The sequence below is a fragment of the Danio rerio genome, chromosome 5, assembly GCF_052040795.2.
Source record: "Danio rerio strain M-AB ecotype USA chromosome 5, GRCz13ab, whole genome shotgun sequence".
Classification (NCBI taxonomy): Eukaryota; Metazoa; Chordata; class Actinopteri; order Cypriniformes; family Danionidae; genus Danio; species Danio rerio.
The window spans coordinates 29,424,460-29,550,000 of record NC_141025.1 but is presented as its reverse complement, the minus strand read 5'-3'; the positions used below and the strand labels follow the sequence as shown (position 1 = coordinate 29,550,000).

General features: G+C 36.0%; 3 protein-coding genes and 2 long non-coding RNA genes across 19 annotated transcripts; 1 reads left to right on the top strand and 4 right to left on the bottom strand.

The window, feature by feature from the left end:
• Positions 1–8,187: 8,187 nt before the first annotated feature.
• nfr (notochord formation related) lies at positions 8,188–13,431 on the bottom strand. 2 transcript variants are annotated; one of them, NR_040606.1, is made up of 4 exons: positions 13,350–13,431; positions 9,732–9,756; positions 9,077–9,180; positions 8,188–8,932 (listed from the first exon to the last, which is right to left on the bottom strand). It is a non-coding gene; the product is annotated as a notochord formation related (long non-coding RNA). The 2 variants fall into 2 exon arrangements; NR_040607.1 differs by lacking the exon at positions 9,732–9,756.
• Positions 13,432–22,640: 9,209 nt separating this feature from the next.
• nsmfb (NMDA receptor synaptonuclear signaling and neuronal migration factor b) lies at positions 22,641–123,517 on the bottom strand. 13 transcript variants are annotated; one of them, XM_087252774.1, is made up of 21 exons: positions 123,442–123,517; positions 121,419–121,508; positions 121,187–121,308; positions 117,343–117,415; positions 112,859–112,912; positions 112,517–112,583; positions 77,744–77,865; positions 67,309–67,370; positions 66,376–67,059; positions 66,212–66,284; positions 61,531–61,602; positions 52,080–52,132; positions 51,517–51,606; positions 48,849–48,976; positions 48,619–48,702; positions 48,274–48,307; positions 45,050–45,120; positions 44,841–44,920; positions 43,441–43,543; positions 31,010–31,085; positions 22,641–24,825 (listed from the first exon to the last, which is right to left on the bottom strand). In XM_087252774.1, exons 7-21 carry the CDS (start codon positions 77,812–77,814, stop codon positions 24,728–24,730), a joined length of 1,779 nt encoding a protein of 592 aa, XP_087108900.1. In that variant the 5' UTR covers positions 77,815–77,865; positions 112,517–112,583; positions 112,859–112,912; positions 117,343–117,415; positions 121,187–121,308; positions 121,419–121,508; positions 123,442–123,517; the 3' UTR covers positions 22,641–24,727.
• LOC147843993 (uncharacterized) lies at positions 55,553–62,812 on the top strand. 2 transcript variants are annotated; one of them, XR_015491267.1, is made up of 4 exons: positions 55,553–58,507; positions 58,576–60,307; positions 60,498–61,454; positions 62,034–62,812. It is a non-coding gene; the product is annotated as an uncharacterized LOC147843993 (long non-coding RNA). The 2 variants fall into 2 exon arrangements; XR_015491268.1 differs by lacking the exon at positions 62,034–62,812 and having other exon boundaries at positions 57,888–58,514; positions 60,498–61,602.
• Positions 80,249–81,776, bottom strand: LOC108190082 (leukotriene B4 receptor 1). Its single transcript, XM_087253548.1, has one exon. It carries the CDS (start codon positions 81,711–81,713, stop codon positions 80,826–80,828), a length of 888 nt encoding a protein of 295 aa, XP_087109674.1. The 5' UTR covers positions 81,714–81,776; the 3' UTR covers positions 80,249–80,825.
• On the bottom strand, positions 87,557–88,822 carry LOC100334739 (leukotriene B4 receptor 1-like). The gene has a single exon (XM_087253547.1). The coding sequence runs from the start codon at positions 88,730–88,732 to the stop codon at positions 87,827–87,829; it is 906 nt and encodes a 301-aa protein (XP_087109673.1). The 5' UTR covers positions 88,733–88,822; the 3' UTR covers positions 87,557–87,826.
• Positions 123,518–125,541: the final 2,024 nt, after the last annotated feature.

Here is a 125,541-nt window from a genome sequence, read left to right as displayed (position 1 = left end):
TATCAAAAAATATAGCTTAAAAGGGCTAATAATTTTAATAAAACAAAATAAATGGTTTTATAATGGACCTTAAAATTGTTTTTAAAATATGAAAAACTGCTTTTATTCTAGCTGAAATAAAATAAATAAGACTTTCTCCAGAGGAAAAATATTATCAGACATACTGTGAAAACTTCCTTGCTCTGTTAAATATCATTCAGGAAATATTTTAAAAAGAAAATAAAACTCAAACGGGGGCTAATAATTCTGACTTCAACTGTATGTTTGCAAGATATCAGTACTCTTGCAATTAAAAAAACTTAACTGGGTCAATTAGGTTAATTCAGCAAATTGGGGTAATAAGGCAATTCATTGTATAAAAACAAAATTAAACAAATAAGACTTTCTCCAGAAGAAAAAAATATATTACAGGAAATAATGTGGAAAAAAAATCCTTGTTTTGGTAAACATCATTGGTGGGGCAGGGGTTGGGGGGATAACACCACCACCACCACCGGAGGCCTAATAATCCAGACTTCAACTTTATCTATTTTTTTCCTTCAATTCAACAGTATTTATTTGAAAAGCTGTTTTATCCTGTGTATTTTGCATTTATTTTGTACTTTCGTAAAATGGGCAATTCTGCAAATGTATTTTGATCAAATGCATTCGCTGTTTTTTTTATTTGTTTGTTTTTTTAAGTCCTTAAAACTTTGTACAACACTAAACTAAACTAATGAGTAGCACACACAAAAATCCACCAATTTTCGCTGATTTTTAGCCCAAGTCTATTTATTTACTTGTGTAAATGTGTCAATTTATATTTATTCAGTTTTTAAAGTAATTTCAGTAATATTATTGACTAATATGAAAAGGTTTATTTGCTTTATTTACACTACAGTAGAGTAATATTTTCTGTCTTTTAGAAAATATATTATAAAAGAGATTTGCTTTGTTTACCAAATAAGTGGATCTAGATGGATTTGCATCGTAAACATTAAAGTTAAAAGCTATTATGTTTTATATATATATATATATATATATATATATATATATATATATATATATATATATAAAGTTTAGTTACAATACTTCCAAAATAATTTCCACATAAATCCGCAGATTTTTTACAAAATTCTGCAAAAATAGCAAAAGATGTCCACAGATTCTGCTGACCCTACTAATGAATTATAAGTTATTGTTCTTTAAATTATAAGCCTAGTTATTTTTTAAATGTACAAATTCTCATTAAGTTCTATTCAATTAGGGCCCAATAAATGGCAAAAAAGAAAAGTAAACATTAACAAACAGTGTTGTAATGTAATGTATTTTTTATTTAGTGCCATGTCAGCAACCAAGGCTATCTTCATGGCAGGAATCTTTCAACAATAAATATACAATTTAAAAATTAACAAACAAAATAAAACAAATTAAATAAGATTTTTTGTGTTAATACATGATAAAAATTCTAAAATCTTTTCTGGTTTCACTTTGTCAAAAATGTCCTTAAATGTTTCATAAAAAGTCCTTCTGGAATCAGTAAAAGCAGGACAGTCCAGTAAAATATGTTTTACAGTAAGATGAGTTTTGCAGCACAAACACTGAGTAGGGTTTTCACCTTGGAGCAAAAAACCATGTGTAATTCTCGTATGCCCAATACGACATCTGGTAAAAACTACTTGATCAAATCGATTCTTAAAATGTCTTAAAATTCTGTGTGAAACTTTAGGATGGATTTCATCTAGAACAAACAGTGTTGTAAAACACTAAGCAATAGTTAAACGATGTTATTAAAAAGCGATATGACAGCAACATATCTAAAAACAGAAAAGTAAATAAAAACGACAAAATACAGTGCTCAGTCTAATTGTAGATGCATAGATGATAACGTGTAGAAAAAAAATGTAATTCTGAAACATTCTGCACTGTAAAAAAAAATCTGCAATTCTACGTTTAGTTTCTGAGAAGAAAACCATAAAACAATGGCCGTTAAATTACAGTAATATACCGTAAAATAACAGATATTACAGAAATCTCATCACTGTTTATAAATTTAAATTACTGTAATTTAATATCTGTTACTGATATTACTGTTGCAGGAAATAAACAGTAAAATCACAGATTTTTTTTAACAGTGTGTGTCTTTCACTGAGATTCATCTATATTGGGCAAGACCATATCAGTACTGGCTAAGTTCATCACTAAGTAGGTCAACTCTGATGGCTATAAAAGGAAGTGATGGTGTCATTTGCGATTAACACCATTAATGTTTAATGTTCTGTTTTATGTATAATTATGCATAACATTAATTATGTGTGAATCCTAATGCTTTTTGACATAATATTTTTTAATATTCACCATAGAGTGAATGAAACATTAAGGCTGCAGCAGTTTTACGCACCTTCCACATATAAATATTTATATTGTTTTATGTGACAAATCAATAATAAAACAATACATTTAAATACAATTAAATAACGTGAATCTACATGAAAGAGAATGATGGACTGTAATAGGGTAGTGTCTACCTGTATCTATGCTTTTCTTTGAGCTTTTTTTAATCTACAAACACGTTCCAGTAAGTACAGCCATTCTTTTATTTTGTTGCTACCAGGTGAGTGTAAAGCGAGCAAGGTGGGTGGATGGACAATAAAAATAGAAAGGAGTGATGGTGTAAATGATAAAAGCAATGAAACCGAGCCTCAAGGCAGAAGATTAGGATCAGACAAAAAGGGAGGGATGAAGTGAACGATGGCTGAAGAAGTGAATGTGAGAAGATGAGAAAAATGATAAATTGAAGACACGACTGAGATAACGTAGGCTATACGTTCATCTCACGTGCACACAGACTGAAGAGTAATGAGGTTTACAGAACGAGGGCGACAGATTTAATAGTGGTGGTGTTTGCTGGAGTAAGTGTGTTTGTAGATAAATGACTTTAGAGGAGAACAGATATCACAGCTGGAGCTAGAAGACAGAAACACCCACACATACACAAAAAAAGAGGAAGAGAAGGAAAAAAAATAAGTTGGGGAATATTATAGATGCAATAATATTTCATATACTACGGCCTAAAAGAAAAGGGTACAATCATGATACAAGGTCACATTTTACAACAGATTGTATTTCTCATAACAGCAATTTAGTATTGCAGCTAGTAGGAAAAGTATTAACTGATCACAGTACTCACTTACTGTCTTAATATCTGAATTTCAATTAGCAGCCATTGTATTGTGCCTTTAAGCATGTGTCTTTGTATTTTATTAATTATATTAATAATTGAAGGATTTAAATTCTGTATGCAAGGAATTGATATTCATGTTATTGTCTACAGCCTTTCCACAGCTGCTATGCGAGTGCTCACAACTGTATCATACAGATAACAACACTCACAACGGTGAATTTCTGCTTTGCGAGATCACAGGACATTACCTGCTTGCGAAATTTCTGCTCTTGCATGGTGTACACATGTAAATACTACAAACACATCACAGACACAAGTGTAATCTTTGTGAAACAGTTAATCAATGAATATAATAAATTCAATTCAATTTATCAGGAACCTTAAAGCAATGTAAAGCCACAGTTCTATGTAAAGTTTTGATAATACTAAAAGTTTTGTTGAAAGAGGTTGCTTATGTGAACAGAGATGTAGATTGATGTCAAGCAGAATTATGGAATCACAGCAGATGTAAACCTCAACAATCAAAGAAAGTCAACTTGCCAAGATTCAGGAGGCTTAAAATATGTTTTTAGATGACAATGTACAGGCTTTCTGTGGCAGTTAGTGTTAACGGAACTAAATGTGTTCACCCATTCACAGGTTACAATACAGGCCCGTAGCAAGCACAATAAAAAGGATGGTTCTTTTCTCTCACAAAGCGAATCTTTTTGCTGTTATTCACCTCATTTTCTATTTAATTATGAGGCGTAAACACTACTTTTAAATGAATTAGCGTGTGGGGTGGTCGTCATAACACTTTTTGATGAACCAAAAATATTTCCTAAATATGGAATAAATTAAAATTAATCTTACTTTTATTCATTACATCAAATATCAATAGAAAAAAAAGTATAGCCTAATGCCATTTATTGAGCAAACAAGGAACTGGCCAGCACATTTGAATATAAAAAAAAACAATAATAGCAATAATAATAATAATAATGTAGGGCATCAATTTTTCTAGTTTCTCGTAAAAAAAAAAGTACATTTGAAATTTCATGATTAACAACAGTATAATCCCTAATCAGTATTAAAATTAACTTTGATATGGCCCCTTTTGGTGCTATACACATTTTTATTGGTATTTCTTTCAAGAATAGGGTCCATTTAGAATACAAGTTACTTGTGGTGAAAGATGACTTCACTGATTTCAGATTGTATGTTTTTAAGAGTATGACTCGTGGAAAATAATTGTTTGCGTTGGAAGCCTTCTTTGTTGGGTTATTTACACAATTTATAATAGCATATCAGTCAAAATAAGATAAATAAGCTCATGTTTGGGACAAATTTTGGACCGGTCAGTGTTGGATGGGTCTTTCGAACTACCTGAACTTCCCTGGCAATGGGGTTGCTGTAGATTATCATGGCCTTAAAGACTGTATGTTTGTTTATTTTATTAGTGCTGTCAAAGGATTATTTATGATTAATGGCATCCATAATAAAGATTTGTATTTACAATTCTTATAAATGTGTTGTACTGTATATGTTTATGTATATATGCAGTACAACACATTTATAAGAATTGTAAATACAAATCTTTATCTTCATAGCAAATGAAGAAAGAATAATGTATGCAAAATATCAGCTGTCAGAATTGCCAGTGCCTGTACACAGTTACTTTCAAAAGAAAAATAGGCAAGCAAGCATTCAAAAGGGAATTTCAATACCCTGCATATTGATAGCAGCCCCCTGGTGCGTGTACATGATATATAAAAGGAAATGAGAAAATAACACCATTGACAGGGTCTTTAATTAACCAGTGCCTGAACTCATTCTGAACTCACATGTTGTGTTGAATGAATTGTATGTCCCTGGATCATGCTTCAAGGAAAATGGAAAAAACCCTGAGCTAGATTAAAAGAGAAAGAATGAGAAAGGTCAAGGACTACTTCATCAGACGCATGACTGACTGAATGAATGCATTCTAATATGCAGAGTGAACAGTCATCAGAAAGCAACTCAGATATCGATGAGGGATTACCCGGAGTAACATCACTCACTCACTCTCACTCACTCTCACACTCACACTCACACACACACACACACACACACACACACACACACACACACACACACACACACACACACACACACACAAGTAAAATCTCTGAAAAAAAATACCAAATTCCACCAAAACCTCACAGTCCTCTCTGCAATGAAACAACATCTCACCAAGCAAATGGTGAAGGAAGCTCCGCCAGTAAAGAGCACAGCTCCACACATCCTTTTAGAAAGTCTTTACAATACAGTGCGGCGACCTTTCGGCAGAAAACCAAGACATTTTTTCCACTAGGTTTCTATTAAATAACTACTGTCACTGTCATAATTTAATAGTGCCCCTATATAGATTTTATGGCACTCTGCTAAAAATCTAGCTCTGTTCCTTTCTGCTAATTAAAGCACTGTTTTTGACAGTTCAGCTCGGGCGCTGTCATTATAGCCACTTGTGGCAAGAAATTAAATCTGCAGTTACAGATGTGAACATCTGTCTTCTATCTCCTTATGACATTGCCCATGAGGATTTAAATTGGGCTCCTTCAGCTAATTGAAAACCACAGTTCACAAATGTAGACAACAAAAACATAAACAAAATAAGCAATCAAACAAAGTGATAGTTTACCTGAATATTAAAACTGTCATCACCTACTCACCCTCTTGATTCAAACCTGGTGGAGATTCTTTCTTCAACAACAACAAAAAAATATTTCTGAGGAATTAAAAAACCGGGGGCCATCAACTGCCTTAGTATTCCCCCCAACCTATATGGATGTAAATGATGGTTTTCAACAAATAAAACTGAGAATGATTCAATGGCGATTACATTTGTATATTTGGACGAACTATTCTTTTGATATAATTATGACACAATTTTTTCCATAAAAATGATGGCATTTAAACCTAAAATTGTCAAATGTAATACAAGAGCAAATTTTGATTTAAAGAAATGAGATCAAAATCACTGTCAATTGAAATATTGTGTGAAATTAACATAGTTCATTCTTTTTTGAATAAATAAATCATAATTTGAACAACGATAATGCTTTAACTATTTCTGTTCAAATGTAGCAACTACTTTGATAATGTTTTTTATGGGCAAGTAAAAAAGAGACCCAATCAGATTTTAGAACTGGCATAAGTTGAAGCAAACAAACATTATTGTTGGCAATAAAGCCTACATCATAAGAATAAGTTCCACTCTTCAGAACAGTGGAAACCAAGTCAAAACATTAACTTAATCTCCTCTAAATCCTCAAAACAAATGTAGAATAAAGTAAAAAAAAATCCTGTCTAATAGAAAAATATAAATCATTCTGCAAACTACCAATCCACTAACCAGTTTTAGTTATACAAAGAAAAAAATATTAATACAATCTCAAGACAAAATGACTATAACTTCAATTTAAGTACTGAACACAATACCTATAAATTGTCGAACATTAATCAAGATTTGTGTTTTCTAAGCTTATTTTGAACAAGTAGCACTTTTTTATTTTGATTATTTTTTGAGTGCACAAATTAGACATCAACCACTGTAAATACCTCTCTCTATAGCACTTTAAAGCCGGTCACTTCACCCACTATCTATATAAAAAAATAGCACTATGATACAGTACAGAACAGATGTGACAGACTAAATAAGACTACAGAGGTCCAGCAGACAAATAATGAAATATCTTTTAATAAAAAAATGAGAAACTAAATTTGCAGTCAGATTGAAAGAGAGTAAGTGTACCCTTTGAGAAGGGGCACGTTGTCTGGACATATAATGGATTTCCATTCGTATAGACAGGCACAAACTTATACCACTTTTGACAGGTCACGTCTGGGTCAAGAACAGCAGGACACCCTCTCAACCTGACATTCAGAAGAGCGCCTGTCACTAGAAAATCACAAATATGACTAATGCTTTCAGCCACAAATTTATTTTTTAAAGGTTACACTACGAGACTCTTTCAGGTGTAATTTTACATTATGAAGCAGTAAACATTATACACACAGATGTGTTTAATTGTTATATTAAAAGCCCATTTATGATTTTATTGGAATAACACAAAGCATGTACTGTTCACTACTGTTTATATGTTTGGGGTTGGTTAGTAAAAGTATTTTATGGTTTACTGTACAAACTGTAACACTGTGAAAGTAATATATTTTTGTAGCAACTGTTTTAGGTTAATATATTTTAAAGATCAATGAACTCAAAACAATCTTTAGTATGGAAACCATTATTGCAGTATATAGGTGAAAGTTGAGACCTATTATTCGGTACATTTTCATCCATCAAGTTAATAATAATAAAAAAAATTATTTGAAAGAAAGAGTAAATAAATGTATGAAGTATTAACAGTAGAGTTAGAAATAAATTTGGTCAAAGAGTGGGTGAAATAATGTTTTATCTTTATTCAGCATAAGAGATTATATGTAAAAATTAACCAATATGCATGTTATTATCAGGACTAAAATATGAAAGAATAAGTGTTAACACCAAATATTACTTGTCACACTTTATTTTAGGACAATTCCCACTATTAAAAAACCGTTAACTATGTCTTTTTGTTCAATAAAACACTATCTTGCAGATTAATAATATTTAGTGGGGTAGTAGTTGGGTTTGGATATTAAACAGGATTAGGAATGTAGAATAAGATCATAGCTTAGAAGTACTAATAAATAGCCAATGTCGTAAAAATAAGCTGATCATATGCAATTAGATAACAGTGGGAATTGCTAATTAAACTAAAATATTACAATTAAATTCTGACATTCAGAATGATTAAAAAACATTTGGCTCACAAACAAAAAAAGCCTATAGTGGTTTGAAGGATAGATGCAAAGTTTAAAGATTTTAAGTTACAGTTAGTAAATATAAATAGTGATTCAAATGTATACAAGTTTCCTACTTAAAGCCAAATGTTAAATTCCCTGACATTTTCTGAAAAACTGAATTTCCTTAACCTATAATCAACAGAAGATAGGGCAGCTTTTGTGTTCAGAACTGAGCAGACAAAAATCAGCCACAGCCAGTATTTTAATAGGTGACTGCATGTTGACAGAAGACTGCATTTGACTTAAGTGGCATCTAGTTGACAAAAAGGGAAAGAATAAATGTTGCGAGATTTATGCAGAGAACAGCTAACCATAGGCAAAGCACATCAAACAATGAAAAAAAAAAACAGTATAGAAAACAAGACATGTTGTTAATAAATGCACAACGACAAACAAAAATCCCTGATATTTCATAACTTGGACAAAAAAAAAAACATTTCCTGATTTTCAATGACTGGAATAGTCTTTTTCTTTTAAATGCCATGACCCACCATGATCCTTTTTAACTGTTTATTGTGCAAGTGGCTAAAAGTGCATCAAGTTTGTAATTTACACAAGTTAATTTGTTTTCATCCACAATTACCAAAACTTGTAATAATGAACTTCTTTGAAATGTTCTGTTTATAAATATTAGATAAAACTCAGACTTCTGCCAAAAAGTTATCTGCCACTTAAATGGAAAGTTTTAGCAAACTTTCATCTTGGACAGTCAGCATTAGTGACACCCATAACAGCCAGTCTCAGCAATAAAGCGCCCTCAGCAGTTGCTAGCACTCTGTCAGAAACGCTCACACTCGCTCCTGATCTGATGCGGAGAGACACGCTGCTCCTGCTGAGTCGAGCACACACAATAAACCTGAACGCTGCGCTGCACGATGCTGGCCAGGGCATGACGTCCCATCTCTGTTAAGCACATACACGTGTATTAGCACGGGGCCACGTCAACAAACGTCTTACTCAACATGCTGAATGTGGTGGAAAACAAGTGCATGTGCTGCAGGAACACAATAGTAAACAGTGTTATTCAAATGTTCAAATGTCACTTACGTAACGTGTCGTTGTGATGCCACAGGTGTGCTTTAATACAGCAGCTCTCAGCCATTAATATAGTCATGTCAACATGTGTTTTCACCTCAAGTGAGCAGCAGGCCCTGGAAAGATATTTTTGGAGTGAACGTGTCAATTAATATTGTAGATCTAGCATTCGTGTAATGCATAACAGTTTGACCAAAGCATGCATACAAAAGGGGTTTTTGGAGACATTCGAAGTAACACTCAGGGGAATTTGACGTGCTGCTGAGTACATTTTGGTGTAGAGATGGCATGCAGACAGATAAGACAGCCTCTCCAAACTGAAAGACATTACTGCAGTCTGATTAGCTAAATTAGGCCAATCAGTAGCCTGATAGCATCAGCTGGTGTTGAAAATACAGTCAATAACTACATTTATGTGGACACCAATAATCCGATTTAATATGATTAATACAATACTCTGATTAAGAGTCTATCATGTAAACAGTGATTTTTGATGACCTTAATCCGACTAAAATCATAATCAAACTAAACAGAAATCACATTTTAGTCACATTATTGAAGTGCAGTACACCTTAATCAAACTATTACCTTCGTGTAGGATTTTTACCACATTTTGCAACAGGATAGTCTATACACAAGGCTGTTTGACACTCTTATCTGCACCTACCAAGTCAGTAAAGGACCACAGACACCTGCATCGCAAAATTCAGAGGTTTTTGTCTAATACGGTGTGTGGTATCAAATTCCATTAAAACAACAATCTTCCAACAGTTTCTTACATTCAATATCTCGTTTTTCACAGGGAGCATGAATGAAATACAGAAAACGTGGACAGCATGGTATGGTGACACAATGACATTGATCGAATTATGTGCTATAACATGTAAAACGGGAACATGAAAAGAACATCCAAAAAACAACTCATATTCAGATCAAGGCAAACAATTTGATTACTGATGTCCAATTAATCATAATCATTGTTTCCATTTATAAACCTGTTTTAATCTGCATTTTGAAGTGTTGCATAAAGGTATGGAAATATAACTCACATTTAGGAGTTTTTTTTTCCTTATTACGATAACTTTAAACTAAGGCTGAACAATATATTGTTTAAGCATCGATATCGCAATGTGTATTTCGGTTTTAATCACATCGCAGGATTAGATTATTTATTAAAGATTAAAACAACGAACATTGTTAAAAATTAGATATTTTAAAAAAAATTGTACAATGAAAAAATACAATGATAACGATGTTATTTTACATTTGATTGTTCAATTTCTGTATAATTGAATATGGTTAGACTTTCCAGAAAACCATAAAGCACTGTTTATTTATGTATTTTTGCTTGTAATTTATTTTTGCTTGTTTATTAATTTAAAACTTGATCATCAGAATCGATCTAAATTAATGAAGCTTTCCAAATAGTTATTCAAATCATCTTAGAAAATTCATACCACAATATATGTCACAGGAAAAGAAAATATCGCAATGTCATATTTTTCCAATATCATGCAGCTCTACTTTGAACAGATTCACTTCACATTAGGACGTTACTAGGGGTGTAACGATTTATCGTTGTACGATTTATTGCGATGCAAAAATGTCACAATATGCATCGTGGCGTTATGACGATTTGATTACGATATGACGTTCGTTTTCTCTTATTAGTTGAGCTGTTTGCACGTGAGCTACGTTCCACCTGCTGTCGCACGTGAGTTGCAGCAGCAGTAATGTTAGCAGACCAAGATGAGTGGAGTTGAAATAGAGGATGACCCATCCTCTCAAAATCAGACGTCTGGCAACATTTCGGTTGTACAGTGATTGCTTTAGACCCGCTTTTTGACACGCATACTAGGTCAAACATCCTAAGTTTTAAAGTCTTCACAGTGATTTACATACTTTGCACAGTGACAGGGATGCCTCCTAATGGTGTTGAAAGAGTCACATACTGTATTTATAAGGTACAATTCACCCTAAAATATCATTCTGTCTTCATATAATGTTCCCGCCTCAAAAATCACACATGACGTGAGCTATTACTACAGAGGGCGGACTTTGAGAGAGGCGCGCGTATGGCAAGCCGTTTTAGCATTTAAACCTTTGTTCTGACTATCCATAAATATATTTAGAGATATCTCTAATTATATTTTGACTAGTCATAATTATAATTAGACTTGTCAGAATGACAATTAGAGATATCTGCAATTACAATTGTACTTGTACGAAATCAGATTGGAGATATCTGCAAATATATTATGACTAGTCATATTCCTCCATTGACTTCCATTGAAAAATATTTGCAGATATCTCTAAATGAGTTGACTAGTCACAATTGTAATTAGAGATATCTCTAAATGAATTGAATTAAATATGAATTAAATACCTGGAAATGTGGATTTTTTTTGCACACAGAAAAAACACAAGTGACCAAGCAAAGCCTTAAGCTCTTACTGTTAAATTCAATTGAATAGAAAGCTTATTTTTTTGCACTTTTACTTAAATTGTTCCTTAATTTTGTCTCTGTCATTTCAATAATATTTTTAAGAAGTTTTTTAATTGTTTTATTTTCCAGAGACAGGCCTGTTTAATTTATTTTCTTAAAGAAGGTTAAGTTTAACAAGTTGAAATAAAAGAAATACATAAAAAATAGTTTACTTGGTAAAATTTGCATTTCAGTTTAATTTTCAATTTTTATTCCTAATATCGTGATACATATCGAATCGTGAACATTATATCGTGATACACATCGTATCGTGAGCTGAGTGTATCGTTACACCCCTAGACGTTACTGATCAATAAGGAAACCTAAGGGGGCATGGTTCTGAAGCTTGATATTTGATATTTCTAAGGTCTAACTAGGTTAACTACACCACTTGCTGTGTAATCCCCTTTAGTAAAGCAACAACAAAGGCAAAACAATTTGCTTCTGTGCAAACATCTCAAATGGCATTTAAAATAAAATACTAAAGTTAAAGCTGGGATTATTTTGGAATGTCGTGCATTAAATGTCACTGCACCCCAACAAACATCGACACAGATGTCCTAAGAAATAACACTGTGTCTCTGTGACAGATCTGGAGTCTGTAAACCGAAAAGGAGAGTGTGACAGCAGCCTGCACATCATTGTCAGTTTATAAAAAGAAGTCTGTGGGGAACAATATAGAAATGTCACTATTTTTGAAATGATAGTTTTAGCTGTTAGCAAGCAAATTGTTTGCATCAGTATACATTGAATACTTTAGGTTATACACCTACACAGGAAGACTACAATGATGGCAGCATGTAATGTCATAAGAACATACAAGTCAGTATGTTAGTACAAGCTTGAACTGAAGTACAAATTTCTTTTTTCTTGTAATTAGTATACAATTGACAGCCCAGCATAATTTTTGTGCAAATGAATGCAAAGTGCACGCTCCTTTGGTGTTTCCATGGTTTCTAAACCCTCTCTAGGATTAGGAAATTTTAGGGGAGATTTTGAAATTTAAGAAATTGATTTTAAACCTAATTTGAAACAAGCATAAAGATTCATTAATACTATTATTTTGATTTAAAATTCTAAAACAAATAACAGTTGTAGTATAAAAACGCTATTCCTAACATCAATAACATTACTCAGTAAAAATTTTACAATCCTGGTTCGCAAAATTTAAGGTAAAACACAAACCAAGTTAACCTCTATCTTTTTTATATTGCATTTCTATATCATGTAGCACATATTTATTGCTTGCTTTGGCTTTTATGTTTTAATGTTAGTGAAAAGATGTAGGCCCAAACTCTAGATTGATTGTCAGCCTTATAATTTTGATCTGTGAGCAAGATCCTCTTTTGTCATCACTAAGGCAATACATTATTCTACATTATGCAACAAAAAAAAAGCACATTGAAAAGTAATGTTTTTTAACTAGCAACAGCTTTTGCCGATTGTCAGTTAAAGTTAAAGATGAATTGTTTGGGCCCTTCGTGGTTAATTTAGTTTTTTTTTTAACAATCATTTGGTATGTTGTACAAACAAATATGATTAACAAAAACTGTTCGAGGAGACTAGAAGAAATGATCAATATTTATGAATATTTAAAATTTTAACCGCGAGGCCTCTCACGCAATGCAAGTAATCCAAATATCCACAGAAAAACATTCTACAAAGTAACGTATGGCAACAAATTAAGACTTAATTAAGATAATAACGTGAACCACAGTTTAAGTATAAAGTAGATAAACGCGTAAACTAATTTAAACAATAATTATTCGACATGAGATAGAAAAAACTTTAGCAACTCACCATCAAACAGCCGCGCCAACGTGGTGTCCGCCATTCCTAATTAGTCCCACCCCCACTTCCGGTTCTGTGGCCGTAGCTACAGCTGGTTTATAAAACTGCGGGTCTGCCGCTTTGAATGCTTCGACAGACTCGCATCTTGCATGCTGGAGTAAACATATAAAATGCCCACACAAACACCTATCAAAAAGAAACCGATACCTCTATAGTAAAATAATATTAAAATAGGCTACAAGATGTGCAATTTAACTAGAAAGACAGGTGTGTGTGGATGCTTTATTACAACAGCAGGCTTTCAGCACTATTTAAAAGCAAATGAAGCAGAATTTATTTAAAACAAAAATAAGATGAAACCCTTCACCTCAGGCATATGTTATCTTTTTACAGCATATATTTAGAGTCAGACTGACTGGAGCTCACAACCTTGTTGTTGATTGAGTTTCACTATGTAATGCTAAAACATGTTGTTGATAATGTACAAACGCCAATTTGTGTTTTAATATGTGTGTATTACATGAAATATGTTCAATCAAATTTATTTAAACAAACTAAACAAAGCACTAATTTAAACGAATGAAAGGTAATAATCAGCAATGCACATTTAGTATTGTCTGTTATTTAAGTATTGCAGATTGACAACATAATGGCACAGGCTTTTATATGAAAGGCCAGCCATTTGTAATGTTGGTTCCTGGCTTAATCAATCAGCCATTCATTTTCGAATCCACTTATGGGTTCCGTGTGGGCACAGCATAATATCATACAAATATAGCCTACGTTTGAAGAGTTTAAATGCAAACGCCTATAGGTGTCGTCTGAATTTTTTCTTGAAAAAAAAATTGCTGCTACTGTATATTTGTTCTGTTATTTCACTTTAAAGGCAATGAAAAGAACCCAATAATCACAATAAATTCATTAAATATTACTGTACATACACGCCAAAGCTTAAGAAAAAAAAAGTTTTTACAGAAACATTTTCAGAACCAAATCCCTTTTTTAACTGATTGCTTACACATGCTAGTTTCCATAGCAGTTCAAGAGAAACATATTCATTACCACATTAGCTTGCACAGCTCGTTTAGTTTGGTTGACAAGTAACCTGCACAGCAAATATTTATTTAGTTTAATAGTTTTATTCATTTTGTACAAACATTCTCACATGGTGATGTCATGTGAAACAAAATGTTGCATAACAGCAATACACAGATGATCTCAGAGGCGTTTTTTCTATAGCTACATCAGCTTCTACAATCACATTTGGCATCATGGTGTATAATATAAACTTCACTGGGTGCTTCATTGCACCTTTAATCAGTCAGACATTCATTTTTAAATCCATTTATGGGTCCGGTATGGCCACAGCTTAATATCATACAGATATAATTTGAAGAGTTTAAATGCAAAAGCTTTAAGTGTAGTCTGATTTTTTTCTTCTGGATAAAATAGCATTTTTGCTGTTATACTGTATATCTGTGTTTAGTTATTTCACTTTAAAGGCAATGAAAAGAACCCAATAATCATAATAAAGTAATATTGCTGAACCTACACACAAGAGCATGAGAAAAATAAACATTTTACAAGGCAATTTTCAGAATCAAATCTTTTTTTTTAATGGATTTATTGATTTTCACATGCTAGTTTCCATAGCAGTTCAAGATAAACATTTTCATAGTACAGCTATACTTTGGTTGGAAAATAACATGCACAGGAAATATTTGTCAGTTTTATTCATACGTACATTAAGGTTCACGTGGTTATGTAATGTGAAAATATTGCATAACAGCAATACACATAACCTCAGTAGAGTTTTTCTACATCAGCTCCTACAATCACATTTGGCATCATGGGGTTGTTATTATGACTCAGTGAAGCAACGCGGGTGGAACAGTCCCTTCTTCCACATAATCATGATTGATGCACTGGGCCAATGCACCTACTGCCATCAGCACACACTCCTCTAATCACTTCAGACACCAAGATGCTCCAGCCAGTCACGCCTAATAACCCAACTGGAAATAGATGATGCAATGTTGCCTCTCTCAGCTGTGTGTGAAAGTGGAGCAATGAGTGTTATATGCAGCAGGAAAAGTTATGAAGCCTTTTCATTTCTTATTGGAGCTTTTGGTGCAATAGGTTACAGTTCACTGCACTGCAGCTTGTCAATGCCACAACCCTGCAAAACTTAAAGCTGCCCTTGGTGTACACTCCTCATGCATCTGCAGCTTTGGATGATCTTCACGCTTTGAATTTGTAGTTAAATCCAATTAACCTTTAAATGCAGCAAACAGATGATGTAGGCAGGCTAAAGACCAGACTTTCGGTTTAACCCTTACTGTGTAGGCATTCTCTAGTGCTGTGGAAAAATTCAGGCAAGAAAAGGTTCATCTTAAAGCTTCTTGATCTGAGCACAGGACCGTACCTGTCAAAGCCAGTACTTGAAATGGTTGATAGGAGTTGATAACAAGAAAAATATAGCAGCAATAAGAGCAGAGCGATTCATTAATCTAATGCTCGCTGTTCCTGCTGAGCCATTTTCATGAAGTATTATCTTTGCCCTAGACCTCACAGTGCACACCGTGCAGTGTTTAAACGTTGAAATCACCTTTCAGAGACATCATCCTTCACATTCTGTTCAAATAAAGCCAATTAGATTGTGAAATAGCATCACATTGGCTCGAAGATGAGACTTTATTATTGTTGTTATTGCCTGTTTCATTATTAATACCATTTCAACATGAATTCATTCATTATTGTTTTTATTATACAACATTCATTCATTTATTTTCTTTTCAGCTTAGTCACTTTATTATTCTGGGGATGACACAGCGGAATGAACCGCCAACTTCTCCAGCATATGTTTTACACAGCGGATGCCATTCCAGCTGCAACCCAGTACTGGGAAACATCCATACACACTCATTCACACACAATGAGATGGTAAAATGAGACAGTAATATATAACCAACAACAGAATTGTAAATTAAAACTGTAAACTAAAACGTAAATGAAAAAGCTTGTTTATTGACTGTTTTAGTCCTATCACTTTAAAACAACAAATACTGTACATCTCTCTATATTTAGGCTAAAACACGGCTTTGTTTATTTATTTGTTTGTTCGTTTATTTATGCCTATTTGTATTTATGTTTGTGATAATAAAGCTTGTTTACAAGTTTTTAATGATTAAGGAATTATAATGCTTTGTTTCATTGTTTATCTTTATTTACAAGTAGCAGAGTATTTACAGCTACTGTATGGGCTATTTCTGTCCGTTGGCTTCCCTTTGTGTGCCCTAGTGGCAGTCACAAACTGCGGTCATACCTAAAAACACGTTCATACTCCTTAAGATCGGCGGCAGTACAAGGCACAGCGGTAATGCTCATTTTAAAGTGTCTCCCACTGTACACTACTAACAACATGTCTTTGGACTTCTGGAAGAAACTGGAGCACCCAGAGGAAACCCATGCGAACACAGGGAGAACATGCAAACTCCAGACAGAAATGCCAACTGACCCAGCCGTGGCTCGAATCAGCGACCTTCTTGCTGTGATGTGACAGCTCTATCTACTGCACCACCCCTTTATGCAACATGCTTCACTGAAGTTTTTTTGGCTGTTTGTTCAAACTTCCTACTTATAATGAACTAAATCAACACGATTCTTGAGGGTTTTGTTGAATAGCTTCATTGTTTTACGTTCAATCAACTTAAATTTGTAAAAACAACTAAGTAACTGTTTTGTGTTGAGACAACATGAAGAAACTGTGTGGCACTCTGCATTTTTTTACAGTGTTCAACCATCCAAATGGTACAATATTCAATTATCTGTTCATCAATACCTCTTTTATGAAGGTTGTTTCTGGCATTTAGTACATAATACCAAAACTTGGTAACACTATTTTGATGGTTCATTTGAGTATTAGTAGACTGTCTGCTTAATATCTGTTGATACTGCTCCTTCAACAGACATTTATGGACTATAAGAAACTTTGAAAGCACATGTTAACTTATACTAACCCCAACCTAACAGTCTACTTCTAATCTAATGAGAATTAGTTGCAATACAACTTAAATTCAACAAAGAGACCATCAAAATAAAGTGTGACCCAAAACTTTATAGCAGGGTAGTCCAAACTCGGTCCTGGAGGGCCGGTGTCCTGCATAGTTTAGCTCCAACTTGCTTCAATACACCTGCAGTTTCTAGTAAAAAGCTTAAGTAGCTGGTTCAGGTGTGTTTATTTGGGGTTGGAACTAAAATATGTAGGACACCAGCCCTCCAGGACAGAGTTTAGACACCCCCGCTTTTTAGGCTCAATTTTTTCTGCAATGTTTTTTTTCTACTTTGTGGTAATATACATGAATGCAGCTTTATTAATATTTTTCCAATTGCATTTTAGTTTGGCCATCCTAATTTAAAGAGTAACAACAAATTTCATTACAAATTTAGGCTCAGGAAGTAAATCAGAAAATGAGAGTTGATTATTACTGACCTAGATTTTCAGAAAATTCTATAGAGTATCAGTGCTTGATGTATTGCCACACAATATCAGACATTTTAATATTCAGACTCATTTTCTATCATGATCAATAGCTGCATGAAAGCAGTGGGGGATGAAATACGTTTCAGCAGATGTAATGCATTGCAGATTCCTGGTAGGTATTTGGGTTTTACACAGTTTTTTGTGTAATGAAAAGACAGACTAAGTGGAAAAACACATTCCACGATTGTATTGTGTTCCTGGTAAATGTGAGTCAAATGAGAATAAGTCCCAGTGAATGCATTTCGTTTCTGTCTGGCAGGCAGTACGGTGTTTGTGTTGGTTGGAAAACGATCACACCGCTCTCCCGTCCTCCTCCACCGCCTCACACAATCAAACTGCTGGACTGCAAAAACAAATAGATGAATTAATTTAATGTAAAAGTTGTTCAAATCACTTCTCTCCCCCTAATTTCTGTACGGCTTTTTGGTTGTGCTGTTGATAATGTTAGTAATTATATATCTATGCTTATATTTTTCGATTAGATCCCAGAATGCTTTTGGGGTGCTGATGAGCTTGTCTGACTCATTATTTTTAATGAACAAAAAGTCCCTTGAGACCATCAGTTTCTCGACTCCAGCGCTGCAGCACCAATTAAACAGTGCAATCTGTGATTATGTCAAGAGATTTGGGAGAGTGGCCTCTGCTACTCTTCGGGTCACTATTGGTAACAGAAAACCCAAAAAGAAAAGCTCAAAGAGAGAAGGCTGAAAGGAAAGAGACAGGGGGAGGTTGTTCTAGATTAGTTCACGCTGTACAGCGGTTTGTCCTTCGAATAATGAAAGCCCACTGCAACCTTTCCTGGCGGCTTTGTGTCAGGCTTTCTGTTCTGTGCCACAGGGAATCTCAGCGCAGTCAGTTTTCTATTAGCCACGCTCACACCAGACCCTTTTGCTCTTGAGAAAAGGACTACGATCCCCATGGACTGTTCACTCCTGCTCTACTTTCAATCTGAGTGTGTTCGTGTGTGATTGTGTGCACGTGAGTTTAGTTCTACAGTGTGTTCTCAAAGCTATACGTCTTGTTTAGGGTTGCATTGTATAAACAGTGTTTGGAGATGATCGGACAGACTAAGAAAACTACAACAAATCCAAGTAAATGTCAGCCATTTTTTTTTCTCACTGGTTTTCCCACTGAGGACAGGAAACTGAGGCTTCACACAAGCTCACCTGATGCAGGCAGGTGGTGGTGTAATGGCTTGGTGGGGCTTTTCATGGCACACTTTGGGGAACTTATACCAACTAAGCACCGTTTAAATGCCACAGCCAGCCTGAGTTTCATTGCTGACCATGTCCTTCTCTTTATAACTACATTGTTTTGATTAATTCCAGCAATATAATGAAACACATTACAAAACTCAAACCATGCTGGTTTACTAAACTTAAATGTCCTCCACATCTCAGTCCAATAAAACACCTATGGGATGTGCTGGAACGGTAACTGTAAAATTTCAAGTTTAATTTCAAATTTCAAATTTAAAGGAACATTCCACTTTTTTTTCAGAAAACAGGCTCGTTTTAAAACTAACTACAGTTAAACAGTTTATACCATTTTCACTAGGTTGAACATTGTTTTTAATCCATTTAGCCGATCTCCGGTTCTGGCAGGAGCACTTTTAGCTTAGCTTAGCATAAATCATTAAATCTGATTAAATCATTAGCAAGTCGCAATCATTTTCCATATTACAACTCGACTCTTCTGTTGTCACATTGTGTACAAAGATGACGAAAAATTAAAAGTTGCTATTTTCTAGGTCAATATGGCTAGTTAGGACCTATCAGTTGATTTGAATGTTATAAGTGGTTATCAGATTATATGGGCCAGTAGGGATCTTCTGTGCCTACTGTTAGGCTTTTATGCATTCACATGCTTAATCAACTATTAATCACATACGGCTGTGGCACAATTATTTATTCATTCATTTTCTTTTCGGTTTAGTCTCTAATAATCAAGAGTCCCCATTGGGAATAAACCGCCAACTTATCCAGCATATGTTTTACACAGTGAATTTGATGTACATTCTGATGTACTGTAATAATCGAGGAACTTTGCTGCTGTACCATGGCTGCAGCAGGTGCAATGATATTACTCAGCACTATTACATGGGGACAATTTTCTGCTGTGTAATAAAATACTAGCGATTCGCAAGATGTACTTAATAAAGTAGCCACTGAGAGCAATTTACGAAAACTACAACAATTTCTGTTATAAAACTGAAAACTTGAACTGAATTGAGCTGGATGATGTTTTGTTTCTAGTTCTTGGCTGAATTTAATTTGTTTTTCTGGGGCATCACGGTGGCGCAGTTTGCATGTTCTCACCATTTTGACGTGAGTTTCTTTCAGGTGAAAGTCCAAAGACATGCGGCATGGGTAGAATTGGGTAAGCTAAAATTGTCTATACTGTATGTGTGTGAATAAAAGTGTGGGTGTTTTCCAGTAATGGGTTGCAGCTGGAAGGGCATCCGTGTGTAAAACACATGCTAGATAAATTGGTGGTTCATTCCGCTGTGGCAACCCGATTAAAGGGACTAAGCTGAAAAGAAAATGAATGAATGAATTGACAAATTTGTAGTGTTGACATTGTGAATGAACTGAATTGAGCAGAATGATGACTGTTGCCTTCTGCAGAACTGCAGAGTCAAATGTAATTAATTTAACAGATGAACTTCAAAATTGATGAATTAAATCAACACTAAACTGATTTGATCTGTATAGTGACCCTATTGACTTTTTTTTAGCAGTGTTTGAAAGCCTCATGTTTGCCTCATTGATTCTCCTTTCAAAAGCTCCATTAAACAATCTGTATTATATACAGAACCATACAAATCAAGACTAAAATGATTAATGAAAGAAGACTCGAGACAAAATTCCACTTAAAACCGGGCACATTTTACTGTAAAACAGGATAGGAAACATTTCCAGTGCTCATTGCTGTGATCATACAAGGAAAAACAAACAGTTTTACAGCAAACTACCTTCCTGTATACAACATCTCATAGGAAATACTGAGAATACTGAGCTAAAGAGATAGAAACTATGAGCTTAAGCTCGGTCATTTAGTGTAGCAAAAATGACAAGAGCTAAATTTGCTTAAGAAATATCGACCATTTATCTGAACTAAACACTATTATGTCATAGACTGTATTTGGCGATGTAGCCAAACTAAGAAAACCCATACAGGATTACTGCCATCACTCTTTAAGACTTTATAGAGATTGTAATATAGGCTATTTAAAGTATTATCATTGCTACTGACAAAGTGATTTATTTCACCCACTTGGCCTTGCAGAAAATAAGAGTGATAAGTCTTCGAAAACAAACAAACAAACAAACATTTCTTTTAAAACCACCATGAGCCACAGAGTCTAACAGCGCAATCATGACGCTGTCAATCATGCAGCGTTTATTCTAATCATCTATTCCACGTAAACAGCAGGATGCCACCTTAGAGACACAGGATAAGATTAATATCATCTAAAAACTCGGCTTTTAAAAGCTGAAACAGTTCATACATTTTTTTTTAAAACAATAGGTTTCATATTTGCCATTTTCTCTTCATTAAACAGAAACCAGCTGAACATATTGCAGAAATTTCTCAAATTCTCAACATAACAGGCTTCATATAAAGCATAATGCATCTCAGAGATATTCAAGTTGACCAATTATAATTTTAATTAGCAACTGACCATTTAGTTCCACTGCTTCATATCAGTATGAAGATTAATTAGTACAGACTATAGACAGAAACTGAGTGAAGCCTTTAAATATTATCACCCAAAGCTCAGCGATATCCCACATGTCTCTCTTCATCGAGCTGCAAAGCCAGTGGTTGTGGTAAAAAAAATAAATAAAACAAATGCTGTTGGAAACACAAACAGCATTCAAAGATATTCAGACAACAGTGTCTAGAAGCAGTACAGGCTGTCCTAGAAAACAAAACCGCTCGTTATGATGTCTATTGCTACAGAAAACAGTTTGGAGAGATGCACAAGGATGTATTTGCGAGGAATGAGACATGCTTTTCATTGCATTCTTTCAATCGAACTCTCCTTTCATTTCCTAAAACCTACGAGATGATGAATATATGAAACTCCTTAATGCATCACAGTCAACATCTTATTGCAGAAAGTAGGGGGTCTTCACACATCACGTTTCACACCTGACCTTCCCACCAATCCAGATGGCTCCATGATCCTCCTTATGGTGCCATCGGCCCAATCAGTAATAAAACACAAGATATCCAACGTTATTTCACCCACAGATCATATTTATATGTATATTTATATCTATCTATTTTACAATCTATTGTGGCAATTTGCAACGTTATTTCACCCACAGATCATATACAGTTGAAGTCAGAATTATTAGCCCCCCTTTAAATATTACCCAAAAGATATTTAACAGAGCAAGGAAATTTTTGCAGTATGTCTGATAATATTTTTTCTTCTGGAGGAAGTCTTATTTGTTTAATTTAGGCAAGAATAAAAGCAGTTTTTAATTTTTTAAAAAGCCGTTTTATGGTCAAAATTATTAGCCCCCTTAAACTATATATATATATTCCGATAATCTACAGAACAAACCATCATTATACAATAACTTGCCTAATTACCCTAACCTGCCTAGTTAACATAATTAACCTAGTTAAGCCTTTAAATGTCACTTTAAGCTGAAAACGAGTGCCTTAAAATATCTAGTCAAATATTATTTACTGTCATCATGGCAAAGATAAAATAAATCAGTTATTAGAGATGAGTTATTAAAACTATTATGTTTATAAATGTGTTGGAAAAATCTGCTCTCTGTTAAACAGAAATTGGGGAGAAAAATAAACAGGGGGGCTAATAATTCTGACTTCAACTGTATATATTAATATCTACCTATTTTACAGTCTATTATGGCATTTTCCAACGTTTTTTCACCCACAGATCATATATATATATATATATATATATATATATATATATATATATTAATATCTATCTATTTTACAGTCTATTATGACATTATAGCATACAATGACTTTGGTAGAGAGTGCAGAGATAATTATATGGGTTAAACGGAAAGCAAATTACAAAGTCACACCAAGACATGCAATCATAGCATCAGTAAAGAAGCAGTGTTGATTTTAATCCAATCCGACTGCTTTATTTGTTTTTCGGGCGAGTGGTCAGAGATGAAAAGCGATGTGATGGATCAGCACAAGACAAACACAGATGCATCCTTCACATCTCAGTGCTCCTGTCTGCATCTCCAAACCTAAAACGCACTCCCAAATACAGACGTGGATATATATGTGTAATTCTGCAAACTTACACAACAGCTTTATGCTTTAAATATAGCTATATCACAGATTTTTGCAATGCATTCTCATCTTCCCCTTATTACACCAGCAAGACTAAGCACATTGCATTTTTTATTCGTCTGGCAGCTCTCTATGAAATGCTTTGGACTATCTATTGCACCAGCTGCTGCTGTTTTGCACTCGAACATCCACTCGTGATGATTAAAGATTACAACTACCTAGTGTTTTATCTGTTTGCCGCATCCAAAACACCCACGCATAAACTAGAGAACGTTTTCCTCCGCAGAGAACCACTTTAAAGGCTAAACGAACTATATACTGTATACTATGAAAAAGCTAATCTTGATGCTCAAAACATGATCAGAGTTACATTCAGGACCACTTACTACCGAAAAGAGAAGTATTGCAGATACAATTGCACTTTGACTTATCAGAAATGGATAAATGGTTATCCTCCACATACAAATAAATAACCACGAAACTATGTGACGTCAAGTCAACTGTGAGAGAAACACATAATATGAGCGTTAAATACACAAATATGACAGTATTGGAGCGCAAAATCACCAACGATTTCTATTTTTATTCATAATCTGTTTTAAAATCTTATTTTATTATTAAGACGCTAGAAAAGTTTTGAAAATTTTGAAGCTGAAAGACAAAATCTGCCTAAAATGAGCAGTTTCTACACATGCCTAAATGTTACACATACAGTACGTCATTTTATGGACATTTCGACAATGAATCTAAAGATGTCTAAGACGCACATAAAGTCCCTGATACAGATATCAAGTTATTCCAAATCCACTTAGGTAACTCATTTATTGGGACTGAACAACTTCACACAAAGAAATTCTCTTTCGCTCTCTTTCTCTCTAAAGATGGTAAAGCACAGAGGGATGTCAGTTAAACGAAACCTGAGTTATAGTCCCTCTTATGACTCCTAAACAAAACCACACCACACTCTAACTAAAACAGCGCGATAATATGCTGAAAGATCAATTACAGTAGCTATTCGATAGTGATAAAGTGAATACGTACACACACAACATAGATATGTAGTCCCAAAGTTGATCCTGCACTTGTAGAATAATATAAGAACGTCAAGGCCTGTTTAAGTATGGCCTTGTTTTCACTGTCCCTGCTAGTTAACCACAAAAACAGCTACTAGAAAATACTAAACAAAAACTAAAACAAAACAAAAATCCTCCTTCTTCCTGTTGCAGCTTCTCAAAGAAATCAAGCATGATCTTCTAGACATCACGCAAGCTAAAAGATACGACCTGTCGGTATCTAGCGAATGTTTCTCTTTCAGGCTGAAAGCTCAAATGGATGGGGGGTGAACGCACAGCACCTAACAGTAATGGCTGCTTCCCATCAGAGGGTGGAGAAATTCCAGCGTTTTCTCAGTTTTCCTCAACCTTATCTTCCTCCTTCACCTCAGGGCTTTTCGGCCCAGGCTCTTCTCTGGAGGGTACGTCGCCGAATGGCCCGCTAAAGTAAGCTACCTGCCTCTTGGGCTGTTTAAACCAACACCGCAATGTCACAGAAGGTCGTCGTAGTCGTGAAGTTTAGAGTGTTGGCGGGTCTTCCATAAACGATACAGGCGAAAGTCGAAGTACATCTCGATCATCTCCTTACCTATAAGTAGAGAGAGAGGTAGGTAGAGAGAGAGAGAGAGAGAGAGAGAGAGAGAGAGAGAGAGAGAGAGAGAGAGAAAGTCATCTTTATTTTTTACAATTAAATAACATTTTAAGAGTTCACACTTAGCTAATGATTGATAATAAAGCTTGATTGGCATGCTGTCCCAGGAGAGAGCCGTGAGCTTATAAGATCCTCGAGCCCTGGGCTCCCTCCCGTTACAGGGCAAGAGGGGAGTTTGAGCTCAGATAGATCTCGATGAACTTCTCCGGCAGATTATAGAGATAGCTATATTGCTTACTGAGAGCTCATATAGTGGCAATAAGGTATAGTCAAATGACTTATGTCAGGGACAATAGATTACACAACACCTGTCACTCGTATAGTTTTGAATGGGGAAAAGTCAATATCACGAATGAAGCCCCGCCTACTAGTACAGGAGCCAATTATAGATCGATATAGACTGACGATTGTTGGGGGAGAAACTCGGACCAGACGTGTGCTTTTACGACAGTTTGGTGGTCAACAAACACACTGGTGTCTCTGCGAATACTTGCTTCACAAACATAAGACATATATCCACATAAAGCTTGAAATCTGCACTTTTAAATGAACAAAGTGTAGTTGAAAACAAAGGTTTTTTGGTTTTGTAGCACATACGAAACAAACGCAACATACACTCCATCCTGTCAAACGCACATAGCCTGACAGCAATTACCCAGACAGCCACAAACGTATAAACAAAGAGTCACTTTCATTTCTGGAGGAGATTCGCCATTACGACCAAGTTTTGAATTCCTTCAGAAAACCAGCGAGATCAGATGAAGCATTATTCAGAGGATGATAATGTGCAAGACAGCCATAAATGAGGTTGGTGTTGTGATCTCTTGTCTTTCGAGTGAGTATGCCCATTAGTTCAGGCAACCTGAAAATTTGCCGATTTTGTTTGATTCAGAAGCTTAGAAATAAAACTTATGAGACAGTTGTTGTTTAGGTTTATTTGTGATTCTAAATCTGTATCATAATCGTAAGCTTGGCGAACAGTTTTGGAGAATGTGACGTTTGAATCATGTGTTAGCTAATGCGGGGCCAGCCGTGGACAATCATAAGCATGTGCTCCTCTCGAAATAGGTTAATATTTAAACTTCACTTAAATTCATTTAACTTTTAATGCATCCTTTCAAAAGAAACTTATTATCATTCAGTATCAGCATAACTTATTAATTCCCCATATTTCTATCAATTTTGGCAATGAATCTACCGGCTTGTGGTACACAAACTTCAAATCTTCAAACTACAAGCCCCTAAAACCTAGGTACAGCACTTATTGTCCTTTGCCCTGACAACAATTTTTTTTCTTGTCTTTCAGATTGCTAATTTAGCAGTCCCACATCAAAATTTTATTAAAACAATCTTATAACATTAGGTTCTTTAGAACTGTATACTTATGTCCAACAGTTATTGATTGAATGAATAATTAGAAAGTGAGAGAGTGAGCACTAGAGCTGAATGCTTCATTATAATATAAAGCATGATTTTTAAACCACAAAGGCTGTGATTACACAGTGGTCACATGACATGTAATGTGTATTTATATATTACCGTGAGGGAAACCGGAGCACCTCGAGGAAACCCAACATGTGGAGAACATGCAAACTCCATGCAGAAATGCCAACTGGCCCAGCCAGCACTCAAACTAGTGACCTTCTAGCTGTGAGGCGACAATTCTAACTATCGAGCCACTATGCCCCCCTAGCCTGTGTATATAATAAAGCAATATTGTGTATTCTATAATGTGTGCATCCAGGAGTCAATGTGATTCTGCAAGGTAATGAAATTCCCTTTGAATTAGTATTGCACGGATGTCATGCAAATCTGCTGCTTCAAACAAATCATCCACCCGCACCTATAATTTTCTCTATTCCAATTCTTTTTATAGGGTTAATTTGTCCAAAAATAAAAGTTCTTTATTAATTCCTTACCCTCATATTGTTCTAAGACATTCATTCATTTTCAGAACACAAATTAAAGGGGTGGTCCAGAATGTTATTTTTAAGGCTTGGTTGTGTTAATAAGATGCAAAGCAATGTGTGCTCATGTTTAACTTGAAGGAAATCGTGTTATTTTTTCATAAATCTCACTTTGATTATACACAGCTACTCAGCTAACATGAAAACGACTGTCATATTTCCTAGTTCCTCTAAAAGGCCCACCCTCAAGTGACTCTGATTGGTCATCATCATAATATGCTGTGATACGCCGATCGGCTTCACGTCACGCCCTGACAAGCACGCGCGTTTTGTGTAAACAGTCAGTCAGTCAGTCAGTCAACACGTGTCTGTAACGAGTGAAAATGGGATGCGGCTCCTTTAACTGTTTCTGTGCCTTTTAGTGTGTTTATGCGTGTATACGATGAAGTATTTGTAACACGAGAAGCGCATGTGCGCGGGAGAGATTTTTATTGTTCTTTTTCTCTCATGCTCGGATTAAGTTATTTTCTGTGGTGACAGAATAAAACACAAGATGTGAGATGAGACCTTTGTGAGCCTGGATTGATTTGTTTTTGATGTTACACTCCAGTTGGGAAATCATTGCTGTATTTTTTTTAAATCAATGCGTTACAGGACGTCTTTCATGCATATGCAGAATATGCCTGTGTAAGTAACATGAATCGTTCACATATCTTTTGCGACTTTATTGTCCGAGTTGTAAAACGCATAGCATAGCTGCCTATAGAGAGAAATTCTGCCGTCTCACACAGAGAGACGCAGGTGCTGGCCAAGAGTGCGTGTATGTGTATGTGTGTGTGTGCGTTTACAGCCGTTTGATAAATATGGATTTGTAACGTTAGCTAAGTCGTTAGCGGTTACCATAATTTCCCGTTGTTTACATCTTTGCTACAACACACCGTTAAAGTTAGACACTGTACATGTCATGATCAATTTTTAACAAATAAAAACACTTACAGGTCATGACTCAGAGTTCACAGCGTCTCCTTGCTCCATCTTTGAGGAGATTTTAACTGAATCCAGCACTGAACTGGGAGAGATTCTGGAAGCTGTGTTTTGTCAAATCATGCTTGCTATGTATTTTATAGTTCTCTGGAACATAATTAATATTGAACTGTAAGCACTTCTGTGTTTGGGTCGTGTCATTTGGAAGCCCAACAACAGAAACGGAACAGCTCTGTGGAAACAGCAGGATGGCATTTCTCTCTCTGCAGTAACGTTACAGCGCCTCTGGCCACGGCCTTTACCTGCGCAGTGTGGGATGCGCAATAACGAACTTTTGTGATCTCACAGGGGGCGGAAGTATTTTTTGTAGTCCCCAAAATTCGTTAATTGTAGGCGTTGCTAAGCTAACTCTGTACAAATCAAGGTCTCCCTTTGCATTAAACTTTGAATATTTTACATTCAGAGATGCTGTTTATGTTCACACAGCTACATTACACATCAACTGAAGTTTAAAATATAATATCGTAGTGGACCACCCCTTTAAGATATTTTAGGTGAATCTGAGAGCTCCCTCATCCTCCATAGACAGCAAGGCTCTCTACTGTCAAAACAGACAACATACGCCTTCAGTGGTTCAATTGGAATATTCTCAAGCTACTTATGTACACGTAAAACAAAAATATACCAATTTTATAAAATTATATTATTAAATGTATTCCTCTTCCTCTTAGTATATTGCGCAAGTTCACAGAAAATTGTTCAATCCTATAAAGCACAATATTTTTAGGTCTGCTTAAAAATATCTGACCTTTAAATCACCAGTAGCATGTCACACATCTAGTGTACCATCTACTGGGTGAAATGGATCTACATTAAGAGGCCGTTATAAGCGTTTGTGGGTGTTTTAAATACAGTTCTCTATTTAAACCAGCGGTAATTATCCTCAACAGTGTGAATCAAGCTGTGTGGAGTCCATAGGGGACAAAAGGAGATGGAAGAGGAGGGAGGCGTGCAAGTGGCCCTCCTGGGTCCAACGCGGAGACAGAAACAGTGGGAGAAGACAATGAGCTTTTAATTGGAGAATAATTATCATTGAATCAATAGCAGTGACATGGATGAGAGTTAGGGTCAGAGTTTAGGTGGCACTTTAAACTTTTATTTATCCTACCTGATTTGCTGTGCAGAACACTTCAGCTTGACAAAATATAGATGAAAGTATTTGATTTTGCTTTATTGCACGGTGCCTTTGATACAGTGCAAATATGTATTCTTAATATGTTCGTGGTGTTTTATTTGTACGTGGAGGATAACCATTTATCCATTTCTGATAAGTCAAAGTGCAATTGTATCTGCAATACTTCTCTTTTCGGTAGTAAGTGGTCCTGAATGTAACTCTGATCATTCTTAAAATAATCTTAATTACCTACATGCACTTACTATATTGTTAGTGTTAAAATGAAGGTCAGTTACATGCAATTATTCATAATATATAGTCATTATTAATGGAACAAATGAAACAAGCACATTCTAAAATAAAGTATTTCAATGTTATTTTCTTCTTTGGTGGTGGTGAGGGTAGTTTACACTGCGCTAAACCCTGATTTTACCATTACATTGTAAGAAAAACAAAATCATAAATTAGCAGTTTTCCATTTTTTTGTAATTATGGGACATTGATCTTTTTTTGAACAACTTTTAACCTTAAAAGTTTTTTTAAAAAGTGACTTTTATTAACACTTTAGATTAAAGCAGTGATCCCCAAACTAGGGCCCATGGGCCAAAGTTGGCCTTTTGTATCCTTTGATTTGGCCCACCAGAAGAAAAATGATTGGGAAGGGTTGGGGAATGCCTTTAACAAAGATTCTCATTTGTATTTTATTGTAACTTTGTGATTGTTGAGCTACAAAAAAGCAAACTGAAATTAAATGTTTCAATTAAATGTTGTAAATGAAACAGATTTTTAGAAAATGTACATACTGTTACTTAACGATTAGGGGACAAAGCAGAAGACATCAGCATGCAAGTCAAGGCAAAGGCAGATTCAGCATGACTAGCATATTCGGTTTTAAACTCCATTGTTTTATAAATGGAATTTTTTATGATTTTACTTTAATAAGTTCATTAAAATATTGCATTAATAAATACTGTTGCAATTTTTTCTATATATTTTTTAAATATCATGAAATTACCCATAACAATTTTAATGTAATACAGTTATTGCTATTGCTATATTTACTTTCGGCCCACAGCTCTCAATCAAGTTTAGATTTAGGCCCTTCATAGAAAACAGTTTGAGAACCCCTGGTTTAAAGTAATATACTGTATTGTCCCGGTTGGTGTTGTATATTACAGCACAGAAACCTTGTAATTAAGTGCCAGGACTAATTTCTATATACTTTATTTATTATAAATTATATCATTTCAAAATACTAAAATGTCAATTAAAGTAATTTTGTTAAACTGTGGAGTTGAACTTTCAGCATCAAAAGTCAACAGAGCAGAAAATCAAGATCTTATAATGCAATTCATATCCGTATATAAACGTAAAACACTTATGAATCATTGTGTATTTTCACTTATAAAAATACAGTGTGGATTGATAAGTGTTTCACACTGTTAGCAAGGTTTTAAGGGTTATAAAACTGCTTTGTAGCAGTTTAGGTATCATTTTTGCACAGTTTAACCTTGCACTGCAGTGCCAAGCATGTACAATGTGAAATGATGCATGCTTCAATATTTTAACTAGATGCTTAGCAACTAACAGCCCAATCAATAATCAAAAAAAAGAAATGGAAATGCATACAGTATATGCATTGCATGTAAACCATTATCTAAAGGTAAAACAGTCTAATGGTGACAGTCCGTTGGAATGAAGAAGAGACTCTTTCATGCATACCTTCAAAGATTGAAAGTGTTCATTTTTAATAAGGTTAGCAATATATAATATAATGATGTGCAATGAGCCTTTATGTAAACATGTTGCTCGCTGTGTTCATCCAATCAATCAGAGTGACAGCACAAATATGCAAGCAAAGATGGGCTTATAAATGTAGAATGTGAAACGTCAGCGTATAAATAATTGAGACTCTGGGTAAGTTATTGGCAATACAACCCAGGATTCTGTTTATGGTGTCTAGACTGAACCCTGGTTAAAAGACCCTTGTGTATGTCAGAATACATGTATGGTCATGTCTGTTGTGTGTGTCTGTGTGTGCATGCAGAACACTCACCCTGTGCTGACAGCTCCAGAGGAGACTTGAACTCAATGCCATGAGGTTTCATCAGTCTCTTGAGGTTTTGAAAAAGCTGAGGATGAGAGAAAATTTTGCTTTTACTACTTTCACTTTTTTCAGCTTGCCACAAGACATTTTCTTTTTTCAGTATTCCAAATGCGAACTTAACCATTTATCGGCCAAAGAACCATACAAGGCTGTGTTTCTCAACCACGTTCCTGGAGGACCACCAACACTGCATGTTTTGGATGTGTCCTTTGTTTGTCACAATTAATTCAGCTCTTTCAGTCTCTCCAAACGAACTGATGATCTGAATTAGGTGTGTTTGGTTGAGGAGACATGGAAAATGTGCAGAGCTTGTGGGCCTCCATGAACATGGTTGAGAAACACTGATATAGGCTAACTTCATTAATATGAATTAATTCATTTTCTTTTCAACTTATAGTCCCATGTATTAATCAAGTGTCGCCACAGCAGAATGAACCGCCATCTTATCCAGCATATGTTTTACGCAGCGGATGCCCTTCCAGCTACAACCCAATACTGTAAAACCCCTATACACTCTTGCATTCACACACACACACACACACACTAAGCCCAATTTAGCTTATTTAATTCACCTATAGCGCATGGCTTTGGACTGTGGGTGAAATTGATATTAATTACAATATAACATTTTTCATAAACGTCAAAAAAGTTCAAAAGTCCCTCGATTCCATTTAAATTAATTTTAATTAAATAAAACTGATAAAAAAATGATTAAATAAATAAATATTTTGAACAAAAGCAATATTTAGGTGCCTTCAGTGTTCAGTGTTTCTATGGAGTCAATCTAGGACCATATATACTTACAATATTAAATAAAGTTATGTAAACAAAAAAAGTATTGAGCAAAAACTTGTAAAATAATGCAAGTCTCAAAAAATCGTAAAGGGAAAATTGAAATTTGAGAAATAAAAAGGAATTTTGCAAACAAAAAAGAGAACAGCAAATAAAAATCATATATTTATATATATATATATATTTATATATTTATATAAATATATTTATATAATATATATTGCATTTTGATTTGCGAGTTTTACTGTTTGATGATTTCAACAAATTGCAATTGACTTGAGGGGTTTTGTAAAAAGTTTACTTTTAAAAAATTGCAAAAAAATAATAATAATTGCGCTACTTTTATTTGCAATTCTTCATTTTTTGGAGTTCTTTTCATTTTTTTGTATTTCTCAAAACTCTAATTTTCCTTTGCAATTTTTTGAGATTTGTATTATTTTACTTTTCTTGCTCAATACTTAATTTTTTTGTTCGTAATTTTTTTTTTATATGTCGCAAGTATATATGACCCTAGATTGACTCCATATGTTTCAATTAATGTAATGATGCATGACAATAATAGAGTACATACTATTGTAATCCATTAAATTGTTAATATTAGGATAGACCATTGTAAATTATATGAAATAAAGACCATAATAATTTTAAGATGTAGTAACATAGTGTGTTTTTGTCAGATAACCCTATTTTAATGATGATCATTACTAGTAATCAGTTAAAATGTGAAAAACTGTATATACTTACAGTAATTTTACTAACAATGCTGATAATAGTAACAACAGTTTAACACCTCAACTAAGTTAATTTTATTATTATTAATATAGCCTAAGCACATTTTAAAATGGCCTGATATAGAACTGCTAAAGTCTCTATCTAACTTCTCACTCTGGTTAATAATGTAATTGCACAGGGTGTTAATAGGAGCCATAGAGTACTGTGTGTGCATCGTGAACCAGAGGGATCTGAACATGGCAGCTGGTGGAGTGTTAAACTGTGTGTTGTGCCATGCTGTGATCGACCTCTGCCTGAGGGGGTCTAGTAATGTCAATGAGAATCCTTCATATCAGGACAAAGCCTGTCAGAGTGCATTAATTGCCTCCTGCTATTCCCCTCCCGATCCCTGGACTTCAGCTTCTCTGGCCGCTGTCAGTATAATCTCTCATCTGGGCATCTTTTCTAGGAGCTATATTCTGAAGCCCTCTAATCGATCATGAAAGCCTCATGAATCCAAGCTCTGATAATCCCCCCTTTTCATTTGTTGAAAAAGAAATGCCATTTTTATGACATTGCTAAACCAAAGCGCTCGTATTAAGATTCCAGATTTATCAGAGGATACGAATATGATGCAACTGTGAAAATCTGAATCATTAAATACAAAATTAGCCACTGAAATTTAATTAAAAACAAGACTCGTGGTACTGGCTAAAGGCTCACCATTATAATGATGCCGAGCAAATTACTCACTTGCTTTTATTCAGTATAACATTACACGAGCTCAGGCAGTCGTTACAACCTACTTAGCTTTCTGGTGGAGCACGCACACACACACAAGACATATGGCCTGCTGCTGCTGCTTTGGCACGGCTAATAGAAAACAAATCACACAGACAAAGTACTACAAAGTATTATCTGATGCTCACACTACAGAAAGCGTGAGGGTAGGCGTTTAAAGTCAGTGGTCCCAAAAATGAAACATCTCTCCTCCTCATTGTTTTAAAACCTGTATAACCTGCACTGGTTCATGCTTTTCATGATCACAAAACCAGATATGTTTTTTAATTACACATGTAGAGCTTCCAAGGTTGAAAAAGCACATAAAACCTATATACTGTTAAAAATGTATCATTAAATCATTTGGACAATTAGGAAATGAATTTTCTCTCCCAAAACATGATTTTTTCAGATACTTACAACTCCAACATTTCCTTTACAACACATAAGGATTTAGAAAGATTTAAAAACCGTTCTACAATAGAACAGCTGGACATGACACCAATAAATGCATTTCTAATGGTTACTTTATATTCTTATCTACAAGTAACACCTTACAGATTAAGGAGAAATGGGAGACTGAAATTAATAGAACAGTTTCTCTGGAAACCTGGGAGGAAGTTTGCAGTGAAGTAAATTTTTTGACCAATTCTAATATCTGAAGGGAATTCAATTTGAAATTTATAACAAATTTTTTTTAGAACTCCACATATAATTTAAAAATGCAACCCTTCCTGCTCAACAAGCGCTAGAGAAACTGTGGACAGATTATTGGTAACCACACGCATATTCTGTGGACATGTCCTAAATTAAGTAACTATTGGAAAGAGGTATTAAATGCCCTTAAAGAAATATATAAAAAAATAATAATTTTCTGAAGAAAAACTTGCTTGCTAGGTGTATGCCCTGTGAGCTCCGCTGGCAGATCAAAAATTTACTTATTACAAATCCTACTTGCTGCAGCTTTGAAGTGCATCACATGCAAATGGCAAAATTCTGAGCCTCCATCCTATAATGCTTGATAAAAACTGTATCAAGAGGAACAAATAACATATGCATTATGACTTCAAAAAACAATTATCCTAAAGAGATGGTCGCCTGTCATGCTTTTAATTCTTCAATAATGAGCCATACAGAACTTCGTGAAGTATCGGTGAACAAGGCCACTTTTTTCTTCCTTTCTCCACTTTCTCCTTTTTTTTAATAAAAATTATTATTATTGTTTTATTAATTGTCTGATCTATTATCATTCTTTTCTCTCTTTTATACGTCGTAAATATGTTTTTTGTTCTGTACATGTATTTACAAACATTTTGTTAGCTAGTAATTGATGGTCCAAGATGCAAAAAAAAAAAAAAAACTTTTACACTGTATTGTACTCCATGCAATCATGTATTCTCTAATAAAAATAAGTAACAAAAAAAAGTATAATGAAATGCCAATACAAAGTATTTCTAAAAGTATATTAAAACTGTTGACAGGCTTTGTGCATGACATTCAAAAAGAACAATTAATGTGATTAAAAACTTAAATTCACTGAAGTCGTATGTCTACCCAAGCATTCTTTTAAACAACAGAAGTAGCTTTACAATGAATAAATAAGGCATTTATATAAATTCCGGCTGGAAACTGGTAGTATTGAACAGAGGCCTGTTGTAAACACCTTGCAAAATGTTCTCATTGCATAAATTACACAGTGCTGTTGGACTGCTTGTGTATTTCCACACAGCAGACTGTCATAAATTGCACTCTCTGCTTATGACAGCTGGTGCAAATTAAATGGCTTCATACAGCCAATAACAATCAGTAAAAAAAGCCTTGATCAGCCTTGATATCAATGCTAGCGATCACATTGACGTATTCCTACTTTACATTCTCTTGACAGGTTTAGAGAAAAACAAATCTCTTTACAGTAGGTCCTCTCAGATACCCAAAGTTAGGCATTTTCAGAATTTTTTTGATGTATACATGACTTAACAATCAGGACATACTCTCCCCTCTCCCTGTCAATCTGATAAGCAAAAATATCAAATAATGAAGATATCACGCTTAGGCAACTTTGTTAAAATTAAACTGAACAACTAATTGTATTTAAACATGCATATTTCTCTTCTCAACAGTATGTGTGGTACAAGAAACCAGAGAAAGAGGTACAATCACTCGCACATTCATGTTGGAAGATCAAACTGCTTTATTAAGCCAAACTGAAAAAAGCAAACCCAAATAAATATAATAAATGGACCTGCACGCACTGAAGAGTCCATTATGAGGAGCATCAAACTAAAAAACTAACACATCTATTGAAATTAATACAATTGATCTAAACTTGTCTTTGGCTGCTACAATATTACTTTAAAACATTACATATTAAGCCTGCGAAACACCAAACATAGCTATGGTCAAAGTTTTAGCTTTGTTTTTCTGTTTAATGTCTTGAAAACAAGACATTTTAAAGAATGTTATAAACCAGTAGCAGTATTGGTGTCCATCCTACATGATTCCAACATTCTTCAAAATATCTTTCATGTTCAACAGGAGAAAGAAATTCAAACCGGTTCGAAACAAATGGAGGAAGATAAATGATTATAAAAGAGTAAATGATCATTTTAATTTCTGGGTAAACTATCATCTACAATGTAGTGGTAATTACGAAAAATGTACAGTGTGTATATGACAGATTGTCTTAAATCACTAACAATCATGACATTCAATCTCGGACAATAACCAATCAGATGGACGATAGATGGACAGATAGACCACTTATAAAAAGGTTGAACAATTTGTGCACGAATTAGATTGATCTAACTCTAAACTAATCTTCTTAACCCTTGTGTAATGTTCAAATTTACTACCATTTTGTAATTTTGTTATGTTTTTGCCCCATTGACTTCCATTATAATGGCATTCTTGATTGTTGGTTTCCTCTGTTGGCATGAGATAAAAATTGTAATTGTAAACTGTTGCTCATCAGTTGGCACCATCAACCCTTAAGATAAGACAAAAAAAGTTTCTGGCATTTTTTTGGAGTTCTATGGAGTAAAATAAAAAAATTATAGTGTGTTAGCATCAATGTACTAACTATTATTACTGTGTTCTAAACGCTGAGGGCTTATTTTGATTTTCTCTGACATATCAAAGTAAGTGCATAAAGGTATCTCTCACAAACACACACACTATATTCCATATAACTCCATATAAAAGCCAGAAACTAAGCTTTTTTGCACTGCAACTGATGATCGACAGTAAAAATTACATTGTATCTCTTCCCAACAGGAAAAAACACCAACAATAAAAAATGCTTAATTATATAATGTTATAGCTTTGCAAACAAAAAATGTCATTATAATGGAAGTCAATGGGGCAAAAACAGCCACGGACATAATGGAACAGTAATAAAACTGCCCAGAGAGTAATGTTGAGTTTTTAATAAAATTTCAAAACCATTTTTCCGAAAAAAAAAATGCGCCAAAATAAGATTTGTCACCAAAAATCCTTTCATTTGCTGAAACACAGAGAAAGCGGAGGCCAAATTAAGGCTCAAAATCACCCCAAAGTAAATGAAAACATCTCCAAGAGCACACTAGAGTTAATGTTTACTCACTGACTCAAATCCACATGGTCTACTTATAATGACACTTCTATGGTGCTTTCACAAGTTCGCCCATACATCCATATATCGCCTAATTAATAATATATGAACTTGACTTGCTGTCCTTAAAAAAAGGCTTGGTCCCGAGGCTTATCTCAAGATCTGAGAAAAATCCCACCTATCAAAACTACACTGAAAGTGAAACAATGCAATTCAGAAGAAAATGGGGTGATAAGGGATGCCAGTAGAATTGTTAATGTTTATATATGCTCGAAATTATGACTGACAGTACTGAACGAATTGGTTCCATCACAAACCTACAGTGCCCAGCATTAATAAGTACATCCTCTAAAATGTACTATTTAAAAAAATTCTTATTGAATATGGACAATATGTACGTATGCAATTTTGCAAAACTTATTTATTAAAGTAACTAATTATTTTTTTATTACATGCATTTAAATGTAAATACAAGTAAAACAAAGTAAAACAAAACCCCATTACAACCTATAAAAACATTCCTGTCAATTAACATTATATATGTTTTTATATGACAAGGCAGAAGAATATAGACAGGAAGTAAAGTTGGAAAGAGAGAGACAGCGGAAGATGGGCTTTGGAAAGGTCTGTGACCCAGAACTCGACTTCAGGAAGCCCGGAACACAGTGGCATATTATTGGCCACTGGTCACCAGACTATCAGCACTGGCATATATTTATATTTTCGCATATTAATTGGGGTGTTTAAATTTTAGACAAACTTATTATTATTATTATAGTTTATTATTATTTTTATTTTGTTATAATAGTTCATAAAACCAATAAACCAGATTTGCACAAATATCTCATTGTATAGTGTAGAAGTACACATTTAAAAGGGTGAACTCACTTTTACTGGGCACTGTACATTTAGATCTTCATCTTCTGTCCTTTTTAATTAATTGTAATTAAGTTCAAAAGAGCAGTATGGTTTTGAAAAGACATGAAGTAAATGATGATAACCTTGTAATTCATGCACTGACTATTCCTGTAAAAACAAAGACAAGGCATAGAGATGTTGGGTTGCTTGCACCTGGTAAGGACCTATTTATAGCAAGTTCACTGAAGCTTTTTCTTCCCTTTTCAGATGTAGCAGGGCAGTGCAGTGGTCCATAGGGGAAAATTGCTAAATGCAGCGAAAAAAAAGCCCATGTTTCTTTTTTTTTTTTTTTTCTTTACCTCAGTTATTTTCTCTCTGTAGACTTGATTTCACTGGACTGGATGAAATGCTCATGTGGCATAAATGTTGTACTTTAGGAATATGTAAGCTCTTTGGTACATGGCCATGTGCACTTCAATCAAGGACTGTGCATACTTCAATCAGGGGACTGCATCCAAATTTGTTTACAAAGTGTCTATGCCACAGGTGCACCCTGGCATTTTCATCTCGCAGCATAATGTCAGAATGATCTAGAACATCATCTATGCTTTAAACGATCTGTGTGATTTGCCTCTAGGAATGATTTGCATATGTATGTGCTAAACTGGAATTTTTGCCTCACAACATCTTTTCACGAAGCATGAGTGTATCAGAAAACATGCGTTTGAAGACATCACTGGGCTATGTACATTTATTTCTATGCATATGCACAAGCATTCAAAACACAGCATTATGAAATACAGTCAGGATTTAAGTAAGGAAAATTATTTTTTTCTTATTAAAAACCTAAATGTGTTATATATATTGTAGACATTAAAATTATTCTTTTTGTTGCTTGTTCAAACTACTTATTTAAAATGAGCTGAAACAACACAATTCTTGAGGTTTCATTGGGACAACTGATTTTTTTTTTATGTCCCACAATCCACATAAATTTGTTGTTAAAAGTGTTAAATTAATCGATTTGTGTTGGGACAAATTGTGTAGAGCCCTGCATTTTTTTACAGTGTACAGTATATATATATATATATATATATATACATACATACATACATACATACAAACACACACAAACACACACAGTCAGAAATAAAGATACAAAATCAGTCACTTTTCAAATGTACACCTTTGTACAATACTGGAGGACATGAATAACTTTAGGATACACTTTTATACATATTTTAGGAACAAAAAAGTACAATTTGAAAGGGTACCCCCTGTGACAGATTTTGTCACCTGTCACCCCCAGTGACAGATCTTTATTTCTGAGAGTGTACACATAAATATATATTACATGCAGTACATATGGGAAAAGGAATAAAACATAATAGTTGCTACAACAATAGTTTCCTCCACCATGTTATAGTACCTTCCTCCAATTTTTTATGTGAAATTACTGACTAGGAAACTCATATTTGGAATAATTCTACAATATGAAGGCACTGTTATTAGATGCAACATTTTCCAATTAATCAAATGACATGATGTACTGACATTTGCAGCCTTCATTCATTCATTCATTCATTTAGTCATTCATTCATTCATTTCCTTCGGCTTTAGTCCTTTGTTTATCAGGGGCCACCACAATGGAATTTAACACCTTCTGCAACGTGACATAAGAGTGCGGTTTTCCTGCCCACCAAATTGATTGAAAGATGCCATGTTTCCACATAACTTTTATTTTTGCAAAGAAACTGGGATTAAACATATGTTACAACTCTCTGTGATCATCTCCACATCAATAATTAATTTTATGAGTTCAAAACATTTTTTTAAACAGAGCATGATTGTAATAAAGAGAGTAAAATCGCTATGTAATTCTTAACCAATATAATCACCACAGCCGCATGGTGTCAGTAACTGCACGTATGTATGTTCTGCAAACTGCATTTGTGTGTGACTCATCGATTCAGAAAGGCTTGAATAAACTCCACGGCAAATACATCAAATAAACTTATTAGGTATTTTTGACTATTTTAGCTTTATTTGTGTCTGACTCTATCCCTGACTTCTGTTTATCTGATGTAACACATGAGAAGCAGACATGCATGTGGGAGCGGTGGGCGGGGAGAATCAGCTCATTTGGATTTAAAGCCACAGGCAACAGACACCAAAATAGGCTGCTTCTACATTATATAATAAATTATCTGATGGGTATTTTGAGATTAATTTACAAACACATTCTGGAGACAACAAAGGCTTATCTTACATCCTGTAAAAGGGGTAAAATAGGTGCCCTTTAATGCATAATAACCTACTTTGTGCCTATTTTGTTAGTAGATTACATGGACCTGAATATCATGAGCTCTGTTTCTATTAAACCCGACATGGACGCAGGCTGGATTAGGGATATATTTCTGTAGGACAAGTACCATGATAATATACCATGATACAGTATATATACTGGTAATCAGTCAGTACCATCTGATACCATGACAACGCCACAGTACTTTTCCGTAAGTGTGTATCATTATAAATCCATATCCAGCCTGGCACAACCGAATGCATGTCCAGAGCTGTGGTGGCCAGAGGCAACTGTCAGCGTGTGCCGCTGAGGGAACGAGTGTGTGTACATGTTGAAGTGTGTGTCTGCGTGTGTATGTGAGAGAGTGTGTGTGAGGCAGAGAAGTGCGGGGGCTGAGGGGTGGCAGACTGTCTATCTGTCAGTCACAGAGCAGTTGCTTGTCAATCTGGCACCCTCATCTCCTGCCATCATCATCTCTGCCTGACCCTGTACACACTTCCATCCATTTTCTCAGTTTCTCACGCACACACCTGCCAAAGCATGAAAGCACGAGCTGTATAGTAGTGCTAGAATCCATCATAGTGAATGTATAAAAGCTTATTGCTGTATATACAGATTATGGCCCAGAATTACTAACAGCCTGCAGCAACATAAACCCTCTTGTGGTAGAAAATTGTCAGTATTTTTCTAAATTTATTATGTATGTGTTGGAGTTACCCTTTCAGATGAAAAAGGAAGGCATTTAAATTATTCATGCTATGGACTGTGATTTAATAAGGTTTACAACAGATTATTTACTGGTATTGGTGCCATCATATAATGGCCAAAACATGTCTTAAAGTGTAAGGTCACCCAGAAATTAAACTTCTGTAATTAATTACTTGGGGTGTCAAAATTAACTGTTTCTTCGATGCAACATGATGCAGACAAGGACAATTCTGTATTGGTTCAGTGATAGATTATAATCAGTTATTACATACTGACGTCTTTTGTCTCATATACACTATGTTGCGGTAGCTTACTATGGCGAAGTAGGCAACGAGTAATTAAAACGCAGACAACTTTATACAATTCACTGCTTGTGAGTTTGCTGGACAGTCTTTAACTGACACTGAAGTTTTAGCAGAACCTAGGAGCTTCTATTTCACTGCTATGGAGAAAACGAAAGCTGTAAACTGCATTTCTGCTTCTCTCTCTCTCACTGTGAACCTTTTAGTTGCTGGCCTATTCGTTAGGTAACTTTTCCTTTCCACTTTTGGCTGTTATAGCAATAGTTGTGGATCCAGACACAAGCGTTTCAGTGCAAGTCTTCTCCACCACGTCTATCACGGATCAGCTGTTTATCAGTTTACCAGTTTCCGTGTCACTCATCGGTGAGGGCCGATCATTGCATTTTAGGTTAAGTACGTGAACACAATGACCAATCACAGGCGTTTAAAAACTCGCTCAACAATGCTCAAAAAGCAAGCGGGAGTTTTGTTTTGATACATTCAATTGCACCGAGATATGCAATTGAACAGAATCTATGGGATCTATGGAACAGAATCTATGATAATCGTAACCGAACCAAACCATGAGACTAGTGTAGGTTCACACCCCTACTAATTACTGAAACGGGTCACCTGCTGATGAATTAACTCAGATGCGCCTATGCTTTGCTTTAAACAGAGGAATTCACAAGCTGGCATCTGGGGATATATGTCATTGCACAGTTCTCTTGAACGTGCAATATACTGACACTAAGGAGAATAAACTGCTGAATAAAGTCCTAGCTTGATAATACTCTGATTGAACACATGGTCTGTTTTTTTGGCAACTTTCTGAACATTAAACGAGTCAGGAACTGTGCTAGTGCTGAATGATATATCGACATAAAATCGCATTTGCAATTTGGCTTAAGTTCTGTTTGTCTTGCACATCATGTGAGGACAGGTACAGTGATATGATCAGTAGTAAATGTCCTCCGAAAGCCAGAGGGCGCTCTTGCGAGTAACACAGAACAATTAAATATGACCCAAAGTAACCCTGGAAACACCAGTCTATGGTAAATCCTTATAATTTAGGATAAACAAGATACAACTGCTTTCATTTGATTCAACAAGATTAATAAACACATGACCACGACAACATATGCTTTATCTGAGTTCTTATTGTAATTTTCCTGATAATAAAGTACATAATGGGCAGTGGTGGGTCAGTTAGTTCAGTTAGTACTGTTGCCTCACAGCAAAAAGGTCGCTGGTTTGAGTCCTGGCTGGGTCAGTTGGCATTTCTTTGTGGAGTTTGCATGTTCTCCCCGTGCTCAAGTCGGTTTCCTCCGGTTAACCCGGTTTTCCCCACAGTCCAAAGACATGCGGTACAGGTGAATTAAATTAACTAAATTGGCCATAGTGTATGAGTGTGTATGGATGTTTTCCAGTCCTAGGCTTCAGCTGGAAGGGTATCCGCTGTGTAAAACATATGCTGGTGGTTCATTCCACTGTGTATAATCCTGACCCCTTAGGAATAAAGGGACTAAGCTGAAGAAAACTAAATGAATAAAAGTACGTAATTGACTATCGCATGATGATATTGCATCATATTTGAAATATTTTGGAAACTTTGTCAGAAAATTATGGCTTTTTTGAGTTAACACTGCTCCAGCTAAACACATGTTCTGGAGATTCAGAGCTGATCACAGAGTTACCTTTATAGAATAATCACATTCCATTTATCATTCAGCCCTAAACCGTGCTGTCAATGGAGGATAACAGAGCTCTCAAATTTCACCTATATGATCCTAATTTGTGTTCTGAAGATGAATGAAGGTCTCAGGGGTTTGGAACAACATTACGAAGTGTAATTAATACCATCATTTTAACTTTTGGGTGAACTAACCTTTTAAGCCATTTTGTGATAGTTCATTCTGTGATAGTTGTTATAGGTGGAGGAATGAAGCTTGCATGGTTAAAAAATAAATGAAAATAAATTCAACACTCATTTTCATTTATTTATATTGCCAGAAGAGGATGTTCTTCCGACATATCGATTGCTAAAAGCATTATTTTAAAGAATTGCACTGCTCTTGGTTGATTGCATTTGTCATTATGGAAATTAATTCCTGAGTTCTTTAATCAGCATATTGTCAGTAGATCATCTGCAAAACTTTTCCCATGAGCACCTTTTATCAGATAGCAGTCTCAAACAAATTTGCATGGTTTAGTAATTTTGGTCATATGAATGCATTTATATACTGAAAACTCCTCCCGTCATCTCTCTAATAATTTCCTGTCTTGTCTTTATGACAGAAGTCCTATAGCACAAAAGTGGTTGAAACACAAAGAAAGGTGAGTAGATATTATCTACCTTTTCTCCATTAGCATTGCCGAGCACATAGCAGCCCATTATGTGGATGAGATTGGGCTCAGGGTTTAATAAACTCATGAATCTGCCAAGTTTCTTCCAGAACCTGCACACAAAAGCTCAGAATGATTACAAAGTCAGGGTGTGTGGTTCCTAAATATGATCGGAGTATACTTTTATACAGAATTTCATTTAATTGAACTGACATTAAATATTAGTTTTAGGCAGAGGAACTAAAACTTTAAGTAGTTGTGATCTTAAATCATTGATCAGTGACTACTTTTACATGGACATCAGTAATTAAATTATTTTTCTTAATCTGAATAAGACAATAATAAGATTAAGGTGTTTACATGAGTTACTCTATGAATGTTCCTATCATGATGCAGTTGTACATGTTCTAGCACATCCTTTGATTAACATCATTGCATCACCGGCATATCCACATTTCCTTAGGAATATCATGTAATTTCGGGTGCTTAATTTTTAATTTGTAGATTCTAACTGTGGTAATAGTTTAATTGCGGTGTTTACATGTCTGTACTGCGCTTTTATAATGCGACTTACATCAGCATACTGCACATGTCTTAATTTCATTTCTGTTTAGTTTGATTATTACCTTAATCAGATTAAATGAATCAAAAATCGCTTAATCAGAGTATTGTCTTAATTGTATTTCAATTGGATTATTGGTGTCCATGTAAATGTACTGACTTATATTAATCAGTAAATAAAAAGGACAAACTTTTTTGGATTAAAAAATACAATGACTAAAGTAAATACAGAGCATAATACAATACCAAAGAGCATGTTCACATATAATTAACAGCAATGTATGAAGGGTTAAAAAGGTGACAAACATGACTTGTCTAGGAAGTCCAGCGGTATCTCCTCTGGGGAGATATTTTGTAAAAATTAGCTTTAAAAGTGGGTATATACAGTCAATTTTTAATATGAATAAAACAGTTTTTCAGTTAATTAGTAATATTAATAACTAATTAAACATTCTAGCATGGATTTTATGTTTAATCACAAAGGTTTAATTTGCCAACAAGCCAAAAAAAAGCTCATTGTTCTGGTGTTGACAATAGATTTATAAACAAAACAAAAAAAAAAACTATTTTAAATCTAGGAAGAAGCAGCTTGGGCTCAACTGCATATTTTTGGCCAAACCTTGCTTGGAAAAAATCAAGATTTTTGCTTGTGCTTATTGAAATCATGAGATGACCTACTTCTGACTGAAGATGTTTGGCTCAATCTATCATGTTTGCATCCCTGAAATAGATTCTGAAAGTCGTCACTATAATCTTATTTCTTTTTATTAATTATGCAGCACTTTTAAAAGTAGAACAAAATGATAGATTCCACGAGCTAGAATTTGTTTTGTGAAAGAGAACACTCACTGCATCATGCCCTCCTCCTTCTCTACTTTCGCAAACGTAGCCACTTTGTTCTTCAGAAGGTAGAGATGACCCGGGCCTCCCTGGAGAAAACATACAAACCAATTTACACAGCACAAAATAACACCAACGTAAACACTCCACATGCACTTTTACGAAAAAGCAAGATATGCAAATTAATCACACACATATTCTTATTTTTTTTCTCAAACCTGACAGAAGATGAGCATGTTCCAGATTTTGCAGCCTTTTCTGTAGGCGGTGAGTTTCTTTTCAATCTCCTCTGAAGAGGGGAAAGATGAGAGAAGACAGATAGCAGAGAGGTAGAGAGGGGAGGGGGGGGGGGTCGTATGAATTTACAGCCCAGTTTTTCATAGAAAACAAATAGCACAGGATTACCACTCTAAGTCAAATGCCAAATTTTTGCCTAATTTTCACTGACCAAGAAGCTGAATTTCCATGACCTATATAATGAACAGTAAACCAGGCTCATGTTTTGAGCAGTCCCTCCAGAATTTTAAGATTCTGTGATCACAGTCCACACAGGACATTTTTCACTGTTTAATAATTAATAACATTATATTTGCATATAGAAAGTGCTCATCTGCTGTGCAATACCTTGAGTTGTCCTAGACACAGCATAGCACTGTGCTTCGGCATTCAGCCACAGCAAAACAATGCATGAAATGCCACACATTTTTCCACAAATTTTGAGGAAGGCACCAAAATTGAGGTCATTTTAGGTAGCAATGATCAGATTTTTTTTCACAAAATCCAGGAGGAACTGGTTGAGCACCGAGCAGAAAAAAATTCACAGACAGAATTTCAACAGGTACAGCCTGGGGACTGCATTTGATTTCTGCTTGACAAGTAGGAAAGGAATAAAATGGCAGTGAAAATAGCCTAACCATAACAATAGGCAAAGCAAACAATAAACACAGTACAAAATACATTTTGATAAATGGGAAGCAAATTTTAAAATGACAAACAAAAATCCTTGATATTCCATAACTTAGACAAAACATACATACATTTCCCTGACTTTTGGTGTCTGCAATAGACTTTTTATACTGTGACTGAGCGAGCTTAACATGCTGCAATTTAAGAAAACACTTGCATTTCCAAAAAAGCCAGCAAATTAAGAAAAGTCTGTTTGACAGCACACATACTACAAATCCTCACAACGCATATCCATAAAAAAACGCACTGCATTTTCACACAATGCAAAGTAATTGATAAAACATGCTGCATTTTCGCACAGTGCAATCAATTAATGGAAATGCACTGCATTTTCCCACAACGTGCAAAATCAACAGAACACAACATAAATGACCCAAAATTGTGATGGCCGCCACTGTGCCGTGACTATTGCTCAGTGAAGTTGTGGGTGATCTTTGAAAGATGAGATTTTTGTTTGTTTTCTCATTTGTGTTTTTTATATTTTTTTCGTCATGGAATTTTTATTTTTGCAAATAGCGTTTTACAACAACCCACAAAACAATCCCCAAATAAAAACAATCAACATCTGAGAAAAAAATAAAAAATAAATATAATAATAATAATAACAATGATTATGATGATTATTATTATTATTATTATTATTGTTATTATAAATAAAATTTTATAAATAAAATAAAAATTCAAATACAGAAAAAAATAATACCCAACCATATACATGCACACACATATACCTTCACTCAATTCACATCTCAGGTTTTTAAGTGATTGAAGAATGCATTAAATTGTTGCCAGTTTTTTTAAAACTGTTCTCCCCTACCTCTGATTTTGTATTTAATTTTCTCAGGTTTTAAAAAGAAGACCAAATATTTGAGCCACAATGAAATAGAGGGGTTGTGGGGAGGTCCAAGACAACAGTATTATGCACCTAGCGAGAAGAGATGCAAAAGCCACAATGTCAGCGTGTCTCCAGCTTAAAGGTTGACACTGGGAGGGAATACCAAAGATCGTAATTAAAGGGCAAACAGCAAACTTGACCCCTAGAATACCAGAAACAATTTTAAAGAAAGTAATCCAATAATGTTGTAACTTGGGACAAAATACAAACATATGACTAAGGTTACATGGTGAAAGATTACATTTATCACACATATCTGAAACACTGAAATATATTTTAAAAGCCATTGAGAGATGAGCTCTGTGAATCATTTTAAACTGTAAAAAAACTCTAGCGCGAGTGGAAGTGGAGGTGTGCAAATTAGCTATGTTTCCATCCAAAAATGCGAATTAACTTCATGCGAAAAACTGGATTGTGACATTAAAGATGTGTGAATAAAGCAGCGTTTCCATCCAACGAGTCAAAGCGAACAAAATTGTCACTTCCTGATTAACTGGCACCAAATAAAAAATAAAAACTGAATTAGCTGTGATAAGAGAAGCTGCATGAATCTTTTCTTTATTTAATAAAAGACTTGCACCTCAGAAGGCAATCCTTACATGCAGTGAACGCACAATGGTGTTTGAAGGTGTGAGACGCTTGATTCTGGTGGTGAATAATATAATAACACTAATACTGAAATGATTAAGGGTTTTAGAATTACCAAAACTACATTTCAGATGTTTTACAATGTGCTCAGCTGGCTGGTTTGTCCATTCACACACATTTTTATCATCAAATGATCTGTTATAGCAAAATCACATGACCTTTTTATGTGCATACTGGAATTTGTTCTGTAAAAGTGTTTCCGTTGTAGTTTATGCGCATCTTTTCTTATCGAATAAACAGTTTATACTACTAAGTTATGCGTATATGTTTTTTACGCATATGCGCATATGTTTGGCATTTCCATTAACCATTTTTTTAATGCAAATATGCAAAATGCGCATAAAAATAGGTGGATGGAAACACAGCTAGTGTCTAACACTGCACTCCAGTAGTCGTCTTCAAACTCTAAGTCAAGTTCCTTCTCCCAGGCCCTGATAGTTTTAATGTGTGAGAGTTATCCTTTGACAAGATAATTGCGTATATCTTAGAAATGATCCCACTCATATGGCCTTTGTATCTTATTAGCCTAAATAACCATAACTTAAATAGCCGGGTCCGTCACATTTCAGAGTCCCTCAAAAACATTTCCATTGTGTTCCGATCTATTTGAAAGTGCTGTGAGAAAATGCAATGCGTTTTCATAAAAAAATAGTTTGTGTTGTGAGAAAATGCAGCAAGTTTTTTAAAACATTGTTTGCGTTGTGAGAATTTGCAGCGCATGTGCTGTCAAATGAATGATCCTTTCTTAATTTGCTGGTGTTTTTTGTAACTGCGCATGTTTTCTTAAATTGCATGTTAAGCTTTCTAAGCCAGCATACTTTTAACATTTTATGATATTTCAGAAATTCCATGACCGATGGGATCTCTGATAGCAAGACAAAACACCAGGAATACACAAAGAGAAAAGAAAAGTGTTTGGGCAATTACACGTACCTAGTATATCATCAAAGGTGGCATGTTCATGATCCTGTGGGCAAAATAAAATTCATCAACCCATAAAAAAGTGCTGCATAAATCAAAAACAAGAGTTTTCAGTTGGTAAATATTACTTGCCTTTTTTTATGGAACATAAATCTAGCATAATATTAGCGATGCATTACAAGCTGGTTTTTACAAAGCGGCAGGGCAATCTTGAAATTTGCACTACTAAAACTTGCATATGAGAGCTGACTGGCACACATCATTAGCAATGTTTAACACGATGTGCTCTATACTGTATAATCCAAACTTTGATTCCCTTTGATCCTGTTTATGACAGCAGTATTAAACTGTACTCACATAGAGAATGGGGATAATGGAGGGGTCGTCCCGGCGGATGATGTTGGGAACGTACTCGGCCTTTGGTACTTTCGATGAAATTAGCTGTTCAAAAACAAGGATGAATAAAACACGTGCTTAATAATGCGCTCGTTGATGATCAAAAAGCTGCACAACATTTAATGAGGACGTGATAATGAGTTCATAAGTAGGCAGCTGGCTCGTATGAAATGATTGAAAGATGTATGTACCATGAGTTTGGGTGGGATGAAATCGTCACCCTCACAGGCCGCCCTTTCTAACTCTCTCTCTTCCTCCCAGTCGACATCATCACAGTCTTCTTCATCCAGATTGCCAGACGATGCCTGAAGGTCTCCACCTGGGGAAGAAGGCATCCGCAAAACACACAGAAACAGAACAAGAGCAGATAAAAGATTAATGAGGAGACAGGTCCTTCATGTTTGAAACAACATAACATGACCTTTGCGAGGAGAAGATCTTATATATAAAGTGGAGAAAGCACACATACTGTATGGACAGCAGAGCATATCTATGGTAAAGGCACATTTTACACATACGTACACACACAGAGATGCAGATGTGCGTGTCTATGTGTGTGATGAATTGCATAATGTATGAATCTTATGAAGCCTCTTATGAATGTTCACTTTTTTGATTTCACAAATTGCATTCTTATAATACAACAAAATAATATATTCATCATAATAATTTAATCACCAGTAAATGCAACAAATACAGTACACTGCATGTAATAATTGAATAAATATTTTATTTAATATATGATATATATAATAATATAATTAATCATATTAATATTCATTCATTCAATTTCTTGTCGGCTTAGTCCCTTTATTAATCTAGAGTCGCACAGCAGAATGAACTACCAACTTATCCAGCATATGTTTTTAAGCAGCGGATGCCCTTCCAGCTGCAATCCAACACTGGGAAACACAGATACACTTATTCACACTCATACACTATGGACAATTTTAGCTTATTCAATTCACCTATAGCACACGTCTTTGGACTGTGGGGGAAACCGGAGCACCTGGAGAAAACCCACTAGAACATGGGGACAACATACAAACTCCACACAGAAATGCCATCTTGCTGTGAAGTGATCGTGCTACCCACTGCACCACCATGACGCTCCTTTTATTCATATAATAAATAGAATTATAATTTAGCAAGGATCCATTAAATTGATCAAAAATGATAGTAAATACATTTTTGTTACAACATATATATTATTAATTTATACATTATATTATGTGATATATTATTGCTTTTAACTTTTAATTTATCAAAGAATCGTGAAAAATAAAAAAAAATAAAATCACAAAAACATCAAGTAGAATCATGTACACTCACTAATTTTGAGGCCTTTTTAAATTTGAAATCAAATGATTTCTCAATTACCATGATAATAAATGTTACTGGCTGTTTAAAAAGCACAAAAATAAATAACATTTTAGAAAAAACATTGTTTAAAATTTCAGTATTTCACACTTTTAATGTTTTAACATATCTCAAACAGTCAAACACTCTACAATATATTTGTTTACTTGTTCAAACTACTTATTTGAAATGAGCTGAAACAACACAATTCTTGAGATTTCATTGGGACAACCTTATTTTTTTGTTCAATCCACATAAATTTGTTAAATGTGTAAAGTTAACTTAATCAATTTGTGTTGGGACAACATGAAATAATTGTGTGGAACCCTGCATATTTTACAGTGAAGGTAAAAATACATTTTAAAATCATCACTAAATGCAAACTTTTAAATATATGTATATCCTCAAAAATACACTACCTGACAAAAGTCTTGTTGCCTACTTTCAGGAATAACAAATAATAACTTGACTTCTAGTTGATCGTTTGTTATCAAAAGTGATTTATAGAAAAGGCAAAGGCCTCAAGATTACGCTTATTTTACCAAAATAAAAAATGATTATACCTTGATTTTTAATTATTTATTTATTATTAGAGGGCAGTAAAATCTGAGTTTGCTTAGACAAAAGTCTTGTCACTTAACAGAAATAATGTACAGTATAAAATATAAAGTCATGGTGCAGTGGAAAAGGAATTAATATTGAGTATGACTCCCATAAGCTTGGAGGACTGCACCCATTCATCTCTGCAATGACTCAAATATCTGATTGATAAAGTCATCTGGAATGGCCAAGAAAATGTTCTTGCAGCACTCCCAGAGTTCATCAAGATTCTTTGGATTCATCTTCAATTCCTTCTTCTTCATCTTACCCCATACATGCTTAATAATGTTTACATCTGGTGACTGGGCTGGCCAACCCTGGAGCACCTTGACCTTCTTTGCTTTCAAGAATTTTGATATGGAGGCTAAGGTATGAGAATGAGTGCTATCTTCCTGAAGAATTTGCCCTCTCCTGTGGTTTGTAATGGGAAGCACATAAGTCTTGATACCTCAGGCCGTTGAAGTTGCCATCCACTCTGCAGATCGCTCACACGCCCTCAAACTGGATGTAACCCCAAAGCATGATATTTTCTTCACCAAGCTTGACTGATTTCAGTGAGAATCTTGGATCTATGCGGACTCCAATAGGTCTTCTGCAGTATTTGGGATGATTGGGATGCAGTTCAACAGACGATTCATCGGAAAAATCCACCTTCTGTCACTTTTCCAAATGATTAACTAGAAGTCAGGTTATTATTTGTTGCTCTTAAAACTGGGATCTACAACAAGACCTTTGTCAGGTAGTGTAAAGCTGTGATCTAATCTGCATCATAATAATCCCAGGGCATGGTTTTAACAGGCATCGTAAGATTCACCCATTTATGAGTGTTCTGTGTGGGTGACAAATCATGTGCATATGCAGAAATGAGAAAAGAGACAACATGTCTGTGTGTAAACTCACTGTCTCTGGAGTCATGGAGAGAGTCAGGCTTGACGGGTGTGGGGTCACTCCAGGACCGGCTGAAACTCTTCGCTTTGCGATCAACAAATGCTAATAACGAAGCGGAGGAGGAAAGCATCACACACACTGCTCTTCAACACACATACATACTCTGGGCTCTTGCCTGAAGCTGGGAAGTGGCACGTTTGAAGATTTTTCCATTTTAGCTTTAAACATGAGAATCAATTTTAACCCGTATACTGTAACCCATATTGATGAGAAAGAGGTGAGTTATTATGAATCCAAATCACACCGCTAGTTGTCAGACAAGAGCACCAAATGGTTGTTTTCATCCTTTTTACCAGATGCCTGAAGCATTTGTAAACCCTGAAAATAATTCATCTGACTCCATGAATTATTGTCAAGCGATGGCATGTTCAAATATTCATAGTGCATTTATAAAATAGCACAAATAAATAAAGAGATGAAATCAGACAAACGTACTGATGACATACAACCATATATAAGCACACTCATTCACTCTGTAACACAAACACACATAAAGATGTCTACAAACAACTCACTCTGGGCCTTCACCCTCCTGCTGCCCACCATCCTCAGATGTTTCCGGAAGTTTCTAGGATAGAAAGAATTTGCAGAAGCACAGTGGGTTGGATGAGAGGTATAAAACAGGAAAGGTGGAACAAACATCAGAAGAATGGGAGATGGAGGAAGAGGAGACAAAAATGAAAATTTTAAATACATTTTCGAACAATCCTTTTATACATGGTATAGCATTTAGCATGGCTGATAATGGACAGAGACGAGTGTTTGAAGTTATACAACAAGCTCAGTGCACTCCAAACAAATCCTCAGTCCCCACAGTTCTTCTGTAATAAACTGAATAAAATAAACAGTTTGACATGCAGGCTTTGGGCTTCTAAACACATTTACCCATTTGTACAGTTTATGAGATTTCATTTCTGTATTTAGCACTTTAAAAGCACACATCTGAGTTGTTAGCTTCAAGTCACCATGAAATCTAAACAGCCAATGCTTACCTTTTAGGAAAATTAGAGTGTTTATTATAAACCATTTACATCTCTCTCTCTCTTTTGTAATTCTTGTGCTCTCATAATCCGTAATGGAAAAAAACTCTATTACCCAACCCCAGTGTTTCTCTAATACGAATAAAGTAATAAAGAATAAAGTTGGTCAAGTTTGGTAATTTTGTTCTCATCTCTAATAATATTTAATATACAAGGAAAATAATAATAATGCCACCTTTAAATTTAGGCCTTACTTAAAACAACATCAGATTTCAAAGAAAATGTTATGCTAGTAGCAGTAGCTAACGGAAAGGAGTTTACATCAAAATGTTGATTAAAGCATAAGAAAAACTCTGGCGATGTGATATAAGCAGTGGTGGGTATCAAATGTATTCATTCATTCATTTTTCTTCGGCTTAGTGCCTTTATTTATCACATATCGCCACAGCATAATGAACCGCCAACTTATCCAGCATATACTTTACACAGCCGATGCCCTTCCAGCTGCAACCCAGCACTGGGAAACACCCATGCACTCTTTTATACACACACACACACACACACACACACACACACACACACACACACACACACACACACACACACACAGTTGACGCCTACATAACTCAACAATAGCATGTCTTTAGATTGTGGGGGAAATCAGAGCATCAAGATGAAACCCACGTGAACACGAGGAGAACATGCAAACTCCAGACAGACATGCTAACTGACCCAGCAGTGGCCCAAACCAGTGACCATCTTACTGTGAGGCGACAGTGTTAACCATTGAGCCAACGTGTCGCCCATTAAAACATTTGAAAAAGCTGTCCTTTATAGTAAATAAAATACAGATCTCATCTTAACATTACACATGAGTGTCAGTATCAAGCCTACAACCTCCTTTTGAATTTTACTTTGTCTTTTTAAATTTTTTTTTGCATGCATGCATTTTTAAAAGCAACAACATGAAGCAAACCACTGATCTATACTTTCATATTCTCCGTTTCTGAATTTGATGTTACAATAGGCAAAATGCAAACACAATTGCATTATTATTTAATTTATTATACGATCAAGAAACTGTAAAACGGTTCTCCACTTGAATAAGCTTTACTTGTGTATATCTGAAGACTGTATGTCACAATGGGAAAAGAGGGGGTAAAAGGAACTTTCATTTCATGCCAATTTTAGCATAACAAAGAAACAATATATTCCTACACATTTTTGCAAGTTTCATATTGACTAAAAAATAAATACATGTACTTTTAGATAGAAAGAGTAGGATTCGGATCCTCAGAAGACCTCTTCGTGTGTTTGTTTATTTTGTTTTCATTTAGTTAGTTAGATGTTTCTGGGAAGTTAGACATTGTTTGGGTTTTGTTCTTTTCTTTTTTTAAGAGCTGCCCATTATCCTTCTGCCAGATCTCGTTTCCCTGTCTTTGGGTTTATCCCAACCATATTATATATTATGTAAATAGTATATTTTTGCCTTACCTTTTTCCTTATTTTTGATTACCCATTTAAGCAGCATCATAACCACCTGGTTGACCTTTTATCCATAGACTATCATTATTACTTTAATTGCTCATTACTATTTATATACTGAGTTGTGTCAGTATATTATTCAATGCAAGTGTGGAGTGCACCTTAAAGGGTTAATTCATGGTTTTTGTTTACTTTGGAAATTATAAATAAAAATCACAGTTTTGAGTACATTTGCTTCTGGTTGTCTTCGTTCACTGTATATATAAATTCATTTCAATTGTACACTAAATGTCAAACCCCATATTCCCCTGAACCAACATCAGGGGTTTGTAACAATACTTTTAATATGCTTGACAAGGACTCGAACAGAAGAAATTTATCAAAAAAAAAAAAAATCTGTAACATGTAAATAAAAGCAAAAAAACGTTTACAGTAAGCAACATAAAGCAGATCACCAGCATCATGGAGACTGCTATTCTGAGATCACATCAAATACCAAACGCTAGAACACTATTTTATAGACTGTGGGTGAAAATAATACAACAAAACTTCCAACAACAGCAAAAGAAGTATTGAATTTGTGATGGAAAAGCATATAATGTAGGTTTCAGTACGAACACTGTATTAATAAAGATTCTGAAAGCTCACTGCCTTTCTGCCCTGTCAAACAATAGGTCATCCGATTTCAAGTGGCATCCATGTGGCTATGAAATGTATGCCATCAAAGTAATTGAATTGTGATTGGAGAGCAGCCATTTGTTTCAATCACAAACCATTTACACACAAGCTAACCACCAACCTTAACATTCAGATGCCCTGTTCATGCTTTAGCTTAATTATTATGGAGCTGACTGCACGGAATTGTAAAATATAATATGCCAAAATTCCTGCATCAATGCTGCCTTAAATAGCTGAAAACCACATATGAAGTGTAAGACAACTTTCATCATGTTGTCATTACTGCAGTTCTGGTGAATCAAAGCAGGTTGAGTTGACCGACTCGTTCAGCTGACAGCCTCCCTCCTCTTGTTAGCACTCAACACTTGTTCTCCATGCATCATGTCACCATGGTTACACTGTAGTGTAGTATAGTAGGAGAGTGTGGAGAGGTAGGTGGTCTTTCCTCATTTGCCAATAAATAACAGGGCAGCTCACATACTCAATACAGAGCAATTACAATAAATGAGAGCTGTGCCAGGCATGAAATTATGAGCCAATCTGTTTTTTGCAACAAAAACACACACACAAAAAAACTAATGGCCACAGTGTTGTTTTTCTTGACATTAACAAGACTTATTTATTTCATTTTTTGCTAGCATGATGCAATTTCTCAACTCTAGACTATTTGAAAGCAGCACTGTGACCTAAAATACGCTGTGCTAAAAACTAATATCCCTACACTACATGCATAGCAGAGGACTTTTTTTTTTTTTTTTTTTACAATATACTGTAGTCGCTATGAGCCTCTAATCAAATCCACCAACATGAATATTTCACAAAAGAGACCAGGGCTTTTTTTAATCCCGCTGTTATATTTGAGATGGCTACAAAGAGCATGATGACAATGCATCTGTATAGCTGTCAGAACGGCTTTTCTCCTTATGTCCATCTTGCTGACGTCCGTCTAAACTGCTGTCAAAGTCAATGTGCCGGCTGACAGGGAAAGAGTGCAGATCTTCATCAAGTTTCAAAAATAGAAGCCTATATCGAGGGAGCCATGCCTTTTCAGCAAGCCATTTTTTAATCAAACGCTCTAATGATCTTAATCCTCATTTGTGAGTGTGCTGAAAATAGAGGGATCAGTCAAAATCGCCGGAGTGTGACATGTTGATCCTCACAGATATATATACATCCGATTTATGCGAGGAAAATAACATCACACAGTTCTTTAGAAGCATCGCCAATCACATGTGCACAACAGAAACAGATCAAAGTTTCTATGAAACGACTAATCAGTGCGATAAGATTGAGTGTTTCTTCCAGTATCTCCATGAGGAAAAAAGTAAAAATACTAAGGGCTTAAGAATGCGTAGTTTACCCAAAAAGAAAAGAAAAATAAAAGAATATGCTGCAATTATTTGGTAACCCTCAAGCTGTTCCAAACCTTTATATTCTTCACTGTACAATGAAAGTGTTTTGAGAAACATCTTTGCCATTTATTTCAAAAGAGTTAAGGTGAATGATCTCAAGAATATGGCTAAGTCACTATAAAAACTATCAGCCATCAAAAGTGGTTGATATGACTCACTATATTTTAAGTGTTCATTCAAGTTGCTCGCTGAAAATCTTGACATCTGCCCTACATCTCTTTGGTGCTTTCATGGGAAGAAGTCAAAACTGATCTGTACATTTAAAATCAACTCATACAGCTCAAAAACTAAAATAATTTTTTCATTAATCTCATAGATCTAATTAACATATAAAGTTGACTCACTGACTGACAAGTGCTTAAAAAGCACCACTTAAAAAATAGGCATTTTACAACTGTTTAATGATTGAGCTTTATCACTTATGAATCTATTCAGCCGATATTCAGCTCAGGTGGGAACACCTTTAACTTAAAGGCCACCTACTGTACGATGAAAATCCTCTTTTGTAAGCTGTTTAGACAGAACTGTGTGTAGGTACAGTGTGTCCACTGACTTACTGGCGTGATAGAAACACAATAAGTCTCTTTATTTAACTTTCCTGACTTTAAAATAGAATCCAAATCCCTCTCAACCACAACGTGATCTAGGAGTACGGTATCCCCACCCACCGAATTAATTGAGAGCTGGGTATCAACATGTCTCTATGGTAACACGTATAATCATATCCACAAGATAAGACGTGCACAAAGCAACTGGGATTAAAAGATCTGTTCAGCTCTCTGTGATCAGCAGCACCTCAAGAAAGAGTTTTACAAGTTTAAAACGTTTTTAAAACATGTGCATGTTTGTAATAAAGACAGTAAAATCGTTACATAATTCTTTACCACAGCTGCATAGTGTGTAAAATTATAAAAAAAGATGCATCAATCTCGTTTTGTGGACGTTAAATCAGGTTTATTTTGTACATTAACGTAACTGATACAGCAGTGTATATTAACATGTATCCTGTCACATCTGGCATGCAAAAACAGTGCAAATCTAAACGTGTGTGTGTTTGTGTGCACACGTGAACTTTATAACGACACAACGTGTGACTCATCGTTGCAGAAAGGCTTAAATTTACTCCACAGCAAATACATCAAACAACAGTTGAGATTTTTTCTGTAGTAAGGGCGATCTGCTTCATGCTTGTCTGTCACTGTGCTGTTTATCTATGTGAAGGCTACATGCACTAACATACATGTGGGAATGGCAGGTGGGGAGAACCAGCTCATTTGCTTTAAAGGTACAGGCAACAAAAACAGCTATAATAATCAGACAGCTTCTGAGATTTAAAAAGGTCTGATAAATAATCTGATGGGTATTTTGAGTTGAAACTTTACAGACACATTCTAGAGACTGAAAAACTTATATTAAATTTTAAAAAAGAAGTAAAATAGGTGCCCTTTAAAAAGTCCTAAATTCACAGAAATAGGATGTTGTAGGTCTTAAAGAATTTTTAACAAGTCTTAATTTTTCTTTGTCAATGTAAAGTTACTCAATCAGTACAACCAACAATTCATCTAAAAAACCTTTTAGATACAGTATTTAAAAGATGTGACTTAGATATAACTAAATCTTAGTTAGAAAAAAAATAAACTTTTCCACTGGCTTTTAGAAAAAAATCCTTTGCATTTAGCCCTGTATAAGTCTGAAAGTTACTTCATAATGGTCTTTAAAAGGTCTTAAGGTCTTAAATTTGACTTATTTTTATTCATTTATTTTTTTTGTCTTATTATTATTGACTGGTTATTTTTTGGGTGAACTATCCCTTTAAAATCCACACTCCAATCCGGCACAGTGCACTTGAGGAATGATTTTTTTTACTTCATGGCACATTCCCTGTTGAGTTGTGATGCTAGGCTTACCAAGCAGAAAGCCAGCAGCAGTTTATTGATCTAAATCCAGAGATTTCTATAGCCTTTTTTCACCAGAGAGTGAAAGAAATATTGTTATAGTAAAAAAAAAAAAATGCTGGGTTGTTGTAACTAACTGTAATTTGGGTAAAATATTAAAAAGCCCACAGCTGGTTTATAACAATTAAGCATTTTTTTTTAAAGTTAGTAGTATTTGGGAGATATAAATAAGTCACAAGTGTTAGATAAACTCTTTAACTATAAACTCTGAGAATTTAAAAAATATGTATATTAAATACTTTGACATGATTGTAGCATACTTTCAAATTGATACGCTCCTTGTTTAATGTACTGTAGCATGTTTTATGTATTTTTTTAAAGAAATAATTTAACAAAGCATGCACATCAATCTTAATTGATTGCTCAGCCAAACAGAAAGTATGCAAATACATATAAAAAGGTGTCAACACCAAAATATCTCACAGCGTGTAATGTTTTGAGCACAACGGTCTGATGAGAAGTCAATGTGCTCAAAACATTACACGCTGTGAGCTATTTTAGATGATTTATTTAAAAATAATTTCAACAGGTAAACAAAATACTCATCAATTCAATTCTTATTACTGGTGGGCTGATATTTTTGGCTCAAGGATGTCATGGATCATCTTCATGGATTTACTTGTATTGTTTTTTAGAGAGCCACCAATATTTTCAAAGTCCCAAAGCAAATTCCTCACACAACACTTTCTGCAATTTGACATTTTTCAGAAGGATAATTTTTTGTATGTTTATGGTCCCACGATGCAAGTTACTTCAGGATTACCATCCTTGAATGAAAGCAAAATCTGATCAATGCACACACACATAGTATCTGGGAGTGTGTGCTTGTCTTCATGGATCAATAGGCCAATCGAAAAACCAAAGGTGCGGTGCCTGGAGTGTGTCGGTCGATGCAGCTGACAAATGGACGCTTTCAGAGTTTCACTTATCTGTCAATTGTCACACAGCACGCTTATGCCATGTGCACCATGAATAACTCAACAGCAAATCTCATTCCGCATGGCCGAATTGGCTTTCATATTTAAAAACAGTTGTTCACCGGTAAAACCTAATTGGCCTGCTGGCAGATCATCAAATAAGTCTTCTAGCATAATGCTGAATTGCTAGATAGAGCTAATGCGCTATGCTCTGAAGGTAAACTGAAAGGACAGATATGAGTCTCATCTTACCAGCAAAGGTTTAAAAGAGTTCAAGTTCTATGTAGTAATTCAGAGTAGACTTTGAATGTAGTTTTTAGCACTGTACTGAGATCCTGTGTTGTTCTGAATAATACACTGTAACTATACTGTAGATGCCTGTTTCTGTCCTCTTACTGAGGGAGCGTTGCAGATGCACTAACTGGTTGCACACATTATGATTACAAAACAACGGCACATGAAAGGATCATCTACTCCCTCTTTTATCTTTCAAGAGTGCCATCCAATGAACACAAATTGAGCAGATATATGACAATAATAATAACTTGGCCCTTCATTTTAATGCAATCACAGTATGTCCATTCTGCTTGTGTGCTGTAATTAAAATATTTCAAAGCATTACAAACTGCTTTGTGTTATGAACAGAACAATGTTCATTTATCTATAACATCAATTATGGGATCAAATGAATTTTATGTCAAAAATTATGAACATTTCTTTAGAAATTATTAGAACTTGCATGAAGATATTTTGTGAATTTTTTACTGTAAATATATCATAACCAATTTTTGATTAGTAATATGCATTACTCAGACCTTTATTTGGATAAATTTATAGGCAATTTTCTCAGTATTTAGATTTTATTTTATTTTTTTACCTCAGATTTCAGATTTTCAACTAGTTTTATATCAGTCAAGTATTGGCCTATCCTAAAAAAAATATACATCAATTGAAGCTTATTTCAGTCCCTCCAGAATTTAGCGATTTTTGTGATTGCTGAATTTATCGAAAAATCAAGCAAACGCCACAAAAATCACAAAAAGATCTTGCATGTTTTCTGAAATGCCACAGATTCTTTTAAGAAAAGCCATAGCAAAATCAGTGATTTTAGGCCGCTAAAATTCAGTTCCACAAAATCCTGGAGGAACTGTTATTACTTTACTTTCATGTGATGTGTCCATAAATTGACACTTATGCTTTGTTGCACTTTACATTTGATGTTAAGGCAAAAAACGTTGCTATCTTCTTGGCCGACAGGGAACTATTCTAATTCCAGTAAAATAATCAAGGGAATTTGTTGCTGTACCATGGCTGCAGCAGGAGCAATTATATTATTCAGATTCTAACTGGTGGTGCAAGTGTAGGGCTTGGTGCAGGGGCCTACGTTCAGGAGCTGTGTAATATCATTGCACCTGCTGTAGCCATGGTACGGGAGCAAAATTCCTTGATATTGCCAGAAAGCAGTTTTTCATTTTGCATCAGTCTTAGTACATGTTGTAAGTGCAGAAGAGTTAAGCTTTAAATAGAAAAACTAACAAAATTATTTTTTGAGAGATGCTAATGGTGCAATCCGTTTCAGTGCACTATGCTACACTTAAAGAGCACATTTTTACCCCCTTTTAAAGATTTAATATAAGTCTTTTGTGTCTCCAGAATGTGTCTGTAAAGTTTCAGCTCAAAACACCCATCAGATTATTTATTATACCTTTTTAAATCTCGAAAATTTGAGTTGTTTGGACATTGTAGCTGTTTTTGTTGCCTTTGCCTTTAATGCAAATGAGCTAGGTCTCCCTGATCTCCGTTCCCACGTGCATGTCAGTGCGTGTAGCCTTCGCGTAGATAAACAGCACAGTGACAGACAAGAATGAAGCAGATCGTCATTACTACAGTAAGAACTTTTACAACTGTTATTTGATATTTGACTGTTGTTAATTCAAGCTTTCTGCAACGATGAGTCACACGCAATGTCATTATAAAGTATGCATGCAAGCATACACACATTTGGCTTTGAGACATAGTAATACGCGGCTGTCAATTAATTTGCTGGGCGGGCAAACCACACTCCACCCACCCACTCGTTGTGGTGGGCCAAAATGGTAGGGATTTGGATCCTATTTTAACATCAGAATTTTTTTTAAAAGAGACTTGTTGTGTTTCTATTACTCCATTTTGACTGTCGACACACTATACCTACACACAATCATCTTAAGATTTAAGACCCCACGGACACCCTGAAAGAGTGTACCAATCAATGCATGAAATAATGTAATTTATCGCACATGTCTGCGATATGAACACTGCAGATACTATTATAATGATAATAATAATTATGCCTCCTGGCCAACTATAGTCCCAATACGCACTTCCTGTAATGCTGTGACATTGCTATATCGATGCTAAAATGATATATTGTGCAGTCCTACTTCACACTCTTATCCTACATGTGAATGTGTGTGTGTTTGTGTGTGTGTGTGTGTGTGTGTGTTGAGAGAAGGGCTGTGACACAGAACATTATGGGCAGTACTTATTTGGACAGTACCTCTCCATCAATGCGGTGGCCTCTTGTTCTCTTTTCCTCCTCTTTCTCTCCGCAATTCCACGAAATGCCCTGCTGGGACCGGTTACAGTATTATAGATTGTGTGTGTGTGTGTGTGTGTGTGTGTGTGTGTGTGTGTGTGTGTGTGTGTGTGTGTGTGTGTGCAAGGAGCAGTGCAAGGGAAAAAATCTAAAGTGGTCACAGGAAGGTTCAAACCACAACAGGTGCCGATCACCACCCACAGGTCACAACTACACAAATGATCACAAACTAAACACCACGACCACAACAAAGTCAAGTGTAACAGACACTCAGTCACCAACCAGCACAGAGGGTAGATTCGCAGATAGTGGTGACATCTTTGTGGAAGTGGTTCTCTTACGCATCTATTGTTTTTGACAGAGTGACAGAAGATATAGTCATCATCATTGACAGCTTATGTTAAATCAAACTCCTGTCCTCGGCAGATGAGGTTAATGACAGCCCAGAAGCTACGGCCTGACAGCGTGTGTGTGCATGTAATTGCGTGTGGATGTGTCTATGTGACTGCATCCTGAAATCCTTCAGAGCCTTGACAGATTGGCGACGGTTTTGGAGCACTGCGTGCAAATCTTGAGATGAGTGACTTTTCTGGGGTATACTTGGGCTATATTTGTATATTTTGTGTGCAGTTTTTAACACACCGATGGCAGGAATCATCTTATTCCTCCCTCCAGTCCACCACTTTGTCATAATTTTAAATAAACCATCCATTACAGACAATATTAGACCTTGGATCTACATATATTTGCAACTGTCTACCTATATCTTATTTTTGGACATTGTAGGCAGGCTCTAGACAATGTTAGACAAGGTAAGATTTCTATAGATGTTTTGATTCAAATGCATTTCATTTCATTACTAGATTATTTCATTCCGTTAAAAATGCTAACTCAATTTTATTTTATGTTATGGTCCTTAATGGGTCCTTATAATCACTATATTATTAAGCCCCGGTCAGATTACACAAATTTGTTACAATTTAGGCACGATTTCCTTGATGTAGGGTGTGGTGGGGATTCGTAAACAACAAATGGGCATCGTGACACAAGATTTAAAAGTTTCTTCTCATGTACTGTAGCGTGGCCTAGTTCATGACAACCAATACCATGCTTGCGATGCCTCACAACACCATCACTGAAAGTCTAGCATGTTTAATCTTTTCTCGTTCTTCATGATGAGTTCTATCATATGGGTGACACGGTGCAATAGGAGCACATCATTTCTTGGTTATCTCAGTGGGTGCGCTGGTCAGGTAATCAAAAAATAGGCTGCATAATTACTTATGGGTGGGTCATGGGTGGAAATGATCAATCATTGGTGATGCAAACTTGAACAATTTTTCTAAAGTATTAAGATGTTTTAAGCAATTTTATCTGACAGACTGGCACAAATATGCAAACATCTCCATTCTCGCATGAGTTTCTGAGTTCTTTCATCCTTTCAACAGAGTTTGTTTTTCCGAGGTAATCTGTAAACATGTTCAGAGCTGCAAATACATTGCAAAAGCATTTCCTGCTTATTAAAATGTGTCATTAACAGTGAAAACTATGTAATAAAGGCTTCTCTGAAACTGTGAATATTTTACGTTAATTTTATTTAAGCTGGATTATTATTATAGCAAACAAACACAATCTCATGGCAATTCATGTTTTATATATATATATAGCGTACTTGTTTTCATAACTGACCAACAAAAGACACATTAAACGTAAGTGAAAAATGAAAGCAAACAAAATTAATTTCAAAAAGATTATTTTTCCAAGAGAAATATACAAATTATATTTTTGTTTTTGCACCTCCACTACTCAACAATTTGGGTGGATGATTTGTTTTGCTCAGAGGAAAATAAGGATTTAATGAATGCTTCACTGTGATTGCATCACAAATATCAGTTATATATTTGCATATTTTTTAATATGCCATTTTTTTAAAGATTATGTCTTGAGCATGTAATTTTTCTTTGGCACTGCTTACGTGCTTTCATTTAAGTCTCACTCGTGGCAAGTTCAGGTGAGTGATTGTTTAATAAGAAACCCATGGCAGGAAAATATACGTTTAGATTTCAAAGAAAATATCTTAATATTAAAAAGAAATAATAAGTTTGATCCTATCCATGTCATAATGAATGCCCTTAAATAATGTAGTTATTAGCTGTCTGCAAGCATCAGTGTTTACTGAGATTGAAATAAGATTTAAAAAATTTAAACTGAGAAAAGAAATATCGCTATAGCAAAGCTTGTAACTGCTTTGAGAAATAATACGTGTTGTAGACGTCAGGGGATGACTAATCGTGAAGGAACGCGCAGTCTAGCACATTTGTTTGCCACGACAAGTCAAGATTTATCAAGAAAAAAAAACGCATGTTCTGACTTAGTGATTTTCATACCCGACAATAAAAATCATGTGATCTGAACGGGGCTTGAGTGTTACTGCATTGGTTGCATTAAGACACATTTTGAATAAGTTTACATTGGTCTGAATTCAGATTAGCATACTATTTTAGTAGGATCTGTTGCTAAACCATAAGATATACAGTAGTCAACATCTGAGCTGGAGTTTTGATCCATTTCAGATGTTGATGACTGTAGTTCACTTTTTATGCATACTTGACTGTCTGAGTACTGTGCATTTAGAATAGTACAGTAGGTTGCATTTTTTGAAGGTTGCACATTTAACTTTTTTGCAGTAATTAGTTTATCCAAAATGTAGCAGCCATGCCTTGGGAGGATAAATTCACACTTAAGTCACAGAAAAAAAAAGCATAAATAAGAGAGGCTGGAATGCAATGCACATGCGTAGAATATCTGTGGATGCATATGGGTCATATTAAGCCTATTTTGTGGGTAAATTTAATCTCAGTCAAGTCAAGTTCACCTGTATATTATTACACATACTGCTTTCTCATTAATGTCCTCTTTTTCTTTGTAGCATAAAAAAGATTCCAGATTATAGTTTTCCATTTCAGATATGATGTTGGGGAATGGACAGCAAGGAAGCTTACTCGGTTTTGGTACAGAGCATGATAAATAATTAGTGATTAAAACCCCAAAAGTTTCAAACGTCAAATCATTATATCACAACAGAAAAGTAACACAGCAGCTGAAAGCTAATTAGCAATGCTGACCAGTATTATTAGTATACTCTATTTGTATATAGTGAGCAGTATGTGTGGTATCAGACAGAGTTCCTCTATAACTTCAAACACTCTGTCCAATGCTGGTGGAGTGAGAGTTAACACAGGACAGGAGAGACAGCGGCACAGAGGAGAAAAGGGTGGGAATGGAGTAGAGTGTTGACTTTTTGAAAACAGTGGCGTAATGAGAAAGATATACTCACGATATTCTTTAGACCCAAGGAAAGATGCAAAATAAAAAGAGATCAAAGAAAAGAAGCTTTAAAATAGTACAATCTAAACAAATAAAAAGCAAGTAAAATTTACTGAAAATACTGTGTTTCAAATATAAACACTGGGCCAGGTTTTGGAAAGGATTGCAAAGTGCTTTATCACCACCTATTACAGTCAATTATTACAAACATGGCAAGTCTATAGCGAACTGCAACTGACAACATCGACATTTCATACAAAACTGAAAAGGTTGTAAAGTCAGGTGTCAAAAATATCATTACGGAAAGTGAATCGATGATAAAAAGAGGGATACAGTGTACACAAGAAGGGACTCCAGATGATGGGAGGGAAGGTTAAGAGGAAAACAACATACATGTTAGCTAGGGGGGAAAGGAGTGTTGGACTGCACCCTAGTGGGGGGGCTCTGTGATTAAGACTTCTGCTCGACAGGAGATAATTAAGCAGTCAGGCTGAGCGAAAGCGCCTGTCCGCAGAGAATAATGAAGCACGGATTCTCTCAACTGAAAAGTTGAAGAAAAAGAAAGAAAGAAATAGATGATAGGAAAAAGAGAAAAATGGAAAGACTAAAATGAAAAAGAAGAAGTAGAGGGAGAGGAAAAAGATGAATAAAAAAATAGGAAAAGGAATACAATGTATTCCCAAAGACCCAAAGTAACAGTTCAGAACAAGAAATGGAAAGAATGGCAAACAAAAAAATGAGGTTAAAAGGGGAAAGGAAAATAAATGATAAAAGAGAGTAAAAGACAGAGGAAATAAAATGAAGGAAGGAACTGGGCAGAAAAACAATAAAATAATGAAAAACGAAAAATAAATAAATTATTAAAAAAAGAAAGGCAACGGTAAAGATGGAGAGACACAGAAAATGAAAAGAGGTAGTAATGAAATAAAAAATTGGAAGAAACAAAAAGGAGACAGAGGAAAAAAATAAGAAAATAAGAGAAAGCACAAAAGAATCAGACAAAGAAGAATGACGTAAAAAAGAATGAGGAAAGCAGAGAGAGAAAAGAAACCATGAGGATCAGCAAAAGAACAAAAACTAAAAAGTGGAAAAAGATAAAGGAATAAAGGAATAGGTAACAGGGGAACAACAGAATGAAAGGAAATGAAAAAAAGAAGTAAAGTGAAAGAAAGATGAAAGATTACCTCCTGTCCTCCCACATGCATGAGTCAGGATAGCTTAAATTACATGTCTGCTTCATAGACCTACCCTACTCCAGAGGAAGCTGAAGGATGGAGAAAGCGGTTTGATTAAATGATTTCCCATGTGTACTCACGCTTGCATGGTGGTGGTCGCAGTCTGGAAGCTGAACATGTTCTCTTTAGGAAACCAGCTGTTCGTGTGATCCTCTGCAAACAAAACAAGACAGCCTAAGCAAAGGTCGAAGGTATTGTGTAAATCTCAAAGTGAATTCACCACAAAACCTGCTGATGTTCTTACCTCGATCTTCAGAGGACACGCGGTCCTCGCTGTACATCCTCTCTAGCTTCTTGTGCTGTTTGCCACCACCGTGAGGAGATGTATCAAGGTCTAGTGAGCGCTGACTCTGGCAATGAGGTCGAATGCAGGCCACACAATCGGGTGTGCAATCCTCCCTTGACCTGCTCCGCCTCGACCCCCAGTCCCGAATGTTATGGGTGCTCCCTGAGCTCTGCAAAGGTTGTGCCATGGGTGCATGACCGTAATGATGCTGGTGGGTGGGGCCGTTGTTCCCACGATGTTGGCTTCCTCGATGATGGCTTCCACGTAAACCTGTTGGAGGGTTGATCTGTGATGGCTCTGATGTCCTCTTCAGAACCTCTAACTCCAAACTCTCCTCGCTTCCCTGGCCCCCAAGCATATCTCGCTCCCTGGTAATGGTGTAGACACGTGCTGGCTTCACAGAACTCTCGGTACGCCTCTGATTCTGCTGATCCTCAGAAGAAAGGCTGCGTTCTACGGAGAGCCGCCGCTTGGAACTTGTAGGAAGGGGTGCAGACTGACTGCCTTGCTGAAGCTCTTCTTGACTGGGCTTGACTATTAGAGTGTGTTGGGAGTATGGCTGGAGGCTGTTATTGTTGTTCAGTCTGCTAATGTCTGGGGAATCTGTCTCCTGACCAATGAAGGTGTCAGATAGCAAGTGATCTGAAATGAGAGACAGAAGAAAAAGGGAGAAAGTTTGATTTGTCCTGTCAAAGCAACAGGTGCCTGTAAAATGCAATGATCAATCAAATGTTGACTGGGTGAATGGTCTGAGGTGGAACTGACACTGAGCCTAAAGGATAATGCTTCACCTACTACAAAGACTGAGACACTCAAGTACGTCACAACAAACTGCAAAAACAAAAATGTGAGGACAAATTGTGGAAGAACATGAGGTGAAATGAACCCAACCTGATCTGTTGCGGTTCTCAGGGTGTGTGTGAGAAAGGTACTCTCCAAATGCTCGAGCTGCTCTGCAGAGAGACAAACAGAAGACCAAATCAAAGCATGGAGACAAAAGTCTCGGTCTTGATGTACTTTACCTCTTAAAGTCAAGTGCTATTTTGGGCTTTCTGCCTGGATTTGGCCTACCCAAATTCAAAAGCTTTCCAAATCCACATGCAGAGGTGTAAATGGAAAAGTTTGGTATCATTTTAAAGAAAACCTTTTGAATTTTCATAAAACACTGTTAAAGGTGGTTAAAATAATCAATAATAAAGTTCTATTCCAACTCATGTGAGAACAGAACCACTTATGGGGGTATTGGGCCAGTATGGACCTTTAAAATTTAAAGAATGCGGAAGTAAATGATGTCACGGACTCGGTACCGAGATCTTAGTAGTCATTCTAAATTAATTTGTTGAATCTGATGTCACACCACATCACCATTTTCAGGTCCAAACACTCCTGAAAGCAAGCAGCAAACAGTGATAATATACTGTTACAGCCTTTATTGGCACACCAAATCTCAGTTGGCAACATGTACAGTGCTCAGCATAATTGAGTACACCCCATTTTGAAAATGAATATTTTTCTCCATTTCTCAGTGAATATAGCAATGTACTTTGGTCCATTTAAGCAAAACAGATTTATTAAGCAGATATATTTACTGAAATAATATTTTAGTCACCAAAAATATTTAGAAATTAAAAGATAATACAATTAAATTCAAGCAAAATAAAAATAAAAATACAACCTAAAAAAAATCAACTAATTTTTTACATTTTATTTGCTTCTCTGATTTTTCCAATTTTTTAAATTTTATTTTATATTTTTATTTAACATTTGGGTGTACTAGTTTTTGGACCATTATCCTAAGTCATTTTTTTAGATTTGAATTCAGTACTGACTAATCTAATGTATATGCACAACTATAATATTGTATAGCTTCCTATTAAAAATATGAACTTAATTTGTGAGGGGTGTACTTATAAATGCTGAGCACTGTACATGTATCTTTTAAACTGATGAAAACACTGGTGTCCAGGACACTTGAGCTCAGAAAATGAGCTGTTTCGATAGTCTACAGAACAAACCATCGTTATACAATAACTTGCCTAATTACCCTAACCTGCCTAGTTAACCTAATTAACCTAGGTTAGCTTTTAAATGTTTAAAGCTTTAAAACTTTAAGCTGTATAGCAGTGTATATTATTGTTATTATTATTATTATTATTATTATTATTATATAATATTATTTATCATGTCATCATGGCAAAGATAAATTAAATCAATTATAAGAAATGAATAAGTAAAACTATTTAGAAATTTATTTAAAAATGTGTTGAAAAAATCTCTCTGTTAAACAGAAATTGGGGAATAAAATAAACAGGGGGCTAATAATTCTGACTTCAACTGTATCTCACTGGAACACTAGCGTTAGAGCTGCAGTCAGTACTGACAAGTCTCAATACTTGATTTCCGACTTTGCAAAGCAAAAAGCTACAGGTATAACTATATAATTTATTTCCTATATCTAAAAAATGTGAACATAAAAACACTAGATACTATCTCATAATACAACTACAGTCACCAAATCTGCAGATGCTATCGGAAAAATGCAGAAAACTCCAAGTCCAATTACTTCCCTGGTCAACGAGGTGTAAAGCAGTGAATAAAATCTATGCACACAGCTGACTTCCAGCATGAAGACAACCAGCAACTGTGGTGTGAGAACATTATAAAGGGAACAATAGGAAGTCAGGTAGAGGAGTTGGTTAAAAGGAAGGAAAAGGAAACTGCTTTATGAGTCAAACCATGTGTCGTCAGCAATAAAAGACAGAGCTCTGTGTCCTACATTGATATACCTTCCTCTCACTTAACCAGTAGGATGACCTTTATGCAATGTTTTCAATGTGTATGTGTGTGTGTGTGTGGTTATGCCACTGAAAATGCTTTGCAAAATGGTGAAGTCAATAGAAAACAACAGAAAATGCATTTATATGCACTACCGATGGCCCTTGCAATCAGCATATTGTGGATGATTTATGAAAAATCATTAATGCATTCAAAGAGCTGCCAGATTCCATTATGAAACGCGTCACTCCATCTCTTAACCACGTGAAAGATTTACACAGTATTCCCCCTTCCTGTGTGGCTCAGCAAGAACACTACTAATGCTGCCTAATTACTCGCCAGTGCTGGGAGAGTACACTGACTAGCATGTACAAATGAAAAATTGTACCTAAGCTGTATAACTCACCTTGTCAATTTAATTTCGTTAAAGCAGTGAATTACACCTACCCACACCACTGTTTCTCCTGCCTAAGCTCACTAAAATGGAGATTCTAACATGCATGAATAAACCCGCCTCCACCCATGCACCTTAAAAAACGTGCAAGCCCCACAAATGTACACTGGTGAACTCAACGAACTGACAAGCACCTCCTTGAGCACACAAACCCCTAATCAGCACGCTATGAGCAAATTGTGCAGTCTTGGCACCTCTCTAGGGATGCTGGAAAATGGGATGGCTCTGTTGTTGGGAGTACCCATGCATTCGTGCAACGACACTTTGAATAATTAAATACTAGCCAGCATGTGCATCTCTCTCTCCTCACTCAACAAACTTTTCTAGCAGATGGGAAGATGAGTGCAAAGAAGAATTCTCCAATCACTTTTTCATCATCTCAGTGTCACTTCCAAGTGTTTGGTGTTTGGAGAAACTACAAAGCTTTTTAGAGTGAGAGTGGCTTATCAAAAAATACTACAGGGCAGGGGTGGATTAAAACTAAAAGAGAACGCTTGGTCCATGCCGACCAATCGAAACCCACAGCATTTGTGTTATGATGTACTGTACTCTTTGGTGCTCATAAAACTAACATATTCTGCTTTCAGTAGATGAGGAGACGTGTGTGCAGACAGATATCAGAGAAAATGGGATGGTGCATGACACAGAAAATGTTTCAAGCCAAGACTAAAAATCATATCCAGTGTAATTGGAGGCTACAATCATGCAAACCTGCAATTAATGTGTGACAGATAAGTAGAGTCATGTCTGAGAGCAGTACATCAGGATCTGAAGTTCAAATGAACCATTCTAGTCGAACATTTTGTCGGTGTAAATCTTTGTGTAGTTAAACTCTTAGGACATTTGGATCTTATCTGTTAAGCGTACAAATAGATAATAAATCATCATTATAGTTGAAATTGCATATACAAAATATTAATGTGAAATTGAATTGAAATTAGTTGCCAAAAAGAGTACCCATTATAAGCCAATGGGGTCACTTGGGACCTAATGGAGACCCAACTTCTAATGTCTCACTGGGGTCCAAAATCCCAGTAGTCCCAAAAGTCAAAACAGTCCTGACTGTTCAGGACAGACTATAGTCATCCAAGGCCCTATTGCAGTGCTCGAAATTGCAACCGTTTTGGTCGCATATGGGCCCGAAATTATATGCGACCTCAAAACATATTTGGGGAGTATTTGTGCCAGTGCATAAAATTGTTGCAGTGCGACCAGTTTTCACTGCATGCACGTATTTACTTTACATCTAAAAACCAGCTGAAAGCAGGTCTAAAGTCCAGCGCAGAGTATGTTAGTTATGTGCCTTAAACACGTACACATTGCTTAATACACACAGGATGTGCAGCAATATACAACTATCTTTGTGAATGAAAACAGAATTAAAGGATTGAAATATTACAAAGATTATTTTCTACATTAATATATAAACCACTGCCTCCGTGCCTTCTTTATCTCGGGAGGCTTTTTCAGTTTATTCATGACAATTTGCATTGGTAAAATGTTATTATTATGATTAGTAGTAGTATTTATTATATGCATATTTATATTTGTTTTAAAAAAACAAGCTGAGAATAGTCCACCCGTCAGGTTTTGGACCATTTGAGGCATAGCACGTGTGTTTGGATATAACTCAGTTTTTTGACCACAATTCCTTACTATTGTTTATTTATTTGTTTGCCACATCTTATTAGTGATCGTATGATGAATGTTAATCTATTTACACTTTTCGAAGAGTAGATAACGACTTCCAGTGGGTTAAAGTCCGCTAGGAAAATGACTAAAGCCATTCACCCTAAGGTCTGAGGGACTGAGTTTCCAGGTAACAGGGTTTGCCACACATTTAAGCACGAGGTGTTCTATTTAATCTTTAATTTAATAATCAAAATGTTGTCAGTCCTGCAACAGCAGCGCATACACCCTCGCAAAAGGGCCTGCATTCACTAAGAATAAATGAATATTGTAGATCATGAAAAGACCGTTATTGCTATTAAGATGACGTAGCAAATAATAAGTTATATGCCATTATCATCTGCACAAGATCAGACACCACCTGTGAAAAAACTATCCTTAACATAATGAATCTCATTCACATCAAGCAGTGCATGCAGATTTTTTTTAAATGCAATAAATCTATTAATATAAAACTTGTAGTAACGGTGCACATAATTTGTAGTGTGTGCGACTACATTTTTGCTAATGCGCCTAAATTTAGGAGCACCAGCACAACAAAGCAAAAAGGTTAACGTCAAGCCCTGCATTGGGCAATAGTTAATATCGATATGTAAATGTACATATACAATAATAAGTTGTGGAAAAGAAAATACTTTTTATGATTTAGCATAAATCTAATTTTCAACATCACATCTAGGTGTTAAAAATGTATTGATGATCCTGAAGACAGAAATGGAAAGGGTAGCATTTCTCATGTCTTCATTTATCTTAATAGTCACTGATACACATTCACGCACCGCTTATTTATTTATCGGATTTTTCCATTGGCAATGACTCAATTCAAAGTGTCAGACAACTGTGCTCCTCGCAGCTGAAGATCCCTGACAGTGAATATGCCCCCAGGACTGGCCCCATTGGCTGTTCTCTAATCTAACCTTTGTTAAAAATGCAAGGCGTGAGGCAGGGAACGTGATACCTCACCCCATACCTTCACTAATGAATCACTGAACCTTAAAACTGCCTGCGCTTGTCCACTCTAGGTGATTGATTTGTACTTTTTTGAAATCCACTTGTTCTGCATTAATGTCTTATGGCCAAGAGCAAGGCACGAGCAATTACCTTTTCTTAATGTGAGGATAGTTCACCGTTCTTTTTTAAATCTTGAAATCACAGCCTCGGATTAAAAATAGCAAAGCTGCTCAGTTCAAGAAAATTAAAATCTGAATAATAAATAATGAGCATCACTGTAGGCAATGAGACCCAAATCACTCGCAAACATATTTCCCCTTTATCTCTCACATGCACATTAGCCTTCGTCTCAAGTCAGTATGTGTGAGGGTATAGTGGTGTGCACATCTGGGAGCATCTCTCATGTTTTCTGCCATGTGATAAAAGGGGGAGGGGGGTAGAAAGCAGGAGAACTGAGAGGGAAGCATTTTAACCGCATTAACTAAAGCAGATGCTTTAACCAAGACTGCTGGACAGAAGCCCTCTGGTGCTCCAGGAGAAGAGGCGGATAACTAGTGACTCAGATGAACAACATGAAGATACCAGCAGATGTAAAAAACAATAACTGGCCAATGTGGACACAAAAATACACTGGCATATAGACTGAAAAGATATAAGTGCAAGAAGGCAGAATGGGTAAAGGAGAGACAGCACACCCTGGGGCTGTTCAGGCGCTGCTGTTTTCATGCGTATGTTCATGCTCAATCAGAGCCAGAAATGAGTGCTTTTGCCCTGGGTGACTCTGACTTCAGCAGACCGTTTGGTTTACTACACTAATTTAGTAAAAAGCAAGTACAATTTGTTCTTGAGTGCCTCGGCGAGCATTAAACAGAACATCCATGTGTGACATGACCCCTTTCTCTTGTATATTTTCTCGTCCTCCTCCTCCTCGCTCGCACTGAACTCAGACTTTGTGTTCTCTTTGCTGCTGATTTGATTTCTTAGTGTACCATTCAAACCGCACACTGTCCTCATTGCCAGTGAAGAGTTTTTGTCATTGACAGCTAGATTTATATAAGCTTGCAGTGTGAACTAAACACTGAGTCATATTCTTCTCTGAAAGTGCTCAACATCTGCCATTGGCATTCAGCTTTTAAAATCTCCTCATTAGAAATTCATTAACACCTAATGAGTAGGTCTCTAAATTAGTCGCACTAGCAAACGTTCCAGTTCCGAATGGCATTCGACCACAATGTCCCAGCTGATCCATTACAATTTTTCCAGACCTTTCAAAACTGAAAAGATCTCCCTGCAGTACAAAAAGGCCATTTATTGGAACTAAGCTGCAAAAAGAGGTCATTCGGAAAGCTTTGGTGAGCAACTCGACCTGCTCAGGCAGCAAAATAGAAAAGGGAGGATTTATAATTTCATTATTAAAGAGAAAAGGATAGCGTGTAATTCCAGATGGCATGACTAACAAGCAAGATGTGAGGGGCGTTTGCCAAACTTTTACGAATTTTGGTCTTAACATAGCCTCAACATCTGTGCACAGCCTTCATCAAAAAGCTCAGTGTTAGTAAAGATGAATAAACTAAGTTTATTGTAATAGTAGCTATCATTCTATAGGTCTGACCTTTACATGGTTATGTTGTAGTATTTCAATTTTAGAGGCTTTCTAGAGGCCAATACTAAAAAAAGAGATGGGCCGACTATTCCCAACAGAAAGTTTATCAGACAATTAAGAATTTTAACTTATTTCATAAACGCACTGAAACATACAATATATTGTCAAACGTTTTGAAACACCTCTCCAAAACATTCAATTCAGCTGTTCTAATCCACTTTCATAAAATCAAGCACCTGGGCACCTAAGCACCTGCTTCGGCAAACATTTGTGAAAGAACGGTTTGCTTTCAGGGAATTCAAGTCAAGCATGGTACTATGATGGATTGTTCAATTGTGAAATTTCCTCACGACTAAATATTCCACAGTCAACTGTTAGTAGTATTAAAACAAAGGGGAAACAACTGAGAACAGCAACTCAGCCACAAAGAGTTAGGCCATGTAAAAATCAAAACAGGGTCAGCGCATGCTGAGGTGCACAGACATCATCAACTTTCTGCAGAGTCAACAGCTAGAGACCTTCAAACTTCATGTGACTTTCTGATTAGCTCAAAAACAGTGTGAATTGGTTTCTGTGGCAGAGAAGGTGCATCATCAAGTACAATGCAAAGCGTTTAATGCAGTGGTGTAAAGCACAATGTCCACTGATCTCTAGAGTAGTAGAGAGGTTTTCTCTGGAGAGAGCAATCATGCTTCTCAGTCTGGAAACCTGATGGAGGAGTCCGGGTTTGGCAGTTGCCAGGAGAATAGAACTTGACCAACTGCATTGTGCTAAATGTAAAGTTTTATAGCATATGGTTGTTTTTCAAGGGTGGATTGGCCCTTTAGTTCCAGTAAATGGAACACTTAATGCTTCAGCATAATAATTTATTTTGGACAATGTTATGCTCCAAACTTTATGAGAACAGTTTGGGGATGGCCTGTTCCTGTTCAAACTTTGCTGTGAACCAGTGCACAAAACAAGGTCTGTGAAGACAGGGTTGACTAAATCTGGTGTGGAAAAACATAACTGACCTGTGCAGAGTTCTGACCTCAACCCAATAAAACACCTTTGGGATGAATTAGAGCAGAAACATAGAGCCAGGTCTTCTTGTCTAACATCAGTGCCTGACTTCCTATGGTCCTAAACCTTGAGGAAAGTCCTCGCAGAAGAGTTAACGCTGTTGTAGCTGCAAATGATGGGGCAACTTTGTATTCAAGTCAAATATTAGGGTGTCAAAGAATGTTAATGCACATGTAAATGCAGATATCCCAAACTTTTTTTTAAGTAAAATGCATTTACAAAGAAGGCTGTTGAGAGAGCAGTTAAATAAAATGTGATGATGCTATAAAAGCTTGACCACAATAACATGACAAAATAAGATATTTGATAAATACTGTAGGATATTTTTTATTTACTAGTTTCCATACCCAATAACTCAAAAAAAATCTTCTGAAAATGACTCCTCTGCAGTAAAAACAGCATGTGTCCCTACCTGACCCTAAGCCTCTTCTCAGACATATAAACATATGAGTTTCATATAATCTGGGCCTCCCTCCATTACAACTGTGGGTGGTCTCGAACACTAATTAGACATTTATATATCAGCATGTGAGAGAATCAGGACGCTTATAGAACTTGCTATATAGCTCAAATAGGCACTGAGCTATCATTTCAGCATGGTTCACATTAGAAAGGGCTGAACAATGTAGAACATTCTAAGTAATTTATATAGTGTGCTGTAATCATTTTATTCTAGAATGTCTGTGTCATGCCAGACGTAAGGTTTTCACAACATCTGTCTGTCTGTCTGTTTATCTATCTATCTATCTATCTATCTATCTATCTATCTATCTATCTATCTATCTATCTATCTATCTATCTATCTATCTATCTATCTATCTATCTATCTATCTATCTATCTATCTATCTATCGGTTTATCTATCTATCTATCTATCTATCTATCTATCTATCTATCTATCTATCTATCTATCTATCTATCTATCTATCTATCTATCTATCTATCTATAATCCTAGTGCTTTGCTGATCTAAACATGTTACTGTATGTGCACATCTACTGGTATATTTATCAGTGGAAAAACCTGTGAAAGACTTATGAATTGTGTTAAGAAATCAAAACCTAATCAAACACTTGAAGTAAGGTTTGCTGCAAAAAAAAAATATATATATCAGCACTATGACTGCAAAAAAAGAGAACTTAGCATGTTTCTGCACTCTGCACCATTTTATTGTCACATCTTCTTTGGTCTAGATCGCATTCATATTTCAAAAAATCTGAACCACAGTTTGTTTAGAAGTGAAACAATACATAATTTTTCAGCAGTCTTAATTCACTAGATACAAGCAAACTGAGACCTATTGATGATCCATTTGTTGATGCATTCAAAAAAGTTTGAATGGCACCGTTTACACATGACCAACTGAACTGCACTAACAGAATAATCACACCATAGTTTGCTTAAACCAAACCTGTCAAGTGCATTCTTAATCTAATATTATGCATAACAGATAAGGTATTACACTCTATCCTGACCCAGTATTATCTGTTCTTCTCCCATAATGTAACTTTGTAAATTTGCAGTAATAATAAAGTGAAGGAATAATTAAGTATAGCCATCCGCAACTCCCCTGATACAAACAGTCTGAATCCAAACTGTCTGAAAATACACGACAATGTCCAGCAAAATAATAATAATTATAATAATAATTAACAAACTAAGTTGCAAAACAACAGAGACTGGGAGGACATTCACTGGAAATGATCATGCTTTCCTCCTGGCCAGAAACTCTCTGTTCAAGGCATAAATTGCAAACAGCAGTGACCCAGCTGAACAGATGATTTATTGTAGGTGGATGGATGAATACAGTGTGATCACACTGTCATGTGCTGATAAAGTGGCATGGTCCACTCAGAAGTTTGGCGATGCAGAAAAAGTGTCAAAAATATGTGTCATCAAAAAGTGATGTCATGGTGAATACAACAGGTTGTTAAAGTTAGTAAGATGAACGTGTGACTACCTGATAGACTGAGGAATCTTCTTAAAGATATAATTAAGTTATTGCTAAGCCAAGGGTCCAGTTACTTTACAAAACTCGATTAACCAAAATATTAGCTAAATAAAAACATACAACAGTCAAACAGTCTCTAAATCTAATGACGACTGTGAAAAGTAGCAGCTGTGACTGACGGTGACGTAGTGGCTGTCGTGTCTGTCATTGAACAGCAGCCTTATAAATATTTGAAACGACCGTTGAGGCAACAGCACAAAACAAACATTCAATGCCTATAAAAATAATTTATTACGGAAATCTATTACTATAGTTTTAATAACTATTATTTACCCCCAAGAGAGCGTAAATTACAATAGACAACATATATGAATACAAACATCAGCATTACAAAATCAACAACCCCCATAATCGTGTTAATTATTACAATTTACAACAATACTAGTAACATAAACACTGTCACCCTTGTCGCGGACCAACGATGATAAGCCTACCTGAATACACTTCGGTTTGTTTGTGAGAGGGGCTTGCGCAAATACACTGTCACGACAAAGGCCAAACAAATTACTTCCCTTTAAAAGTTCTTCAAAGTATTTTTTGCCATACTCTAATGTTTAGCTACAAACTTACAAGCAAGCACAGTGTTGTCAAAACGATTACAGCCCCAGACGCTGTCATTGAGGCATTTCTGACAGATTAGTATCTGTTTTACAGTCGTCAACAAAAATGAGACGTGTAGTGATATGAGGTATGCTGGGATGTGTTCATTTTGAGCATCAAGATCCACCACGGTCCCTCCATGAGACGCGGTGTTCGCGCGCTTGTGTTGCTGCAGAGACTCACCTAACTTTTGCGGCAACAGAAGAAATCGCATCATTCCTTAAATTCTTCTTTTTGGACACGGCAGTTCCCATGCTGCAGTGACAAGACCGATGTGAGAAAACAGCTCATTCCACTCGCCACATCTGCAATGAAGGAAAGAAAAGCACAACGCAAACAAATCATCCGCAGAGTGGAGATACGATCGGCTTCACTCTACTCCCCGAATCAAACTGCTGCTCAGGGTCTGTGTCAGATGCTCCGTTTGTTCCTCATGTTTAGGAACGCCACATCCGACTGTATTCACTACGAGAAGTAAGTTTTTGATCTCTGGTGAAGAGAGTTTGAGTTAACAGAGCATTGTGGACGGTGAGCTGCCAGCACGCCAGAATGCGCTCGTGCACTTGCTCTGTTGTGCGCTCGCTTGCTCTCCCTCCGTCTCTCTCTCTTACACACACGCACGCACATTTTGTGATTTATGAGGACTCACCATATGCGTAATGCATTTTATACTGTAAAAACGGCTTATTGTGGCCTTTCTCGACTCATGCTCCCTAAACCCAACACTCACATAAAACCTGTGACAAAAACACGTTAATTATTTTAAACAGTTTTAAATTACGAGGACACAAATATCATCATAATCCACCTCAACATTGTAATATAGGTACGCATTACGTTATACAAAAGTGTGTCCTTAAAAACAACATAAATAAGCACACAGAGACAAGCAGCTAAGTTTCTGCTGACGTTTTAGGCCCTCCTGATCTTAAAATATTTCCTATCCACTAATAATAACCAGAAACCTTTTGCATTACTACATTTCCAGATAAACATGTTAACTTTGATTTCCCTCGTGAGGACCATTGGCCTGTCCCCACAAAGTCATAATGTCAGGTTTACTGTAGAAGACATTTGGTCCATTAGTCAAAACATGACCCCCCACCCAATCCCTCATTTTGAATGCTCCAGAAAGTGGTAATAGTACTATATAGAAACTGGCTCAGCTTGTTCTTTAACGTCAGCTTTTAAGTAGACAGAAAGAACAAACCACTGAGTACACTATATTTAATTAAAAGGTTTAGTTCTTTAAAAACTACAAGGAACTTACGCACATTTAGCAAAATAGTTTCAGAAACAGGAGAATCCTGAACTCAAGGGGTGTCAAACTAAATGCGGTATATCCACAGCTGTTTTTCAGCCAAAGGCAAACTTCCGGTGAAAGCTTTCTGTGACTATTTTAAATTTTGTGAGGTTCCTTTTACAGTATCGACATCGTAATGTAATTAAAATACAATCAGTTAAATAAACTTAAGCATTCATTTAGTTTTTCAAGAATAAAACGAGATAGACCGTGTAACTGCTAGCACCGTCAGTACAAGCAGGCTACCGCAGAAACTCAATTTAAAATACAGGGTAAAATAAACTTTCATATTATAAAGAGATGGCAGGGGAAAATGGAACGTAATGCAGTGCTACTTATCTGGTCTAAGACCTACTTTATATCAAATATCTATTAGGCAGTAAAGATCACTTTTTTTTTTTTTAAGAAAACAGATCTTAAACTTGGCTATTTTGTAATGGAAAGACAGTTCACTGGAAGCCATCGGACTGGCTGGCTGAAAATTAAAAGTCTGTGTGCTTATAACCTACTCCTAGAGGGCAGCAGTCCTGCAGAGTTTAGTTCCAGCCCTGCTTCAACACACCTATCTGTAGGTATTAAACACGCCTAAAGCACTCAATTAGTTTGATCAGGGTTGTTTGATTAGGGTTGGAACTTAACTGTGAAGAGCTGGGGCCCTTCAGAACCTGAGTTTTACACCTGTGGTAAGCATGTTTTTAATTTATTACACATTGTGTTGCTGAATAATATTGACTGTAAACTTCACACACAATTGTAAGACCAACAAAAAACTACTAATATAATCTACAATTTGAGAAAACATTTTACTGGGATAATCTTTGCAAGCCTGGTTTATTTTACTCTGAATAACTGATTTTATATTAAGGCTGATCATTACAGTGATTAGTAAAGTTCTTAGTTTACTGTACTTTACAAGTAAGTAAGAAATTCCAAGTGTTCAGTCAAAGTAGGGTGAATCCGCCACACCCCCGTGCAGTTATCAGCTTCCAGAAAGGATCAGATGTGCTCCAACATTAGGTACATTCAAATCAAGAGTGAAAACACATCTGTTTAGCTGTGCCTTTACTGAAAGAGCACTGCATATGCTAAATCCGACAGAGCACACTATTATGTCTTTCTTTTTCTTTTTTATTACCTGTTTTAACATATTTTAATCTGTTTTTATCTTTTAATCATTTTTAATTTCTTGCTTCTTTTATTCTTGTTTATGTAAAGCACTTTGAATTATCATTGTGTATGAAATGTGCTATTTAAATAAGCTTGCCTTGCTTTTCTTTTTATACCTCTTAGTGTAACTGTCATAATATATAGTTAATTAAATGACTAATGTAAAATGAACGAGTTCATGAACAAACACAATTTAAATAACACAAACAGCAGGCTGCTTTACTGAACAGACAGATTTTAATCAAAATCAATGCCAGATTTTGGCTCCCACAGATTAAGACAAGCGCACTAGAAACAAGAAAAGCTAATGCCAAAAAAAACAGGAGTCAACAAACAGCCAGATATTAAATTTATTCCTTTTTAGTAGTATTATTACAACAGTAACTATTTGGTGGTGTCCATCTTGTTTGTTGAGGAGTTAAACTGTAATTATACTGTGTTCATTGTTCAATTTACTTAATCTTTCTTTAAAACAAAGCGAGTGAGAAATATCTCCTGCCTCATCATTACCATTTTTGTTAATATTTCTAAAGAAAGACTACTAAAATGTACATTCTACAACGTTTACCTACGAAGACAAAGCTGAGACAAATATCACAATATATTATTGGTTTGCTTCCACAATGTTATTTGTAATGTTTTTGAAATAAGGACCTATACCCAGGTGACTAGTTGAAGAATAATACAAAGGATATGATGAAATGTCTTTAGATAAATAAAATAGATATAATTCTGTTAAATGCACATTTAGTGAAGTCCAACTAGATATATTATTGTGTTGTGTTGTGTAATGTTTTATTGTCTTTCATCGTGAATGTGCTGTGGCTGGACTGAATCCAGTCTGCCTCTGCATTGCAGAGTTCGGGCCGAGAAGGCATAAAGAAAAGGGTTCACGCAGCTGTTGATGAAGAAAAGAGCCCCGGTTATATTGTTACTGACTTCTGATTCCCATGACACTTTGATTGCAATAAAATTGTTGATCATACAGGGAGTGCCAAATAGGAAGAAGGTCACTATGATTCTGATGGCCAGTTTTGTCAGTCTGTGTCTTCTGAAAGAAGCTGATTGATTTATCCGTCGGTGAAGTTGAAAGTAGAAGCTTAACAGGCTGCAGAGAGGCGCAACAAACATAACCAGATTCTCAAAAAGCAAGACAATTACTTTTTCGTGATGAGTTGTGTAATCCTGATAACAGTGTAGCAGCCCATCCTTCTTCACCTTGACATTTCTGAAGTAAAGAGCATAAGAAGCCAAAGTTCCACCTAAAGTCCAAATGCCAAAAATCAGCCCTTTTTGGCCCTTCTGTCCAAGCTTCGCCCATCGCTGTGGATAAAGCACCTGCAGGTACCTTTGCACACTCAACAAAGTAACAGAAAGCACACTACTGTAGAGGCTCCAGTAGACGACATAGGAAAACAACTTACACAGTGCTTGGCCAAAAACCCAGCCGTTCAGAAGGGCATAGATCCACAGCGGCAGAAAAATCAGACTAAGTAAATCAGAGACAGCCAGACTCAGCATCAGTTTTGGAGTGAAGCTTCCTTCTTTTATATGACGAGCAAGCAGGACCAGCACCGCTAGATTACCGGGTACACCAAGCACACAGCACAGACCCAGAACAGTACTGGACACCACTGAGGAATGAGCAAACGAAGAACTGTTGAAAATGCTCTGGTTCTGCATGGTTACCTTACAATTGCTGATTTGAATTGAAGTTTTAGGTTCTTGTAACTGAGGAAGCAGTAATAGGAAGTAAACATTGACCACAGTTGTTCACACTTACCTGCTGTGCATGAATGTTCTGTTCATTTTGGCATCAGATGCACATCTTTTGGCATATGGTGCACAGTTTTTTAACACCTTTTTAATGCATTGAAGTGAACGCATGCTTATAAGCTGAGTTGCCACATATCCTTATACATCAGAACTGTTTGCATGTTTAGGTTGATACTCATTTAACCACTTCCCCTGGTAAACAGCTAAATGTGTATTCACCCACACACCCTGTAGAACAATAGTATTTTATTTATGTATGTATGTATGTATGTATGTATGTATGTATGTATGTATGCATGCATGCATGTATTAGGGTTGTCGCGATACCATTAGTTAATGTTACAATACTATACCAGCTAAAGTATCATGATAATAAATAGTATTGCAATACTGTAATTCATAACTCAAATTATAAAGAAAATTGTCAGAAATACCATATTTTTATGTTATAATAGCCTTACTTTAATTAAATTCATAATTCCCTTAATGCCAAAAAGTATTGTTTGCACCTCACTTCACATAAAATGTATTCATTCTTTTTGTTTATTTTATAGATAACTGACCAACAAAAATACATTAAAATAAAGATACAAATTATACCGAATGAAACTAGTTACAAAAGAGCATTTTTCCAACAAAATTAGGCTATCTGAAGTGGTCAAAAATGTTTTAATAGCTACACATCATCCACTTATTTTTATGCGAATTTTGTATATGCGCATAAAAATGGTTGATGGAAACGACGAGATGCGCATACATTTTGAAAATGCGCATAAAAAACATGCGTATAACTGAGTGGGATAAACTTTTTATTCAATAAGAAAAGATGGGCATGAACTATGATGGAAACACAAATTCCAGTATGCATTAAAAAAGGTCATGTGATTTTGTTATATGAGATCATGTGATGATAAAAATGTGTGCGGATGGACAAACGGGCAGGCTGAGCACACTGTAAAACATATGTTGCTTTGGTCATTCTAAAATGCTCTAACCATTTCAGTATTAGTGTTATTATATTATTAATGACCTCCAGAATCAAGAGTGTCTGAGTGTCCACCGCACTCTTACTGCATGTCAGGATTGCCTTCTGAGGCGCAAGTCATTTATTAAATGAAGAAAAGATTCACGCAGCTCACCCCAGCTAATTCCGTTTTCACTGTTGATATTTGGAGCCAAATAATCAGGAAGTGATTTTGTTTTCTTTGACTCATTGGATGGAAACGCTGCTTTATTCTCACATCTTGCGAATAAAGTCCCTGCTCCATCTTGCCTCAACTCACCTGCCTGGATGTTTCAAGTATACATAGTAAGACCTTGATTAGCTTGTTCAGGTGTGTTTAATTAGGGTTGGAGCTAAAATCTGCAGGTCACCGGCCCTCCAGGAACAAGTTTGGTGACCACTGTTTTAGGCAATAACCCAGTTTTGCGCATAAAGTTAATTTACTTTTTTGTAAGGAAACATAGCTAATGTAGCTATTTTGGGTTTTTCATCTACTTTTTTATTTTAGTCTTATCAGGTAACAATCCAAAGTAATTCAAAATGTCACTTTGTGAGTAGTTTTTTTTAAAGAGATTGTCATGGTTGTTGTAGCTACTAAATCATATTAACAGGAACAGAAATGAACCAATTCAGATGTGCGAACAGAAGCATTAGAAAACGTGCAATAGGCTACAATAAAAGGTGCAAATTCTACACAGTTTTGCAACCTTAAACAGCTCTACAGACTATTAAAATAAAACAGTTTATTGTTGCACAAACTTTTCAACACGCAACAACATCTGTTGTAGATAAACCATTAATGACGATACTACCATTTGCAAACTACAGTACAGTAGCACCGTCAGTATTTCGGAGCCATCGTATCCCGGTACTACCATTGTACCGGTAAACCGTGCAACCCTAGTATCCATCCATCCATCCATCCATCCATCCATCCATCCATCCATCCATCCATCCATCCATCCATCCATCCATCCATCTACTGTACATACAAGCTGGTATGTTTTGTGTGTATGATTAATATGATCATAACAGAATTATAACTATGCAGTAGTTCCTACTGAGAAGTAACTATGCATTTCCCCTCATTTAAATGATGCATTACTATTTACTGTATGTTCATATCTTGTATAACCGGCTTTTCAGAAGTAGCTCAGTCCATCAGATTGACAACATTCATGAATAAATCTAAATAAACCAACAAAGGCAGTCTCAGTCTTATTCTTAGACAGCACACAAAAACCCAACACTAGACAAAATGGTAAAAAGTTAAATGTAAACCCTGAATAGGTTCTGTTCTGAGGTCAAGGCAGTGTTAAAAAATATTTACGCAGATCGTTTCTCCTGTTGCGTTTGCTCCATTGTACATGTAGAGTCTATCCATCATGCTAATAGATCCTCCCAGAGGGAAGATGCTGTGATCTGATAGCTCCCTCTAGCACACAGAGAGCCAGAGCCAGCAGCCATTCAAACCAGGAATGTTCATCACCTTCCCTGTACCAGTACTGACTTATTTATTACCTCAAATGATTTTGTACATAAATGTGCCAGAGAGGAAATTTTGAAGGTGGCGGCTAACCACTTCACTTTCACCGGTGCAGAAAATTACATGATTGCTCTAGATTTAAAGGTACATGTACATTGCAATAAATAATGTATTACAGTGCCTCAATATTGCTTGTTTACCCTTTGCTACTCGGAATGATGATATAATAATAATAATAGTAATAGTAATGATATAAAGCTACTGTAATTATGGAAATGTTTTTAATCCTAAGAGTCTCCACTGTAACTCTAATTGCAATAATCTATTTAACAAAAAGATCAAAATTAGAGAACCACACTGAAAAATGATTAATTGGATTTACAATTTTTTTACTTAAGGTAAGTAGTTGCAAACAATTTATATGGGCTGAATTTAAACAAACAAATAAAGTGAAACTTCACTTAAATTAGGCATCACAGTTGCGGAGTCTCGTGATGCTTTCGACCTAGGTGGCACATTTTCACTGAGCTCCCGCAAGCATCGTGCTATTTTTATTATTTTCACTTTGAATTACGTGGCTTTTTTATTTTATTCTTCAGTACTTAACCCCTAAAAATGTCAGGAACAGGTCCCGCTTTATCCCAACAAGAAACCAACACTAGATGAGGCAATAATCGACAGCTAATCAAAGTAACAAAGATGGAGGCTTCGCAGGTGACAGTCCGGCCTAGCACAAGTTGTTACTGGACAAGAAAGTCTCAAGTTTCGAGTCGTTGTTAGATTCAATTACAATTCGTTTAGAGGACAATACGAAACAGATCACGGAAGCGGAGAGGCATCACAGTTGCGCAGTGGGTATCACAATGGCCTTACAGCAAGAATGTCATTGGTTCGAGGCTCGGCTGAGTCAGTTGGCATTTCTATGCGGAGTTTGCATGTTCTCCTTATGTTGGCGTAGATTTCTTCCGGGTTCTCCCGTTCCCCACAGGTCCAAAGACATGCACTTTAGGTGAGTGTGTGGGTGTTTCCCAGTCATGGTTTGAAGCTGGAAGGGCATCCGCTGTGTAAAACATAAGCTGGATAAGTTGGGGGTTCATTGTGCTGTGGCGACCCTGGATTAATAAAGGGACTAACCCGGAACAAAAATGTATGAATGAATGAATCACTAATTTAATTTGTATGAATTCATCTCATTTAAATAGTTTGCAACAACATACCTTAACGATGTTCAGTAAATCCAATTAACCACTTTATTTATTGCATTTGTAAACCCTTGATTTATTTTTATTGATTTATTTTTTTAAATAATGCAATCTTTGTTTTAAAATTAAAAGGGATTTAAGTTTATAACTGTGTTCTACAAAATAACCAAAAACGGTTTATCAAAAAGCCCTTTATTTTTGGAAATGTTATGTGTAATTAGCTATGTTTCCATCCAAAAATGCTAATTAACTTTATATGCAAAACTTGATTATCGCATAAAAGATGTGTGAATAAAGCAGTGTTTCCATCCAACGAAAAAAAAAATTGTCACTTCCTGATTAACTGGCACCAAATATCAACAGTAAAAACTGAATTTGCTGTGGTAGGAGAAGCTGTGTGAATCTTTTCGAATATTTTTTTATATTTTTTGTTTAAAGACGCGAGACACAGAAGTTGGGGATATTTCGTATGTTGTAAGTTGCTAGGCGACAATTAACTGTTTTCTCAGAGGATGACAAAGCTGACACATTGCTGTCACTTTGATACAAGTTTTATTTATGGAAAAAAATACAATTCACTGTTGTGTTTGAGTGTTCTGTGTTTGTCTGAGGTAATTAGTCTACTGAAATTTGCTTATGCCATACAAACTAAAGCTAATCTGACAGTTTTTGTGAAGTAACCCGTGGTGCGAATCATTTAACTGTGTGTGTCTGGAAGGTGCAAGTGCGTCATGCCACTTTTGAGCACAAGCCGCGCACCTCCATAGGAAATAACGAACTTTCGCAAACTCTAGAAAAGACGCGATATGCAGATGGCCCCTAAAAGGCTGTCGTCATTTGTAATCTCCAGCAGTTGATCTTTTTGCACAGACATGATGGATTATACTAATTTGTTGACAAATGGGTTGTGGATCCATTCATTGGCAGTTGGCGGGTCGTTCTCTGGGCCTTTTCCCCTTCACAAAGAAACTTCCCAAAGATGTCCGTTTCTTACTCATTTTGCTGCTTAAGGGTTAAATTTAGGCACTTAAGTGACCGAGATGTAACTGAGACAGTATGGTCAGAGTCAGATAATTTAAAAAAATGAAAATAATTATTGTTTTTTTGTGCAGCCTGGTACCAATTGATCCACAGACCAGTATCGGTCCGCAGCCTGGTGGTTGAGGACCACTGGGTTATAGGATTCAAAAATCTGTAGGAATTTTACAGGCCCTTGCCCTAAATTACTTCAGCACATCTGCAGTGCAGCCACAGAACATTACTAGTCTCTCACACTGCTCTAGTGTGATCTCGCTCCACTCTTCATACAGTCTCTGCACAGTTTGGAAACTTTACATGCAGAGGCCCGACTAATGATGACAGAGCTGATAGAGTGGGACCAAAGTAATGACCGACCAAGGCAGAATAGCAAAATCTAAAAACAATAGTTTAACCAGGGAAGAAAGAGCTCAGTATAGTCAAATGGGCAGAGCAATGAGGTGTCAGAGGAGTGAAGTCAAAAACTATAGATATAAAAAGACTCGCACTACTACGAATAGGGAAAAGTGCAATGCTCTGTGATGCCGCAACAACAAAAAAGTCCCATCTTACGAATAAAATAGCCAATAGCCTGGTGGTTTTTGATGTCTAAACAGATTAGTTTGTAGGAAAACATGCAGGAAGGATTTATGTTGCATGTAGGATGCATCAGCTTCTGAGACAGAATTGGGGCTAGTGATGACTTCCCCAGGAGGGAAAATGGTGAAATTAGATCCAGAATTCCCCAACACACATTTCCCAAATGCAGTGAAGCTCCCTCGAGTGCCTTATCCGGACAGCTTAACCTTTGTTGTGGTGTTAAGTACAGTAAAACAAAGTAAAAGGTAAATAGGCAACTGTCTGGCTAGAATGTGAGGTAAGCAAGGTCCAAAAATGTCCTTGTATGGTCCAGAAGTAAGAATTGGAAAGCTGGCTCTATCTTGAGAGGGGGGAAACTAAACTCAAAGAAACTAAATTGTTAAAATATCTCACTTTGAGGGTCAATTAGGGATGTCTACTATGAAGAGGTAACACAAATAGATTGAGATTCTACAAGAAGTTTTAATGGGTTCAAACATCATCCAACATAAACAACAGAACAAACTGAGGAGCTTAAATACACGAAGAATGGTAATCATTTTTAAAAATATATCATTGAGTTTACTAGTCAAGATAACAAACAGGATATGATGAAATGTTTCATATGCTTTAGATAAGATAAGAAACTGACATAACCACACATCTAAAAAAAAAAAAACTGTAATTTTATAGACAGTACAGTCATAAATGCACATTTAGTCATTAACTGTTACTAATTATGATTATGTTGCGTCATGCTACTTTCATTCTGATTGGGCTGGTCTGAGTCCAGTCTGAAAAGCAGAGTTCGGGCCGAGAAGGCATAAAGAAAAGGGTTCACGCAGCTGTTGATGAAGAAAAGAGCCCCGGTTACATTATAGCTGATATCTGATTCCCATGACACTGCCATATCCACAAAGTTGTTGATCATGCAGGGAGTTCCGAAAATAAAGAAGGTCACTACAATTCTGATGGCCAGTTTTGTCAGTCTGTGTCTTCTGAAAGAAGCTGATTGATTTATCCGTCGGTGAAGTTGAAAGTAGAAGCTTAACAGGCTGCAGAGAGGCAAAACAAACATCACCAGATTCTCAAAAAGCAAGAAAATTACTTTTTCGTGATGAGTTGTGTAATCCTGATAACAGTGTAGCAGCCCATCCTTCTTCAACTTGACATTTCTGAAGTAAAGAGCATAAGAAGCCAAAGTTCCACCTAAAGTCCAAATGCCAAAAATCAGCCCTTTTTGGCCCTTCTGTCCAAGCTTCGCCCATCGCTGTGGATAAAGCACCTGCAGGTACCTTTGCACACTCAACAAAGTAACAGAAAGCACACTACTGTAGAGGCTCCAGTAGACGACATAGGAAAACAACTTACACAGAGCTTGGCCAAAAACCCAGCCGTTCAGAAGGGCATAGATCCACACCGGCAGAAAAATCAGACTAAGTAAATCCGAGACAGCCAGACTCAGCATCAGTTTTGGAGTGAAGCTTCCTTCTTTTATATGACGAGCAAGCAGGACCAGCACAGCTAGATTACCGGGTACACCAAGCACACAGCACAGACCCAGAACAGTGCTGGACACGAGCACATCTGCTGAGATACAGGTAAAAAAGGAATCACAGGAAATGTTCTGGTTGTCCATTATCTGCCAGCTGCTGATGTTGAAATAAAGTCTGAGATTTGCCCAAAAGTATTTCAGGATGTAGTCACAGGAAGTGAACCTTGATCAGAGACTTGTAAAGAGACAGTCATAACATAAGCATCTCTGTAATATGCATCAGCTCTCTCAGAATGCTAATTGTGGTTGATGCTGCATGCTTGTCTTCAAGTGCACTAGAAATATCTCTAAGAACATCGTTTCAACCACAAAAACTAAACTTTCACATCAGGTCGATATGAACCATTACTTAGAACCGTTTGAGTTATGTGTCACTGCTTGTGTATTTTCAGTTGAAGACAAAATTTGCATTACTTAATTTACTCTCTGGAAAATGTTTTATGCACCATATGGCCTTTCAGCTGCAGCCCAGCACTAAGATTACACTCATGAACCCCCAGTGCTGTGAAAATCATACACCCTCATTCAGATTTTGTCCATCTGGAAAAACTTTATATTTCCTTTGGTTTGGCTGGAATAAAAGCATTAAAAAATTTAAATACTTTTAAGGTCAATAACATTCATACCTGTCAACATTGAGTAAAAATACAGGACATCAATTAGCTTCGAATGATAGAATACATAGCAAACATTAGAAAATATTAACAATAAAAAACAAGGTTTAGCCTGTTAAAATCAATGGCCTATAGAGAAATTAAATCAAGTTATAAAATCTTGTTCACTTTTTATTCGCTGTATTTATATGCAGGGTATATGCAGGAATCCTAAAGGACATTTCAATACCTTTTTAAAACATTTTAAAGATCTTCTCAGAATATTTTAAGACCTCATCGCCACTTCAAGTTCTAATCAGTATCAAACCTTTAATGTAATTAAAAGTTGTTAAAAAACAGTTGTAGTTAAATAAATCAATGGAGATCAACCATGCAACAGAACTCATATAAGCTCAGAAGAAAAAAAGCTTGAAAGAATAAATGACCCGGTTGTTTTCAGCGACAAGCTTCATTCACTGTTTAAACAAGTCTTTCTCCAAGCAGGAGTACGCAAACTCACATTATCCCATTTTGCAGTCTGTTTTGCTCTATGGTGTCGATACATGTGGAAAGCGTCACCTTCCTGCATTTGTTGCAAATTACTACGCATCACTTGGAGTGAGGAGCTTGGCCAGATGCACCGCAGCCTTAACCAATCGTATGGATCGAGCACGTCGTTGTAAATGTTAGGAGGAAAATAAATATATTTATGCTTTTTTAGAGTCAAACACTGGACAACGCTTAAACAGAATTTAAGCCCTTGTAAATAAGACCTTGCATTAAGACGTTGTAATATCTTTTAAGGGACTTAATTTTCTCATAATTGCTTTATCCACTTTTACTACTTTTTAAGACCTCACGGACACCCCCATTTTGTTTTGTTTGATAACAGAGGTGTCAAGAATAAATGCACAGATCTACAGGCTAATGAAAGTATTCGATTACTTTAGTAACTGTTTATGTTCACTTATTTGTTTAAAATAAAACACGCAGGACTGACATGTTTACATATTATTAAGTGTATTTGTCTGTGTAAACACACACCCAATGTCTAAAGTTGCCAATTTCGCTCCTTTTTAAAATCATGTGTAGAGTGTGTACGTCAGTCGGCACTAATACAAGCATTCACTGATTCAGAGGGTGCATGGGAAGGGTGACGATCAACACACACCTTTAATGGAAAGAAAGTAAGGGCAGATATTTTTATATTAATTTCGACGTGCTTTCAAGCATAAATAAAGTGAAATAGCTTTTGCAATTATATAACATTTGGGATCAGCTGTGTGTTGATGGTACTTTCACTTTTCATAGAAAGATAAAAAAAACACGGGAGAAAACGAGGAAAATGTGGGAAAAACAGATTGATAGCGAGATAGAATGGTAGAATACGAGAGAATCTCAGCAAAAATGGGAGGGTTGACAGGTATGATATTATTAGCCCCCTTATTTATTTTTTTTAATTGGCTACAGAACAAACTACTGTTGTGCAATGACTTGTCTAATTAACCTAACTTAGTTAACCTAATTAACCTAGTTAAGCCCATATATTGCACTTGAGGCTGAATACTACTATATTCATTCATTCATTTTCTTGTCGGCTTAGTCCCTTTATTAATCCGGGGTCGCCACAGCGGAATGAATCGCCAACTTATCCAGCAACCCATCTCTGGGAAACATCCACACACACATTCACACACACACTACGGACAATTTAGCCTGCCCAATTCACCTGTACTGCATGTCTTTGGACTGTGGGGGAAACCGGAGCACCCGGAGGAAAGGCAGGAAGAAGGCAGGGAGAACATGCAAACTCCACACAGAAACGCCAACTGAGCCGAGGTTCGAACCTGCGACCTTCTTGCTGTGAGGCGACAGCACTACTACTGCGCCACTGCCTCGCCTGAATACTAATATATTGCTTAATAAATAGTAAGATATTGTGTACTGCCATCATGCAAAGACAAAATAAACCAATTATCAGAAATCAGCAATCTAAAATGTTACAAAATGTGTTGAAAAACTTTTCTACGTTAAACAGCATGTGGAAAACATTTGAAAAATATTTTAAAATTCATAGGAGGGCTAATTATTTTGGGACCAATTATATACCCAGCACAATAAGGCACATAAAGTATTTGGCACAATTCGTTGCTATTTCCAGACCAGCTCAAGACCAGCCACATTGTTTAAATAGGGGTTTATTCAGTTTATTCATAACAATTTGCATTTGTATAATGTTATTATTTTTATGAGCAGGATTATTTATTATATGTATATTTATATTTGTTTTAATAAAAACCAATTTAGATTTTAAGACATATGCGTCACTATATGGGGCGTAAGAATAGGATGCGTGTTTGGATTTTTGACCAAACTTTATTATTATTGTTCATTTATTCCTTTGCTGGAAATTAGAATTGAATTTAGAAATAGTTTTGAAACAAATCTTAACAAACTAAATTAAATATGTAGGCTAATGGATGTTTCCAGTGGAGCGCGTACAACACCGTTTCCTTATCCACAAAAGTATAAAGGAGTAAAGAAAAGAGTAAAAGTGAAGTGAAAGAGTAAGTAAAGAGGCCGAATGGAGGAGGCTCATTCTTTATCCTCGCGCTGGAGATGGTCTGTTTTCTTGCTAGTGAAGTGTTCAGTTTTTCCACTTACAAAGTCCGCCATGTAAATACCAAATGTACCATGGCACGACGCAAATGACTCTTAAAAGGAATGGGATATAAGACTGATTGGTTTAATACATGTTATGCTCAAAACACACCCATAACTCATAAAGAGAATAAGCATAACCCTTTTAGACCATGCACCAATTTTTCCGTCCTTAAAATAGCAACGTGGATTCACACCCTTAATGCTTTTGCACCATGAGATTTAAACTTTGTGACTAAATCTTAGAGCCCTATGTCTTCAGCTGTTTATTTTCAGTAACAAAATCTTCTAAACCAGATCAGACTGACAACATTTATGAAACAGTCAGAATAAAGCCTTTTATAAAAGCAAAGGCAGTGTCAAGAACTGCATTTAAATGGCTTGTGTTTTACAAAGCAATGACCTTCAACCGAAGGCCTGCCTTGTACTTAGACAGCACACAGTAGGAAATTAAATTGTAAGCTTCTGTTTGAGTTCTGCTCTCCTCAGCACTTACACAGTGACACAAACAGTAATGATGGAGTCGGTTTTACCCCATCAGTCCAAATGAGAGTTCACGTGAATTCAAAAGCAGATTTGCTTTCGCAGCACATGCTGTAAAAATAGTATCTTTACAATATTTGTCACCAGAACAAAACAAACTTTTCCAGGCATCAGCTATAACTACAGTGTTTAAAGGTCAAAGCAGATGTTGACCGTGGACCGCTAATGAAAACCATACATTAGCATTATGAGAATTTGTTGCAAACCCATGTAGTTTTCTGGAGAAAGAATACAGTCCAAGTGTACAATCACTGCAGTTCGAAAGGAAAGACCACAGCTAAGGAGCCATTCACAAAGAATGCGTCTGTGTGTCTGAAAACAAGAGACGCAACACTCAGTAGTGGTTCTGCCATGTTTTCTTTGTCAGGCCAATTTGTTACCGTAAATAGAAGGTTGCAACAGTTGTCCCACTTCGGTGTTTTTCTGATTGGTCCACTGCTCTGGAACTGACAGTATGACAAATAAACACGTCTAAAAAAACACAGTGATACAAAAGACTAAGGGCTCTAGATCTAAGACTAAGACTAAGATCCATGTGCAAAGTCCAAAGCGCAGGGCGCAAACGCATTAAGGGCGTGTCAGAATCCACTTTTGCTATTTTAAGGACGGAAAACCCCACTTTGCGCCGCAGCGAATGGTCTAACAGGGTTGAGCATACAGTATTCTCTTAATGAGTTATGGGTGTGTTTTGAGAATAAACCAGAGTCTCATCTCCCATTCCCTTTAAGAACCAGCTGTGCCGCGCCATAGCGCATTTGCTATTTACATGGCGAACGTTGTAAGTAAAAAAACTGAACACTTCACTAGAGAGAAAACAGTTAAACAGAGCATCTACAACGCAAGAATGAGAGATGAGCCTCCTCATTGTTTACTTTTGCTTTCACTCTCGTGGATAGGGAAACATGTTGTACTCACAGACATCCATTAGCCTATACATAATTATTTTAGTTTGTTAAGCGCAAAGATTTGTGTCAAAACTATTTCTAAATTCAATTCTATAATTCTAACGAATAAAGGAACATTAATAACGAAGTGTGGTCAAAAAACTGAGTTATATCCTAATACACAAGGCGCACCCTACATAGTGAACAGGTGAACAAATCTAAGCCTGTTTTTAATAAAATAAATATGCATATAATAAATAATACTACTAATAATAAAACCAACATTATACAAAAGGAAATTGTTATGAATAAACTGAAAAAGCTCCCCGAGATTAAGAAGGCATGAAAGTATGGTTTTTATATTTATGTAGGCTGGAAAGTAATTTTTTTTGTAATATTTTAACCCTTTAATTCTTTTTCATGTGTAAAGATATTTGTGTATTGCTGTACATCCTGTGTGTATTATGTAATGTGTAAGCGAGTTGCACAACTTGCATCTGTCACAGTATTTCTGGCAGTTCATTTATATCTATGGGAGAAAATAACCCATTTCATTCCTGATTTTAACCTTTGCAATCCCAAACAGTTACAAAATAATGCAGACACTTCATGTAAATTTTAACTACAGTACGTTGAACAAAATATGCATGCAAAGGAACCAATTAAAGTCATGAATGTAGAAGTTGTGTAGAGTATCCATTTTTCGGGTGAGATGTTAAATCAAGGTCCTGACTCTCTGCGGTCATTAAAAATACCAGGGCACTTCTTGTAAAGAGTAGGGGTGTAACCCCAGTGTCCTGACCAAATTCCCACCATCGGCCCTTACAATCATGGCCTCCTAATCATCTCCATCCCCTGAATTAGCTCTATCACCATCTCTCCACTCCACCAATAGCTGGTGTCGTGAGCCCACGGCGTTAATCATGAAATGGAATCAAATGTTCTGTAATTAAAATTGAAAAAAGATTAAAATGTTAGGAAACACTGGTTTATACTGGGACCTCTGAATGCTAAACACAAAACTAAGCTAAAATTCATATTGTTTACCTGTCTTTTTGAAAATGAAAGCTCTTTTTTGAATGCGATCTTTATTTTGGTAACTTTTATACTTCATAAAGATATGCTGCAGATGTGTTTAAATCAAGATTGGTGGTAATGTAAAAACTCCCCTTTGCTGTATCCTGAGTGCATACTAATCTACCAAGCAGCCTCCAGCAAGGCAAGCGGGCATGTTATGATTACTCCTGCGGTTTGTTGGGACAAAGTAATGAGATTCTGTTTTGGAATTGAGACAATTTCAAATTGGGGCCTTTGTTTCAGCAGACATTACATATACAATGCAGCAGGTTACAACAGAATACACACTCTCTCTCTCAGTTTCTCTCTCACACACACACAGAATGAGAGAGAATGCAGTAAACAAGAAAAATAAAGTGGTGCCTGAGAGAGATTAGGTGTAAGTGAGATTTTTCCGCAGTAATGCAAAATTAATTTTCAGGGTGTCAGAGATGTATCTGGTTCTTCTGCAGAACTGATATTCCTGTAGAATTCAAAGATAACTCTGTTATAATGAGAGACCTGTTCTTAAATCAGATTACTTCTGATTTAAGGTCTAATTTCATCAACTGAATGGCATGTGACTTTTACCGTGACCTTCAAGGGCACAGTATATACTTTAGATGCAATATATCTTGGCACGTCAACTTAAATACTTTCTCAATGAGCAAACACAATTGATTGATATGCATGTCAATAACCATTTGAAGCGTGATCTGTTTGTTTATATGACTGTAATGATTACTCACACGTGATTGGCTGGTGAGAAGTGCAAGGCGGGGCAAGTGGAACACATAAAGATGCGTGATGAAAAGAGGACAGGCGAGAAATAAACAGATGGATGTGGAATGAGGTGAAAGGCTGATGAGACAGGTGGATGATGGATGAAGAGTTGATATGAAAGAGTGGCCAACAAATAACGAGTATCCTGTTAACTGGATTGGTGGAATGGTTAATTCAATCAGGCTTTGGTCCTGTTGTGGAGACTCATAGCATTCATGTGCAGTATGTCTCAACATTTTGGACTCACTTGACATAATCATGATCTGTAGGAAAATTGCTGTTTTCTTTACATATCTTTTCTTTAGTATTCATTTATTTAAATTGATGAATTTAAAGTGAATGAAGGAAAATAACACAGGAAGCTCTTTAAATAGAATTTAAAAACTATCTCTGAATGTCACTCAGATTATTGAGAAAGACGATTGGGAAGAAGCAATAGCTAAAGTTTATTTTTAGATCAATACTAAAGCATTAAAGCATTACGCTTATGTTGTGCTCCGTTTATTTTATTGATGACTGTTCAGTACAGCAGCACACGGGCCCATGTGTGTTGTTGTGTTGAAAAATGTGCCATTTAATAAAATAAAATAAAACAGCTGTCATGCCATCCTGCTAATGTTAACAGAAGCTAGCAATGCTTGTCCTTACTGTGAGTGCTTCTGATTGGTTCACTGCTTTGAAGCGGACAACATCTCGACATATATTTATCTCGACATGGTATCTTAAAAATGCAGTACTCATGTGCAAGGCACTGCAATAGACATGAGACATGAACGCAATGGTAATGCAGGTCCTTAAAAAAAATGGTACCGCATTAGAATGGAAAAATGCGCTATATGCATATTCCACATTTAGAGGCCATTCATAGGCCAGTTGTTACTGAAAGAATGTTCATCAAAAACAATTATTTTATTGAAGGAAAATTCCTAGTTGGCCTGAGTCTCGGATTGATAAAACAAGATTAAACTAAAGCCATGTTGTCTGTTCGCAATAGACTGATAACAAAAGAATAGGCACAGATTAACCAATCAGCGCAGATTAACGTCACACTAAGGAGAGGTTTAAAAATGTATCATCAAAATCATCATGTCAGCCTTTTCCCAAAGCAGAAATATGTACTTTTCATAATCTAAAACATGGGCACTTTAAAATCCAATCAGTTCTTGTCCACTCATTTCTAAATTCAGACAAAACAGCCCAAATCATCAGTCTTGGCATACGACCAAACTTTGCAAATCAAATCCTCTGGAACATTTTTCAATCAACAGTAAACAAGAAGCTCATGTTATCTCCCCCATGATCGTTATAAAAATATCTTCACTCCAGGATTCACACTATTTCAGTGGTGACGCCAAACACTTGATTCCATCACTTTCCTATGAGTCATCAAGCACAAATCCCACGGTAGCTCAGTGACCTAAATATCTCCAACAGACTGGCAGAATAACAGGTGAGGGAGGACAAAAAAGCCATATGAATTAGATTAAAGCTAGCTGGCGGGGTCTCAGACCTTCCGGCCATCTTGGCTCTTTTCGTTGGCGTGTATATCCGGCAAGATGAAACTGAGACATCTTGTGCACTCAAGTTTCAGTTTATTAGTATTGCCGAAAAAGGGAATGCAAAACCTAAACTATAGGGATTTTGATGTCGCAGCAATACAAACTCAAGCATAAAATATGACACAAGATGGATAAAAATGTAAGAGTGCAACAAAAGAAACAACTTTTTGAGGAATTGTCAGCACTTAATTATATGCCTTGCTTCATATTTACTTTGACAGTGTAGACAGAGCACGAACATCAGAGACAAAACTTTCCTATTCATCTCAAATTATTGCTTTTTCAGAGAATTGCAAAACTAATATGTCAGTAAGTTGAAGTTTGTAACATATAAGCCATAGGCATAAACTCTGCAGTGACTAGTCAGTGTCAATTATACTTAATACAAATGTAGAAAATAGCATGAATTACATTAGTTACCAGTGTTGAAAAAATAAAAATGAGAGCCCTGTCCAGCAGTCTCGTTTTAAGCAGAATATTTTTATTTAGACATGTTGGTTGTCCTGCAGTCAAACAGCATCTTCAAGAAGCCCACGAGTCTGCCAGAGCCTACAGGAGTCTCTTATAAGCCTGCAGTCTGCAAGTTTAACAAGTCTGAAACGTGTCTAAATCAAGTCTAATTTGAGACAGAGTCATCCAGTCTCTTATGTGGTTAGGAGGGGGCAGAGTTTGTAGGTGGAGACATAGTTTAAAGATCTTGTTTGAGGGTCTTGAATTGAACTTAAAAGTATCACCCAAAGATAAAGGCAGTCGTTGGTACCCTGCCTTTAGCATTTGCATCATTTTGGCATTTCAGAAACTGCTGATCTACTGGGATTTTCAAGCACATCCATCTCTAGGGTTTACAGAGAATGGCCTGAAAAAGAGAAAATATCCAGTGAGCGGCAGTTCTGTGGCCACAAATGTCTTGCTGATGCCAGAGGTCAGAGGAGAATGGCCAAACTAGTTCCAAATGATAGAAAGTCAACAGCAACTCAAATAACCACTTGTTACAACCGAGGTATGCAGAAGAGCATCTCTGAACACACAACACGACCAATCTTGAGGCAGATAGGCTACAGCAGCAGAAGTCTATACCAGATGTCACTCCTGTCAGCTAAGAGCAGAAAACTGAGGCTACAATTTGCACAGACTCACAAAAATTGGACCATAGAAGATTGGAAATATGTTGCCTGGTCTGATGAGTCTCGATTTCTGCTGCAACATTCGGATGGGAAGGGGCAGAATTTGGTGTCAACTACTGTATGTGAAAGCATGGATCCATGCTGCCTTGCATCAACAGTTCACGTTGGTGGTGGTGGTGTAATGGTGTGGGAGATATTTTTTTTGGCACACTTTGGGCCCATTAGCATCAATTGAGCATCATGTCAACGCCACTGTCTACCTAAGTATTGCTGCTGAACATCTTCTGATGGCTACTTCCAGCAGAATAATGTGCCATGTCATAAAGAGCAAATCATCTTAGATTGCTTTCTTGAACATAACAATGAGTTCCCTGTACTGAAATGGCATCCACAGTCACCAGATCTAAAGGTGTACCTAATAATGTGGCCGGTGAGTGAGTGAGTGAGTGAGTGTGTGAGTGTGTGTGTGTGTGTGTGTGTGTGTGTGTGTGTGTGTGTATACAGTTTACAGAGCAGTATGTGATTGGCTAAACAATTGCAGACATTCAAATGTAAAACGAAAAACATTTCAGTCTTGCTATGTTGTTTTGAGCAATTTGAAACATGCATTTACTGATATACAGTATATACTCTATACTATAATATCAGTATATTACTATAATATAATATAATATAATATAATATAATATAATATAATATAATATATATATATTATAATATATACAGTATATACTCTATACTATAATATCAGTATATTACTATAATATAATATAATATAATATAATATATATATATATATATATATATTATAATATTATTATTACTATTGGTTTATTTGGTGACCCATTAAATATAATTATACATTTTACACAGCTCATCCTTCTAAATATAACCCAGGACTGCACAACAACAACCCCTATTGAAATTATAGCTAATGCTATGCAATGAACTCGCACTACTTTTTATTTCAACCAAAACGGGGCTAAAATAAAGACAAACCACTGGATTAAATGTTTTCAATAAATTTTTTTAACCCGACACTTTGGTTTTCCACATTTTACCCATATTTCAGTTGAAAACATCCCAGCATGCCATCGGTTTGGTTAAATAAACTGGATTTTACTCACTGTATAAAATGAAAGCCATGTTTGCATGTGTTTTGCATCTTTTCCAATTGAATAAAGATATTAAAATAAATCGTATGTCTAACATTCAAATCTCCTGGGCCATTACTTCAGTAAATAAATGAAAAAGAGATTATGAACCATGTTTTGATTTCCACTTCCTCTGAAAGGACAAGCAGACCATCTGCATGTGGTGAAAACTGAGAATGAAGACCACATCGATTCTCCAACCTCGTGAACTTCACATCCTCCACATATTCCTTGGAGTTCACACACAGACCTGTGGTTATAGGATCACGCTTCTCATGCTGATGAGAAACAACCAGGACACTGAGAGGTGTTTTCTCACCTCCCACTTCTCTCAGGGTCGTCGCCCTTGCAGTAGTGGGCTGTGTCTTAACTTGCGAAGCACTTCTAGTCCCGTCTCAGTACGGAAAAGCACCACATGGTTTCTTTGCATTCCCAACTTGAAAGGTGCACATTAATAATACATCCTTAGCCTCCATGATGTTTATTCATCGGAAGACCTTGAATAGAGTCTTTACAGCGTGTCCGTCATCATCATGTTTGAAATAGTCAAACCAAGCCGAGTTCTTTGAAATGAATCAGTAGCGAATACAATTTTGTGTTCTAATACTTTAGACACGATCGCCTTCAGGCCCAACCTCCAGCTTTGACTCATCCTCCGAGAGGAAGCTGCTGTTTTATCACTGATAACAGCACTATTAGCTCAGGTCTAGGCACCACAGGATAACTTTAAAGCTGCTATCGTGTGGATTTTCACATTTTCAGAGCTGTTTTTAGGTAATTGGTGACGCACATAGGAGATTCATCCCCGTCTGCCCACCTTCGCAGCAAAAACATCAGTGCATATAAATAGCAAGCTTGTCTAGGTGCTATTATTACCTGCGACCTCTTCTCAGAGCTGGAAATGTGGATTGATCCAGCTGTCTTCCCCCTGAGAAGCGATGGGAGGCCTGCACCGGGTCAGGCTTCTCTTTTTAATTGCTTTTGGCTCAGCTTAGATGAGATGCTGATTTAAATGATCAGTTTAGGATTAATGTAGATTTTATGTTGTAACAGAAATGACAGATTTCGGCATCATTTTACAAGTGTTTGCATATATTTTGGGTAAGATCGAATAACAAGGCTTTTGATGATTTTAGAATGTCATTTATTTATTTCTGGGATGGCAAATAGGGTTGAGCAATGTCGACCAATTTGGCATCGTACAATGTCTAATGTGTAACATCGCAATGGACGATGTCATTGTCGTTGTAGGCGGCGGTGAATTAATTATTCATGAATAATTAATTAATTCATAACTAATTCATTATTTGTAGCCTACCGTTTCAACTACCTGACCCGCATCGTCTTTGTTTTACCCATAACCAAATCATAAATACACACAACACACAAATTACCATCTGTCAATCACTTCTTCCAAGGGACTCTGTCATGAATAGGCAGAGTGATCAGTGTTGTTATAATGGCGTTGACCAACATAGCTGGTAAAAAAGGTGTATAACCAACAGGAACCAACCAACAGTCTCTGAGGTTTTCGCTAAAATTACTAAGTACAAGAATGAAAGTGAAAGATTGAAGCAGTGTACTGATGCTATGACACGCTAACTGATAGATTCAATAGATCAAAGAGTCGTTAGAAACAAGATTAATTAAATAGCACGTTTAACAACTATAGTGAGATGCAATCCAGTGGTACATCTTTGACAGACTATCTGACGTGCACTGCTCTCTGGGGTTTTGTGCTCAAAGCACCCGCTGACTGCTGGAGCTCAGACGCGTGTGTAAGCTGCAGCACATGACTCTGTGTGTGTGTGTGGTCACATAATGTGCGCTTTCAGCAGTATAGTCTGGAAGGAGGGTTTTTCAGAAATGCTAGATGAAACGGCTGTGTGTACGTGGATTGTTTTCATTCTAAAATGTCATTTTATAAGTAAGACGTATTAGTGTGTATTTTTAGCGAGCAGGTTGGTGCTGTAACGGGGTCGGGGCAGAGGATTGCGACGCCGGCTCAGCATCGTGAAGTCTATCGGCCATTGACGATGGATAATGGCATCGCCTATCAACCCAAACCTAATGGCAAAATGACATTTTCATCAGCAATTACATGATTTGGACTTTTTAGTAATAATACTGCTGCTCATTTCAAGGCTCTCCAATGGAAATCTAACAATGCAGGCTCATACAAGTACTACAAATCATCTTTACAGTTGTATATATACTGTAAAACAGTGTCGCATGCAGATCCTGGCAGAGCAGCTCTGCCATGTAATGCATGCACTGGGTAAGTTGACTATAACACAGTAGCACCAAATTATGTCATCCGCATATGCATGGGCCTATACAAGTTGACAATAACACTTTGATGCATGTACTGCCATTCCTGACTAAAACAGTGGTGCATGCAGATCCTGGCAGAGCAGCTCTGCCATGCAATCAATGCACTGTGTAAATTGACTGTATAACACTTGTCATCTGCACATACACAAGATTATTACAAGTTAACGATAACAGTTTCATACATGTAGTGCCATTCCTGGCTAAAACAATGGTGCATACAGATCCTGACAGAGCAGCTCTGCGAAGTAATGCATACACCAGCTAAGTTGAATGTGACAGTGGAACCAAATCATGTCATCAGCATTTACATGGGCTTATTACAAGTTAATTATAACAGTTGTGTGTGTGCAGTGCGATTCCTGCCTAAAAATGTGGTGCATGCAGATTCTGGGAGCACTGATTTGCCATTTAATGCATGCAGAGGGTAAATTGACTGTATAATACAGTAGAACTAAATCATGCCATCTGCATATGCATTAGCCTAATAAAGGTTGACTCGAACAGTTTCATGCATGTACTACCATTGCCATTTCTGCTTAAAAGACTGGTGCATGCAGATCCTAGCAGAGCAGCTCTGCTATGTAATGCATGCACCGGGTAAGTTGACTATAACACATTGGTACCAAACATTATGTCATCTGCATATGCATGGGCCTATAAAAGTTGACAACACTTTGATGCATGTACTGCCATTCCTGCAAAAATGAGATGCTGGCAGAGCAGCTCCACCATGTAATGCATGCACCAGGTAAATCGACTGTATAACACAGTGGGACCACATTTGTCATCTGCATATACACAGGATTATTACAGGTTAATAATTGTTATTACATGTTATTATTACTATAACAATTTGATGCATACGGTGCCATTCCTGTCTAAAAAATGGTGCATAAAGATTCTAGGAGAGCAGCTTTGCCATTTAATGCATGCATTGGGTAAATTGACTATATAACACAGTGAGACCAAATCATGTCATCTGCATACACGGGCCTATCAAAAGTTGACAAGAACAGTTTCATGCATTTACTGCCTAAAACAATGGGGAATGCAAATCCTGGCAGAGCCAATCTGCCATTTAATGCATATATCAATTCCATAAAAGACCATCCCTGCATGTCACTCATGAAGATATTGAGAAAATAAGGCACAGATTGTGCAGAGCACTGAGGGGGCCATATGTAATAATATTTATTAATTAATTGTCTTTTTTCCCTAATGTGTGAAGAGCTGTGAAAATGAAAACACCCCGTAGGCTGCTTTTGAAAGCCTCAAGAATTTTATTTGAAAGACTTTGTTGCTTTTTTAGGAAATATCAAAAGAACATGATGTTTGTGCACACTCTCTTATCTATTTGATGAGACGTTAAACAGATACTTTACACAATAAATACAACATTCAGCATAATGTCGGAAAGCTGTTCTGTATTGTAATGCACCTTGCCCAGACAAATGAATTTCATTAAAACTAAAGCCTCAAATTTGCAGAGCTATAAGACAATATTCTTATTGACTATTGGGGTTAAAACATTTATGACCACAAATCTTTGAGGGGTATAGAAAGATTTTCACTCTTTATGGCCTCTTACTGTAGGTCTAATTAGTGTCATAAAATCATGTTAACCATACAGTTAGAGACATAGAATATTAATGAATTTACTGTAAATGGGAGTGTATGGGTGTTTCCCGGTGATGGGTTGGAAGGGCATCCGCCACGTAAAACATATGCTGGATAAGTTGGCGGTTCATTCCACTGTGGCGACCCCAGATTAATAAAGGGACTAAGAATGTAATGTAATTAATGTAAAGAATATCTGACTTTGAGACACAGTATCACACAGCAGCTATATTTGGTTTTGGTATGAAATGTGGTTTTGGTGTGAAAAATTAATGTGGAGTTGTGTACTTGAACCAACCAAGGTTATTGTGGGTTAAGCCTTGAAGGATGCAGAGAGTGAATGTGCCATGGATCAATAATGTAAATAATGAGTAATAACTGATACTGTAGGTCATTATGACTGTACTTGTCTAAATATTAAGAACATTGTAATTTAACATAAGCTTTTAAAATGATCACTCTCATTCTTCAATGAATGCTGTTCAGTAAATTTAGTAATATTCTATGTCTCAAACTGTATGATTAACTTGATTTTATGACAATAATTAAACCTACAGTAAGGAGTGAAAACCTTTCTATACCCTTCAAAGATTTGAGGTCTGTAAGATTTTTTAACCCCTCTGACCTCTTTTATTAAGCCCATGCATATGTAGATGACATGATTTGGTCTTACTGTGTTATACAGTCAATGCATGCATTTAATGGCAAAGCTGCTTTGCCAGAATTTGCATGCATCACTTTTTTTAGGCAGGAATGGCACTCCATAAATTCATTCATTCATTCACTCACTCATTCATTCATTCATTCTACTGTAGAAATGGTAAGAACATATTCTTTTATGATCAATCTTTCATTCTTCAATGAATGCTCTATACGGACAATTTAGCTTATCCAATTCACCCATAGCACATGTCTATAGCACACCCGGAGGAATCCCATGTGACCACAGGGAGAAGATGCAAACTCCACACAGAAATGCCAACTCACCCAGCCGAGGCTCGAACCAGCGACCTTCTTGCTATGAGCCGACAACGTTACCCACTGCAACACCCTATTCTTTACATACTCGGTTAATTTCTTTTACGAGAGTAACTATTTCTAAATGCAATTATTTGGTTTCATCATCATACAGCCAATCAAATTTAAGGTTCTTTCAACGAAATCTCATATTTCAGTCCTCTATGTGTAATGCTGCAAATATAGAAATTATACAAACTAATATTGCAAACGATTTATAAAATAAATATATAAATGTTTAGTTTTTTTAGAATATGTATTCAATTATTTAAGCACGCAAGACATTTTTAACACTGCTATTTCAAATAAATGCTGTTCTTTTCTGTGATCGACATTTGTGAAAGGATTTTGCATTTCTGGAAGTTATTCACAGTGTCATGGTATTTACAGTATTTTATATCACATAAATTCACCCAAGGGGCAGCACGGTGGTGCAGTGGGTAGCACAATTGCCTCAAAGCAAGAAGGTCGCTGGTTCGAGCCCCGGCTGGGTCAGTTGGCATTTCTGTGTAGAGTTTGCATGTTCTCTCTGTGTTGGCATGGGTTTCAGTGCTCCGGTTTCCCCCACAAGTCCAAAAACATAGTATAGGTGAATAGGATAGGCTACACTATTATGTAAGAAAAGTATGATATAAAAACTAGTGCAAATGAGACGAACTGGCCTTGAAGGTCTAAGCGCAATAGTGATGAAGATCTTTTGAAAACATTTACTTTATGCTTCACTCACTGTTAACACCTACGAATCAATCAAAGCTCAGTAAAAATAACTTGATTGAATAATCCGCCCAGGGCTGACCTTCAATGCCTCTTTGTGAATGTAATTTAGCAACATCACATGCCTTCACTCTGATCAACTATAACCAGACACTTCTAGCATTCAGGTCAGGATTGTTTGGCTTGGTTTCAGAACTCAGTTGGAGGTAAATCTCCAGAGAAAGTGGAGGATGGGGATAAATCCATGAAGAAAACTCAATTTAGCTGCTCATTTTCGCTTTTATCCGCCCTCTGTGCCACCTGTACGTCAGAAGGGGGCCCAGTGGTGGGTAAACGCGTCAGGCCCAGCTGTCATTTACCCAAGCCTGTCTGCTGTGATCCCGCCATGGGCCACTTTAATTACTCTTCACCTCCTCCTCTGTCCCCGTGCTACCTTTTCCTCCAACTGGTCCACTGAGATGGGTCACACAGCAGGTGCTAGTAATTACTCATCCACAATCCTTCAGTATGTCCAACTTCATGAAAAAACGGTAATAAACTTGGCCCCTTTTCAATCTATTGCATGGCCGGTCAGGACCCAAATGATTTGGTTGTTCAACATAGCCAAAGTTTCATTAATTCTTTCTTTTCTTTTGCTCAGAAAAGTTGAAAAGCAGCATGCAGCTTTTAAACTGTCTGAGTGTATTTATTTGCCATAATAGAACTGTTTTAATGTGAACCATGTTTATAGATAATCAGCTACTTCTCCACATGTGAAATGCAAGCTAGTCTTTTATTCCCTATTCTGACAGATTTTGTGTAAAATGGTGAAATGCTTTATACATTCATTCATTTTCTTTTCAGCTTAGTCCCTTTATTAATCAGGGGTTGCCACAGCAAAATGAACCCCCAACTTATCCAGCATGTTTTATGCAGCGGATGCTCTTCCAGCTGCAACCCAACACTGGAAAAGAAATGGTTTCTTGAATAAGAAAAAAAAAACACTTTAGGATATGACTACATTTTATCTAAAGTAAATTGAATGCAAAATGTAAAAGAAAAAGATAATTAGATTTTTTTAAAAATTGAGCTCATATATTTTTATATGCATCATGATTTAATAATTTACAACAAACACTGCAATATTCAATAAAAAAGTGTCCATTCTGATTGTAGATTCTCTGATTCTAGCCTATTCAGGTTTCATTCTTTCTAAATTACTGTATGTCAGTCATGATATTTAAAGAACCATAAAAGTACTTCCATATATTTACAGAGATGGTCATGTAGTCATAATTGTCATTACAATAAGAGAACAGCCATCAAACAATAAGAGAATAGCCAACAGTTATAGCATTGCTAAATGCGCATCTTTTGAACATTTGAAGGTGTTTGGGTCTATATTTATATGAGATATGCAAAATTTCTGCCAGAGGTAACACTAAGACATGTAAAAAAAACTTCTGAGTTTCTAAAATAGTCTGCGATTAATTCAGTGTATAAACAAACATCAGTATTAGCAAAGATGCATATCTGCATGAGATCAATGAGATCAACTGTTTCTGCTTGTTTTCTCCAGTGAACTACTCAGAACTACAGCTTGGAACAGAGGTTTAGAGGAGAAATGGTCATGTCCAACTGGGCCTGTTTTTTTTTTTTTTTTTTTTTTTTAGGATGATGAATCCTCTTCTTGAGCCTTACTTTGCAGTACAGTGATAATGATTGGAAGTTGTGCCAGAGATGCCTTGATGTATATTTTTCACTACATTAAAATTATTATTTATAATAAAATATTTGTTTACAAAAGATGGAAGAAATGCACTGTTTAATGAACTATTTACAGGATATACAAAAGTTTTTTCAGAAAAGAAACTGCTTATTTTCTACTTTTAATATAAAAAACATTGAAAACAACTGATTTTATTTCCAAAACTACAAGTTATTTATAACCACTTTTTAATAAGAAAAAAAGTCACTGTTTGTTTTAGGTAATGTGTTTAAATTTCAGTTGTTTAACGTTGAGGTTTAATCAATAACCGTAGATAGTAGATAAACTGTGCCTCTTTCAATTATTTTAAAATCAAATAATTCAGAAATATCTAACTTGAAATATGTCTGCATATTTACTGTACAAAACCTGTCTTTCTACTATGAGGGGAAAAAATAAATACATAAAGAAAATTATTATTTATTAACCGTAATCGAGATAAAATGTTGAAATAACCGAGATTCTGATTCCTTCATTCATTTTCTTGTCGGCTTAGTCCCTTTATTAATCCGGGGTCGCCACAGTGGAATGAACCGCCAACTTATCCAGCAAGTTTTTACGCAGCGGATGCCCTTCAAGCCGCAACCCATCTCTAGGAAACATCCACAGACACATTCACACACTTACTCATACACTACGGATAATTTAGCCTACCCAATTCACCTGTACCGCATGTCTTTGGACTGTGGGGGAAACCGGAGCACCAGGAGGAAACCCACACGAAGGCAGGGAGAACATGCAAACTCCACACAGAAACGCCAACTGAGCCGAGGTTCGAACCAGCGACCGAGATTCTGATTTTAGGGCAGACTGCCCAGCCCTAGCGCATTGGTTGATTTGCTCTTCAGTGTTTGGACGTTCAGCAGTGAAATTTAAACTTCAACTCTGAAAACTGGACTGACACAGTTTCAATTTACTAGAACCTCTATGTTAAGCTGCTTGAACACAATTTACATGGTCAAAGTGCTATAGGAAAAAGATTGATTTAATTGAATTTGCACCATCAGACCACCATTGAGGCGGCCATATGTTTTACTAAATATGTGTATCTTGGCTGCCTTGCCAAATGGCGTAACTCTAGTGGCTTAGTAGATAGTACACAATTCTTGTGCCATGTAGTTGATAATGTGGTTGGAATCAAATTGGACAGGACCCATCAGAATGCACCCATAGAATTTCATGACAGTCATACCCCAGTTTATAACATTTCTTGCACAGGATGTATATTGCTAAAATACTTTTATGCTCCAGCTTACAATCCCCATATGTGATCTATACTGTACATTTCTGAATTTACCCTTTAAAAATCAGTGACATTTCAGCTCATTCTTTTTCCAAATCACTTCCATTCCATCGGTCCTGCATTGGGCAATGTGTGCCGTCTTCACGTGACTACCTCTACCTCAGGAGACCAATTGACCCTTATGCAACTGTATGGCATTGAGCGGAGGTTGGAGATGATCCAACTTTATCTGGGCAGTGACCCAATTACCTGTCCATGTTTTTATTACTTTAAAAAGTACAGGATGCAGAAAGAATAGCTCATATGACTGATCAGATATTGAAGCGGTACCATGAAATGCCCTTGGCTGCATGCATCTAGAGCCCAGTTTATCTTTCTGTGTCCCATTTATCCCATTTCTATAAGTGCAGTTTGCACAGTACTAGTCTGATAGCCAATATGTCACACCTCTTTTATCCACATTCTGCAGAGCTTAAGCATTTCCTCCTCATTTGTTTGAATATGTCATTGATCAGGCCATGTCATGATTGTGGAATGTATTGATCTGTATCACTGCTGACCTGCTTTTCTCTAAGTGCTTACTTAATCAAGGGTGAACTGCGTCACCCCAAGGAATTCAGTCACGCCGCACTCAATTCACAGCCAGAGACAGTGACTAGACCCTCTTTTGCTGAAACCCTGCCAAACTGACGCCCCTGCATAATTATATTTACCCTAACTAAATTTAGAAAACTTAAAATCTGAGAAAAACCAACCAACCGTTTTCGTTTTTTGTTTCCCTCACGGGTGGTTTACTTCTAATACTTCTACATCAGAGTATTTTTATTAGATTGATGGATATTAGGTAGATCAACGCCAAAATCAATTTTGAAAGAGAAACCATTCCCCCCAGACAACAGAGATGAAAGTTGCTTTTGGATACAAAGCGAAAAAAAGATGGAGCAATACAAAAAAGGTATATAATGTATGGGTCTCACTGTGGATAACAATTGTGACAATTTATAAAATCACAAGAAATAAATGCATTTTTATAAAGCACAAAAGTGAAATTGCTAAAGCAAAATCTAAATTAATTTTGTCCCTAGGATTTAATAATCTGCACTCCTAAACAATCACATTTGATGGTGTAAATTGTACAGAAAACGACACTGCCCTAAAACTGCACAGAACATTCCACCAATCAGGGAATTCTATTAAAAACATGGACTAAAAAGTATCAATTCAACCCAGGCTCATTCTGAAAACATAACGCTATATATTTTTCTGGAGCTTGTCAAAATTATCTCAGGAGGAGTATGCTTTTTTGGAGATCTCAAATCTCTCTCGCAAGTGCCATTCACACCTGGTCTTCTTGCAATAATCTACCAGAGGCCGCTGTTGACTGACCCACCCCACTCCTTACCTGAACCCAACCAATAATGTTTTCAAAAGCACTGATTGACTACGTTTTCAGATTTTACCGCATTCTTACCCTGTTATTTACTTGTTTAATTTATGTTTCAGCTTCTGTTTTTGTCTTGGGACTCAAACCCCGTCATCGTGGTCAGCTCCTCTCTGCATCTCAGGTTCGCTGACGTACATGGCGAGCTAACTAGACAAACTAGTAACAGTGGGAAGGCCATCCAGATGGATATCAACTGGTAAGCACAAAAAAAAACAGCGTCATAACACGCCGTAGCATTTATTTCAAAATGTACTTTTAAATGTACCACTTCTGGCTACACAATTCACGATCTCTAGAAACATATATAGGGGTATGTTTTCAAAATGAGCCTATGTTGTATCAATTGCAGGGTGCAAATATTGCAAATCCTAAAAGATGCCTCTGAACTTTCAGTAGGGGAAAATCTGCAATATTTAAAATCTAATTTGACGTGTTTGCTGATTAACGACCATTGGGATCAAATTTCAGTTTTTATGCACAATCCTGGAGATTCTACCAAATGACCATCAAATCAATAACAAATAGAAGAACAAAATTGACTAGGTAAACTACCACACAAACTAGGGCTGTCACCATATCTATTTTTTGCTGGCCGATTGAACCCAAATTAATTGCAATAAACAATGTTAACACTTTATAACTTATATCACTTATTAAAAATAAAGTTTTTTTTACATCATAATAGTGTAATAATTCAGGTACACTGTTTCAAAAAACATTTTATTTTTAAGAATATTTAAACGTCTGAAATTGAAACATGAAAAAAATCTTAAAACAAATAATTAACAATAAATAGTAAATGTAAACTAAGTAGTCTAAGTCAAAAGTAGACAAAGCATCTCAGGTGCCATTTTTTTAATAATCAGGCAGATTCCAAGACAGGCCTGTTTGTTAAATGTTTGCAGCATTTCTTTTTTTAAAGCTGGTTTGTCAAGCATGTTTAACATCTGCATCTTTTTAGCTAAATAATGGTACCTCTCTTTGAGTGTGTGCCATTTCACACTGTCACATTTATATTTGCACTGGCAGGTAAATGCATGCATTATAGTTAACTGTCTGGAAGATCCCTCTCCAGTTGTTCCCATGTTAAAAAAAATGGGCAGGGTGGTTATGTTTTAGGTGTGATTTAAGGTTAGTTGTGTTGACTTTTTTTCATTGACACTGTTCTAAAACAAATTTGACATATCAGCTCATTCACATTAACGGGCTTTCCTTTTTCATTCGGCTTAAAGCTAAAATGTTCCCACATCGGAGCTGTGACTGTGACTGTGACTTTGAAACCAAGTCCATCGCGACTTGTTTTTCCTCACTGACTGTAGTTTCTAAACACGAATCAGTAGGTTCGCGTCTTGCCTTCATCACCTCCACTATCCGCTCTATCTCGCACTTTGTCTGGGTGTGAAGATGCTGCATAAGGCCTGCCTTCCACAGAAGGCAGAATGCAGTGCGTTCAACAAAAAAACTCAGCTTGTTATATTATGTGGCCTATAATCATCATCATCACCTTCTTAAATTTCTTTATGCAATATATAACAACTCCAAAATGAACTGCTCTCATTTTTATATCGCACAATAAGTCAATGTATCAACTATCGCAACAGACCTAACACAAACTTTCACTTGTTCCACTCCAGTAAGAAGGGTTCATTACCCTATTCCCTTCAAAGGGTTTCTCCTCCAGAGTGAATGACAAACAATTGTCATTCCTTTAAAAATGTGCCAATGACGTATACACATCTTGTATTATTCTTCAATTTATTACCAATCATGAGAATTTGCAGACTTTGACATAATTGTAATTAATAATCGGAAAAATTATATACATGCAATAGAAATGTCTACTGAATATGGCACATATATATACACTGATTGCATATTATGAACTCAGTCTTGAGTTCAAATTGGAAAATGCCATGCCAGTGAAAGAAACAGGCTCTCACCAGGCTCAAGTTCAAGATCAACTTAATACTGTTGATCGGTATGAGACACTGCTAAGGAGAACGGCTGGTTCTGTGGTATTTTTATTTATGGGATTTCATGTTCTCTCCAGCTCTTCAGAAATAGTACTTGGTTTGAGAATGTGAGCCACAAATCTTTTCCACTAACAAACAGGGGATGTGTGCAACAGATTTATTTGCCTTTCGAAGCTCTACACTTTTGTTGCCAGACAGCTCGCAGTAAAGATTCTTCAGCCGCTCGTCTCACTGGCTGCAGTTCACCTGTTCTTCTGCCAACTCTTCATTCTAAAGCCTTTCAATCCACATACAGATCTCTGAGACCTTATCCAGCTTTCATCATACCGAGCTGTTTAAAAGCCCTCATAAAAGCGTCACTGCCCTGAACCACACCAAACTCTCTTTAGAGGTATTATTTAAACTGTTCCATTATACCAAGTAGCCCCATATTTTCTCCCTTACGTACCCAAGCATATCTGCTGAACTGTTATTCTCTCTGTTAAAAGGCTTTTGAGGGCTGGCCAGGGTCACGTATCTGATTAGATTATGACTTTAAGTGGAGCTCTGGGCTGTGACTTTGAATATGTTGCCAGCAGGTAGTTAATCTTGAAGATAGCTGGAGGTGAAAAGGACAAAGGAAGGAGAGGCGCCTCAATACTAATCAGCTCAAAAGTCAATCAGAACTGAAAGACTCACACATGGAGCAAAATTCAAAGTGTCGAGAGGCAGATTTTATAGGATGTGACCTCAGACCAATAAAGAAGCAGTCAATCATGCCAACAAAAAACTCAGGAACATAAAAGAGCTACTATTCCTGCTTTAACAGGAAATGAACTACAACTTGTACTTACTCTACTTGGTGATTATTTTTATTTATTACAAATGTGACGACCCCAGGATTCCAGTTAGGAAGTGACAGGTCCTGATTGGGTGCCTGCTTGCTCACCAATTGGTTTAAAGAATAAAAATAAGAGTGTTGTGCTAGCTTCTAAAAGTGTGGCTACTTGACACGAGGACGTCCAAGGCCATCTCTTTCATTCTGTAACCTTATGTTTTTGTTTTGCAATATTTATGTCATGTAGTTAAAGTAAGTTGTGATTATATTCTTAGTTCTTTATCTTCTTATTTGTTTTTTCCCTGATGTGTTGTTCTGTTAGTTATATGTATAATATAGAAGTTGCATACAGATCCTTTTGTTGTCTGAGCTCTTTTATGTTGCAACTCAAACGAGGGGTTCATAACACAAGGTTGTCTGGAATACTTAATTCTGATTGGGCAATCACACAATTCCAGTATATGTTATCACCAAATAACAACCAACTACGTAATGACATACTCATCTATCTAACAGCTCAGATCAGTGTTTTGTGTCTAACTGGTTAGGTTTGTGGCAAATATCCATAAAATAATTGGTTAATATCACAAAAGGTTTATTCTCACCCCTTTATGATGCTACAAAACCACTCTGTTTCACGTTAGGGTCCTGATCACTCTTCCAGGGTTTATTCTGTGAATGATGACAACAAGGGTTTATTATGTGATATTCTGTAGATGTACATTTTAATTTATATACCTATACTATTATATTATACCTATGCCATTATATCTATTTAATCACCAAAGCAATGTGTTAGCTGATAGTTGGATGGAATAGCTGAATCATGCGAGTCATGAGAAAAGTCTAATAAAAACTGTTGAGTTCACTGGCACAGAGAGAGACCTCCTCTTTTATTGAAGTGCAGATGGTCTCATTCTTAGGAAAGTATTTAGAATTTTCTCTACCTTTGTGATCTTGACATCCATTTTCTCCAAGTAATTCTCCAGCTGCTGCTCTGTCTGAAACAGATACAAACATCAAAGCACCAAAATTACCACTGCACTGATTACAGAACTCTCATGAAAGCAACAAAAACATTTAGCTTTACTTTTCTTAGGATGTTGCTTTCACACCTGGCTTGTTGTTTTAGAACCTTGCACATATATCTCAGTTCATTTAAGCATTTCTGAACACGAAAGTCAACCTCGGATCTGCACAAAAATAATAGCTGCGTCCCAGATGGCACACTATACACTATGCGCTATGTACTTATGCACTTGCACTTACTCAACAGCAAAGTATATGTATGTAGTGTCATCTCAAATGGAACAAAATTCTTTACTAGGCGGAAATTCTAACCTTTCCCTGATGACATTTGATGGTTGCCAAATTAGTGAATAAATTACTAAACTACCAAATAATACCTGCTACGTGTACAACCGGATTCGGAAGGCGGCAGAATCACCCTCAAGCTAGAAGAATTTTGCTTTCTTACTAAAAAATAAATAGAGTAATCCAACAAGAGTGCCAGAAAGCATGGGTTAACCTGGAGCAAAGACAATTTGAAATACCGGACTGAAATTTGGCTGAAAGAATATACAAAATAGATTAATATACATGAACACAGATGAACGTTGATAAAGATTTATCACAATTATAACAAAAAAAAAAAAAAAAAAAAAATATATATATATATATATATATATATATATATATATATATATATATATATATATATATATATATATATATAATATATATAATATATAATAATAATAATAATATATATATATATTTATATATATATATATATATATATATACCTATATATATACATATATACCTATATATATACATATATATATATATATATATATATATATATATATATACATATATATATATATATATATATATATATATATATATATATATATATATATATATATATATATATATATATAATGCCTTGTTTGTAAACCATTGTGTAAAAATAATAATAAAAAAAGACGATGTGCTTTAGAATATATAACAAAGCTATAGTAAAACAATCAAAGGCACATGTTTTCTGCTTGTTGTGGTCTTGTCCAAGGTCCTGAAACTCTAAGTGGACTATGAATGGTGCTAAATTATTCAACAAAACAAAGCCCCCAATTATTCAGTTTTGACTTTCTTTATTTGTTCACGATGCTCTCCATAATCAGGCAGAGCTTTTTGCTTCATGCCTTTACTTTTCTTTAGTTCAGCAACACTGCACTCGTTTATATTCACGTGCTGCCTCTGATTCTCCAGCATATTTAATTTATATGAAACGTCTAATGTTCAATAATGCTTCGCTGCATTGTACAAAAACAGTCTAAAGTGCATTTCACTTTACACGATCCCTGCATATAAAGAAAGAGAGGCTGATGGAGCTACAGCATATTTTCTTAATGGTATTACGCAATATCTCTTGTATAAGCACTTAGATTGTTGTACTGTAATTCTATGCACAAATTCTACGGTATGGAGGAACAAGAACATTAATGATAAAAAAAAAAAAAGCGCTTGTATAATTCACAAAGTTGACTTTAAAGGTTATAGAGGGTCAAGAGACCATAATGGTTTATGTAAGAGAGCCTTTTTCAATTCATAGTTGGGTAGCCTTATGGTCCGTTTCCACTGAGTGGTATGGTACGGTACGCTTTTATGGCCGTTTCCACTGTCAAAATGTACCAAAAATCGAACCATGCCTTATCACTTTTTGGGTACCTTGTTGCTAGCACAACAAAAGGGTAGCAAAAGGCAAAGCAAGATGCACAGCTGAACGCTATTGGATTCCAGATATTCGTCACTAGCTCGTGCACAAGCCAGAAGAATGAAAAAAAAACATAATTTTAAATACAAAGCCAAGACATTACATCATAATACTATATACATATAATAGCAAACAATGGTCAACCAGAGTTTAAACAAACCTTGTCGTCGTCTTGATGAACAGCCACAAAGAAAAGAATCTATCCTATGCCCAATAGTAGTTTAGCCCGTCTAGAAACGCGAGCGATTTCACTTTTTCGCTTGCGGTCGCCACGCATCTATATTTGAAATAACAAACTTCTTGAGCTGATGATTATAATGTACGTGTGATTATTGAAGTGCTTCTGACATCCAATCCTTTCAGAAACAAACAAACACAAGAGTGACGCGTCAAAAAAACAAAGGAAAAGCCCGACAAAACAAAGGAGCAAATGATTCTTTCAGCAACCTAAAACATGAACTGACTATTATGAACTCGGAATGACGAAATTACTCTCTAACAAGAGGTTACATGTGCTGTTGAAGATTAAAGACACAGATGAGAAGTTGCACTGACTGTGGGCTATATGTTGTGTGTGGTTTTTGAGCCCAAAAAAAGGACTAAATGTATGCTGTGTGTAGTTTTTCTGTAATTGGTAACATATCAGAACCTGTAAGGGGCTGTATGTGTTAATATTTATTGTATTTATTTATTTATTTTATATAATTGCAGAAGTTACAGTAGGCTATTTTTATATTTCGCACTTGGGCGAAAATATCACTTGGATTGATCCACAGTTATAATCAAATCATGTTCATAGAAAGGTTAGTAATGAAAATTTATACACAAGTATTTATGTGTATATAAAGCATCTGTTTTGTGAAAAGTGCTTCTCATATGATATGTGATCAACCAGTAAAGCTTTACTTTGAAATTTCCTAAAACTTGTCATATATCATGCCCGCCATTAGTACCCTTTTGGCAGTGGAAACACAAGCCTGATAAAAGGTTACAGGTCACCTAACTGGTAGGTCACCTTCTACCGAACTGTACCGTACGACTGAATGAAAACAAGCCATTAGACAGCAGTGAATCGAAGAGACCTTTTTTTTTTCATTACAATTTGCTTAAATAACAAAAGAAAAGTTCCATGATACATGTTTTCATGACTTTTTAAAAAGAAAGACAAAGTGTGAGACTGATAACATCAGCCAGGAGAGAACAATGTCAAATTTACATGTATCGCCAATAGAGTGCTACATTAGAAAGACTTTGCACAGCATTAACTTAAAAAGATACTATAAATGCAATAAGTATAGCTTTATAAAATCAAAATTGAGAATGTACGATGCTGATGGCCGTTAAATGCATCATCACAGTTTTGTGAAAAAGGTCTGTACTATCAGTCAGGCAATAAATTGACTCGGGTTTTGTTTCAATTTAAAGATCTTTACTGAATTTTCAAGCATCATTCACAATAAACTCCGGTCAAAAAACTGTGTTGCTCTGCCTTTCTTTTAACTTTCCTATTTCATAATAAAACTTAACAGTCCAATAAGGACGGAGCAAACCATTACAAACAAAGGAGTAGGTGTGGATTCAACAAATGTACACAACTAAACATTTCAACATGTGTAAACTTTACATGAATTTAAGCACTATTAATAATTATATTAAATCAAATTATGGGTTTTATTACTATTTACAGGGTCCATTTGACCTTTTAGAATAGGTATAGGGGGTAAATATGTAATATGTATATTACACGCAATAATTTACAAAAAATATTTTGTTTAAACTAAATTGAACCACTAATTAATATTAACCGCTTTATTTATTAACTGCATTATCTGATCTATTGTGAATAAAAACACCTCATTGTTGATGTTACCACATATTAAGCTTAGCAAATAAATTATTTTCTTATGTGCATTTCAGCTTTTTCCTAGATGTCTAAAATAGCTCAAGGTTTTCCTTCAGCACAGGTACTTTAGCTTTCAGAATTTGTCCTTGCTGTTTAAAAAAAAAACCTTGCAGACAGTTTCTTTAATTGAAAAATTCAGTTTCTGCTGATATAACTATATAGTCGGCTGCATTTTTTTTTTTTTTTTGCATCTGCAAGGATACAAGCATCATCAGCATACATTTGACAGACATCAAGAAAGTTATTAACATATATGCTGAACAGCAGTATAGAGACCTACTGTAGCTTGACACTTTATAGGAGAGGAACATCATAATCTTGATATCATTTAAACCCTGCTCCTCACACTGCACATTACTGCTTGAATGAATTATAATAGTGACACCTGATAAAAAATTAGTGCGACAATTTAGGCACATTTTTTTCTTCATGAATAAAGTAGAAGCAATTTGAATAGTAGTTACTTTTTCATATATTTATAAAATGCGCAGGTTGACTTTTAAAATGGTGTCTGTGAATGTGTGCATGGTGCCGAAATAAATCAGTGCTGGTTGTTGTTTACTTTAATATTATGACTCAATTCAAAGGGAGGAAAACTCTTCGTGTGTGCAGTAAACCAATATAACCTAACTCAATATACAGCAGACAGCAACCTCAGAGTCATTCTTCTAGTAAAAAGTAAATGAAGAGAAGAAATAAATGCAGTGTGTGAATGTGGGTGTAAGCTAAATAGGGTGCTCATTCTTCACCTTCCATGACAGCCTGCTTTACTGGCTCTGTTTTGGTCGGGTCACTAAAGGAAGCATCGGGACAGGTCACCACCTGTGTGAAAGAAAAAAAAAAGAATTCGGTCATTGTTGTGGGCTCTGAGGATAGTTTGGAAGTTGTTCCTAAAATTGATTATAAGGAAGACTTGAGTACATATGATTTGAGTACAAAACTGGGGAATCCTTAACCAGTCCAGAGGATAACGTTAGTTTTCTTTGGTTAAAACAAATTAAGTAACTTATCAGGGTAGTTTAAATGGTAAGTGTTGGAATAATAATCGATGTAATCGTGAAATGATGACACTCATCTGTTTAGGGGTTGTTCTGGCTATAAATAAAAATAAACTGTCTTAATAAAATGCTCTAGAATCAAAAACTAATAATGAACGTTAGTGGATCAAAAACGTAAGGCAAGTGATCACAGATTCACATAACAAATGCCAATTATGAAATCTTATTTCTTTAAAAACAATGGTCTTCACTGCCTAGTTGAGATACGACATAATGTGGGTCTCAGGCTGGACAAGAACCATTGCATTTGACTTAATTCCTTGTTGCGCGCAATTTAATATAAGGCGAGAAAAGGGCATACTGCAGCTGCGTTTGCGTTTACACGGTATAAATCTCTTTTTACACTTGTACAACAAAACGAACGTCTATATACATTACCGATGGCGTAAAAGCAACCGTGTGAAATTTAAAATCCTCACGTTAACCTTTCACCGGATGTTTATCAGTGGTTGAAAGACACTTGACGAACGAACGCCGAGACTCGCGAGATGAATGATTCTTTTGAGTCGGTTCCTTTCACTTGAATGAGTCACTTTGAATTTTTGCCGCGGCGTATTACTGGTGTTACATCACTAGCAGAGAACATTCTACTAATTTATGAAAAATCTGAAACATACATAAACGAAAGGCAAATTAATTGTTTTAAAATGTATATTATTTTATTGTTATTAAACATTATTTTTGAACATTAATTATTTTATAATTATTTCGTATTTATAATACAGGGCAGTTGTTCAAGCTATTTTAAACAGTAAATTAACAAAAACCCAGAAAGAACACCAAACAAATTGGCCAAACTATATTAAGCCATATGATAAACCAGTTGTATTTAAATTTTTGCCAACATTTTTATTTAAATTAGCAGGCCTACAGAAAGACTGAGTAAAGAATAGATTTAGCATGCGTGCTAGAATGATGAGTATACGGGGCCTCACTGGAGAACATATGGCATCAGTGTGGATGCAAGGCTAACACTGCTGTTGTCTTCTTTGTCTGTCAGTCAGCTATGATGCCTCGTGTATATCCCTACAGTAAGCCTAAACTTAACATAAACTGTAAACTTATCAATTCTGATTGAAATATTGTCACACTGTAGATGTTGATCCAGGAACATGTCTTGGTGAACTCACACTAACTGTTACAACTACTCCCGGTCTCCCAACAGAATCACACAAGAGGAAGAAAACATTTGGCTACAAAGAAATCAGATCATAAAGCTTGGATAAAGATAAGGCTTGCATAAACAGTAGGCCATAATAAAAAAGAAACATGAGTGACACAAACAGGCTAATGTCCAAACTCTTAACACATCTCGCTTACAGTACTTGGTTAAGATGTTGTGGATTATTTTATTTATTTACATTATAACAAATACTTACAGTATGTCTGATCTGATCTGTCTTATATAGCATGCAGACACTGTTACGGAGCATGATAGATGTACAGACTCAGGTAATTTCTCAAATTTTTAAGGTGGCACAGATTACTTGGGCCGGATGTAAAATGTGTTATTTGGCCCACATGTAAAAATAATAATAATATATGGGCCACATAAGTTTGGCCAATCTTGACCCACATTTACAATACAATTTTATTATTTTCAAATAAAGAAAAAAAAATACTACTAATCATGTCGCTTCAAGAAAAAGCACGCCCATAGCATGCCTAAAGTGCAATGATTCATAGGTTTTTCAATTTCACTGCAGCCCAGACACCAACATATCTGGCCCAGTTTAGGCTCAGATTCGGGTTATTAACTTGGCTGAGACTTGGCTTAGATATGGTCCATATTTGGCCCTTGTCTGGAAGTCAGACTTGGTCCAGTCATGTACCGTAATTCACTGCGGCATGTGGGCCAAGCAAAAGCTAATTATGTGGGCCAGAGATATTTTGCTATGTGGGTAGCACCACATTTCAAATTCAATTTCTAATTTCCCAATTTCAAAGCACCAGGGATTCCATAAGAGCCTTTTGATCCCACTTATCGACTCTTATGTGCTTTCATGTCTGCGAGAGAGCTGACCTGGTGACTTACCAGAAGCTTCTGTGCTAATCTAATCACTAGCAAGCGAACAAAGAAAGGAGTGAATTTCATTTAAACAAAGTTCATTTGAACCTGCATGCTGACGTACATTTGGGGTGATCATTCCTCATAGTCAAACTATTAGGAGATATCAATAATATTTAAGTGTGGTAACCTGTGTTAGTCAACAGCTCAAACCAGTAAATCATTAGTATGAGCTCTGCACATTAGTGTGCAATTTGCACATGCAAATCAAGTACCATAGCTCAATGCAGATCAATACTGTGCTGTGCTTTTTACAGTTAATGGGTAGATCACCCAGAAGAGAAGATTTATTCACCATTTACTCATCCTCAATGCTTCCAAACCTCTGAGTTTTTAAAGAAGACATTCTAAAGAAAGCTGAAAACCAGCAATCATTTACATCTATAGTATATAGGAATTATTGTGGAAGTCATTGGTTACTGGTTTCCAGCTTTCTTCAAAGTAAATAATTTTGTGTCCAACAGAAAAAAGAAACAGGTTTGTGACAAGCAAAGTGTGAGCAAATGATCATAACTTTCAGTTTTAGCTTAAATATAGCATTAATAAGCCTATAAATAAACATGCGCTGTTTTAAAAACGTTGTAAACTTGTAAAACTCATTCTTGATTACATTTGATGAACTGAACAGACCATTTAATCCCAGTTGTTTTGCACACGTCCTGTCTTGTTGATATCATTTTACGCATTAGTATATGGAGACATGTTAATACGCAGCTGTCAATCAATTTGGTGGGTGGGGAAATCACACTCCTACTGTACATCATGTTGCGGTGGGCCTCAAAAATCCTATTTTAATTTTAACTTAATTATGGATCCTATATTTGTAGTATACATATCAGTCTACAGAATTTTTAACATTGTACATACACATTTGTTTTACATTTATATCTATTATATCTATTTACAGCTATATTTTGTTGCTGACAAAAGTGTATTAAAACATTAACTGTTTTTAATGGCTTAAATGAATAAAAGTCGATTCAGAACTGCAAGATATTATAAGCAGAATCAGAACTGCCTAAAACAACTCAGATCTGTAAGAAACTAGAAGTAAGAACATTTTATAGACAAAAAAACATTAAGGAAACATGCCTTTAAATACAGCATCTGAAAAATGTACAATGACTGCAAAATTATTGCAAACAATTTATATGTATTAAATTTAAACAAACAAATTAAATGTAGTAATGTTCCACTTAATTTGTTTGTTTAAATTCAGCCCAAATAAATCGTTTACAACCACATAACCTTAACATTTTTTTTGTAAATCTAAGGAATCATCTTGGAATTTTTTTCTGTGTATTTAGGTACAGTAACCAAAACTAAATATTTAACTGCATTCTGTTGAGCTAATACAAAATAATGCACACTGAGGTATAATGGTCAGTCTGTAAACTCAAAGACATGGTCAGATTTTCTACAGTTATTTAGTACTTTTTTTGTGAGACGTGGTGCTGCATCACTCACACTGGGCTCTTGATCTTGTAGGACAGATCATCAAGTTAGTCTCTACACCAAAGTACATCAAATGCAGTCTTTCCATGCAGGCAGCCAGCTTCCTAGTCAGCACAGAAAGTCCATTCATACTGCTGAAAGCCAAGAAAACCAAAAGCAATGATGAGAAGATGAAAGGACGCTCTCAGCAATCTAATCAAATTTGCCAATCTCCAGAGGGCCAATTGTGATCTTTTATACTCACAGTAGTGGATGTCTTTTAAGATGCACAAATCAAACAGACCCCAGTCTTCAGACAAACAGGATTGTAAGTCAAAAGAGCACACCTGTCCACCTGTCTCATTGTTAATGGAGCAAAAGATCCTAATCATTTTATGGTTGCAGGAAAATGTGTTTGAGTGGTGATCATGTGTAGAGACAAAATTCATTAGCATAATGGCAGGATTTATAGCACTTGGTAAGTATGTATTGAAGCCAGGCCATTGATCATTAATCATTGTACATGTGTTTCTCTTTCTCTATCTGCATGAGCCTTGATCCATATAATTAGCATGGATATGTAAAGTTTAAATGTCACAGGTTAATGTAAGTTGCACAGCTCTCAGTCTGAATGTAAGATTTGACCTCGCATAGCCCTGCATTATTAATTCCATATTCAGTCATCAGTATTTCTCCAACCTTCACTCTCTCAGGCAGTGTTTCCATAGCAGCGACCACCCAGACAAAGAGTCTCCATAGTAGGTGAGATCTATGTCATTTGCTGGCGTCGCAGAGTCAACGCAATCAGCCGCTGGAAGCCGGATTTGAAGGAGGAATTGTGTTCCAGACTTAATTGCTGAATTTAGTCTGCATAACTGCATAATTAACAAAATGTCCCAAAAGTTTGGGGTCTGTAAAAGTTTGTATGCATGAAAATGTATACATATATATATATATATATATATATATATATATATATATATATATATAGTTACAGTATTCACCATTCTTGATCATTTTCATGCATACGAACTTTTACAGACCCCAAACTTTTGGGACATTTAGTTTATTATGCAGTTTTCTTTATATATTTGAAGAATTATTAGCCGCCTTTGATTTTTTTCTTTTTAAAATATATCCCAAATGATGTTTAACAGAGCAAGGAAATTTTCACAGTGTGTCTGATAATATTTATTCTTCTGGAGGAAGAATTAATTGTTTTAATACAGCTAGAATAAAAGCAGTTTTTAATTTTTTTAAAGCCATTTTGACGTCAAATTTATTAGCCCCTTTAAGCTATATTTTCGATAGTCTGCAGGACAAGCCATTTGTTATACAATAACCCAATAAACTAATTACCACAACCTGCCTAGTTAACCTAATGAACTTAGTTAAGCCTTTAAATGTCACTTTAAGCTGAATACTAGCGTCCTAAAAATATTAAGTAAAATATTATTTACTGTCTTCATGGCAAAGATAAAATAAATCAGTTATTAGAGTTGAGTTAATTTAAAACTATTATGTTTAGAAATGTGTTGAAAACATCTTCTCTCCGTTAACCAGAAATTGGGAGCAAAAAAACGGGGGCTAATAATTCTGACTTCAACTGTATATTAGGAAGCATAACAAGCCATGAACAATTTGTAATGTTTTTTTTTTTTTCATCATACTCTGACAAAAAAAATTATTTTTGCATAATTGTTGCAAACAATTTGTGTTGACTTTAAACAAACAAATTAAATTCAGTAATGTTCTACTTAATTTGTTTGTTTAAATTCAGCCCAAATAAATTGTTTACAAACTTTTAACTTAAACAAATGAGTAAATCCAATGAATCATCTTTGAATTTTTTTTTCAGTAGTTGAATTTATTTCATAGGTTGAAATATGTATATTTTGTACTATTTTTACAGAATCAAAACAGTGAGATTTTATTATACTTAATATATACTATAGTACAATTCACAAATAACAATTAACATTTTTGGAATCGGAAGACTGAAAGGGTTTAGCATTAGACAGTCTTTGGGCAAACTACCTAATTTAAAGTTTGGAAAAGTGTAAATAGTTTTGACTTTGGTAACCTTTCAAAGAAAAAGTCCACATTTATGATTTCTTACTTCTTATTTCTTTCTTTACTTACTGTAAACTATTGGTGGAAACAACATTTAAATCTGTTTTTAACAATGATTTTTTTTTTTTCTAAAAGAAAATGGCAATGAGCCAGACTGGAGTAATAAAATGTACCTTCACCTTCAGTTGAATAAATTACATTATAAACACACTCACCGGCCACATTGTCATGTTCAAGAAACCTGAGAGGATTCATGCTTCACTGTATGATATGGGACAATATTCAGCTGGAAGTAGACATCAGAAAATGGACATGGTCAGCAACAATACTTAGGTAGGCTGTGGCGTTGACACAATGCTCAATTGGTACTAATGGGCTGAAAGTGTGCCAAGAAAATATCCCTCACACCATTACACCACCAGCAGCAGCCTGAACTGTTTTTCCAATCTTTTATTGTTCAATTTTTGTGAGATGGTGTGAACTGTAGCCTCAGTTCCCTGTTCTGAGATGAGAACTGTGGTCTTCTGCTGCTGTAGCTCATCCGCCTCAAGGTTGGACATTGTGAGTTCAGAGATGCTCTATTTGCATACCTTGGTTGTAATGAGTGGTTATTTGAGTTACTATTGTCTTTTCATTAGCTGGAACCAGTCTGGCCATTCTTCTCTGACCTCGGCATCAACAAGGTATTTGCGCTCACAGAACTGCCGCTCACTGGATATTTTCTCTTTTTTGGACCATTCTCTGTAAACCCTATGGTTGTGTGAAATTCCTAGTAGATCAGCAGTTTCTGAAATACTCAGACCAGAATGTGTGGCAGCAAAAACAATAGCACATTCAAAGTCACTTGAATTAACCCCATTCTGATGCTCAGCTTGAACTGCCGCAGACTGTCTTGACCACGTCTATATGCCTAAATGCATTGAGTTGCTGCTATGTGATTGGCTGATTAGAAATTTGCCTTAAAGTGCAGTTGCATAGGTGTACCTTATAAAGTGGCCGGTGAGTGTATATTGGTAACACTTTAAAATAATGGTCTATAGGTTAACTAAAGTTTGAATTTGAATAAATGTTTATCTGTGATTAAAAATGGCATACAAGATCATACTTATTTCACGTGAGTAAAGGCATTAAGGTTGACGCAGTGGCGCAGTAGGTAGTGCTGTCGCCTCACAGCTGGCTCGAGCCTCGGCTGGGTCAGTTAGCATTTCTGTGTGGAGTTTGCATGTCCCTGTGTTCGCATGGGTTTCCTCCAGGTGCTCCGGATTCCCCCACAGTCCAAAGACATGCAGTTCGAGTGAATTGGGTAGGCTAAATTGTCCGTAGTGTATGCGTGTGAATGAGTGTGTGTGGATGTTTCCCAGGGATGGGTTGCGGCTGGAAGGGCATCCGCTGCGTAAAAACGTGCTGGTTAAGTTGGCGGTTCATTCCGCTGTGGCGACCCCGGATTAATAAAGGGACTTAGTCGACAAGAAAATGAATGAAATGAACAAATGCAATAACTAGTGGATCATGTTAAACTATAGTTTGAAAGTCAAGTTTACATACAATAAAGTTATTATGCCTCAGAAAAGGCTCAGATGATAGTGTCAAGGTTTTGGAAGTATCTAGTTGGCTAATTGACAACATTTGAGTTAATTGGAGGCACAACTGTAGAATAGTACTTCTCAAATCTCAAACAGCTTACAAGCCTAGGAACACCTGTCCAACAGTGAAGTACGGCAGCATCATGTTGCGGAGGGACTGGTCCACTTCACAGCATAGATGGCATCATGAAGAAAGAACATTATGCAGAAATACTAAAGCAACATCTCAAGACATCAGCCAGGACATTCAAACTTGGCCACAATCCGGTCTTCCAAACAGACCATGACTTAAGCATACTGACAAATAAGTTAAAATGTGCTTTAAGGACAACAGAGTGAATGTATTAGAGTGGCCATCACAAAGCCCTGAACTCAATCCTATAGAAATTTGTTGGCAGAGTTAAAAAAAGCTTGTGTAAGCAAGACAGCCAACAAAACTGATTCAGTTACACCAGTTCTGCCAGGAGGAATGGGCCAAAATTCCTTCAAACTATTGTGAGAAGCTCTTGGAAGGATACCCAAAACATTGGGTAAAAATTACTCATTATTCTGGCATTTAGCAAATGTAAATCATTTAGGTAATCCTAACGGACCTAAAATAGTAAACGTTTAGTATAATTTACCATCAGACATTTAAAACAAAAAATGGCTATGTTCCTTTTTTTTTAGTGTGTATGTAAACTTCTGGTTTCAACTGTATATTTTGTAATGTCATGTGGCACATTCAAACCT

What these genes read in the sequence shown, in the direction of transcription:
- LOC108190082 (XM_087253548.1), bottom strand. Translation starts at nt 81,713, where the DNA reads ATGCAGAACCAGAGCATTTTCAACAGTTCTTCGTTTGCTCATTCCTCA.
- nsmfb (XM_087252774.1), bottom strand. Translation starts at nt 77,814, where the DNA reads ATGGGAACTGCCGTGTCCAAAAAGAAGAATTTAAGGAATGATGCGATT. An exon ending in GCCACCGCATTGATGGAGAG is followed by an intron (nt 52,133 to 61,530) that starts GTACTGTCCAAA and finishes TTTCTATCCTAG; the next exon opens with AAACTTCCGGAAACATCTGA. An exon ending in CAGGAGGGTGAAGGCCCAGA is followed by an intron (nt 51,607 to 52,079) that starts GTGAGTTGTTTG and finishes CTTCGTTATTAG; the next exon opens with CATTTGTTGATCGCAAAGCG.
- LOC100334739 (XM_087253547.1), bottom strand. Translation starts at nt 88,732, where the DNA reads ATGGACAACCAGAACATTTCCTGTGATTCCTTTTTTACCTGTATCTCA.